This window comes from Lepisosteus oculatus, chromosome 2 (genome assembly GCF_040954835.1).
Source record: "Lepisosteus oculatus isolate fLepOcu1 chromosome 2, fLepOcu1.hap2, whole genome shotgun sequence".
Lineage (NCBI taxonomy): Eukaryota > Metazoa > Chordata > Actinopteri > Semionotiformes > Lepisosteidae > Lepisosteus > Lepisosteus oculatus.
The window spans coordinates 5,094,482-5,216,377 of NC_090697.1; the positions used below are offsets into that span (position 1 = coordinate 5,094,482).

Sequence of the window (121,896 nt, forward strand, 5' to 3'; positions counted from 1 at the left end):
GTCTGTGTGGGTCCTAATGCCCCAGTATAGAGACGGGGGCACTATACTGTAAAAGGCGCCGTCCTTCAGATGAGACATAAAACCGAGGTCCTGACATGGTCATTAAAAATCCCAGGGTGTTTCTCAAAAAGAATAGGGGTCTCACTCCAGAATCCTGGCCAAATTTCCTTCTGACCTTTATCAATCATGACCTCCTAATACTCCCCATCTCTGAATTGGCTTCATTAATCTGCTCTCCTCCCCACTGAGAGCTGGTGTGTGGGGAGCGTACTGGTGCATCATCCAGGTGGGGCTGCACACTGGTCGGGGTGGAGGGGATCCCCATGATCTGTAAAGAGCTTTGAGTGGAGTGTCCTGAAAAGCGCTATATGAGAGCAAGGAAGTATTAATTATTATTATTATTATTATTCACAGGATGTCCGCCTCAGGCAAGTCCCTCTGACTCATTTCAGAGCTGTGGGTACACACCCATGGAGAGAGGAGTGGGAGGAGGTTAAAGTTTCTTGTAAGTACTTGTTGCCACCTAGGACTGAGGCATCGGTAGTAAATCATTTTTATTGTCTCTCCTCACAACGCATGAACCTGCTGTAATGTACGCGCCAAAATAATTGTGCACCAAAACTAATTGCATAACCTGCGAGTCGACAGTAGATAGCAGACAGAACTGTAGCCCTTCTAGTAATTGTGTTGTGTGCCTGTGATAATTGGGAAAGAGGTATGAATCATCTGTACATCTCTTTGAAGTGTAATGATACAGTTCACACAGTTCGTTGTGACACAGAGTAATATGCTGATGCCTTTTTAAACCAGCTTTTACAGCTGGCAGCCCAATGAAGCTCAGCAGGTGTGAGCCTGGTCAGTACCTGGAGGGGAGACTCCTGGGAAAGCTGAGGCTGCTGCTGGAAGAGGTGTTAGTGGGATCAGTAGGGGGCGCTCACCCTGTGGTCTGTGTGGGTCCTAATGCTGCAGTATAGTGACAAGGACACTATACTGTAAACAGGCGCCGTCCTTCAGATGACACGTAAAACCGAGGTCCTGACTCTCTGTGATCATTAAAACTCCCAGTGCATTTCTCGAAAAGATTTCACCCTGGTGTTTTGGCCAAATTTCCCCCTGGCCTTTACCAATCATGGGCTCCTAATAATCCCCATGTCTGAACTGGCTTCATCACTCTGTTCTCCCCACTCAGAGCTGGTGTGTGGGAGGGGTACAGGAGCACACTGGTTGCTGTCACATCATCCAGGTGGGGCTGCACACTGGTGGTGGTGGAGGGGATCCCCATTACCTGTATAGTGTTTTTAGTGGAGAAAAGCGCTATATAAGTGTATGGATTATTATTATTATTATTATTATTATTATTATTATTATTATTAGCTTCTCCATAACATTTCTATTTCTTAAATAACTTTTTAAAAATAGTAAATTTCTGAAGAGCTATTTTCCATTTTTATATTCAATGTGAGCGAATAGATGACAGTGATGTATCAAATTGCCAATTTGTTTAATCTTTGAGTGAGGTTATGTTCATGTTTAACAAGTATTGACAGCTACCATGAATTCAGCAAGTCATATCTTGTAACATAATTCTGGAAAGTTATTTTTAGCTGCTGATTCTGGAAACCTTAATGGTTCTACTTTGCTAGATATTAGTAATATTATCAGTAATGGGATTACTAATTACTACTGCTGTAGGTGAGAAAGCACAATGCTATTGCCCTATGTGGTATTTATAACCCACAAAATTCAAGTTTCAAATCCAGAACCCTAACCACTGCTCCACTAATACTACACTACTGTACTGATCCACTCTTACTGCTGCGCCAGTGACAAAGAGGGTTTGTTTTGTCACTTGGGTAAAATCCTCAATGTTCTACATTAATGCAGTTCACAAACGGTCAGATGGTTAAGCGATCACTATTTCATAAGACTCATATAGGGTGCACACGCAGGTGTACCTCTTAGCTGTATCATCACGAGGTTTTCAACTGGGCATAGCATGTCTCATAATACGTCCAAGTGGTAAAAGACGTAAACCAGTTCTGAACACACAAGAAGGAAGAAACCTGTCCACTTCTTCAATGTGAAAACCAGAGTGGCTATGGAGTCTGTTCAAGTAAGACTTTTACTAAAATCTGCGGTGTCCCGTTTGCTTAACAAGCCAGAGATGTTTAGAAGATATTCCAGTGAGCGTTTTCCTACTGGAGCACCTCTGACCAGCATGCGGCACGCTGTCGCCTCCTGTTCTGCCACTCCAGGCTCGCCGTGGATCACTGCGGCTCTAAAGCTCAGCCCTTCTTACGCTTGGACCATGTAGTGATTTTACAGGCCGTGGAAAATATTGCTGCGTCCCCTGTATAAAACAATCGATACAAATCATGAACACGTGATTTAAGATTTGCGCTCAGATACACATGGGATTAAGATTCGAGCTCAGATACAAAAAGAAAGCCTCGTCGTTTCATCCTTTTCGGCTTTTACAGGGAGCAAGCCCGCTGTTACGCAACTGGTACTGGTGGAACAGAAAAAGGTGATGTTATTTCACAGGTCAGGTCGGCCCACACAAGCTCAACATGTCCAGCTCCTAGCACCAGCCTATAGAAGAACCTGCAGCTTATAAAGTGCAAAATGGGAGTAATATTTTTACAGCTGGCCAGATCAATAAGACATACCGACTAACCCTCACAAAATTAGAAATTAGCATGTTCCTAGTGAGTCGTTGATTACAGATCCCGACGACGAGATTAGGAACTGGCTGACTTTCTGCAGTCGATGAGGAAGGGCCTGCCAATCAATTCCTTCTTCCTAATATTTTAAAAATTAACGGAAAAGCTAAGGCTCTCTGCCTTAGACAGGCGCTAAAGACATTTATGCAATGTGGTCTTATACTTTATGTGTTGACTGGAGCCCTGCATTTGAGGCAAAGATGTAGAACTGTGAGGTAGTGTTTGCAGCTGTGTGTCCTTTTCTAAGGTTGTGCCAGTGAAGGCAGCAGAGCTTCTAAACCTGCGGATCCAGCTGGCACACAGCTGCAGGCAGGGGATACTCTACTGCTTGTTTCTGTGAATGAAAGGCACCCCTGCGTTCCTCACACAGACATCTCGCCAGTGCTTCCAAAGTCATATGGAAAAAATAAAAGTTTCAAAAAATGTAAGATAAGACGAGGCACTTGGCCAGTGAGAGACATTTGTCTTGATTATGAATCATTAATGGCTGAGACTTTCTTCAGCATACACAAATGCACATAAAATACAAATTATGGCATTAAGAAGGCAGAAGGTTTAACAATATTTACTTTGTTTAAAATACTCAATATATCAAGGTCCAACAGTTTAAGAAACCTCCCCACATGTGCTGTTTTCTAATAAAAAACAAACTAAGCAGTTACCGTGTAGTAACTGGTGTAAGTAAGCTTTCATTCGTGTACTAGAACAGACATCAGACTTAGGTTCTAGCAAATCCTCAAAGTCATTAAATCATAGTCCTACAGTATCAATGTTAGCAGGAAGCAGATCAGATTGAACCTTAATTAACATCACGCATAGCATTCCACAGAAAACAGTCCAGTTTGCTGAAAGCTAGGATGGATTCGTTTCCAAAAACCAAACAAGCTTGATTCTTGTTTTCAGCCTTTCTGATGGGGGAAAAAGAAAGAGCTCCGTTGCTCAGCGTAAGCGGCCTATAAGCCTGTCTGGGCATCTGGCTTGCAGAAGCGGCGCGGTGGCTCTCGTAGACAGAGGAATGGAAAAAGAGGGAAGCCGCAGGGAAAGGGAATCTTCTTCAGCAGGATCGCTCCTCCAAGTCCCAAGAGACTGGCCCTGCCACACACAATGGTGCAGCTGAAACGGAACCTCCCACTGCCAAGAAGTGGATGTTGAAGCTTCCTGGAATTACAGACATTTCAAGCGGCAGTCGTGTATATTGCACAGCGCTGACCACAAATGACTACACGGGCGGAGCAAGACATTGATCCTCAGACCACAGGTTCGGCACTCAGTGCATTCATTTACCATGAAGCAAGGTTCTGTTGAGAAATCGGTAGGGGATGAATATTTACTCTCACCAGAAAAGGAAATCCGAGTGGCAGCTGAACAGAACTTCATCCCCCAGCCCCACAAACCATCTGCACGTTCAGTTTGTCAGAGCCTTTTCTGCAACACACTAACAGTCCTAACGGATCTGTGTGCTTTGACAGAAAACAGGCCCAGACCTACCCATGATCAACAGCCCATAATAACATGATGTAAACAGTACAAATGTTATCTTACACAATGATATTTCAACAGAGTTCAAGAGTGTTGCCTAACATTTACTATATAATGTTGAAAATATAATTCGTTATATGATCTCGTAACCTAATTTTTAAAGTAAAATCAGGTTTATGAACGCATCCATTAATGATGTCGCAACATTAGCTGATGAATTTCTTACATCATCATTCTTCTTTTCTTAATATTAAAAGCACCCAAGAGTCTTATGATAGTTCGGAGATTGAGAGTCGAAAATGTGATAGAATATATTTAAGGTTTCTCTTTTAGAGAAAAAGGTTTATCCAACCTTTATCCAGGTTTATCCAACAGAATTAGGAAGGTACATTCTCAGTCAGGCTCCTTCACCAGGAGAGAGTCCTAATTCTTTCTGAATCTCTGTCCATGTACTCAGAAGGCAGCAGTGTCCACGCGGCCATTGTTAGGGTCCTGGACTAGTGACTGGAAGGTTGTGGGTTCAAATTCCAGGTGAGACACTGCTGTTGTACCCTTGAGCCAGGTACTCCACCTGAATTACTCCACTGAAATACCCTGCAGTATACCCTACCGTCAATGAAAGATTCAGCCAGGGAACTCGTAGACAAATGTTCAGTGCGGATCCCTCTTGACACCGCCCGAGTGTGTACAGTGAAGAGTGAACGAGCTCTATAACTCATTCAGGGCACGAGGCTCTGAGGCAGCGTGGAGCTGTGGTGGCATCTGTGTCAATCCATTCTGCTGAGCTCTCCAACGTTCACATTTAACTCAGTGACGGGCTAGCACAGAAGTCCTTTTTATCATTTATTTTATGTGGATAAGTAAAATGAATGAGGATAGTGCTTCTTTTTCTTATTAGCCTGCTTTCCATGAGTTGCAAGGGACATACAGTACACAAATGTCTGGATTCCTGTGTTTGTGGACATGTTGACTCTCAAACTGTTTTTAATTTCAGTTACCAAACGTCAGGCAGATGAAATTCCACACAGTGTGAACACAGAACTCGAATATACTTTTAACTATTTAATGAAGACATTTTGTAAGATTGTGACCCTTCATGTACACACATGACCTGACAAATACAATCCTGACATCACTGTCTCTGCCTGGACAGACACAGAAACTGTTCTGGCAAAAATACTAAAAAGGCCACAGAGATACCTCAGCTGTGTCAAAGTGTCTCAACTCAGATATTTCTTGTCTTGTCTTTTGTGTAGTAATACTGTTTCCTAAAAAAAATATAGAAGGGCTGATATAGTAACAATGCTGAGAATCCTAACTGCTTAGGGCAAAGCTGAACAAATTCAGAACTTAATAATATGTCAACAAAACATGGGGACATGCAGTTTCATGTGCAGGTGGGAAGGGGAATCTTCCCAGTGTGGCGATCGCAGAGGAAGCGTTTCGCACGAGGAGCAGTTTACCTGAACTGAGCAATTAATCAGCTCGAGCTTTTACAGCATGTGTGATTGACAGGCAGGTTGACCATCAAGATCACAGGAGTTGACCATCCATCCATCATCCATGCCATATTTCATCCCATAGTCACTCTCCTCCCAAATTCAGTGCTCCGTGGTTTACATGGCTGTCTTGCAGTGCTGGGGCCCTGGGTTCAGCTCCAGCCCTGGGCTGCTGTCTGTGTGGAGTGTGTATGTTCTCCCTGTGTTCGCATGGGTTTCCTCCAGCTGCTCCAGTCTCCCCCTACAGCCCATGCTGGGAGGTTGATTGGCGTGTGGGGAAACTGGCTCTGGTGTGTGTGCTCCGTGATGGACTGGTGTCTCCTGCCTTGGGCCTGTTGCCTGCTGGGATAGACTCTAGCGCCCCCATGTCCCTGAACTGGAAAAAGCTGTGAGAAGATAGATGGGATTTCTCCCAACACACAAGATGCTTGTTCTCTTACAAAGAAATCAATGTGGACATATCCATGCAGCATTTGTGCTTCAATTGGGCTCCGCAGGAATGATCAAAGCAAATTCTTAAGCTGTTTTCCAATGGAGAGCTTAGCCGAAGATGTCTCCTTCAAGGTTGGAGATTTAATACACACCGTATTGAACACTACTGCATGGGAACCCCTTTCACATTCACTAATTCAAGCCTGACCAAAGTTTGTTTAAATCTTTAAAATGCATTTTAACAGCCATCTTACATTCATCATGGCTTCGTGTGCTTGTTTGCAAACCATTATCAGTAATAATGGGATTTTGGGGGACAAAAGAATTAAATGCCTTACAAATTAAACTGGTAGAAAACAACCAAAAATGCAGCATGTTATTTTATTTCAGTTAAACCTGCAAACAGTGAGGGAATTATCAAATAAAACAACCACAAAACATCACATCTGAAGCAAAAGAAATTTTATTACAATAGAGAATATAAAATAAATATACATGACTTTTTTCTCATTTAACAGTCATTTTTACAGTGAAATTAAGACAACTTTGCTAAAAGCAGCTGTACTAGTATTTTTTATTTTTTATTTTTCCTGCACTGTGCTATTCTCATATTGCCTTAGTTGAAAAAGCTATGGAATCACAGCAGATATTCTAAATAAGGTCCGAGTATAGACACACACAGAAAACAGATGTAAGGAAACAGGCACCCAGATCTGGAAAGAAAAGCCTTTTTTACACCTTTACCCAAATTTCTTTGCTTTATTTGCATTAAGTAGGCCATTTTGAGTCTTTGGGGGGGTGAAAGTTGATATGGATTTTTATTCTGAAGTGCTCTGGGGGTTAACACTTGGTGAAACCCAGACTTTGCGCAGGAAAGGCTTCTGCTTCTGAGACACAACTGAGGATTGGTCTTGTGTCTGGTTGACAGCATAGCCAGTTTCTTTCCTACATTCAAATTCAACATAAACACTGAAAGAAACTGAGACAACTAAGAAACAGAGCACAGGGCTGCCTAATGGCAGCAGACACTGTATTGTATCATGAGACAACGTGTATTCCTTCCAAACTTGGGCATCTATTTACTTATGTCCAGTCTCTGTGAATGTATTGGCATATATATACACATAACTGAATGAGTGACTTAAGTGCTGAAAGGTTTGGACTGAAAAAGACAAGCACATGCAACACACATTAACAAGGGGCAATGTGAACAGGTGCAGTTTTAGAAGTGCACTATTGTTTATATATACTATATAAAAAAACTCTCATACATGATTGTTAAAATGGACATTCTCTGTCCTTATTTCTTTTGTCATTTTTTAGTGTCTAAACAAGACATTAAAAAACAAAAACAAACAAAACATATTAAATAGTATTAATTTACCACTAAATAGTTCGGCAATAACAGTGCATTAAGGACAATTACCATAGCAAATACATTTTTCTATTCCATGATAATGAAGAACTCTTAAAATGTGGTCTTATGTACAATATTTCAAATTCATTTAAATGATGATAGTTAATATTCCTTAGAACAGAAAAGCATTTCATTCACTAAACCGTCTTTCCACAATATTCTGTTTAATGAGACAGAAATTCATTTAAGAGCACTCTATCTAGCGACCGTCACATTTTGCTGCAAATAAATCAAATTCGGCAAAGACACAAGCTGGGGAAATGGACAAACCTCTTCAAGAAGGCAAAACTGAGGTTAGAACTGGACTGTGACGCCGAGGTTAATACCCAGACTCCAAAAGGCACTGTCCACGTACTGAAGTGCATCACTTCAGTAAAAAAAAAAAGAAAAACTGAAGAAGCCAGAACAAAACCGCTGAAGAGCTCCCTACCGACAACAGCTGTTTTAGAATAACACACGTGCACAGAAAATAACACTGCTGCACAGGAGGCATTACTACCCTAAAGCATTTAAACATCATCCCAAACAGAAGCACACCCTCCTCTTCATCATGTGTTTTCCTTTTACTCCAGTCAGAATCCAATCAGACCAGTTGCTGTAACTGGTTTCCAAAGCCTACAGTATGTATACCCCAGGCTCCATTCTGCTATTTGCTATATACAGTACTCCCTTCTGCAGAAGTGCGTCGTCACTGTAAGAGTAGCACGCCAGAATGCAGGGTGTTTCCCGTCACACATCAGTGGAAACGTAGGAACCTCCACTTACTTTTACAGTACAGCACAGGTCTTGTTTTGAATCCCGAAATTCAAAGGCCTCCGGTCGGGACCTTTCTAATTCAGTCTGGGATCCTCACTTGTGTTATGATACGGACGGGAGATTCTGACAAAAAGGCAAAGCAACCTCTGGAAAAGACAGTACTGATTCCGAAACTGGACTGCTGGAGACCAAAGCCAAAAACGGAAAGTAAAACATAAGATTTTCAAGGAGTAGCGGGAATCTAAAACAGTACTGACTGATTCTGCAAGTGAAATGACGATGATATTTCCAATCTGTTTCGGGTAGATATACATTTGCATAGGAACAACAGACTCGCATTAATGCCCTGCCATTGAAACAGAGGATGAGTACAGTTGCAACACACTTCTGAGATAAAATCAACACAATATCATGAGCTTTAGTATGGTATCTACTGCTTTAGAGTAGTACATTATGTGGCTACCACTAAGGTTTTCAGGAAACACCTTAACACTGTGTCAAAAAGGGTCATTTATACATCTTCCTTTAAGAAAAAGCTGCTGCTGCTATGTGTTACATTGTATACCACAATTCTTCAAGTCTGTATATCACAACGGTCATACTCAGCAATTTTTGGGGGACTAAAACAAAAATTAAAACAGTTCCGTAAAAAAAAACCCCAACATGTAACCAATTTTTGTAAAAAAACAGATATACAAAAAGGCTGGATCAGTCCTAAGAAATGTGTTTAAAAAAGGAGCAGTGCCTTTTACACATCTGACTTTCACCTCATGGCACCCAGCAAGGAGGGCTGCCAAGTTCTGGGTTACAACAGCTCTTTTATCAGTCAGTCTATGGTGATTCACAGAAGGGAGAAAACTGGGAGAAAGGCAGTCGTTTCATCAGACGTCATGAAAATTGTTTTCAGGTGGTTCATGTTGTCAACGAACGGTCAACAACAAGGCTCCTGACTGTGGAGTTCCTGCAAAAATCCAAGTTTGTATTGCTACTTGACCATGACAAGGTCAGAAACTGTTCCCATGTACGAACGCTACAGACTCTCCAATGTCTGAGCAGCAGTGGCAGTACTGATAGTGTGTACAACTACGCCTTACCAGTAAGCTCCCTGATGCTGACAAGACAGGACTACATGATTTTTTTGGATCCTCACACAGTTATCTGGGTAAAAGAACAGAAGGGAAAAGAGATCAAAGGGACGACTGGTATCTGCTGCTTAAAAAAACACTCCGGGTCACTTTTCTTGGTGACACCACCACTCCAGGAGGTTTCACGAGATCTTAACGAGGTGTGGGAAAGGATCTCAATTCCCTCTCTGACCATTAGAGGGCGATGTGGCATCGCCTTATACTGGCCTCTGAGATTCAGACCCCATTCTTGGCAACTGGTGTTTCGGTGTGCATCATTATCCGCATCTTCACATTAGTCTCTGTTGGAGGCCAGCAATGTAGCTCCGGTCTCTTATTTTCACAGGACAGATACCACCAAAGTGAGTAACAACAACAACAACAATAATAAAACATTGTCTGGCATGCCGCTCAATGAAATACTCAGTGCTCCATCCATCTGGTGTGTGTAGGGCCAAGCTATCTGGGTCTTCACCCAAGTGTTTTAGAATATCCCACTCTCTCTCTCTGTCCCTGAACCTTTCACAGGCCATGCTGACAACACCACTGCCAGACGGTACTTTTACAAAATTAATCAACATGAGGTAATGGTCTCGACAACAGACGCAACCAGCTTCCCCCGTTTCCTAATTCCCACTGCAAAGGGCTGCTGTTTCCACAAAATCCTAAATCATAACTCCAAGAATACCATCATGGGGCAGCTGAGCAACACAGCCTGACAGCTCTTAGTGTAAAAAAAGAAAAAGAGAGAGAGAACAGCCCATCAGTGACTGCTCTTTACAAAAATGTTCTTCACAAGAAGAAAAAAGAAAACAAGTGCTGCAAGATATAAAAACAATGCTTCATAAAAATCCCAAGTAAAAAATAAAAAGTCTCCTAGGTGAGTGCAGTGATAGGCTGAGGATCGTGAGGGTCACTCCCCCGTCTCAATGAATTCAGGGACAGAAATGTGCCATCTCTCTTCTAGCGCTGGTCTGGAAAGGACCCCTGTGTCGAGCTGTGCGGATGTCCAGGAAGCAGAGAGGAATCCCACCTGTAGCGGAACGGGAGCACCTTCTGCTTTATTGCCAAGCACGATCGTGCGACAGCAGTCTTCTCTGTTCACTCTCCTCGGAAGGCAGGAGGGAGGGGAGGATTCTGTCAGCATATCCAGTAGTGCACATTTGTATAAATACAGGCCGCCTGGCTCCATATTAAAAAAACCCCAAAACATTATGAGCATAAATGTATACATACTGTATATTTCGATATTCCCTGCAAGGACATGCAGGCTGCTCAGCTGCTGCTCCTCCTAAGCGAGCTAGGTTTTAAAAAGCTGACTGCAGCTGCAGCTGCTGAAGAAAGGTTTGTTCCTGTTCAGGACATCAAGATCCGAGATCAGAGTCTGTGGGGGGGGGGGCGTGGGGGGGATAAGGGCATTCTCCCGCGCGCTCATCCCCCCAGTCCTGTATATAAAAATATTTACAAAACAAGAGAGCTCGAAAGTAAACTTAAAACTCTACGGAGCAGCAAACAAAACGGGGCTCTTGTTAAAACACATAGAAAAGGTGCTGTATAGAAATGAACAGGTCTGCAATTCCTCTTCGAGAAGAACTGTTGTACTTTAAGCACTATGGTTCAACCCCAGCATCGTCTGTATGGCAGGGTTTAGACAGACAAGTCTATTTAATAGTATCACAAAAAAAGTCCTTGTTTTTTTTTCTTAGTTTGTTTGTACTGTAAAAAAAAAGGCAAGGTAACATTGGGAACAAAATGAAACAATTCCTGGTGCTCTTCGTCACCAGAGGCCTAGAATAAACGGTCAGTCTTTTTGGTTCCTTTTTTGTTTCCATTCTGCTTCTCTTCGTGGAAGCGCCTCAGTACCGGTGAGACTGGTGAGGGTACTGGGAGCTCTGCTGAGACGAGGAGGAGTATCCCATAGTGCCCTGCGACTGAGCAGAACCCTGGACGTTGCTTTGGTAACCCAGTCGTGAGCTGGAGTGCTGCAGGGAGAAGGAAGAAAGATCAACAGCAGCAGTGGGTAGCTCACCTTGCCACAAGTCCCTTACTGTATGTTAGCTGTCATCCCAAGCTCGAATTGTAAAGTTTAGTCATCTAAAGTTTCCGATTAACTGAGTTACAGCAGCTTTCATGCAAAGTGATTTTTAAAAAGCAAGACTTTCTTTTAAGAAGCAGGCAGTGGGTCAAATGACGTGAAAATTGCTGGCCAATCAATTTCTAAACATGAAAAACAATCTGGACTGAAAAACAGAAAAAGGAAACACATCTGCTGCACATGTGCACTTAGCGTGACAAGAGAAAGAGACAGGAAGCAAGTCATTCAATAAAAAAATAAAATATGTGTAGAAATGGCTTCAAGCCTCTTAATTCCATGCCGGTGAGCGACAGAGTGAAGAAATGGGAGTGTAACACAGGTGTCAGGGGCTGTGTTGATTTAAGTTTGTATAGAACGGTCAGTGTCTCCCTAAGTGTCGACATTATTCTTCTTGTCCTTGGAGCTTCACATTGAAGGTCCTTGCGCAAATGATCGTTAATTACCACACGGCTCAGAGGGAGTGTGAGTCACACGACTCGAGAACAGGTTACGAACGCACAATAAATTGTGAGCCACTTGATGGCAATATTCTCTTCCAAATCCCTGCGATGTCATCACATGTAACACTGTGAGATCATTCATTATTATTATTGTCGTTGTTGAAAGCCCAGTGTTGACAAAGAAATCTCATCGTGGGATTGAAAACGCTGGAATGGAAGAACACATATGGGAATTCTACACACATGACCACACAGCGGACATTTTCAGAAGCTCCAGCGGTACCTGGTGTTCGGGACTGTTACAGATCAAGCTCCCCGCTGATTGACCTCAGTGAGAGTCAGCCCATCCCAAGGGAGAGCCAAGTAAAAGTCAAGCAGAGAAGGCATCGTCTGAAGACAAAAGCCTACAAGTGCGGGGCTACAATGCGGAGAGCTGGCGGGTCCGTACAGCCCTGTGCGGGCTCGCACACTGCGTGGATATTTATACCTCTGCTGAGCGGTGACTTGGAATGCCACAGCTGTCCATGTGCAGGCTCAGTCCTTTCTAAATATAGAGCTGTGTGCTGCAAGGTGACACATCTCAACCTCCTGAACGCTTTCTAAGCAGGTTCAGAAGAGATTAATCGTACTCTGGGAAATCCTGTCTAGGTGCTCCCCTGTCGTGCGTAATCTCCTCTGTTCTGTTAGGGCGAGTCTGTCAGGGCCAGAACACAGTGACAAAACTGACACTCTGCTCTGCAGCGCTGACCCCTGTCACTGCTGTCTGTGTTTCCACAGGACACAATGAACACAGTCGGGTGCTTTATACACTACTGAAGAGGGAGACAAACTTCCAATTTCTTTATGCGCACCCCAGTCAATGCATTACTGTCACTACTGCAGGAACTACTGTTCTGTAGGAACGACCGAAATCGCACTTAACATATCTCCAGTGGAGGAAAAGCACAGTCTGCAGACCCCAGAGAGCTCTCGCAGGGCTATGAGCAGAGCCGTAGAAATATGTTCGACGCCCTTGAGACACAGGTGGAGCTCTGCAGTGAAAACACCTGAAAGATGACACTGCCTGTAGACAAGTACAAGGTATTGCATTAAGGAAGCAAAAACAAAGAGCAAGAATGAAAGGGGAAAGACGCGAGGGCTTCTGTTGACTGTGCACGGCGCTGGGCACCACGAGACAGAAAGGATTTGGCTGCTCTGGAATCCGGCCAGGCAAGAGCAAATAGGCACCTTCCAGCGCTCAAAGGAATGTCCTACACCGACAGGCTACAAGACTTAAATTGTTACAGCTTTGAACACAAACCAGAGAAGGAGAAGTGCATTGAAAAACACAGGACAGGAGGCACTAAGGTTTACAAAAAGTGGGATTCTGGAATAAGCTACCCAGCTACATATGTGACATTTCTTGCTAGAACACAGAATGGCCACATCTCATTTGCGAACAATGTTTCTTGTGTTTGTGCTGTTCCTAATCCAGAGGTTAAATCTTTTTTTGTTAAGACGCTTAAGTCGTGAACTCAATAAAAGAAACAGCCACAGTGGCTGTTGGCGAAATCTACAAAAAATAGCAGATTGTTTAGGACACAGCAGTTCCTCATGAGAGAAGGCGGTGTTGAAGACACAGTGATCTGGAATGTTCTCCAACAACAAATGCTTTGCTTTCATTTAAACAAACAGGACTTGAAAAATTAACTAAAATAAAGTCAATGTGTCTTTAAGAACTCTTTTCCTCCTGGATTGTACTTCTCCTGTTACGAACAGAAAATGTAAATGTATACAAAGTACTTTTAGGGACAGTATGTACAAAACCAAACATATTGGCAATTCCAACTTATTAAATACACATTTACAATGTCAGGAGAAAACATTATTTGAGCAACCTATATGTTTGTGACAGAAAAGATTACATTAAAGAAAATGGTTGGTTTGTCTTTGAGCACTTATTCCCGAGACGACTTTGCAAATTACATTCTTTTGAAATGCAATTCTTGGATTACGGCAAACATTCATTACATTAGAACATTAGAAAGTATATATCTCAATGAACAGCTGTTTAACAAAGCCCTTTTGTGGAAGGGAGAGAAAGCTTCAGGCAAAACGGGAATATTCTGAACTGTAGTGAAAGAGTCAGCTACTTTCCAAATTCAAAAGTCAGGTGATGAACCACTACTGAATAACTCGTTTAAACAGTACAGTACTCAATAGACGATGTTTTAAAAGTTTACATAAAAAAATGAAATCTACAAAGAAATGTTTTCCATTAGATGGAACTGTACAATGTTTAATGCATCATTAAGTAGAGCGAAAATAAATCCAACACATACAGTAAAGAACAGGACATTCCTGTTTCTGACTCGCTCGCATGACTTCAATGTAAAGACTGATATAGAGTTTTTGAAGAACTACAATCAACTGACAGGGCTGATGTGGAACATCACTGTTTATCTCCCACCAGGCGTAACAAACCCCCCCAAGGCAGGGTGACAGAAGTGAGCACTGTCACCAGACAGCGATAGGAATACTGGAAAAGAGGAACATGTAACAGGTCAACAGAGAACATGCAAAACAGCTGATCAAATGCCTCGCAGTTGTTTTAAGAGGTAGGATATGTGACAGCACTTTTAATCTCAACCTTCGTATTGTGTTCCATAAAGAAAATATATTCCTGTTGATACTGCCACTAATGCATTTGTCAACGAGCATTAATGCCCAAGAGGACGACGAATGTTTCTGAGCTGAAAGCCCTAGTTAATACTGAAATATTATTTCAGAACCTCAAAGAAGCAATACTTGGGGAGGATGTGATTTTCTCAGATGTGATAAACAAAATATTAGCATTAAGCAGATTGTGCCAAATCAGTAGTAGTTTTCTGACACTGGCCTACATTGACTAGTCTGCACAGAGCACACCTCATACTAGTGCCAAAAACCCTTTCTCCTCGCGCTGAGGGAGGTCTCATACTTCACCGGGACAAAATAACACAACTCCAGCCTGAACGACCGCATAGCAATCTGCTAAACTGAGTGGAATGCTGAATGGCCTCTTTTGCATATAATAATGTGCTTTAAAATCACGATTGAGCAGAAATACCACATTTGCGGTATCGAGCTTAAGAACACGCATTACACCATTTTCTAAACTGTATGACAGAACAGAAACAGAAAATCTGAGAAAAAAAGTTTTGAACAAATAAATTGAACGGAAGGTAATTACATTTCCAGTTTTAAAGCGTTCTTTTCTTAGTATTATTGTCATCGAACTGCTGAAAGAAGTTGGTACATAAGAACGTTTTGCAAACAAGAGGAGGCCAGGGATCTAATCTAGACATTTCTGGAAAGCAGTCAGGGTCTGGTAGTGCAGGACACTCCCTTAAGCCCCAGCACTGACCTTTCGGCACGTCTCTGGACTGACTTCAGAGCAGCAGCATCTCTTTTATAGTGTGGTGACTAAAACTGTACACAATGTGCTAAATCAGGCCTGACTAGTGCATCATACAGTTCTAACACAACATTATTCTATGCTTTTAACTAATTATCCTAGTATTTTGTTTGCCTCTTTTTCAAATCTTGTCTAGAAGATATAAATGATGTGTCAACATAAAAAAAGACTAAATCTATTTCAATTGTAGACTCTAGCTCAGTGTCTCCCAATCGGCATGGATCATTCATAATTTTGCCATTTGCCTGCTTTTGCTGCTGGAACATGTCTACATTGGACCTAAATGTCTTTGAATTTCATTTGCCGCTTCAAAAAGTAGGAACTAATCTTCCTAATCTGCAAAAGTGGGTAGTTTCCCAGCTAAACCACAGTCTAGATCATCAACACAGATTTAAAAAAGCAGTGGTCCTAGTACAGATCCCTTTGGTACCCCACTAATTCCATCACCCCAATATTGGCAGGGAAACATTAGGTGTCAAAAGAAAGAGACCTCGCTGTGATCTATATGATCACTTGTCCCGTGACAAACCCTATAATGGTCCAATCAAAGGGCACGTTAAAGAATTTCTGCGCACAGCAGCTCCATTAGGAGTCGGAATTGGACGTATCGCTTAGCCCCTCATGTCAGTCAAGTGCAGCACACGACTGACACTGAAGAAGTCCAGATCTCGAGGAGAGGGCCAAGGACCGCCTTGAGAAATAAGGAGACTGTGCCATTCTGGGTTGCCTATTTCAACCCATTAAAACCGGATTCAATGACCACGGAATTAGTGTCGACACCTAACGAGCTGATTGATGTGAAAGGTGAAAAGCTGTGAGAACCAATTCTAAGAGGATATTTTATTTCTGAGCATGCGTGTGTGCATTGGTGGTGTTTGCATACGTGTTGGTCTTGGTACATGAATCTCGAATGTAGTGTATATGATCAAGCGGGTCTGTTTATTCACCTAACAGCCCTTCTAATTTAAAACAAAGCCTAGGTCTCCTTTCGTGGGGAAGGTGGGTGGCTGGGCAGCCTTCCTATAGTCCAGTGGATCTCCAGGAAGCCCAACGTGTGTGAGCCGAGGGAGGCTGTCGTGCAGAACCGCTGACAGCAAGTGTATTAAGGAGTACAGAGCGCACTTCCAGCTGTCTCCGGGCTGCACCTCTGGGAGTTATGGGTGTGCATTCTGTCTTCTCTTTCCTTACGGATCTAGCTGCTGCAGTTTTGCAGGTTCTCCTGGCAGCTACAGTACACCTCTACTTCACTGGCTCCATTCTCTACCCCTCTGCTCCTACTTCGCTTACTACCACCATCCACGGTCTCCTCTGTGTTTTGGAATTGGGTTTTATGTTGTGTATTCTTTTTATTTATTGTTGTTGTTGTTGTTCTGTAAAGCGCTTTGAGAAGCCGCCCTTAAAGGCGCTATATAAAATATAAAAATATATATAAAAGAGTTTGTTATTATTACACACTAAGGAGAGGCCTGGGGATCTCACCTGGTACTCGGACTGCATGACGCCCGCGCCGGAGCTCGCCCCAGACGGCCCGAGCCGCGGCTTCTTGTTGGGGGGTCCCTGGTCCTGGCTGTGCTGCAGCCCGCCGCCCCCGGCGCCCCCCCCGCCGGCCCCCGCCGTGCCGTTGGTCTGGGCGCCGCTCTGCTGTGAGGGGGCCTGCTGCGGCACTGCCTGCTGCTGCTGGGCCTGAGGCTGGGCCTGAGGCTGGGGGCCCGTCTGCTGCTGCTGCTGCTGGTTCTGCACACAACACAGCCCTGTCACACTGCAGCCTGGACACACAACACAGCCCCGTCACACTGCAGCCTGAACACACAACACAGCCCTGTCACACTGCAGCCTGGACACACAACACAGCCCTGTCACACTGCAGCCTGGACACACAACACAGCCCCGTCACACTGCAGCCTGAACACACAACACAGCCCCGTCACACTGCAGCCTGGACACACCACACAGCCCTGTCACACTGCAGCCTGAACACACCACACAGCCCTGTCACACTGCAGCCTGGACACACAACACAGCCCTGTCACACTGCAGCCTGGACACACCACACAGCCCCGTCACACTGCAGCCTGGACACACCACACAGCCCTGTCACACTGCAGCCTGGACACACAACACAGCCCCGTCACACTGCAGCCTGAACACACAACACAGCCCCGTCACACTGCAGCCTGGACACACCACACAGCCCTGTCACACTGCAGCCTGAACACACCACACAGCCCTGTCACACTGCAGCCTGGACACACAACACAGCCCCGTCACACTGCAGCCTGGACACACAACACAGCCCCGTCACACTGCAGCCTGAACACACCACACAGCCCCGTCACACTGCAGCCTGGACACACAACACAGCCCTGTCACACTGCAGCCTGAACACACCACACAGCCCCGTCACACTGCAGCCTGAACACACCACACAGCCCCGTCACACTGCAGCCTGAACACACCACACAGCCCCGTCACACTGCAGCCTGGACACACCACACAGCCCCGTCACACTGCAGCCTGGACACACAACACAGCCCTGTCACACTGCAGCCTGAACACACCACACAGCCCCGTCACACTGCAGCCTGGACACACCACACAGCCCCGTCACACTGCAGCCTGGACACACAACACAGCCCTGTCACACTGCAGCCTGGACACACAACACAGCCCTGTCACACTGCAGCCTGGACACACCACACAGCCCTGTCACACTGCAGCCTGAACACACCACACAGCCCCGTCACACTGCAGCCTGGACACACAACACAGCCCTGTCACACTGCAGCCTGAACACACAACACAGCCCCGTCACACTGCAGCCTGAACACACAACACAGCCCCGTCACACTGCAGCCTGAACACACCACACAGCCCCGTCACACTGCAGCCTGGACACACCACACAGCCCCGTCACACTGCAGCCTGGACACACAACACAGCCCCGTCACACTGCAGCCTGGACACACCACACAGCCCCGTCACACTGCAGCCTGAACACACAACACAGCCCCGTCACACTGCAGCCTGAACACACCACACAGCCCCGTCACACTGCAGCCTGAACACACAACACAGCCCCGTCACACTGCAGCCTGGACACACAACACAGCCCCGTCACACTGCAGCCTGAACACACAACACAGCCCCGTCACACTGCAGCCTGGACACACCACACAGCCCCGTCACACTGCAGCCTGAACACACCACACAGCCCCGTCACACTGCAGCCTGGACACACCACACAGCCCCGTCACACTGCAGCCTGAACACACAACACAGCCCCGTCACACTGCAGCCTGAACACACAACACAGCCCCGTCACACTGCAGCCTGGACACACCACACAGCCCCGTCACACTGCAGCCTGGACACACCACACAGCCCCGTCACACTGCAGCCTGGACACACAACACAGCCCTGTCACACTGCAGCCTGAACACACAACATAGCCCCGTCACACTGCAGCCTGAACACACAACACAGCCCCGTCACACTGCAGCCTGGACACACAACACAGCCCCGTCACACTGCAGCCTGAACACACCACACAGCCCCGTCACACTGCAGCCTGAACACACCACACAGCCCCGTCACACTGCAGCCTGAACACACCACACAGCCCCGTCACACTGCAGCCTGGACACACCACACAGCCCCGTCACACTGCAGCCTGGACACACAACACAGCCCCGTCACACTGCAGCCTGGACACACCACACAGCCCCGTCACACTGCAGCCTGAACACACAACACAGCCCTGTCACACTGCAGCCTGAACACACCACACAGCCCCGTCACACTGCAGCCTGAACACACCACACAGCCCCGTCACACTGCAGCCTGAACACACAACACAGCCCTGTCACACTGCAGCCTGGACACACAACACAGCCCTGTCACACTGCAGCCTGGACACACAACACAGCCCTGTCACACTGCAGCCTGGACACACAACACAGCCCTGTCACACTGCAGCCTGGACACACAACACAGCCCTGTCACACTGCAGCCTGGACACACAACACAGCCCTGTCACACTGCAGCCTGGACACACAACACAGCCCTGTCACACTGCAGCCTGAACACAGCACACAGCCCCGTCACACTGCAGCCTGAACACACAACACAGCCCCGTCACACTGCAGCCTGGACACACAACACAGCCCTGTCACACTGCAGCCTGGACACACAACACAGCCCTGTCACACTGCAGCCTGAACACACAACACAGCCCTGTCACACTGCAGCCTGAACACACCACACAGCCCCGTCACACTGCAGCCTGAACACACCACACAGCCCCGTCACACTGCAGCCTGAACACACAACACAGCCCCGTCACACTGCAGCCTGGACACACCACACAGCCCCGTCACACTGCAGCCTGGACACACAACACAGCCCCGTCACACTGCAGCCTGAACACACCACACAGCCCCGTCACACTGCAGCCTGAACACACAACACAGCCCCGTCACACTGCAGCCTGAACACACCACACAGCCCCGTCACACTGCAGCCTGAACACACCACACAGCCCCGTCACACTGCAGCCTGAACACACAACACAGCCCCGTCACACTGCAGCCTGGACACACAACACAGCCCCGTCACACTGCAGCCTGAACACACAACACAGCCCCGTCACACTGCAGCCTGGACACACAACACAGCCCCGTCACACTGCAGCCTGAACACACAACACAGCCCTGTCACACTGCAGCCTGAACACACCACACAGCCCTGTCACACTGCAGCCTGGACACACAACACAGCCCCGTCACACTGCAGCCTGGACACACCACACAGCCCCGTCACACTGCAGCCTGAACACACAACACAGCCCCGTCACACTGCAGCCTGAACACACCACACAGCCCCGTCACACTGCAGCCTGAACACACCACACAGCCCCGTCACACTGCAGCCTGAACACACCACACAGCCCCGTCACACTGCAGCCTGGACACACCACACAGCCCCGTCACACTGCAGCCTGGACACACAACACAGCCCCGTCACACTGCAGCCTGGACACACCACACAGCCCCGTCACACTGCAGCCTGAACACACCACACAGCCCTGTCACACTGCAGCCTGGACACACAACACAGCCCCGTCACACTGCAGCCTGGACACACCACACAGCCCCGTCACACTGCAGCCTGGACACACCACACAGCCCCGTCACACTGCAGCCTGAACACACCACACAGCCCCGTCACACTGCAGCCTGAACACACCACACAGCCCCGTCACACTGCAGCCTGAACACACCACACAGCCCCGTCACACTGCAGCCTGAACACACCACACAGCCCCGTCACACTGCAGCCTGAACACACCACACAGCCCCGTCACACTGCAGCCTGAACACACCACACAGCCCCGTCACACTGCAGCCTGAACACACCACACAGCCCCGTCACACTGCAGCCTGAACACACAACACAGCCCCGTCACACTGCAGCCTGAACACACCACACAGCCCCGTCACACTGCAGCCTGAACACACCACACAGCCGGGCCATACAACACAGCCACTGGTACACTACAGACCTGGAGACACACACCCTGCCCTGCTGCTTCTGCACACAACACACCGCCTGTTACACTACAGCCTGGACACACAGCGTTGTCTGTGTGTTAAAGACATTTCATTCACAGACTAAAATACCTCTTTTACGAGGGGCACATACCTCTTTGGTATAAAAATTGTTTAAATTAAACACAAACACTTTGTTAAAGGGGAACTGGAGTCCCATTTTCCTAAATCTCGGTAACAAAATAAATTAATTGACGTCATAGAAACATTTTATAAATTTTGAATTAAGCACAAGATCGTGAAACTTTGTGAAAGTACTGCAAGTCGCCATGTCACAAACCCCTGGTCTCACCTCGGGCAAGAGCAAGAGTTTCCCCGAATTGCAATGTTAGGCAGCCCTTCCTGCTCAACAGTCACCATAATGACTGATGTAACCTGATGTACAATCAAACAAGTACAGGTTGTGCAGCAGACATTTCACAGCAGAAATGTTCCAATGTGACCTGCATTCAGAGTTAACAAGTAGTATGTTTCAGCAAAACCATCTTAATGTCAAAAGCAATCTTTTTATTGGATTAAAGGAGATGTATTCATACAGTAAGCCCACTTGTTTACAATGTATGAAGGCCTCTTCACATCACTGGAGTTTTTCTGCCTCGTTCTGAGTTACAGAACATGGCGCTGCACAAACCTGGAATACAGATCACATACAGTATCTATTTTGTGATCTAAATTGGAGATTTAACTTTCATTGTGGTTTGAAATGTGCTCATCAATGCCGATTCTAAACCTGGAATATAAAATTAGCATTGCAGTTCCCTTTTAAAATCTGAAAAGGCAGGCAGATCAACACAAAATTACCAAAAACACTCCCTTAATGCAAGTCGCAAAATAACTAACTTATCCTTTAAACAAGTCATCGCTGTCTCAAAGCAAGAACAGGACAATTGAATAAGGTTGAAAAGTAATGATGTACTATTAATGTCTTGCTGTTTGTTCTAGTAATTTCACCTGGTTCGCAAAACAGAATTTTCTTTAATGTGTTGAGTTTGCTCCAGCTCTAATATTCTAACTGTTGCTTTTGTACAACTTTCCTTTTCTACATCTACCTCTCCAGACAGCGGCAGTGTTTCTGTGGGCCACGAGCAAGAACTCTTTTCTGCGGCTCCCAGAAAACCCTGCCGCTCTTCTTCCTGGAGCGCTGCTGAAATGCGAGACTGACGCTCGGACCAGGTGAGGAACAGAGCCAGCCTCTCGCCCCCGGTGCAGACCTGTTGCCCTGCCCTGGAGTGGCCTGAGGCCCTCGTGCCCTGCTCTACCTGTGATTAAGATGTTCAAAAAAGCAGACACCTCGCTTCATGGTTCCAGGGCGGACAGTGCCTATCTCTTGCCCATCTTAGCTATGAAAGGCATTCAAAAGGTTTGCGTGTTTGCGTGTTTGCGTGTAAACAGCGACAACATAACATCTGCACTGCGCTTTTTGTCGGTGTAATCATCCCTCATGGGAACGCACTCAGCCATCTATTTCCTGCAAATGAAAATCTCCCACTGACTGCATTCGCCCAGCCACTGCTCCGACTTCTTGTCAGAGGGCAGACTTCAAGGAACCTTCTTCTCAGAAGCGTTTGTCAAATAATACAGGCTTCACATGCCAGGACACATTCTGTAATAGTATCTCATTTAGGTCAGGGCTGCTGGGCGATTATTCAACGGTTCAAACCCACGCAGTGCAGCCCGGGCCTGGTGCACTGTAATGCAGCAGCACAACTCCATGAACTTGTGCATTGTCGCATGCTCACATTGTATCCCCCTCTCTTGAGTTTTACTCAGCCAGGTCAGCAAATCAGCATAATGCTGAAGACCGAATGCATTGATTTTTGTGGCCCTTGTCTACATCTGTACCTGAATTCGGAATTGTTAAGCTTTTGGTTTCCAGTCATGATTGAAGTCCCTCACTCATTGCATCACAGCGATTAGTTTGATTAGTTTCACTTTCTCCTGTATTACATCTTCCCTGCATACGCAACTGACCACAGTGTGTTTCTAATCTCTGATTAGTCTGTTTTCCAAAGACCTTGCTATGAACAGAGCTGGATTAGTTTACTGCAAATGGTGATTCGAACATGAATAGAAGCAGAAAATTTATAGATTTTGTTAAACTGTATAACAGCATAAAAGCCACCATTTGAGTGGCAACCATTTTGGATACTCCTTCAGGGCAGTAGGTTCAGCAAGATGGCAGATACCGTCTGAACCTCATCACCCAGAAAACAGTTTGTGTGACAATTATATGCCACACCAGAGGGAAGAAGGAACTCACCAACTGGCATATGGACATTGCATTGTAATCTTTTTGTTAAAAAATGTTGATGCTGGAAAGCAGTTTAGGCATGCAGCTCTTGACAGACCAGGGACCGCAGCAGAAGAAAAAGAGAGTGCAGATTGTGTGTCTGGTTTGGCTTGTGTTTTGACTGTAAGTGCTGTCTGTGTATCTGCTGCCCTTGACCTGCCTGTTTAAAAAGGACTCGCTGCCACACCACGCCCCTGGAGGCATCCCAAGGGGAGCTGCAACAGAAAGCCTTGAACGTCTTGGTGGTGACAAGACCAATGGCCACCAGTCAGATGGTTCTTCTGTCTGATAAACCATTATTTTTAGCATCACCTTTCAACAGTAAAACGTAATACCAGCCAAACTGCTTTGTTCAATAAGACCCAAGTCTGTTTGTGTTACTGTGATTTTCCAGTACCTATTGTCTTTTGCTTACAACTTTTTTTTCTGACATTCACCAAGGCTCTCTGCTGTGCACCTAAGAAGTCACAGAACACAACCATTGCAGTACAGCAGCACATCAGATCAGATACCGGTACTTTTCCTACAGCGATCTTACAATACTGACAGTTCACGTCCAGATATTGGATACAAAAACTTGCATTCAGCTCAGTGAAATAACACTTCACAGGATAAAAGCTGTTTAAATATATCATAGAGGCAAGAGGGCAAAACAACTCAGGATTAACAGGTCACACACATTGACAATATTAAAAAACATACTTCTTCCATATAGCATCTTTTGGAACACAGCAGGTGAGAAGGCAAGAGTGTGTGACAATGCAAAATATATTAATACTCCAGTTATTCTGAAATTTTAATCAGTAAATATTTATAAAGGCAGCACATAAAACTCCCAAAGAGCACACTACCCCAAGCAGGTGGGCTGTATTACCCTTGTTTTATGAACACAATCTTAATAATGCGCATTTCTGTTTTTACCTTATCAGCTTTTTCTTCGGGTTCGTCTTCAGTAAGAAATTCTCTTTTAGGGTATGGTATTTGACATCCAGCAAAAACACTGAAAGCGAAATAATGCAAAAATTTAATATAAAGCAATCGAGTGAGCTCACTGGACACATTAACGTCAATCAGCCTTTTATCCAGGCTTTGATACCTGTCCAGCTGACTTCATTACTTGCCCACACCATCAGTGAGGACTTATTTTGCCAAGAAAAGTGACCTTGAAACCACCAGAGTGAAGGAAATTACAGAAGTGGTTGAAGGTAATTACATAAAATATTATAATAACTTCTGAATGCATTTGATTTTTTTCCCAGACTCCCCAGTTTTATGGCAAGACATAATTTGTATTTAGTATTTAGTGAGGAATATAAATTAATGCTGTTGTCAGAGAGAAATGCTACGTTTAGGAGTTTGTTATCACCTAGATGTGTCCAAAGCATTTGTTTTGCATTATAAATAGGACAATGCCTTAAGATAGCAATGCAGCAAAGTTTCACAAACTGCCAGTGTCCCAGCATTTGTCTTTTGTAACTTTCCCAATAAGACAGCACTAGAAACAGAAAACATTAGATGTCTAATAAGCAACTGAAGCTCCTGGCTTGTGTATAAATTAACACATATTTCAAAAACACAGAAAAAACAAAAACAAAGTGAGAAACATTTTAAGAAATGTTTCCAGCACATGATTATTAAACACCTCACGTTAGGTGAATACGATCTCTAATGTAATTATAAGTGACACAAATAAAAATAGGAAGGAACAAACTGGTTAAGTAGGAAATCTTTCAGTTTTCATAATATTTCACAGTTCTGCATTTTAGGTAGTTTGGCTCTTTAAAGAAATGAGCAGCCCTTTAATCTTCTGTACTTTTTAACAAAGAAGCAGAAGGCCAAAAACAAGATAAAATCCTAGGACTGGCGTCAGAGACTTTGTTGGTTTTCTGTTAGCAGTAGATTATCCAGGACTTTGGTAAAAACACAAATGCAGGATGGATGATATATTTTTTTTCAAAGGTTGCAAAGCATTCAAGCTCAAAAATGCCTGCGAGTACCTTTTAAATTAGCAACTAGATGCTGAAGAATCCATCTGATAATGAATACTGGACTTGCATGACACTGGTTGTGAGAGTTTCCATCCTTTCCCGGTCCACAGAAGTCGTGGACAGATAACACGCATCGCAGAGCAAGATAACACCCCCTCTCATCTAATCATGGTGTGCGAACAACCAGAAAGCAAATCAAGAAAAGGCAAGACAGCCCGTGTCTGATCACATCTATCTCATTTACAATATTTGTGTGTAAATATTACAAATATAATGCTCTTGAAATGGCAATATGCATGCTGATAAGCGAGTGAAAATCCTAACCCGAACCCTCCAGGTGGGATTTAGCTGCACAGAATACAGCTGTGGGAAGGAGAAGTGAGGTGCTGTACATACTCAGATGTAGGCAAGGGATCCTCGAGGAAATAAGGATCCTGCAGAGCCTGCTCTGAAGTGATCCTTTTCGTTGGATCCATAGTAAGGAGTTTCTGCAGCTGAAATAACAAATCATTGAAAATTAACATAAAGAAAACAGCTTCAGGCAATTCCAGGTTTCGTCCTAATTCATCCAGGACCTACACAGAAACCACATTTGAAAGGCAGAACTTAACGCCTAAAGGTGCACATTATGTGGCAGCACGGTTGCGTGTCAGTCTCTGCTGTTGCCTCATAGCTCTGCGAACCTGGGTTCGATTACGGATACGGGCACCTTGTGTGTGGAGTTTGCATGTCGCTCCCCAGACAGATTCGCTGCTTTCCTCCCACCTCTCAAAGCCGTGCATGTGTCTCTAAAGCGTGTGTGCGTGTTCTGCGACGGCCTGGCATTCTGGCCAGGCTGAAGACGCTGCCTTGTGCTCCAAGCGCCCAGGACAAGCTCTGGGCTGCTGCCATATGTCCCAAAAGTAGCCTTCCACACTTTGCCCTTGTTCTGGACAGAACTGGCTAGTTATGCCTTACTTATATAGTTCCAGCGCCACAGGGCACAGAAATCAAAGCTTTTAGAGTGTATACTTCGGTACAGAGGTGTTTCCTTCTTCTGAAAAGCTGCAGCAAAGCCTTTTGAGGTTATTCAAGAGATACTTACCAGCAAGAAGACCTTGCTGTCGGGTTTCACTTTATGTTTTTCCATGTATTTGATAAGGCTGCTGTTTGCATACCTGAAAAAAGTCAAGATTAAAAAAGATCAAAAGAGGCAACAAAAAGGAGATATGAATTTCAAATGAATTTGAACTACCACTATGAAATGAAGAGTAAGCCGAACCAAACTGCCTACGCGAAGCAGAGGTCAAAGGGAGGCGCATCACTGAAAAATGCTGGATGCGAGACGTGCTGTATTTCTTTGACCCTACTCACGTTGTTCTCCTGAAGTCTTTCTGAAGTGTGGGGTATTCTGGCATTTTTCTAATATCTTCCCAATCTTTATCTATGGACGAAAAAAAGACAAACTAATACATTATATTTCAGTAAGAAGCGCCTTCTGAAACACAGTACACATGTAGAAATTAACCATATCCTTACAATTTTTATTTTTTGCTTAGCAAGTAACCTTACAAAGGTAGAAGAAATGCAATACAAATCAGTACAATAACTTCAAGCAGGTAGCTGCATCAGCATGCGTAGGCTGCAAAGGAACAAATAAAGGCTTATTCTCTGCTGGAAAGAGAAAACAGAAAACACAACGTTTTGTCTGTGGAGCCTTCTTCGGTTTACACCTTGAGTGTTATTTTCACTCGTGACCTGGAATGTTTCCTAACGCCTTCCTTACAGTGGTTACATGAGCTGAGGGGAGTAGACACTGCAAACACGACCTGAGAGAGGCAACACCGGCACCGTGAAAACGAACAGAAATCAGAGGTCATGTGTTCTGCCACGGGGTGCGTGTGTGTGTCCACCCTGCAGCACCGACCTGTACGGCGCTTTGAGTGGACTGGCGAGAAGAGAGCCGTGAAAAAAGTGTGCGGAATTATGATTGACTCTTCTCATTATTATTTTTACAACTAGTAATAACAACCACTGTCACCAGTTCTCAAATCTCTGTTAACGAGATTCCAGGTAAGGCCATGCGGCACATCTCTATTAAAAAATGAGGAATTAAACTCACACTTTAGTCAATAAAAATGGACTAACATCCGAGAATTTTCAGATTCTGAATGTTCGCCCCCTCTGCTGTGGGAGATCACCAAGGATGATTTAAGAGGTGCTACCATCCCATATTTAACCACCCGAAAAGCAACTACACACACCCTGAAAATATGAGAGCTGTTTGCCCGGTCTCCCTCCATTGCCAATCACAAAAATAACTTTCAGGCAAAATCAGAACTTAATAACAGAATAACTGAGTGGGCGGGAGTTATGCTAACAACACGGAGACGAAGGACGTTTGAATTTGGCGATAAGATGGGACGATTACTTGCAAGTCCGTTAAAAACAAATCTGCTTCGCTTGTCATTAAGGGGATTTAGCAGGAAATCTGACACCAGATCCATAATAAATTGACGATATCACAGTGTGCACTGCCTCCCCTCCAGACATGTGGCAGGGTGATGCTCTGTGGTTAGAGTGGGCGACCCTGGAACTCCTTTCCCCAGTAACCCCAGTGTGTGTCCCCTCCCTGCAGCTCTAAGGAGGTCAGCCTGCGCTTTTGTTCTCAGGTGTCTGGGACCCCTGTAAACAGACAGGGGCATTAAAGCTCAGTCTCTCCACTAATTCTCTCAGGTCTTGAAAAATAACCTCGCGTTACAGTGTTTTCAAATCACTCTGCGCTGATTTGCACAAACCTGGACCTGAAACCAAACACGACAACACAAACTTTCTTCTTACCAACACAGTACTACCTAACCAAGCCAAATCTCAAGCATAAGGCTGAGGTGGTTTACAACGGTGAAAGAGTTACATTACCAGTGTTCACTAAGTAAAATGGGAAATAAAAAGGAACTGATGGCTACCAGGTAGAGGTAGAATTCTTTAAAGTATTTCTGGACAGGTACATCCCCAACATTGTTAAAACTGGCAGAACATGTCATTGCTTCTATGAATCTTCCTCATTCATAAAACTCTGCACTCATGTCAGTAACACTAAAACAAATTTAGATCCTTCACTTTGCTCCAGTTCCCACCTCTTATCTCTCCTTAATGTAAATATAAAGATAAGCAGCGGGAGACTCAGTTATTCCACTACTAGCTTATCCAGATCAAGGCAGCTTTGTGAGAGGCAGACACTGACCCAGAAACACTGGGCGCCTAGAATTCAGTTTGATTCATGTGCTGAAGAATACCAACACTCTCACAGGAGTGGTACACCACCTGTATGTGTCTCTGAGCATAAAGCAGCCAGCCTTCCACAGTCAGCTTCAGAGTCGCAAAGCTCTGGCATCCCAAAACCCGTAACCCTCTCCCTCCACCCTAAAGCCACACTCAACCATTCACAACCTTTGCCATTTAACCTTTACACTCAGCCTTACTGCTGATCCTGTCGGGCCAGGGACGCTAACCAGAATCCAAACCAGTGTCCCTGACACAACAGCAGTTAGGCCTGCTGTTCCCTGACCAGTGTGCTCCGTTGCCGATGGGAGAGGGCAAGACCAGAGCCTCCAGCCCTTGGAGTTAACCCACGCTCAGAGAGTTAATCCTCCCCTCCCAGTTTTCCCTTCGTTAACCACATGGAGCAAACCCGCTTCCCGGGTGGTGACTTGGGAGATATTCAAGGTATTCAAGCCAACCGTGCTTCTCCCTTCAACCACCTAACCTATCCAGCCATGTTTCAAACTAACCCTTCTGCCCTCACAACACAGGGCCAGCTGTTCAATCTCCTAACTGGGCGCACTAACCAGAGATTGATGTTACCAAGCGACTGCGCTCGTCACCTCTCTCCAAAACCATCAAAGACCCTTACAACTCCAAAACTTCATCTTATTCCCGGAATACGATGTCCAACAAACAAATCAATCAATCAACTAATCAATCAATCAGGTACTGAGAGCCGAGCTGTTAATCTCCTAGCCGGGAGCCTTAGCCAGAGACCGCTGTTGCTGGTTGACTGCTTCTCTCTGTAGATCTCACAATTTCTCTATTTAACAAGACGGCACAGTGCTGTGCTTCTCCCACATGCAAATTTGGGCACTTAACCTGCATGTATCAGTCTCTTTAAAACCTTCAAAAACAACCATCAGATGTCAAAATGATTCTCCTGAAGCCCCAGCCTACCAAACCCCACAGTAACAGCAGTGCCCTAACAGCTCCAGGTCCCCATTTTAAGACCGATTACTGGCGATCTGCCCCGGTGGGTATACTCTCCTCTGTCACAGTGGTCCGAAAGAATTTTCACAATTAAACTTGTTTTTTTCTTCTGTGACTGTCCTGAAAATATATGGCTTTATATCGCTTGACAAAAACCTCAAAATTATTTTATCTTTTATTAGAAAAATACAAATAACCCAGAAAAAAAACAACAACTGTTCAACAGAGTAAAACCAGAGGGGGGACTTTCAGCACCAAAGCTCCTCAATTACTGTCTTTAAACCACCTGAAGTTAAACTACCTTTTGAGATGGAACCGAACCACCCAGAGCAGTGGCAAACCCATATTGGTTAGACGGAGAACACAGTTTGTATCTCACTTGACAAAACATAGCTATTTTAAAAACCCATGTGTACCAAGCTATTTAAAAAGCAGATGGGAAGCAATTAAACTCATCACGAGTAACTTCTCAATGTGTTTGAGGTCTCCCATACGGCACAACCCAGACTTGACGGGAGACCCTCTGTGTTCAAAGCACGGTTACAAAGGGACGTACTGTACGGTGCACTGAGGCAACGTGTTTCTCATCTGAAAAACTGAAGGACCCGCAGGCCAGTGTGAGGCAGTGAGAGGAAGCTCCCTGTCAATTGGACAAGACTGCCTGCGGAATGGGGCAGCGCTCAATTGACTGAGCCATCAGCCCTCAGGGAGTGAAATTCCACGTGAAGGAAGTGCCACATGTCAGGATAGGCCCTGCCTGGAATTAGCTACTCCTCTGGGCTAATTAAGAGCCTAATATGAATCGCCACGAGGAAAACAGTGTCAGCCTGCGTCTGGGCTCCGGCCTGGAAGAAGGGAGAGTGAGAAATCCAGAGGGATGGGGGCGGGCGGAGCGGTGGCTCTGTGGCTGGAAGGCTGCCGGTTCGTGTCCCGCGGCCGGCAGAGGAATCCTACTCCCTTGGGCCCCTGAGCAAGGCCCTTCACCCCAGCTGCTCCAGGGGGGCCGTATAAATGTCTGACCCTGCGCTCTGACCCCCAGCTTCTCTCCCCCTGTCTGTGTGTCTCAGGGAGAGCAGGCTGGGGTCTGTGAAAAGACAAATTCCTAATACAAGAAATTGTAAAGGGTTAATAAAGTGATCTTATTAGTCACGGACTGGATTGGCTTGCAGGTGAATGAGGGATGCTTGAGAAAATACTGCTTAGGCTTTACCAAGGGACAGGCAGGGCTGCAGGGTCACTCAGTTGCCAGGCTCAGTGGGGCACCTGGAGGAGTGGGGTGTCTCTCGGCCAGGTGGCAAGCATAACTTCCCCCCAGATGGCACCGGCTGAGCCCCGGGGGGCAGGTGGGGGGGTCCCTGACTGCGAGAGCTGGAAAACGCCAGCAGCCATATCACCCTGCAACTCACAACTGGCAACCCACTGAAGCTAAGCAGGTGTGAGCCTGGTCAGTACCTGGATGGGAGACCTCCTGGGAAAGACTAAGGTTGCTGCTGGAAGAGGTGTTAGTGGGGCAGTAGGGGGCGCTCACCCTGTGGTCCATGTGGGTCCTAATGCCCCAGTATAGTGATGGGGACACTATACTGTAAACAGGCGCCGTCCTTCGGATGAGACGTAAAACCGAGGTCCTGACTCTCTGTGGTCATTAAAAAATCCCAGGGCGCTTCTCGAAAAGAGTAGGGGTGTAACCCCGGTGTCCTGGCCAAATTTCCAATTGGCCCTTACTAATCATGGCCTCCTAATAATCCCCCTCTATGAATTGGCTACATTACTCTGCTCTCCTCCCCACTGATAGCTGATGTGTGGTGAGCGTTCTGGCGCACTATGGCTGCCGTCGCATCATCCAGGTGGATGCTGCACATTGGTGGTGGTGGAGGGGAGTCCCCATTACCTGTAAAGCGCTTTGAGTGGAGTGTCCAGAAAAGCGCTATATAAGTGTAAGCAATTATTATTATTATTATTATAAAACAACAACCCGGGCTGCCGTTGTGTCCGAGATGCAGGTGCTGTTTGCCGGGGACACCTGCCTGTGAACTGGAACAGCCTGGAAGGTGAGAGCTGGGAAAAAAGACCTGCGCTGAAGCGATTTGAGTGAACACAGTGATTTGGGTGAAAAGGAGTTACGTTAAGCTAATACTCTAGTGCCTGGTTGTGTTACAACAATACAGACCGACGAGGAGGTGAAAAGGACCGTGCTGTCTCCCCTTAGTGCGGAAAGAGCTCGGATCCCGGAAATGGGCTTAAAGATCAAGATGGACCATTTAAAACTTGAAAAAAAAAGCTGACATGCTCGCAGTGCTGAGATTACTCCTGAGAACTGCTGCACACACATGATGAAGCTGTTGGAATGTGCTGATGAATGCTTGGAGGACATCCATACTTCAGAAGGACCCTCCAGAGGAATTCACTCATTCACAGAGAGAGGTGCCTCTGTCATGTCAAACAATGCTAACTAGAGGCGACAGTGTGTTTCCTGACATTTCCTAGGAGCTGAGAGTGTAAAAGGGGCCTCTCCCTTCGGGGGTCTGAAATCACCCTGGGATTCTGGGAGAGCAAGAGCAGTGATTCAGGAGAAGTTTTGTAATGAACTTGATGGCAGCAGACAGCCGAAAGATCCCTCTGTAATTCCCACAGATGGATTTATCTCCTTCGTGAAAAACTGTCACAACTGCAGCGTCCTTGAAGTCACACAGGATCACCTCCTCATTCCAGATCTATGATGAGGCCATGGAGATATAGCAGAAATTCCTGTACGCAGTGGCTTTTCAGCGTTTGCATGACGGCTTTCATCACCCAGTTAATTGTTGTTCGGGTTCCGATTAGAGACAAGCTTAGACATTGTGGAACTGAAGGAACTGAATAAAACACTCGACAAAGGATCTGTGACTGAAGAGATCTTCCCTGGGTTTTGACTGCTTTCCTTGATCAGGCCTCCACCTTCCTTAGGCCAGAAACGTACGGGTCTTTGGGCTCTCCTAAAGAGTTTTTAGTAGAAGACTGTAAGGTGGTTGAATTTCTTTTGACACTGTCCACTTAACACTTGACATCTGAGCCGTCTTTTTCAATTGCCATTAAAGTTGCATATAGTAGAAAAGATGCATACCTATGTTACATAATTTTATGAATATTCTAAGACTGGAAATATTATGAAAGTCATCTTCAGGTCTCAGATTACTTACCTGTCAAGACATTTTCATCAACAAGGCTGTGTAAATTAGTTGTATAAACTTTGACAAGGAGCTCCCTCATGACCAATATATCAGTGTTGTGAGATGAAGGTGTATTGACACACAAACACGACACAGAATTGAAGTGAGGTAAACACAGGATGTTTGTAAAGCTAAGAACCTGTAGGAATGCAGGTCACGTGTGAAAAACATGAAAGTCTTACTTCTTTAGAAGCTGATATGTAAATGTATTGTGTCTACCTGCAGGAAAGCCCATTACACTGAATATCCTGTCCAGCTGATCGTGGTGAAAGGGGTTGCTGGTCTTGATGTCCTCCTGACGACAGTGAAAGATCGGCTCCGATGTTAGAAGCTCGGCGAAGATGCAACCGATGGCCCAAATGTCTAGAAAAGAAAAAAGTGTAAAAAACAAATGTTCATCAAAGCAATTCGATAAAAGAATCAAAAGAGGCAATATATGTATAATTCTGAAGGGTACAAAAAAAGATTTGAGCGAAACTTATGAACCAAAATCTCTTCTGCATTTATACAGAACGGTGGGCAGCAGTGTGGTGCTGTGGTTTGGGCTCCAGACTCTTGATGAGGAACACAAGCTCAAATCCCAGGTGAGGACACTGTTGCTACAGCAGTGAGCAACATACTACTGTCTAGACCGATCCAGTAAATACAGCTGTATAAATGGGCACCTGCATTTGTATGCAAATCACTCTAAATAAGAGCGGTAGTCAATATGAATATTATTAATAAAAACTATTCTATTAAGTACTTCATTATTTTTAAAGAATATGGCATTTGACTATTGTTCAAGGGCTCATATATTAAAAAAAGAATTTCAAGAGGTGTACAATTCGGAATTTTAATTATTGTATGTGACCAGGATGAATATCATTAAGTTGACTCCACATTGTGGATTAAAATATGATATTTTTTAACAGGTTACAACAGAAATTAGATTTGGAAAAGCAAGCCCAGCAGGGTGGCCGACAAATGTGTTTTCTCCAGTGTGATAATTAAGAGATATACCCCACAGCTTCATCTGACTAGTCTTTCAACATAGGTGACATAAGATGAGTCAAAGTAGCCGATGACTTGCACAGCAAGCACTGATGAAAACAAGCCAACGAAAACTAAGAGACCAAGCCAATCATGACACTGGGGCTGTGGACCATAAGGCATCGTACTGAGACCTTGTTCCAGTGAGAGTAAGCACTGGAGCAAGTATCATTTTTCCTCAAAACAAAATACAAAATTAATAACAAAACCGCCTTCAGAAATAATTCTGTTAAGCACTAAAATGTTTATTTTTTCATATGGCATAATAAAAGCACAATTACATAGCATTAATTTGTTGTATAATTTGCACCTTGCAATGCCTTATGCACTTTAACTCAAACAACCCATGTTTAAATTGAGAAGTAGTTTGTTTAAACACCTGAAACATTTGAGATGCATAACATATTTGTTAGCTGATGTCAGACTTGGTAGCCAGACAAAAATGTAGAAATGTGTTTCTGCAGTTTTTATTTTATAGGTTTTGATCATGGTTACAATGCTTATGGCTATGCGCCTTTGATCAGCTAATTTCAGGTCTGACTTGCTTTTCTTGTTTTTTAGATTTTGGGAAATCCATAGCTAAAAGCTACTGAAGATGAATTGCTACCAGAATCCTGATTAAACAAAATGCTTAGTTCTGTGGTTATGTGTCTATACAGTATGTGTGAGGACATGTCATTTTCACTTGGGTATGTATCACAAGGCATGGTCAATTATGTCCTGGGGTTCCGTGGGTTGTTAACATCTCCATTTACGACTGAAAAACCTGGAATTTACTTAGGAATTTGTCCTCACAAAAATATTCACCCTGACCAATGATATCACATTTTCAGAAATTAAGAACATAAGAATAATTACAAACAACAGGACACCATGCAGCTCATGCAGACTACATGATATAAGTTAATTGACACAGATGAGCAGAAGTATGTGTTACTTGGGTGTTACACGCCGTATGTAGTGGGGCGGAGCGGTGGCTCTGTCGCTAAGGATCTGCGTCTGTGGCTGGAAGGTTACCGGTTCGTATCCCGTGGCTGGCAGAGGAATCCTACTGCGTTGGGCCCCTGAGCAAGGCCCTTCACCCCAGCTGCTCCAGGGGTGCCGTATAAATGGCTGACCCTGCGCTCTGACCCCCAGCTTCTCTCTCCCTGTCTGTCTGTCTCCTGGAGAGCAAGCTGGGGTATGTGAAAAGACAAATTCCTAATACAAGAAATTGTATAGGGCCAATAAAGTGATCTTATCTTATATGTTTCACACACACAAAAGAGCTGTGAAGATCTAGGCACGGTTGAGGTCTTTAACTTAAATTAGCCAACAAAACCCAACACGAAGACCAGAGATCTCACTATGACAGAACAGAAGGCCATTTTCAAAATGAGAGGAAAGAAATGGACCATCAGAAAAATCAAGGCTCTTGGCATTACAAGATCAACAAGTCTGGAATGTTCTTCAGAAAAAACGAAAGAACTGGAGGAGTCAAGAACAGACTGAGAACAGGACAAAAAGACAAATAAAGTGAATGACAGAAAAATATATCTACTGTTAAGTGTTAAGAAAACCCCCCACAATTTATTTTAGTGAAATCAAACGATCTCCAGAGTGTGGGGGTGCAAATCTCGAGTACCACAATCCAGAGAAGACTTCACCAAGAAAGCCTCAGAGGCTGAACTGCAAGGTGTCGGCCCCTCATCAGCAGCAGGAACAACAGAAGAGCTCGAGTGGCATTTGCAAAAATAAAAATACAGAGATGAGCCACAGGAGTTCTGGAATAAGGTCTTATGGACAGAAGAAACATCTATCAAAGTGATGGAAAGGCTAAGGAGTGGAGAACAACAGGAACAGCCAATAACCATAAGCACCCCACTTCTTCAGTAAACCATGCTGAAGGGAGTATCATGGCTTGGACATGTATACATGTATGTCTGACTCCAGGACAGGCTCACTGGTCTTTACTGGCGACTTAACTGAAGATGAATTCAGGGATAAACAGATCTTGTAAGAAGGAATGGCAGAAGACTTATTGGGCGGCAGTTCATTATGCAGCAGGACAATGTGCCGAAACATACCGCACGGGACAGAAAAAGTGGGAACTTTTTAAACTGGCCAAGTCAATCACCAGATCTGAATCCAACTGAGCATGCTTTTCATTTGTTCAGAAGGAGACTGAAGACAGGAAGCCCCACCAACAAGCAGCAACTTAAAGAGGCTGCAGTTAAAGCCTGGCAAAACATCTGGCAAAGTGCAGCAAACAGGTGTCTGGTGATGTCAATGACATTGTTCTGCAAATTTTAATGGCCGATTAGTATTTATTTGTATTTTTCAAAGGTGGGATGCCAGCTGTGAGCTGCAGGTTGATATAGCTGCTGGCTTAGTACAGCATTCCTCACACACAAATGATCCGCCTGGGACAGCCGACAGAAGGAAACCTTTCCTACGACTCCATCACAAAGGTCAACGTCAGGAGTATGCAAAACAAAACCTTGAGAAGCTGGAAAGGTTTTAGAACAAAGTGCTGTGGGCTGATGAAACAGAGACTGAACTTTCTGGCCACAACCATGGCAGATACATTTAGAAGCATTTGAAGAAAAAAACACCTTGCCACCTGTTAAGCACGGGGGTGGATCTATTTTGCTTTTGTCTGTGTGGCAGCCAGTGGCACAGGAAATATTGGAAAAAATGGATTAAACTAAAGCTAATAAGCTCATATCCTGGAGTCAGTGAAGAAACTGAAGCTGAAAAGCGGGTGGATATTTCAGCAAGACGACATTCAGAAACATACCTCAAAGCCAACCATGAGGTACTCAACAGGATGAAGGTTTTGGAATGGCCTGTATAGTCCCCAGACTTCAATATTACTGAAAATCTGTGGAGAGACCTCAAACATGCAAGACATGCAAGAAGACCTAAAAATATTTCTGAACTAGGCAAAAACCGAAAGACTTGCCTTCAGGAAGCGTTTGGGAGCTGGCGTTTCTGTCAATGGAGGCGTTACCACGTAATGATAAGAGTGCCCAAACTTTTGCACACATCATGTTCACTGTTTTACTAACCTGAATATCTACTAAACTGCAAACAGTAATTGTGCATTAAATTTAGACGGAAGATGTCAAGTTCAAGTTTGCACCACGCAGACTCTGCTTCTCCTTCTTTTCACTTGGATTCACAGAAACATACGATTTGACACCTACACAACTGTAGGTGCAAGAGGCAGAAATAACAGGAAGCGAAAATCAGGAAAGGAGTCTCTTTGGTCTAGAACAGTGGTTCCCAACCCTGATCATGGGGAACTACTGTGTTTGCAGTTTTTGTTCCAGCTGAGCTCTGAGGTACTGGTGCTAACTGATACTTTGAATTGATCTGTTTGATGGTTCAGACAGTAACTTCAGGATAAAGAAGGTTATTCCACCTTTCCTTAGATTATTAAGAGCTGGCTCCCTTTCCTCTGTCAAACAGCTCTTATCAGGTGATCGATACAAGATAAACAGACACAGGTGGCAAAGACAATTTATCCATCAAGCCCAAAAGTGTTTTCTTTCCTCATGGGAAGGTTCAGTTGGTTACATTTCTGCTAACACACCTGAATGAGGGCGATTCTGAAACGTCAGCACTGGTACAGGGTATATACCAATTTCAAACTCCACTGCAAAATACGATCCAAGTGCATTAAACGCAAAGGCATACACATTGGATTGACACAGAGGACATCTTTGGATTCTGTGTTTCAGGGACGTGTGATCACTGTGTAAACAATGTGATTGGAAATATTAATAAGGATCGGTTTGGGATGACGAATAGGAAACTCTTCTTCACAAAATCAGTTGCAGTGTCTCAAACGTGCTTCTCATTCACATGGTTAAAGCCCAAGCTCGTTTTTCAGAAGCAGGAGAACAGACTTTTAAATACACATGCGTTATAAAACTACCAAATAAGTAGACCTTGGAGGTTTGCATGTTAACAATATAAGTTATTTGTTTAGTTATCTGGGAATAAAACAGAATGTTGTTTGTTTTGACATAGAGCTTTATGAAAGGATTTTTTTTGACATATAGATATTACCCTGTTAGAAGTTAACTTACAAAATGATCCATCCCCATGGCAAAGTTTTTATATTCTGTTGCTACCTGAGCTCATGCTCTTGTCACTTTCAAATAGTTCAGTTCAGTTTTTTCAGCAGATGCACACATGAATTGAAATGCTTATTTGCATGTATGCTCTGACACAAAGACATTAAGGAATCATCAAAACACAATACAAAGAACAGCAGCTGCAACAACCATAAATAACATACAACTTAAAAAACAGGTCAGACAAGCAGTATGAGAAGAGAAGAAAGAAGCATCAGTTCATCAAAACATCAAACAGGACTTTGTATATATAATTTTCAGTATCCACGTCCTCCAGCTGGTCTAACTGATAAAGCTAAAACTGCTGAACGTATGTAAAAATGTGAGTTTCGGGTGAACTTTCCAAACCCTTTGCTACACCAACCCTAAACTAGCCCAGGTGAAAAAGAATCACCTGAATCTTCACTCTTCAATCATTCACTATGATTGATTCAACCTCGGTGTTTAAACACAAGCAGACAGCACTCAGGCCAAGTCCCCGCTGAGAGATACAGAAGTCCACGACACAACTCGGAAACCCATAAGGTAAAGGAGCATCAGCAAACCAACCATGGAGACCAAGAAGCTTTTGAAGCAGGCCCAGGCAGAAGTGGCAGAGATGCCAAGATCAGAAAGTTATTTAGCCCTTAAAGTACGGTCCAGTGAAATCAATCATTAAGAAGTGGATTGTGGATCATACAACCCTGACACTATCTAAACCAAGCTGCCCATCTAAACTGAGTGGAGAGGCAGGTGGGAAAGTGGTTAGGGATTCCCCTGTGTAGCCCTCAGTAACTTTGACAGATCAGAAACAAACTAGGTCTTAGATGGGAGTTGCTCTGCATAGTAAAGTATCCTAGTGATGGGGACTCTGTACTGTAAAAAGGCGTTGCCCTTGGGGCAAGATGTAAATGGAGGTCCTAACTCCCTGCGCTCGTTGAAAATCCCAGAGCATTTCTTGGAAAGAGTAAGGGTGTTAACCCTGGTGTCCTGGCCTTTACCCATCATGGCCTCCTAATAATTCCTGTCTGCGAACCGGCTTCATCACTCTGCTCTCCTCCCCACTGAGAGCTGGTCTGGGGAGCGGACTGGCGCATCATCCAGGTAAGGCTGCACACTGGTGGGGGTGAAGGGAATCCCCATTACCTGTAAAGCACTTTGAGTGGGGTGTCCAGAAAAGCATCGTATACAGCAAGTGTAAGGAGAGTCATGTACGTTTTGGCAAGAAGGACGCCCTTATTGAAACAGTTTCATCTTAAATCTCCTGTGCGAAACACTGCGGGCATGAGGCACAGGGCTTTACAGTCAGGCGAGAAAAACAGAACCTCCTGGTTTATATCCAAACAGTCGTGTCACGTCTGGTGCGAGCGGCACACTGTCAGCACCAGCCCAGCTCTCAGGCACGGGGACAACAGCAGCAGGTAACGAGGCAGCTGTCATCGGTGAGGGCTGAGTGGTGACACCGAGCGCAGCAGAGGCGAATTTGGGAGGGCGGATCACTGCGGGGGATTCTGCCAGGTACAGTAGGTGTAGCCTGCTTTGGTTTTTTTTAACGGGAAATTTCTACATTTTCTTCCTTTTTCTATGAAAAACTGTGCATTTAAGAAAGTTAGACACAGACAAAAAGGCCCGCTCTCATCTGTAACCTTCGTTACAATGTTCCTAAAGAGAGAAATACCCTAAAAAAAGACTTTGGGAGGATCTGGCTAACTGTTGATCAGCGTGCTTGCTGCTATAATCCCTGCACGTGCACGGGTGTAACCAGGACTAGAGGACTCTGACTTCCACCCCTCTCGCCAATGACACAGAGTGCACTAACTGGAGGAGCAGAGTATCTCTCCCTGCGGACCAATCACAGATGTCACCGTGCTGGGGGAAAGCGAGGGTGCTCTGGCCGCCACCACCTCCAGCTCAACCTCATCACCATGCCAAGACTGACTGCAGACCTCCTGTGCCAGTCTGTGCCCTTCAGATAAATAATACTGACAAGCACAGGGCATGTCTGCTCTGACCTCAATGGAAGCTGTATACAGTGTATGTTGTCCTAGGAATGGGTGCCAGCAATAATATCAATAATATCAATAATAATAATAATAATAATAATAATAATAATAATAATATCACAGACAAATAAGTCTCTCTTTTGGCATGTATTTTAAGTATTGAAATTATTATTACTTCCGCTGGAGTTAATGTTGGTATTGACAACACCTGACCTGACCAGCGCGTGACCCACAACACGCACGACCTCCTTTGCCGTTATTGGCAACGCGTCGGAAGCAGAACACGAGATGTTGTTGCGGACGAAACCGGGACAAATCTCATTCTGCCCCCTCTGATATTCCGTGGCGCGGCGAAGGAGTGTGTGGTTTCTGCGGGCCGCCCAGCCCTGCGCCGGGAGAGCGGGCCTGGCGCGCTCACCGATGGCCTTCGTGTAATGCCGCGCTCCCAGCAGGAGCTCGGGGGCTCTGTACCAGAACGTCACCACCACTGGGTCCAGGTCCGCCAGGGGCTTGAGCGGGGAGTTGAAAAGCCTTGCAAAGCCCATGTCAGCTGCACGCAGAAACAAGAACAAAGGAATCAGCCTTAGACCAAACGTACACAAGACATTTTAACGTAGATGCTGGTCATCAGCAGGGCATGGCAAAATTAAACTGTGTAAGTATAAAATAATCAAACACAGGGCTGTACACCTGTAAAACAATTTGACAACTCAAATCTATTTTGCCATTATATGACATTTTGCTAAATCCCATGTTTGTTTTAGTTAACATGATGTCTTGGTAATGTTAAAGACAGAAAAGAACAATTCATACAGATCAATGTGTAACAGCTATTGTTTATGCATTCGCTTTCACAACATTCCCTGGTTACTTCCACTGTCGGGTTTCTGTGTATTGTTTATAACCTCACTTCCAGGGGCAGTCCATTTACTTTCTGTGCCTTCACACACACACACTCTCTCCCTGCCCTGAAAGCATGCCTTTCTACACTGTCAGGCCCCACGTCAGGCACAGAGCTCGGCTCACATCTCCATAGCGCCGTAAATCAAAACAAAGGCAGTAAAATAAACTCATAAACCAGACATCCAGCACAGCCAGGTCAGAACAAGCTGCACTGACCAGATTTTGAGGGCTTTTGCTGATAAAACAAAAATTAAAGATTAACTTTAAACCTGTTTGCTCTGGTGAAGATTTGTCTCCCCCCTGCCTTAAACATTTAAACAGGAATTCATTTTTCCAGAGTGAAAAAGGTTTGCTCCCTTAATCCTTCACGGGTGCACAGTATCCACCAGCAGGGGTCTTGCACCATGGCACTTTTGTAAAAGTCGTGTTTTAAAACTTAATTAAAAATTAATTTGGGCAGTGACACCCAAAAAAACAAGGGTGTAACCTAACTCAGATAAGTAATGTGACCTTCAGTGTTGGCAACCTTTTGCAAAACACTGCTTCATAAGCACAAGAACGATTGAATATCTTCCACAGGATACTGCACACCATGAAACACTTACAAATTCCTAACCCATGTTCATCAAAAGCAATACGAGTGAAGAGGCTGTTTGACAATAAAATGGAAACTCTCTCAACATTATCTGAACTAGCATTCACGTCCTGTGCTGTAACTCGGCTCCAGGTCTTGATTGCATATTCTTGGCAGGGCCTGGGGACAGGTTTGCCAGCTGGTTTAATACCTTCTAACTGCACAGTCACTGCCAGGAAGCCGCGATAATCTCGCTACAAAATACTCTGACACGGTAAACATGGTATAATAACTCAGGCCGGAGCCGCGGAGTTAGTCAAGGACTGCAAGGTCACCTGAATGGTGTTAAGTGCGATGTTACACACGACACGGTCTAACCTCGCTCTAACAGCAGTGTGACCAGGAGGCCGCGAGGAATCTAAGGGGCAGTGGATGTGTCTGGTGCCAGGAGGTGCCTCTATACGTGCAGGTCTGCGAGAGTCCTGAACACGCTACCCGGGGACATGCCGAGACTGACTTCCTTCCAGAAAAGGCTGGAGACGATTCTCAGATCAGTTCCCCAAACGAGCTTGATTGGCAAATGTCCTCAAAACGTTCTTCCCGAGGAGACCTGTAAGCCGGTTCCGAGCGACGTTGTGGCACAGTATCTGCTGGATTTTCATTAGCCACTTGTTTGTGCTTTGAGCGGAGGTTACACAGGGCAAAGGGGGAAACTCATCTTGCTTTACTTACCGATTTTCACTCTTCCTCTCTCTGGCCCCTCGCCCATTACCAGGATGTTGGCTGGCTTCTGAAAGGGCAAGAAGAAGGTGTCTTAGACACTGAGAGTTTCTCTCCCAGAAGCAGCCAGTCCCCCAGCTTGCTCACTGCGCAGCACATTCCCGGCACACAGACACACTCCATTTACATCCTGAGGACAATTGTTTTTGCACTGCACACCGTGTGAGACACGGTGAGAGATTAACTTGTAGTTTTACATTCTTCCAAAGTCTGAATACAGTAAGCAGAGACAAAGAAGTGTGGATATTCCAAAAGGCAGGGGAAAAAAAATGTTTTTTCTATTTATGAGAATGACAACCATTTGATTTCAGCTGAAGGACAAGAGGCCCCTAAAAATGAACACTTCGTCCACTTCCACACAGGCCTGTGTTACGGAGGCATGAACACAACATGTGCAGCCTGCTTTGGTCCACATCTTGCAGAGCTGGCCGATGAGGAAAGGTCACATGCAGGTGACCCCAGGGCCACCGGCAGCCCAGAGTCGTTTGTGCTCACCCAGAAGAGGGTACATACTGTGCCAAGGGCTGACGCAGAACTTAATGGTGCAGCTCAACAAAGCACAGACATTTATACCGTATATTAAAATAGTAATTTATCACAATGGTTACTACAGAATGAGGGCAAATACTCTCTTTTCTTCTGCTGCTCCACAGCCTCTCCCATTCTTGATGTTACAACAGAAGTGAACCACTGAATTGGATTACAGCTGAAGACAACACAAACATTTAGCCCGGGAATAAGACAGAAAACAGTCACTGATTTTTTTTAATGTAATCTCAGCCTGAAATGCCATCCTTTATGAACTGAAACCATCAAATGAGGTATAATGGCTCAAATAAACATTATATGCCAGATGTACAGATAATGACTAGATTATCTGTGTGTCAAATGTCTCATGTAGCAGTGATCTTAAAGTGACACTTCCTAAGAAGTGAGAAAAGCTATGGTGGCAGAATGTCATGTAGGTGAGCACTGTCTCGCAGCTCTTGAGTGCTGGGTTCAATATTGGGAAACCTTCTGTATCGAGTTTGCATGTTCAACACGGGGTTTTCCCCTGGAGTTAGTTTCCTCCCAGTCAGATGACAAACTAAGAATGACAAAGTTTCCAGCTACACGAAGATTGATCCATTGTGTCAGATTGCTTTCTTATGAATTGGCCTATCTTTACATTAATAAGCTTCAGCCCTGCCTGGAATCAGACATATAATAGCAAGTTGTTAAGTCTGCCCTCTGTACGTTTTCTCTCCCTCTCTGCTGGCCCTTTCCTGGGAAAGACAGCCCTGCTCTGTTCAATTGGGTTGATATAATTATCCCTGCCTACAGCTGTACTCTGTTGCTGGGCTGTCAGTCACCAGTCTGGCTCAGCGACTGACCACCCTGGTTTCCTGGATGAGCCACAACAGGTCCTTCCTACAGACACCTCCCAGGGACATCGCAGGTGCACGACCACAGAGAGTCAGGACCTCGGTTTAACATCTTATCTGGAAGATGGAGCCTTTGTTTTTACAGTATAGTGTCCCCATCACTATACTGGGGCATTAGGACACACACAGACTGCAGGGTGAGCGCCCCCTACTAGCCCCATTAACACCTCTTCCAGCAGCAGCCTTAGGTTTTCCCAGGAATCTCCGATCCAGGTACTGACCAGGCTCACACTGCGGAGCTTCAATGGGCAGCCAGCTGTCAGCTTCAGGGTGATATACTGTAGTTGTAGTCAATTTGTATACTGTCCAATGTGTAAAATAATCAATACAGCTCTGAAATTCAGAGAGAGAGAGACCCTAAGGCATATGGCAACAAATATTTAAAGAACATTTGGAAGGAGACTGTCAATGTAATCCTGGATTTATGGAACGCTGTCCAGTGACAGTCAGGATGCACAAAAGATTTTTACCAAGGACATGAAAATTAGTTTCAGTCTATTTACGGTACATACCTTTCCCCCCACATACTGAGCACTGAGGATTAATAGTGCCACTCTGCACTGAAAAAACTCAACAATGCAAAATGTAGGAGACTCTGGCCTTCTTCCATTTCAGGACACTCCCTGTCAGACACCGTGTTCTGTCTGTGATCCCGCATGTCGCCTCCTACTCATCTTCCTCTCGGAGCAGGGACTGTTACTATGGGAACGGCCCTACTAACGAGCTGCATGATGCAAATGTACGAGGCACCAGGCTTTACTGCGCTTCAGAGAGTCTGCTCTTGCAGGTGGTGCAGCGCACACAAACGTGGTGCCCGAGCCTTGGTGAGCAGAGGAGTCTTTCATGGGAAAAAAAGGGGGGAGCCTACAGTCAGGAATGAAAGTTTTCCTTCGGGTGATTCGTGGGATTTTCTCCCTAATTCAGTGTGATACAGAGGTGCTGTACATTGAACACCTGAATGGACATCAGGTTTTGTGCAGCTGAGGTTTTTAAGCCACGAGTATTAACACCCGACAGGCTGTCAGTAAGAAAGCCAAAGAACCAACAGGCGAACGCAGCTCACTCTTAATACAACAGCTTCGAGACTAAACCGGGGTACTGTGGGAATAGCCAGGAACTGCTGTTGGTGTCCTGAGCTCCTGCAAAATGAACTTCTCAGACAGTGAATTTCAGAAGTTAGACAAAAAATGCATTCTTCAGAGCTGAAACACTGACAATGAGTTTTAAAAAGCTTGCAATATTTTAGGAACTCCCACCCTCCTTGCTAAGAGACCTTAAATAGTGTATATATATAAAAAATTCAATGGATGGTTTGAATAAGAATAGAAACAATTGTGGTAAAATTGCACTATCACTTAATGCCACCTAATAACATCACTTCCCTTTTCCCTTTCCATGTTTCTAATGATGTCTTCCACATTGATACATCTATAGTTCACTTCAGTATTGTTGGAGAAATTTCTTTTCAAACATTATCCATTGCTTTTCTAAACTGGGGGAAATGCCTTTTACCAGCGAATGCCTGTCTGATGTCAGTAGAGCCAGTAATTGTGCACAAACTACGTGAAAAAGTTCTAACTGTTAAATAATATTCCCCCCCCCATTAACTTTAAAAAGTAATGCCTTATACATGTAACTTGCAGCTGTAATGGACTGCCTTTTAAAGTAACTTTCCCCGACACTGTCCGTTCTCGCACGCTGCCGGGCTGTGCCCTTCTGACAGACGAGTTAGGATCCTGGTGGATGCTGCCGTGCTTCAGTCGGCTATAGCACCTCATAAAATCCGGGCTGGGCTGTGCTGTCACCCTCGGGTCATTCATGATGTGCCATGCGGTCTACCCCCCCCCCCCCCCCCCCGAACACCCTGCCTCAGCCCCCTCAAGAGGAGCACGTTCCCCGAGCGTCATGTGAGCTTTCATCTGCTCTGAGCTCAGAGGAGCAGGCGAGTTACTACAGAGCACACGGGATGCCAAGGAGGTCGGGGTTTGTTACATAACAGCATCAGCGGACCCACAGGCCGCTTGGAACAGCGTGTGTAAGAGAAAACTGGTAGAACACTGACACGCCGATACCAGTGGCCGGCTCGGCCCTTTGTTGGCAAAATCGCCCACAATGACAGCGAGCCCAGAGGTGCTGGGGGCCGGCCCTCCCCCTCGCTCCACAGGCCGGCCTGCCGGAGCCGGTCGATGGCGTATCCCCCCACTCAGCACGGGCAGCCCGGGCCGCTGGCACCGCTGGCTCCGCCGTCGCCCGCGCGCCAGTCACGTGCTCTCATCCCGCCCGGCCGCAGTGGCCGCGGCGCACAGAAGAGACGACCTACTTCCCCACGTTGACTGAAGGCCGCCGCTCCGCCTTCGCGCAGAACAATCAGTCCAGCCCTGCAGACATGACAAGCAGCACTGCGGCCTTCAGGCCTACACATCCGAAACAGCGCCGCACGCGAGAAAGAAACGACAGGACGTGTCACCGAGAACCAGCCGATGCTTCTGCCGATCAACTTCTAAGCAAAAACTATTCTTTCCAGGATTTAAAAGGAGCCGGTTTTTCTATCTGCGCTCTGTTTTGTGGAAAGATGGAAGATATTCCGTTTGGAGAGAACAAACCTCCTTAACCAACCTCTGTTCAGTGGCACTGAGAACGCCCTTGCAAAGCGTGTTCAAGTTTCAAGTTTCAAGTTTATTGTCATTACACTCATATACATGGTATATGGTATAACGAAATGCTATTTAGCTGGCTCTCGGACATAAGTAGTACAAAGAGAATATCTGATGTCTGATGAATATCTGATGTCCAGTCATGATTTTCACCAGCAGGGAGCAGGGACTCCTTATTCCTCTTATGACATATGAATGATCCCCTCTGTGCCTGGATGAATGCAAGCTGTTTCCTCTTTAGTGAAATGGCCTATCCAGAGTGGCAAAATATGTGATAATGATATTCGTAGGCATGGCCTTCCTGTTCCAGACCTGCCCTAATTCACTTACACCTGACTGATCGACTTGCATGACACAGGAAGCCACAAGTGCACAGCTGGTTTTATGCAACAAAAGCACCGATAGGAATATTTTCAAATAATGAACCTGTGGTGGCGGTTGTTCAACATCCTACTTTTTTTTCCGCAATCCCCAGAATTGCACACACGACACCATAAGAAATACACAGACCGAACCTGTTGGGGAAGGTAATCACTTTGAACACAAGAAGAGAGAAAAAGAACACACACTCAGAAATCACAGTATAGAACAAAAACAGTATAGATAGCAGAACTGGCTCAATGCACACACTACACTCCAAAATAAATTATCAGCATTTTGGCAACAAACCTTCTTCAGGACAAGCTGATAAAGGCTTGTTTCCCCAAATGCGGAAAATTAATTACATTTATTTTGGAGTATAAAGTGCATGTTCAGCTGACCCTTCTAATTAAGTCACTTTGAATGACCTTCCAAACATAAAAGGCAAGCTTAAAAAGAGAAAGTACACATTTCAGAGGCCCTTTGACTTACATGTGAAACTCATACAGAGCCACAATCGCAGGAAGAGAAGGCAGAATGTTTACAATAAAGGAACCTTGATAAATGATCAGATCTGTTTAACAAAAATCAGGCCGGGTATTGAAAGGGCTATTCAAGGCAGGAAGGGAAAGGATTATGATAAGACATCACGGCAACCAGCTAAAAACAACAAATTACTTTGAGACGACGTTTTAAAAAGCACAATAAACTAATGTCCCAATGCTAAAAGCCTCCTTTCTTTTTGAGACCAATATTCCAAATAAAGTATGATTCTACTAGTCTAAAGAAGTTTTATGTGTTAGATAGCCTTTCATTAAAAACAATGTTTTGGGAGTTATTGAAACATTGCTGATATTAACGCATATTCAGATCACGAACAGGCAAAACATATTTTTAGGTAATATCCATTGTTTAAATGTGTAAGTGCACATTGTTCCGATTTCTTGGCGACCTCATGAAAGGTCTTTTCATTGACTACAGGTTGACACAAAATGTTCTGATCACATATCTATAGTATGTGCGCTTAAACTTTAAGACCTGACTTGCTCTGGAGGTGAAGCTTCGCTGGTTTTCTGCTCGGGACAGGGCATGAATCCCAGACTAAACTGGCAAGACAGTTCAAAGGCATCAGTGCCTTCCTCATCCTCTTTTTTCTCTGCAGGGGTCCCAGGCCCCTGCCTGCTGACATTACTAATGACCCCAGGGGTCACCACAATCTGCTTTAATTGACAAGCATCTGTTTTACACTCCATCCATCCATTTCTCACTGCTTCATCCAATTCAGGGTCGTGGGGGAGCCGGAGCCTATCCTGGCAAACAACGTGCACCAGACAGGGTACACCGTGGACAGGACGCCAGTCCATCACAGGGCACACACACAGACACCAGGGCCAGTTTCCCCAGAAGCCAATTAAACTACCTGCATATTTTTGGACTGTAGGAAGAAACTGGAGCACCTGGAGATAACCCATGGGAACACAGGAAGAACATGCAAACTCCACACAGACAGCACCCCCGGCCTGGAACTGAACCCGTCTTGACACTGCTTTTTCATATTTTTCATTCGTACCCTCAACCCTTCAAGACTTCAGAGCATGAGACTCACATCACCCGCATACCAGAAGAAATGTCAGCAGCATCTGCCAAAAGACTGTCTTCATAAATAATATTTTATGACGGTAGCTAAAGAACATTTACTGGTTAATTCAGATCACCAGTATTTATTTCTTCAAACATTGGTCACACATTTTGTCCACATTGGTCTCAAGAACACGCTTGTTCCTTTTCTGGCTTACAGAATGCAATGGGGTTTCTCTTGCTGGAATAACCTAACACCAACAACCTGAGGCCTTGAAAACGCTAACACTCCTGAGTCAGCTGTCTGTGGGCCTCATCGCCGCATGGTCAGAGTGGCCGCCCTGAGTGGACAGATACCACACGGGTTGTGTAACAGGCCTCAGCCGACATCTGAAAGATCTTATGTATCAGCACCCATAATTATAACTCCAGTTGCATAACCTGAAAATGCGTACCATGCACATTTGTTTCTTAATCTGGAAGATATTGTTACAAATATAGGGGCTAAGAAACTGAAATACTGGGTAGGATAATTAATAATTAAGATAATTAATCATGACACCCCAAATTGTACAAGACATGCCAAAATGTGCCAGAGTGACTGGTATAGTTAGAGGCACACCGGTTCTTTTTCTGTCACAACTCTGGCGATAGAGTAATACATGAGACAGACTGGGAGAAACAAATATTTATTAACAATGACAATGCCACAGACTAAGTAATGCACATCATACAACAAACAAAACGCTGGTTATCCTACTCACAAACAAGGCAACTAAGAGGCCTACTTTCCTGACTAACCAAAAAAAAAACTCTTATAACAATGTCTAACCCACAAACAAGAGAGATAAAACTACATCTGAAATTGAACAGAATACACCCAAGAGCTAAATCTCTCTTACTATAAATGGATATAAGATAAGTGGACGCGCCAAAGTTTTTGGGGGACCCTATCTTGTGAAATGCATTACTAACCTGGAGAGGGTGTCTTTAAAATGGCATTTCTAAAGAAAATCGGCGTGTCCTAAAATCACAGAAGGCGAGCGCTCTTAAACAAGGTTCCAGGGCTTAGCGAGAATCTGGTCTTTAAGGCCGATCTGATCACAGTCCTCTCACCCGGCACACACTTCTGTTTCTTCCTCACTCGTCCTGCCTCTTTTTGGCTCTCTGCTTCTGCCTACCTGTCTGTCTTTTTCCTGTGTTTCTGGACTGATGAGTCTGAATGATTTACCGAGGAGTTCCTTTACTAGGGTAAACCAGAAGATTACTTCTGATCAACGTCTCTCAGCAAACATCTCAGTCTCTCCACGGTTTCTGGATCCTGACACGCTGCCATAGCCGTAACACCACTGCAAAGATCTGTGACTTTTAAACCGCCGAACATACCCCCTTCTGACTGTTAATTAAGAAACTTTTTTGCGAGCCAAAAAGAAGCAGAAAACAAAAGTAAAGACTGACATGGAAAAAAAATCTCTACAGGGGCAGGACAGCCCACAGAAATATTAAATCTCAGTAGAATAACCTTTTAATTCTGTTAAATTTAATTACAGATACTTCACTCATCCCCCAGAGGGTGAATTTAAACAGCGAGCGATGCAAAACACAACACAGAACAGATACAACAACATTAGTATTTTATTAGTTATAAAAACAGCACTCAGACCATTAAAATGATTGAGAGTGACAGGCTGTACTATTAAATAGTTACTATTTATAATATTAAATAGTTATTATTATTATTACTATTACAGTACGTACACGCACATTTGTAGAGGGGGCTCTGTGCAACAGACGTGATATTGATAAAACATCTTTATTTCATTGTTTGCAAACCTGATTGACTTGTGAAAATGTCTTCCTCAGGGCAAAGCTTCAAAATGCATTCAAACTACTATGATTATGCAAATAATAAAATTGCAGGGGAATGCTAGAGTGATTGGTACAAACAACCCCTTTTCAACTTTTTTCAACTGCATTTTTCAGTTCCAACTCCCTTTCTTATTTTGATTTAGATTTTTTCTCAAAAAAGGATTTTCTTGAGGATTGATTGTCAAAAATGTATCTGTGCTTCTATATGCACCTTAACCATTCTCAAGCATGACCAGCGCCACAGGTTTTAATACAGGAACTCTTTCAGATATCTGTATGCTCAGACAGCACGAGCTGTTGACGCTTCTGCACGAAAAAGAAACAACAAATGACAGGATCCGAAAACAAGAACGCTGAGAAGTAAGCAATGTGGCTCACTTTTTCACCTGAGGTGGTAATAAGGGCTTTAAGGGGAGGAACATTATTTGAAACTATGAAGGAAAACGGTGAAAGGTGGTTAACTCATGGCTTTGTTTGTTAAGGCCCAAAATACTTTGGGCACTATTTTATCTCCTTCCTGTTGATAACTTCAGGGAGGATAACTTGACAGCGACACGGCCACCGCTTTTCACCAGAGGGCTATCAGTAAAGGCGTTACCACGGTGACACTAATGTCACCTTTTTCAGATCCAAACTGACCAAAGGCAGCACAACTATAAAATCTAATCCTAATCCATAAACTGCTCCCAGAGACTGTACGCATTTCATATACATGTATACTGATTGTACCCGTCTTCCACTTCCTGCCTTCCGCTGCCTAGTTCCCAGATTATCACACAAACAATATATTCACACTTCCCACCTGACTAAATTCACCATTTGTTTTTTCAGAAAATGATCACATTTCCCCAACCAAGAAGAAACGTCTAAGCTGGCTGTAAGGCTCGCATATAAATTAAGAGCCTGGAACATGTAACTGACACTTGACAGCTTTAGCGCTTGTTTTCTTTGCGGATAAAAGAAACAGGTGTTGATTTACTGTGGGGGTAAATAATTAATGCCCACGGCCGGCGGCACCGATGAGAATTATTCAGATGCTGCTACTGTGCCTACCTGCCTTGCGCTCATCCGCATTTCACCTGAATGTGCAGGAGGAAAAAAACAACAACGCCAGCGTAGCGTGCAATTCTAAAATCTGTTTTAAAAAAAGGAAAGAGTAAGCTGCTGCTTGTTTCATGTCCTGTCCAGGGTGAGGGCAGTCTTGTGCCCTTGTTGGCACTTTGACCCCACCTGTCTGGACTAGGCTCCAGGCTGCAGCTGCCCTGACTGTGACAAGCGGCGCTCTTACAATAGGAAGCTTCTGCCATGATCGCTACATTTTCTTTTTTAATTTAGAGAACAAAACACAACCATTTTACATATGAACAACCATTATTCAGCCTTACATCACAGGCACAAATTCCTGTTTGTTCCCCTATTTTTTTACAATTATATAACTTTTTAACAAAACTATATCCATTCAAAAGAAGGAAGATGTATACATTTATGAATATGAAAAAGGAGGAGACTATATAAATGTATCTTATTAAATTTCAGTTATTTTGTATCTCAACAAAATCTGACCTTAAAGGTTTAATGTACTGAACCCATCTAGACCAATATTTGACATTTTTTTTCATTTGTAATTTTAGTGAAAATGTTATTTTTTCCATTATATATGTTTCCTTTATTAATTCAATCCAATCATTCATTGTTGGTAGATCTGGGAGAAGCCACTTTCTTGTTATAGCTTTCTTCCCTGCTGATATAAGGATTCCAAACAAATATTCACCAGCTCCCCTCCAATCAAAATCCAGTTTACCAAAATATAAAGCCTCAAATGTAAGGGGTACATTCCTTTCAAATATAGTTTCCAGGGCCTCATGTAATTCTTTCTAGAAAAGCCTTATTTTAGGGCAGTTCCAGAATATATGCCAATGATCACCTTGGTTTCCACACTGTCTCCAACACTTAGGAGTTTTCCTCCGTATGGTGCACCTTCTGACTCGGAGTAATGAAAAATCGAACAATGATAACTACATTTTAAAAAACAGAGCTCCAGTGGTTCAGCCGGTAGAGCCCTAGAGAAGCTGTCTGGTCATTGAACACCCAGCTGAAGTCCGTGCTACATCCTCAGCCACTATGGCTGGGACTCCTCAAGCACCCCTGGCCAAGAGCTCCTGAAGCTGATAAACTGAGCAAACACCAGCACTTGTCAGAGCCGGGCTGAGAGGAGCAGCTTGGTGGGTGAAGTCATGTCTGTGTGTGCAAACAAGTACGAATCCCACATCTCCCAGCTCCACAATTCAGCACAAGCTGCAAATTGCATTGGATGAAGTCATCACTCGATTCAAATGAGTGATAACGCAAATACACATAAGGGCAGCTTATTCGTTTTTCATCTCCATGCAGACCATGGCGAAAGCACTCGGAGATCGAGGACACACACGAAGTGGAGGGTGAAGATGCACACACAAAGATAACTACATTTTTGTTACTTTCCAGTTGCTATGGTTGAGCACTAAGGCATTTCTGTGGTTGGAGATAAGAAAAGGCAGCACAGAGATTAAACTAGTTCGCTTACGATAAAACTGGCAGGAGATTTTTAACCCATCTAATCTGTGTAATGCAAACAACAGGAAGCAGACATTTTAGCCCTGGCATACCACACAGACTCACAGACCACACACCACATCACACCACACACAGAAAGCAAAGGAAGAAGATGCCTTAAGATATCAGGTATGCATGATCATCTTTAGTTAGGAAAACATTTTCAATTGATATTTCAGTCTAAACAACATGGTGTTTGCTGCATGCAGTCACCTCTTCCCAGCCAAGAAAACTGTTTCAGTAATCCTGTGGATCGGATGCAGAGCGTACATGTCTCTAAGCCTCCAATCTACCCACTCTTTGGCAAGTGTGCAAACACATATTTTAAGGTCAGTGGGCTCCTGACCGGCTCAGCCAGCTGAAGGGGGTGAGTTCCTGGGCCAGGCTACCTCACCAGCACTGTGCCTCCTGCAGCTTTCTGGGCGAATGTCCCAGATCCTCAGGCCTACCTCATTCTCATACAGGCGTGGCCATTGTGAACTGAGACGCAGGAGCGATCGGTGCTTTTAAATAGGAAATTCCCTAAATGAAACATATGGCGCTGTCAAACAATGAGATATTAAGCGGAAAAGGGGGACATTTACACAATCTGAGCCCTCGCACTCTCACTCTGCGCTGAAAGGCAGATGTGACGACAGTGGAAAGGACAGAGCAGGTGAAAAACAGCTTTCCCCTGGAGAGCAGTGTGGGAAAATGAAAGGAAGGCCATCTCACGGGACTGTAACGGGAGGTGAGAGTGCTTCTCAAGGTCAAGACCAACAATGCAGTCTGAGCCTTGCACTGCCACTGAAGACAGGCAAAAAATGAACTTCTGTCTGACCACCACGTCCAGATCTGTCGCTGACACACCACAACAAAACCCCTGCGATTTTTCTGTTGTGTGTCTTTCCATTAACTACCACCATTTAGGTAGTGTCCCAGTAAATACAGACAGGAATGTTGGGGGAACTGTCTATAAGCGTGTATCATAGATTTAACATTTGGTGGTTTTGCAGAAGAATGCCTGTCAACAAAATTAAAGCGACTAATCCGTAGCCTTCCTGGAGTCCTGGAGGACGTGCACACCGGTACCCCTCGGCCCTGACAGGTGGTGAACGCCACCGTGAAGCGAAGGAAGCCCACGTGCAGTCCGTGCCACTCCTCACAGTGCTGGGGTGTACAGGTACGCCACACGACTGACGAAGCCCAGTTACTGGTTCTGGGAGTTCCGCACGAGAGCTGGGAAAGGCACTACTTACGAGGTCTCTGTGAAGCACCCAGTTCGCGTGAAGATAATGAATCCCATCGAGAATCTGATAAAGCAGTGATTTCACCATCCCTCTGGGCAACTGCATGGGCTTCTTATTGGCCTTGGAGGCGCGGTGAAACTTTATAATATGCTGCGAGGAAAGAAAGAGACATTAAAGACACTGCTTAAAGTTTCTGGATAAGGTACAGCTGTCCAACAGGAATACCCCATTATTTTTCATTTAAAATAAGGGACAATATTTATTTTTAGAATTCAGGAGGCTTCAATCATTTCGACAAATTCTCCAAATGATAATGAAGTTGTCTAAGCTACAATTACGGCTTTTGCGGGTAATTAAGAACAGAAACCACAATTATTTCTATGCGTTGTGGGTAATTAAGAATTAAATCGTATACCGCAATTACAGATGACAAATATACGCACTCAGGTGCATACAGAGACATTAAAGTCCTTAAGTAATTAGATTATACGAGTGATTTATATAACTGTTTCTTCTTTTTTGGTTCAGAAACATCAAGGACTGGCAATATTTACTCATAAGGTGTGGTTAGCTAAGTCTCCTGAATGAGTGTTTAGAACGACGTGGGTTTGTAGAAGAGTAGGTGTATGTGCCAAATCACAACGTCTGAGCCCAGGCATGACTCGTGCAAAAATGCTCTGCTCTGTTCCCATATCGCATATTATTCGGAATGAACAGGGTGCCACACCTGGCTAACTTTTTCTGACATACCCACAAATCGTGCTCTGCATAGTCGAAGAGAAGCCAGACTTTCCTGTCGCTGTGAGACAGGAAGACCTTCTGCAGTGCGATCACATTAGGGTGCTTCAGCTCTCGGAGCAGCTGAAAAAGGTAAAGTGCCAACAGTGAGATCACGTCCTCCAAACAAGCAGGCGAACGTGAACTTCTCGCCATATGAAGCTTCACTACCTGCTTACAAGACTGCAAGAGAAAAACTGGGCTGTAAATAAATCAAACTGACTTTCTTTTACTATTTTTGGAATTAAGTATGAAATGAAGCACACCCCTTTACTAAGCAACACTGCCTTAAAGAAAACGTTATACAAGAAGACATTTAAACAGAAGAAGACACTTATTTTAATTAAACTACATATACGCAACAAGACAGAACTGGAAAAGACAACAAAATGTATGTTATTGCTCTGTTTCCCTATTGTACTTGACAGTAGATACAGAACATAATGTAAAAAGTTATTCTACGCAATTTATTCTACAATTTACACATTTCTTCATTCCACCATTCATTCTACAGCAACACATTTTTCATAGAGCTGCGACTACTAATAAATATGCAAAATTAACACCTGGTGAAATATATTATTTGTATGAAACATGTGCCATAAATTAAAAGACACGGCTTAAGCATGCACCTCAAAAACATACCTCCAAGGTGATTTGTGAAATTAAGATGCTGCAATCAAATCTTGTTTAACAGTACAGTCAGATTTTTGTTTCTGGTAAGTATGGAACAGGGTACCAATGAGCTCATGTTTTGATGACAGGAGCATTTCCATCCATTGTCTAACAGCTTAAACTGATACAGCAGGGCAGCTGGAGCCTATCCCAGCAGGCAATGGGAACAAGGCCAATGTTCCCAGAAGCCAATTCACCTACCAGCATGTCTTTGGACTGTGTGGGGGGGGGGGAACTGGAGCGCCCAGGGGAAACCAAGCGAACCAGAGGAGAACATACAAACTCCACACAGACAGCAGCCCAGGAACTGAACCCAGGGCCTGATCGATGGGAGGAAGCCATGCTCACTAACCACTGTGCCACGGTCTGTAACTGTAGAACTTACCTTTCGGAAAAAGACGCTGTACGCGATGCAGCTTTTGACCATTTATCATGACCAAATCTGATAGAGCATCTTTTCCCATAATATTTGATTTTTTTAAAAAAGTTTTGCTGCACTCTTCACACAATTACACACAGAAATAGTCAATCAATTTATTTCTGGATGCAAGATCAGAAAAAGCACCATGTTAAATAAATTGTCACAACATACCTTTGACAGCAACATTACTAGCCTGACCTGACGCAGAAACTCATACTCCAGCACACGAAACCACTTCAGTGCAAAGACGCATTCTCTTAACACAGGCAAACATTCAACTACTGTGTCGTTTTTTTTACTGCTCATGTCAAACAGGAGAAAAATACTCACACACTGCAAAAATAACAGAACTATCAACGGCACTAAACATTATGGATCCCCTCATTTTTTTAGAATGACTACTGAATTCTAATAAAGCAATAATAAAGGGTTATATCCTTAACATTAACAAGGTCATTCACAAAAGCAAGCTGCCACTGGAGAAGAGCAGTTTGATCGTTGTGAAACACTAAAGATCGTAAAGTGGTTTACAGTTAGAATGAGAGAGGGAGCCTCATTCAGGTTAGTACTGTACAGGCACAGTCTTCCGAACAATTTCATCTTCTGCAGTTCTTTTCATAGGCTTCTGATTAATTCGGTGTGGAACGTAATTCTCCTTCTTGCTCTTTCAGCTTGAACGAGTGCTGGAAACAGGCCACTGCTCATTAGACAGGCCAGCAATTGTAAACAGCTCACTGGGGGAACACATCCAAAAGAGGAGTGAGCAAAACAAGGAGCCACGCACAGCTCTCACAGGACTCTGCAGCGCGGAAACAAAGGGCTGCGCTAAACCCGAAAAACAACACGAGAGTAACAGAAAGGTTACAAACGAGAGAAAGCCAGCATGTCTGGCCCCTCTAACACGTTTGGTAGTCAGGTGCCAATGGCGTCTTTTTGGCCATTTCCTGAAAGAAGGCAGGGTATCGGCCTCAACAACGTGGCCTGACTGCTTGTTCCACCCACCCACAACCCTTAGCATAAAGAAGTGCCTCCTATTTAAACACTCAGTGTCCACTGGTGTCCTCCAGTTCGTGTTCCACTGTTGACTCTGAAGAAGTCCATCGGGTTGACTTGTGAAGGTCTTTGAGGATATATTTAGGAACATTAGGATCGGGTCCACTCTTAGTCTTCTCTGTCTCTAAGTGTCAGACACTCCTTTTTACCTAGTAATGTATCTGGCTGCTCTTCTCCGGACATTGCAGAGCTGCAATGTCTTTTCTATACTGTGGTGGCCACTGTACACAATATTCTTACTAGGGTGTCATATAATGTTATCATAACCTCTCTTGATTTATATTCTGTGCTTTTAATTGAACAGCCTAGCATTCGCCAATTTAATTGCTTCCCCGCACTGTCTGGAAGACAAACTTGTTGTGTCAACATAAACCCTCCAGTCTTTTTCACCAGCAGTCTCTTCTTGCACAATGTTTTCAATTCTGTATTTATAGTTTAATTTTGCTACCCGCACGCCAACGCCCGCTATCTGCACACAACACCGAAGAAGCACCAGCAGCTGAAGCCATCTCTTAGGCTGTGTCACAGGCTTGTTTTTGTAACGCTGTTATTCCATAGTTCATTCATTAAACCTTCCCTACTGAGGCATTAACGACCTTTCCCCTTCGAAGACAGATGCAGTCATTGGGTACGGTGTTGAAACAGGCGACAACGTGCATCTCGCTTTCTAATGTTGTTTTCTCGTTCTTTTCTGAGCACGTGGCTTGCTATTTATCAGACTATTTTCCTGTCCATGATCCATGACAGCATCATTAAAATCTAACGTCCCCAGGTCCCTTGAAGACAGGAGACAATCGTCAGGAGAACACAATGAGACGGAGGGGAGCTGATGATTCAGAATTTCTCTTTGATGGGATCCTGTAAAATGTGACCACTACACATAATGAGATTTTGTTGGTGCAAACAATACGAATGGATATTCATACCACAGGACTTCCCCAAGCTGATCAGCCAAGTGTCTCCAATTCACAGAGTGGAAGAAGAACCAACAGGGATCATTTGGAGTTCTGACTGTGGGCATCCTGTAAAATTTAAACCACACTGGCCTTTGAAGTACCGAGATCTTTACTTGAACATAAGCACCACAACACCGAGCAGCAAAGGATGGCAAAAAGAAATCTGAACTGCATTTGCCTGATCTGCTGTACGTCGGCAATCTGGACAAGAGAAAAAACTGGCTGGTTGGTTCTCGCGCTGCACTGCAGAGATCCTGTGAAGGACATCTGCTTATGCTTTAATCGGGGGTTCAATTCATTATGTGAAAGAATCTTTTCAGAATGCTTCAGATCAGAAATACTCGTGCTGACTTCCCAGCACAATTCAGTGACCAGAGGCAGAGGTTCAGCACCAGACGTCTGAATACCACTGCAGTGTCTTTTCTGTGCGCGTGTGATCTTGTGATTAAGACCACGGCCAGTGACTGTCTTAATAAATATGCCAGCCCTCTCCGGGACATTCAGCTCTGGACCTTTCTGCGACTGCTTTCTAAATCCTGCTGGAGTCTAAGCGGCAGGAGAATGATTCAATTTTAAAAAACTTACAGTAGGGTTTGAAAATTGGTCTAATCTCTTACGCACTTTTATTTTCTGTTTTTCTTCAACCGCAGGCAAACGGCGTGACCTGAGACAGCGGCGGATAGATTAGCGCAGGCAATTGGAATCGCCTTCTCACAAGAAGGTCCTGAAAAGCTGGTGGACAATTGCCGTAACACGGCAGGTTGTAAAAAAACCCTGAACGCTGAACATCGGAGGGGACATGCAGCCGTGCGGTCACCGGCACTGGAACTGGCTTGAGGCATGGTGGATCTCCAGTAACCTTTAATGGTCATGTGTGATGACGAATGTTGCTCTGTTCAAGGGCTGAAGAGGAAACCCGTAAAACCTCTGTCCTTCTGTGAACCTGCAGAAAACTGGCCTATCGCAGCTTCAGAGCCAGGGCAGGGGTGTGGACACTGTCTTGTTTCTTGTACACATATAGTGTAGAAATTAACAACCCAGAAGGACGATGTGACACTCGAACAAACTCTTCATTTGGTGTAGAAATGAACAACCCAGGAGGACGATGTGACACCCGAACAAACTCCTTACTTTTTAACCTGTAACTCCGAATCTATTAGGTCCTACATGCACCATGGCCTGTCACCCTGAGCAACCGTTATTCCTGCTCAGCCCTCCACCAATCAACATGCAGTTTCACTGCTGACACACACAAATATTACAGACACTTGCACTGGTCAACGGGAGGTGGGCCGACCCGGGAGGCCTGGGTGGACTTGGTTACGGGTATCCAGCCCCGACGCCCACTTGGCAAACCGTTTTTTTTACCCTTTGGATTTCTGCAGAAATTTTGTTGTTGTTAGAAATATATTTTAAAAATCTGCGATGGCTCATGTTATGAAGTTTCAACTGAAATGACAACTCAAACATGCTCTCTTTCCTATAGATAGGGGACGTGAGTGATACTAATATTTCTAATGATGGATAAAACATCCATCCGTTTGTTAAACTCTTAGGTCAGCTCCTCGCAAGCTGGATAAAAACTGTTTATATCTTCTAAACACTGGAGAGCTACACTTTCAGAAACTAGTCTCAAAATGTGCTGCATGCTGTGCTACCTTGTAATCAAGACAAGAAAAGTTTCAGAGACATAACCTTGTATAATAATAAGAACTATAATGTTACCCTTAAAGTAGTAGAATAAGCCCTTTATAGTAGTTCAGGAGGGTAGCTGACACCCGAAGGCTCCACAGCCGAAACGTTGCGTTTTCTTTCTTCTCTTTTCAGCATGGAAGAAACCCGTTACTAAGTCTATTATAGACTAGTTGTGTTTAATAGATTATTTTAGTTTTAAAAACTTACTATCCAATTATCAGATGCCAAGTGTTTTCATGCTTCCTGTAAAAAAGGAAGGCTGGTTTTGTGAAAAGGTCTGTAGTTTCACTGCCACTCTGAGCAGCACAAGCGTAATGAACGAAGAGCACTGATAAGATGCGCCACGTAACTGTATTCTGCAGGCCCTGTCTTGCTACACACAGAACAGCACAGCTAATAAGCAGCGATTAGTTTATGCCCTCGTTATGCGGCCAGCGCCAGCTGCAGCCCCTGGTGCAGCTGGAATTAAAGGAAGAGTCAGGAGAACAATGCAGCACTTGATTCTCCATCCTGCAGCAGCGCCTCTGCGATTTAACCCTCAGAAGGGAAAACCAAGCGTGTGCTTTCCATTACAAACTCATCCCGTTTCATGACGCACTAGTGTACTAATAAGCTCCAAGATTACCAGTATATTCCTGCAAAGCAACAACGAGCACAACAAGGTGCAACTGGAAAGACAATATTGCACAAACATATGAAAACTCAGGGCGGCATGATGGTGCAGAGGCCAGCATTGCTGCCTCACTGCTCTGGAGCCCTGGGTTCAATTCCTGGGGTGCTGTCTGGGTGGAGTTTATATGTTCTCCCTGTGCTCTCGTTGGTTTCCTCTGGGTGCTGCAGTTTCTTGGTGTCTGGGAAAAGAGACCCTGGTGTGTGTGTGTGTGTGTGCGTGCCCTGTGATTGACTGGCTTCCTGCCCAGGGTGTATCCTGCCATGTGCAGGTTCCTTGCCAGGATAGGCACAGGCAGCCCTGTGAACCTGAATTGGATCAAGTGGTTAGAAAATGCATGGATATTAAAGCTTAATAATTGCTATTTAATTATCCTTCCACACATAATACTGTAGGAAACATTACATTTAATGCAAAACAAATCCCAAACTAAAAGCACAGTTCAAAGTTTCCTGTCAGTGTTTCAAAATATGTAATACTGAGCTGGTACCCAATGGGAGTAGTATGTTGGACCTAATAGCTGGTACCAAACTTAATGTTCTGAACCTATTTTGTTCAGATCAACACCAAAAATCTGCTAGATCATAAGCTTCCATTATTTAGCTACAGTATAAGCCTTTTCACTTACTATACTAGAAGATCTGCATTTATACAACAAGTACTGTATGTCACAATAACAACTGGATATTTTTGTTGATTTTGGTCGTGTTTTTCAGGATTTTCAGGTACAGTGCCATCACTTGTATGCACAACAAATAAAATTTGCAGAAGATACAGAAGCAAAGTATGCACTCTACTGTAAACATCCAGAAAATACACTGTATGTTTTAATGATTTTGGATGCTCCACACAGTTTATGGACATTTTCTATGAATGCTTAACTGAGTGAGGAAACAAATTCTAGCTCATACTTTTAAAGTGGATGAACTTAGAAATAATGTATTTTATTCCCAAACTGTGTTAAGTCCATTGTTCATGCCAAGAAATATCACATGCATTCATCACCCTGCAACACACAACTGGCAACACACTGAAGCTAAGCAGGTGTGAGCCTGGTCAGTACCTGGATGGTCTGTGTGGGTCCTAATGCCCCAGTATAGAGATGGGGACACTATACTGTAAAAAAAGTGAATGCCTTCCGGATGAGACATTAAATGGAGGTCCTAACTCTTCATGGTCATTAAAAATCCCAGGGCGTCTCCTAAAAAGAGTAGGGGTGTTACCCTGGCGTCCTGGCCAAATTTCCCCCTGACCTTTACCAGTCATGGCCTCCTAATTATCCCCATCACTGAAATGGCTTCCTCACTCTGCTCTCCTCCCCACTGAGAGCTGGTGTGTGTTGAGTGTACTGGCACATCATCCAGGTGGGGCTGCACACTGGTGGTGGTGGAGAGGAGTCCCCATTCTGTAAGCGACAGAATGATCTACAAGAACTCAAGCAACTTTAAAGTCAATAATAAAGCAGAACTGTTTCGGTACACAGTTGACTGACTCAATGTAATTGCCCAAAACCACATGGCATTGAAAACATTTTGCCACGTAACGGTAAGATCTACACATGATTAATTTATTAATTGATCAATCATTGATTCAATACTGGAAAAGTGTAGATGGCTGTTAACAAAATATTTTCTCTGATATACCACTCCAGTTTCTGGTTTCAAACTGCTGGACACCAATGACAAATTTTAGCAGGACGGAGGACAGATGTTAAGTCTTTCACACCAGCGTTGCCGTGTTGATGAGCAGAGCACTCAGCCCTGGGCCCTGAGCGAGAGACAGTCACCCCAAAGGCGTTCTCTGCGCCTCAGAACAGGCTCTTCTTTGATGCAGCGCCCAGCTGGAGTCAAGCGAAGGTCACATTTCCATGACAATGCCTGCAGTTCCACAAACCTGCCCACAGCAGCTGGATCGCTGGGACTTCTGCACAGCGAGGTTACCAATCCCGAGTGCTGGGAAACAGTGCCTGCCAAAATCCTCTTTCCCAGTGATAAAACCAGAACCTCCAGTTTTCTGTGCTTATTTTGAAGTATGAGACCTCCCTTCAACAGTAATTACCGCTTTTTCAGCAATCTCCATGTCCTACTTAGCAGAAAAGCATGCAACACCACCTGCAGTTCAGCAGCCATTAGAATTCCCAAAGCCACACATGGGCGTTTCAGACCACGTACAAGAACTTCGGATTTCTGGAGAAAATTCGGATATATGGAGGTTTTCTGACTTATTCTAGGTCAAGCTAAGGATTTTTTTATTTCATTAACTTGCAAAGGTTTTAAGTTCACTGAATGCAATGGGGATTCTCCTAGCAATGGTGCACAGTGTGGGAGAGAGTCAGCTGGCCTTAAGCCTTATTCCTGATGCACCGCACTCTCCCCTCAGGTTTTCAAGGTGAAGCTCCCTGGCTGGGCACTGAGGAGTCTGCAGAGATTCAAAGATTCCTCCTAAACGAGTAAAACTCTCAGGCAGAGCCCCAAGGAGCCCCCAGTCCGATCCGGCGAAACTCTCTCGAGCGTCGAGGAGCCCCCAGTCCGATCCAGCGAAACTCTCGGGCCGAGCCCCGAGGAGCCCCCAGTCCGATCCGGCGAAACTCTCTCGAGCCCCGAGGAGCCCGCGGCGTCAAACACGGTCACCTATAGCAGTGGGAAGCTGGCAACTGTCACAGCTGTCGTTCCAGCTGAGGTCTAAATCGCCCTGCTAATCGAAGCCTTTAATTCATCTGTTAAGCCTGTTTGGACTTTTGGTTAATTTGTTTCTACACTCAGTCCTAACTTTCAGTTTTCAAGCAAATTGTTTCCAATAGCTTCTGCGTGCAAACCGTACAGAGCTTCTGCTCATTGGGCTTGGCTCGGTCTGATCAAACATCACATGATCGATTGATGAACAAGAAATAAAGTGGGAATGACGCAGTATCAGACAATGAGCGTTTTCTTCTTGCCTTTGCAGAAGAACTGGATTATTTCAACTATGCGTCTCATTCAAGGTTTTGCGAGATGAAGGTCAATTTTAAAATCATTTTGGTTGAAAGCCACAGACCTAGAGTGATATCAACTCTTCCAAAAGTTAAAAGAACCTAAGAAACGTTACAAACAAGAGGAAGATATTGGGTCCATCTTATCCGTTTGATAGTTACTTGCTAATTCATCGGAAGATTCCATCCGCCAGTTTCCTGAAAGAAACCAGTGTATCAGCTTCAACATGGCTGGGTGGGTGGTTTCACAGAACGCCCTTCACAAACCTAAATGCCCTTGGCATCCTGTTTCACTGGGGTGACTTCATCAATGCCTTTGAGGATTTTGAATACTTTGTTTTGAAGTCAGCCCTGTATCCCTGTAAGATCTTCTGCAAGTGCTTTTTTGTTGAAAATCCTTTGTCCGTCAGGGTCAGTCCTGCTGTAGGTGACCGTCTTCCATGCTGCCTGTGTCTTTTCACTTGCATGGACATTGAATGAGTGGGAGTACTGAGCCTACAGGGAGGCCGGAAAAACTGAAGGGTGACCATCTTTACCTGGAATGTCTTTTTTAAGGAGAGGAAGAGTGGGGTTTATGCATTCCCTCAATACACACTAACGCCGTGTCAAGTAATTCAATAAATGTCCTTATTGACAAGAAAAGTATGTATTAAAAAAAGTTAAACGATTTTAGGGTGACATAATGGCTCAGTGGAGAGCATTCCTTCTTTGCAGTACTGCTCCCCTGGGATCAATTCTGCACCCAGGGGTGCTGTCTGTGTGGAGTTTGTATGTTCTCCCCGTATTCGTGTGAGTCTCCTCCAGCTGCTCTGGTTTCCTCCCACAGTCCATGCTGGTGGGTGAACTAGCTTCTGGGTAAACTGGCCCTGGTGTGCGAGTGTGAGTGTCTGTCCTGCGATGGACTGGTGTCCTGTCCAGGGCGAATCTTGCCTTACACCCACTACTTGCTAGACTGGCAGCTAGGTTAGCTGGGTTCCACCCATGTCCCTGTACTGGATAAGCAGATTAGAACATGATAAGTAAATATCACTTTATTATAATACAATTTCTTGTATTAGGAATTTGTCTTTTCGCATACCCCAACTTGCTCTCATTGAGACACACAGACAGGGAGAGAAGCTGGGGGTCAGAGCGCAGGGTCAGCCATTTATATGGCACCCCAGGAGCAGTTGGGGTGAAGGGCCTTGCTCAGGGGCCCAACGCAGTAGGATTCCTCTGCCGGCCGTGGGGTACGAACCAGCAACCTTCCAGCCACAGGCGCAGATCCTGAGCCACAGAGCCACTGCCTACATTATGTTAAATATTTGTTATGGATTGATATTAAGTATAGTTCTTAAAATGGTGGCTTAGTGAACAGATTGTACAGTGGTTTTTATATACTGGGTATTTATATCTTAACATCCTAACCTACTCTATGAAACTACAAGAGAAAATACTATATAAAGAAGAAACTAATTATCTATAAAAACCAGTAAGATATCCTTGCAACACTGGTTCTGAAGAAGGCACATAAGAAAGACATTTTTAAAGAAATGCACAGAAAAGAAAAATAGTGATAAGATCGACAAGAAATATTTTAATATAATGAAGTTCTACCATTTTAAGTTGAAAAGGCATTTTAAACTATTACTTGTTCAACATACATTGAAAAGGTATATCAAAAATGTGTTTATTCATTCAAGGGCATTTTAAAGGCATCAGTCACAGGCAGCTCTGTTCTCAGGAAAGCCCCTAAACTCCCACTGCAAAATCAGCAATATTACTTTTTTTTTTTAATCACAACAAGCTTCTTGAAATAAGCACTTTGTTTGCTAGAAACAATCCACTATTGTTAGACCAAAAGAGTTTTGAAGAAAAAAGGCACATCAGATCAACAGATTCCCAGCCTATTCTCTGTAGAAAAGAAAAATAAGGCAGCAGGAAACAAACAAGAATATATTGTCTGCAGTTTGGGGCTTTACTAACATGGAACAATTGATACCTAGAGGCCTGGGCAATGTGTGGAAGCCAGAAATTCAAGCTGTACAAGATCCAACAGATCCCAACAAAACCCTGACTGTCAGTCTGTAGCGCAGAGGAACAGAAAAGCAATTTAATCTGCTTTTAATCTTGATTGTTAAACCTAGAAGCCCACCTGCAGGTGGAACTGTGTTGACCATCACAATGGGTGGAAATAACAGCCTGCACTTTCCTGGTGTGAAAATGAAAGCACCTGATCTCCCTTAACAAAGAACGTGCATGTTCAGCTTCCTAAAACTCTTCAGTCATGCGTTTGTACACATCCACACCCACGGGGGGCAGCCGAGTGGTTCATAATATCCAAGGCGGAGTAGAGAAAGGCGCGCTACAAGACCTGCCGCCTCGAGCTGTAGAGGCCCAGACCCAAGGCTTGGATCGGTCACGCAAGCACAAAAACCAAAGGCTGCAGGTGGAACACATCACAGGTACTGGATAAATATCTCGTTTTTCCATTGATTTTTCATAACCATGTGCTTTGTCATGGGCAACACGGTGCAGGAGCAGTCACTGCTGATTCCTCCAATTTCTTGGGATTGGCTCCAACCTGGAGCACCTTCTGTGTGGAGACTGCATGTTCTCGCTATGGCATTCCTGCACCAGGTGGAACGATCTCTTTCTGCAGTTCAAGCTCATGCTGTCTAGGTTGACTGGTGTCTCTCATTCCCCCCCCACGTGTACAAGTGTGTGTGCCCCCTGTGACAGATGGCCTTGTGCCACTTGTGGCTGAGACTGGACGGATGGACGCCCGCAGGCCCGCCGCTCGGTTCTCGCCCTCGCCAGTTTCCAGGATCGGCGAGTCGTCCTGCTTCGTTTCAGGTTCAGCTAATTGTCGGCCTTCTGCGCGAGCGCTTTAATCAAAGGAACGGACTCCGCGTCCATGGTAACGTTGACTGCTACAGTAGGTCTGCAAACACAGTTAAAGCAAGCACAGTTCCCGCTCCCCTCTGAGCCCCGAAGGGTCAGATCAGGGATCTGCAGATCGTGTGATGGCGCGTTGACCGGCTCCTGCTGCAGGAAAAGCTGCTCCACCCTCCGACAGTGCCGGCAACTTCACCAGGAAGCTCTTTACTAAAGGTACACAGGGCAGTAACTCTGCAACTGCAACTGCACAGGAGTGGGGAGCTACATGAACAGCCACCTGGTTTCTTACATTTGGTCATTCTACCAGCAAGAGCATTATGAGGGAACCTACAAGACATCCAAGCGCTTTACTAAGTGGAAAGCACTAGTGATTATCAGTAAGAACTAAACAGCACAGGAACATTTGCCTACAATCATTAACAGCAAAAACTAAACACTGTCAGCTCATTTCTTATGAGACATTCCCAACAGGAAGCACTTGATCCGCATTTGCCCCAAACAGTTCTGCTTGTTCTATATGCTTTTGTAACTTGTTATACAAGAAAGAATAGTCTTCAGGGTCTACCTTATTACCCCTGCTTCCCCAGTCCTGAGGAGTGAAGGGAGCTACTGGAATATAGATCCCTATTGTTCCTGCTGGTGTTCATATTCATTGGTATCAGGGAATTGGATATACATGACCATACCTGTTTACCCCACTGCAACAGGATATGTTCATCCGAGCAGCCAGTCCACTCCACGTGTGCTGAAACAACTTAGCAACACCTGCAGTCTTAAATAATTCATCTTTCAGACCAAGGAAACAAAGAAGAATATCGATTGTACTTTAAGTAGAAACCTATCCCCAAAATACCCTCTGTATGCGTAGCCTAAACAAAAGCCATTGTGTTAAAGAGAATTCAATGGAAAATTGGTGCAAAATGGGCATTGTGTCAAAAGGCCAGCGAGATTTAACAGGGTTTCTGTCCGATAGGAGAAAATACATCCGGTCACATTGTAGGAATCGCCAGAAAAACAAAAAAGACTGCAGATGTTTTGGAAGGCGTTTCACATTGAAAATAAACACACGCTAGGCTGTAGTTTTATGGGCTAAACTAGATGTTGGTTCAGTAGCTCACTCATGCAATAAACTGATCTCGATCTAAAATGAAAACCAAAGCTGAACAGCACAAAAATGAAAGGCTGTAATATAACCCATTACCACAAGCACAGAGCCCGAGAACCCCTTCAAAAACACCTGGTATCTAAAGATGTGATTACTTTGCCACACCTTCACACCCACCTGGCTAACAGACAAGAGACCCGACAGCGGTCCATGTCAAAGCAGAAGGCGCTGCTTTAAAATGTAACCGAGCTCAGGATACACAGCGCATTATCGGCTAATAAGGAATAAAAGGACATTTTTAGGCTAAAGATTCTGAAACTCAAGAAAAACCTAGGGAGGCCAGTTAGCAAAGCTGCATGTGACATCAATTTTAAAGATCTACAGAGGTAAATTTAAAGAATTTAGCTGCTCCCCAATTCTCAGAAGTCCCACGGGTATGTGATAAAAGTTACGCACCACTCCAGTTATGTAACACTACAAAATGTAACCCTGCACCACTGCACTTGTGGAGCAGTGACCTTTGTTTGGTTTTTTATCTAAATTCACAGAAAAAGCAGAAAAACACATCCGGCGAGCCAGTTACCAGGCTGAGGCAATTTTTTTTTTTTTTTTTTTTTACAGACTGCAGAATTCAATACTTTAATATGTTGGACCTGCAAGACTGCTGGTTCAAAAGGCTTCATTCCACTGACGATCTTTAAGGGCAAAGAAACAGTGAGGAAGGCCGCACCACTGTCTGGAAAAGGCATGTTAAAGAGGCCAATGTGGATCTGACCACCCACTCTACCGACTTCAAATCTATCGGAGTCACAAATACTTACAAACTTTTACATTTGCTAAAAATGACCCTTCAGGCACTCCTCCCATGTGTCACTCACATTTCCCTTACATCACCAGTCGATATATCGGGAGCACGCGGTCTGATGAACGGAGTTCCTCAGGGGCAAGCAAGGGCCGGCCAGCTTGAGGGGCCAGGACATCAGCCAGCCCAGGGGCACCATCGCCTCCGCTGGCTGCACCCCTGCCAGAAGCACGGACAGTATTCGGAAATAGACCGTCGCTGGGGCAGCCTGTTCTTGAGCCGACAAATTATCGGATTGGGTGGGGAGGTCTCTTATGTTCCAGCAGCCATGTTGCTGTATTAATCGTATTTACAATCTCGAATTTCAAACACTTTCAGCCATACTGTCTGGAATTACAGTCGTTCCTCAGCTCTGTGCCCCACCCTGCCCTCACGGATACACTGAAGCCTACTGAATGAGGAATGATTTATGACACTAAGGATTAAACACCACACCGCATTACCAAACGGATTGGCAAAGTGCAGAGCAAAGGCAAAGTTCAGGCAAAACCCAGGCCTTTATGAAAGTATATTCTATGCGGCAGCACATTTAATACTGTTAAAACAAGCAGGGCAGTGTTTGAACACATTCCTTGTTGCAGAATGCTCCAATTACGCTGTAGGAACATTTCTTTTCCTTCCATTCCTACCACAAGTTTCAATGCCAAAATCACTTCTCTTTTTCACCGTCTCTGCAAGGACCGCTGGGTATTCAGAAGTCTGGCATCAGTCACTGAGCAAAGCGCCCCTAAGGCTCATTGTAGATGAACAGCTAATCCCTTCAAAACAGATTCTCCCAAACGAGCAGGGTTTTGATGGCCGACTTCAGGAAAACAAAATCTCAAATGCATTTCTCACTATAACTTCTCCAAAGCAAGTTTAAACAAGGTGACAGGAAAAGGAAAGATGCGAGAGAAAACTGGCTCCGATGGAAGCAAAAAACTGCTGATAAGACATACTGTACAGTATGGGCATTTCTTCATTAGCAGAGCTGGCAGAAAACATTTTTTACAAACAAAAAACAGGCTATTCCGACCCTACAATGAGACGATATCTCTTAAAACGCATCCGCTAGAATAACTGGGCTGCAGCCGAGGCGCGAGTCAGAAAAAAGTTTATCGAACTCTGATTGTTCTACACCTCAGCAGCCATGCGAGCAGCACAGCTCAAATCCCAGAGGCCCGGCAGCTGTCCGCATGTGGCGGCAGTATAGTACTGTACATAACCCAGCCAGTTTATTTCGGAGCTGCGGACCCATTTATCGAAATATAATCCTAAAACGCTACTGACGTTGTGCCAACTGCTTACACAACTCACTGCTGTTCCCAAGGACCCAGCCAGGAGACGCTCTTATTAGAACGCAGTGGCCAGGAATGCAGAAGATGGGGAAAATACCCTGGCTCACAAAGCACTGTGCTGTCTAGGGGTCCGGCGTGTCTGTTTTCGTCAATCTACCCTAGAAGAGCGCTAGAAAAGGACTCTCGGAGCACGACTGGGGCTGCATGGCTCTCCCTGCAGCCTCTCTGAAAGACTGATGAGCACCTGCAGTTTTAAACACCTGGTCTTTCTCACCTCCGCCTTGAGCGGCTATTTCATGGACATATGGTCATCTTAAATCCTGAAATTCACTGATGGAGCAGCTGGGGTGAAGGGGCCCAACGGAGTAGGATGCCTCTGCCGGCCGCGGGATTCGAACCGGCAACCTTCCAGCCACAGGTGCAGATCCTGAGCCACAGAGCCACCGCTCCGCACCGCCATTTGTGGCCTCACGCGCCCTGCTCTACCAGACTGGACCCCGATAAATAGGGTACGCCCTGCCTGGAAGCCAGGAGGCACAGTGCTACACTTTCTTTGGGCTTTTCTGTTTATTTTTCACCTCTTTTTGAGTTATTCTTGGTCTCCGCTAACCTCACACCAGCGTGTTGACTTTTTACCAGTGCTCCTCCAGCGCACTGCCACAGAGGGCACGCCATTGTGTGCTCAGACAGAACACCGTCAGCTGTCACGAGGGGGCAGAACTAAAACTGCAACCAAGCTGACTTCCTGCCTTTAATAATAATAATAAACTTTATTTTATATAGCGCCTTTAAAGGTGGCTTCTCAAAGCGCTTTACAGGATGACTTTAGTTTGTTTCTGACCCGATCCTCACCTCTATTTAACGGAGATTACCTTCTCCACCTACATTGCTCTCTTTTAGGTTTGTCATTTTTATTTCTGTTCATGTACATTTTATTTAGAGCAAAGTGCTTTGCTCCAAAGAATAAAGATTACTATTCATCTCAAAGTTGGCAAAGTCTTCTCTTCCTTGCTGCAGACCCCATGTTTTTGTGCCTGCCAACACACACGTAGTGAAATCCCTGTCCCCCCTCTCCTCCTCTTAACATTTCAGTTGCTCACGCTCTTTTGTTATGAGTGGGCAGATGGGCTGTGGACAGAAACAAAAATGCAGTTTAAGATCTCTAAAAAGCCTGCAAACACTTCCCGAGTGATTACGTACTGTAATGCAGTTTGCTGCTTTTTTCAAGCTCTTCACTTTGAGGTAGAAGCACCTGAATCACTCAAAGATGTTGATCAAACAATTTCAGCAGCAAACGCAAACTTTGTCCCCGAGAGAGTAGTACTGAACTTAAACACCAGCACTGAGGTAAACCTCTCTATATAGGAACAGCATAGTTAACCATCTCATTCCAGTTCACATGTGGGAGATGCTGCACTTGCGAAGGGACTCTGCTCCCTCTGGATAATTTTATGCCTCCGCAGAAACGTCGGCGTTGCCAGGGACAAACTAGTCCAAAGGTCAGATGTGACGTTAGCATGAGGTACAATGAATAAACAAAAACACAGGGGGAAAAAAAACAAAGACAGGAATATCTTTAAACAGCAGGCAGGTATCCTTCACTGGCTTTGGCACTTAAATCACTGAAAACCAAGCAAAGCGCTTAGCTAAAACAAGCCAAGCAAGCAAGCATGAAGATTGGGCCTAAGAAAGTTTGTTCATTTGGGTGACTGATCTCCTGAGGTCGTTTCTTGAAGCCAGAGTGTCTGCTTCAGTACAACAGCTGAGTATTCTGCCTTAGACTTCCACAGCGTCTCACTGATACCGCAGCTTGAAACGCACTCCCTGCAGTTTCTACTTGAATGTGTCTTCTGGTTTTGTGTATTGCTGTTCATTTGGAAGAGGCTCATCGAACCTCTAGAAAGCACATGAATGGAGACATTTGAAACTCTTACTCTTCTTTTGAAAAGGACACAATTAGTGTGTGTGTGGTGGTAGAAGAATCTTTAAAATTTTTAGGCTAAATGTTTTTACAATACAGCAGGAAGACTAAGTCGTATTATCTCCTAACTTAACACACAATCCAAGTGTGTCTAAACTGCTGAGAGAAAGTACCTCATATCTCTTATGAGAGGAGTTCCCAGCTGAGATCCCCAAGCAACACTGCCCGGGAGGTTTTAAAGATCTCTAAATCCTCATCTTAGGAACAAGGAAAGGGTATAAATTGTTTAATTAAGCAAACAGGGAGTTCAGAAAGGTAATTCCGGGCTCAGGTGGAGGGAAATCCAGAAATTCCAGGACTAGAGTTGTGTATCCCTGCTTATACAAATATCACAAACTCAAGAATGCAGAGAAATATCTGCAGTCTGCTTCATTGTTTTCTAAGCCACATCCCAGATCGGGGTCAGTGAAAACACTGCCCCTGTAAATGTCTGCCTGGAGAACTGAGTGACTGGAAGACTGGAGGAGACCGCCACCTCAGCTGATCACGTCAGAAAGGAGACGGTTACACGCAAGAAGGAGTCACGCATCCTGTAAACACGCAGTGCGAGCCCACGCCCTGAGACCTCGGGAGAGAAAGAACAGGTAAAGATGAACTAAGCCGAATGAAGGTTCTGGAAGGTTTCAGCTTCTGCGGAGAGATGGAGAGAATCCGATTCACACGGACAGGTCTGCATGGGTGTCCTGCAAAAAAGCGCAAGTCAAAATGACAAAGGAGTACACTCTCGCTGTGATTACGGCTGATACCACACCAGCTGGTGATCATGTACTCGGGACAGAACCCTGTTTTTCCCAGGCTAATTGACTCACCACAGATGCACAGAGGACTGTTTTAAGTGCACCTGTTTCTTGGCAGCATGACAAAGGATAACACACAAGACCTCGTGATTCAACAGCAGAGCTGCAGTAAAACACCGCAAATTGTTCTTGTTGACTCAGAAGGCCTGTTTTGTCCTCTTGCCTGGTAGAAATCGAAGCCAGGTAACGAGACACTTTAATTAGCTGCAGTGCTCCACAGAACCCCTCTTCCAGAGCAAACACACTTTATCTGTCAAAGAGCTAAAGGCATGGAGCACTGAATGAGTGAATCTGCTGACAGGCTTGTTCTAAAAATAGCCAGCTGCCTGTTTTTCAAAGCTTTTCCTGGAACCCTCTCTCCCGCCCTGGTGCGCATCGGGAGACAGACGGGGCTGCAGCAGGTCTCTCCTGCTGACATACATCACCGCCCAGCCTGGGCTGCTGTCAAAGCAGGGTGCACTGCCTCAAATTCGACTCTGACTTTATCCTTTCCCACATTTTACACAAACAACGACGGCATGGAATAGGAAATAATCTGTAGCTCTGTCTGTGTAAATAACTTTAGTACCTGCGGAGACAGGAGTTCTAAAACTGACTGATCTGCCTGCGGAAGCTTGCTTTTGCGGCACATCCAACTTGAATTGTGTTTGCAGGCTTCAGGTTTCACTGTCAGCTCGAAGCCAATGAAACCTAAAAGTGCATAAACATCAACATAAGCTTTTCATGTAATTACCCTTGTACCAAGCTGAAACTAACAGGTGCTTGGGGCAGGCTCAGGCGAGTGCTGCCAGCAGAGCCTCACTCCGAAAGATCACTAGTGACGGGAACAGCAACAGACAACACACAACAGTGCGCCCAGGGTAAAGGCACCTTGTTCTTTAGAAACACTGAACTGCTTCCGAACACACCGTGTTGAAAACCTTTCACGTCTGTAAATAACACAATGAAGAAACTGCACACTATATCAGCCTTTCATAAACAAACTCTTTCACACAGATAACATTCAGTATCTATCCCCCTAGGAATGCTTGCTTTTAACCTATAAGCAGAACAAAGCTTCTCGTGAGGATCCAAAAACTCAGTACTGCTGCAATCAGCAGTATGCTACATCATTCAGAGACACAAAAAATAACATGTTTTCCGACAGTATTGTTTTGTGTTTTGCAATGAAGAGCCATGCAGCGTCAGTGTCATTCGAGCAGATCACACATTTCACTTTATCTAAGAAACAGTTCCCTCAGGTCCATCGGCCACAACATCCCTTTCCCCTGGAGTATTTAGCAAGGTCTCCAGAAATGAGATAAGCAGGACAGAGCCTTGTAGAACTACTGAGCACACGATAGCTTCACTACTACAGACAGGGAGATTGATTTGGGTGTAAAAACTAGCGCCTGGATGAGAATTACCAGCCCTGTGTCTGCGGGAGCTGGTGCAGCTCCCAAGATAAATACCTGAGAGGGCTGTAAGCCCACCACACATGCGCGGCCTGTAAGCCACAGTCGACGATTTCGGTTCCCGATGATTACAAACAAGTCTGCAGTAAAACACCTTCTTCCTCATTTATGTCCAAACAAAGCTAGCCCGCAATCAGACGTGTGGGGGCAGCCCGTGTGCGCACGTCAAATAGAGACTCCCTCCACCCACACAGCCACATTCCCAGCTCCTGCTTACAGTACGTCCTGCAGGGTCTTAGGTGTCCCAGCAGGGCAGACCGGCCCCTGTGCGTATGAGCAGCAAGAGGAGAGACATCACGCTGGTGTTCAGGTCATCTCGCCTTACAGTAGACCACTCTGTCTCAGCGAGCCCTTCTTCAACAAAGTGAACACCACCACCAGACAAATGGCGCTGACAATACTTATGTACCATAATAACCTGAATACAAGGAGATAATCCCATCTGCTTCCACATTTCCCAGAAATGACAAAGATGAAACCGGTAAGTGAAGAATGACTGCGAGAGACCTCATCAGAGGTCACACAACAACCTTCTGCCACACAAGTGTCCTCCAGCAACAGGCGGAATCCCATATCGGGCTCCTGATAGCCTAAAGAGGGAATCCACTTACCGCGATCTCCCGGCAGGCGGACATTGATATTCCAGTACCTTCAATTTGTTTCAGTGCATATTCTTTTTCATCCTTCCTACAAGGGAAGAAACAAACAAAACCATTTAGCACGACAGCGGCTGCTTTCTAAACACGTCCGCGGGACACGCCGAGCCCTTCCACACTAAAGCCCGCTGTCCTCACTCCTAGACAGCACGAGGAGGCTTCGTGTACAGAGCAGACAGACAGCAGCTTGGCCATGTGCATCACTCAAGGCCTGATACAGCCACTCATCCACAGGACTGCTACTTACACCACAGAGACAAGAGGGCACAGCAGGACCAGTGGACACCCTGTTCCTCTACATTCGGGTGTGTAACAGCCACCAGGATCAAACACGTAGGTGAGTAACATATGTCGGTTCTGTAACCTGGAGTCGCAGGGGAGCCCAGATCTGATCTTCAGGGGCTGCTCTCCATCAGAGAGGTCCCCTTCAATCTCCAGCTTCTTAAGGACTTGAAAGGACTTCTCCACGTTCGACTGAGATGGAGCAAATAACTACTTCATTTAGGTAATAAAGGGCTCAGGTGGGAGGAGAAACCAGAAACTGGGACTAGAGTTGTGCCCCCCTGCTCGTTAGGAAAATTAAACCATTTGAATCTGACACAGCGACAGATAAATTACCCAATCGCTCCATGTAACCTTTTCCCCACTGATGGCGCCTTGGACAAGATGGCCTCCACATGTCCAAAACAAGGGTAACTAACTGAACTAACAAACTCTGAATTCCTGAAAATCAGCCTTTTGGTCCAGAGTCCAAAAAGCACACTTTTTTTAGAAACGTGTGTAGATCTTTTAAAATTCCCAAAAAAGGCCTCTGAGATTGGACCCTGGCTTACCACACGCGGCCCCTCCTCCGGCGCCACCAGCTGTCACCTAGGAGTGGGAGTAGCAGTAGACGTGGGGTCAGGGGTCAGGGGTCAGGGGTCAGTCTGGTCACGCTGCTGTGTAAAAGGCAGTGCCACCTCAGCCCTGGGCCTGCCAGCAGGCGCTATCTCAGGTGAAATACAGCCACACACTGCCACAACACAAGGAGTTATTTTTGCCTCACGTCATTTCTGCGCATCACTGCCAGAAGAGCTTTGTGCTCATGACCAGGAAAATTATTTTACGCCTTTATGTGCCTATCTAATGCTGAAGTGCCGCCAAAAATATTTTCAAAGCAACAACTAAAAGCTGAATACCAATAGCCACTTTGCCCAGGCGATGCTGCAGTGAGCATCAACCAGGTGGGGCTGCACACTGGTGGTGGTGGAGGGGAGTCCCCATTACCTGCAAAAGGGCTTTGAGTTGAGTGTCCAGAAAAGTGCTATATAAGTGTAAGGAATTATTATTATTAGTTACTTATAGATCTGTGCAGGAACATTCCATAAGTGTCCTAAAACAATTAGATAGCAATTATGAGGTGCAGATGCCCTAAAGTCATTGATTATTTATTTATAATAATAAAGCTGGCATGATAAAATCCACCCACTGAAGAGATGATAAAATAATAGAATTGTCCTTTTAAAGGTGGAGCAAACAAAAACATTGCTGGTGCTTTATTTCAGATCATTTACACATTTCCAACTCAAACTAGCTCTTTAGTTAAATGTCATCATGCTTGGAATAACAGATTACTACTGTAGTACGTGTTCACATTCAATCGGTGTCCCACGACAAACTGTGATGGCTTGACCAGTCTTGACCATGGCTAAATGTTTTGTTTTGTTTCAAAAACTGCCTAAATTCTGAGACAAGGCTCAGGTCTGTCGGCATTAGCAAATGCAAAACCGCAACTCCCCTTAATTGCTTTCACCTTCTCCACTCCTGTTAGGTGCCTGCTGTGCTCTTTCAGCTGTCACAACTTAACATGTTTACATTTCCTGCATTGCTTGCTTCAAGCCCAGCCCTCCACTGAAAGCTTGCTCACGACAGATCACTGTAATCGCCAGGCTGGTGATTACATACCGTAGCTGCGACAGAATCGTGTTCGGCGCTAGTTTCACATTACATTGCTCAGGATGAAGAGAGGTGACAGATCAGAAGACATCACTCAGCCCATTTGAAAATGTGGATAAACATTACGAGTAATTAATAGATGCTGAACCCGTCTTGGGGCAGCACAGTAGTGCAGTGGTTAAAATTGCTGATTTGCAGCACTGGGGACCTGGGTTCAATTCCCAGGCTGCTATCTGCCTGTTGAGTCTATCCCAGCAAGCAACAGGCATAAGGCAGGATACACCCTGGAAGGGACGCCAATCATCTTCACTTAGTACAGGAATCGTACTTAGTTACAGTTCCTGCTGTCAAATATTTTACCCGTTCTCAATCATAGCAATGTACAATTTACATTCAGATATATGCTAACTTCAGGATTTTTTTTTTTACTACAAATATGAAAAAAAAGAAAAAGGAGCTTTATTCAACTCTAAAACCCTACAGCATTTTAACCATCATGGATTCATGTCTGCATTGTTTACATTCGAACTGTTTACTTGTCCATTGTCTGCTGTTTGTTTCTCTATTGTCTTGATGCACTGGCTGCACTTTGTGTTTTTACACTTGTTTTAACAATCGAGAGACTTTCTGTAAGTAAGAATCCCATTGTATCAGTACAGGTACCGGTTGACACTAATACCTATGTAAGACATGCAACCAGTCTTAAACAAAGCTGCAGCAAGTATCTACCTCTATAAAATAGGAATCCTGGGAGAAAAACACAGCAAGGTCAGTTTGCTCTCCGGTTCAACTCTCACTGCATTTTGCTCTCAACCCTGCTACCTGGTTTTAGACTCCCCTGTGCTTCCTTACAGGAGCCTAACTCACACCTCCTCAACAGACGCTTAAACAGCACTCAGCGATGCCTCCGGCTTGGTACTGACCGACACTATACACCAACAGATACACTTCAGGCTTCTGCACTGGCGTATGCATCTAAAGAGTGCTTGGAAAATAAGGAGAAATTTAAACCACACCATGAATTCAAACCGTTCTCTTCCCTGAGCAAGCAGGTTGGGAAGAAAAAGAAACTAACTGTAAACATAATAAACGTTTCAGACACCAGAAGAAAATATTAGGCACACACATACAGGTGCGACAGCCTTTTGTTAAGGGCAACAGTCATTTAAGCTCATTTGACCTAAACAGACGTGCCTTTTGACACCTCCTAGTGTGAACTTGGACTGAGAAGTTAGTCACTAACTGGGCCTGCATGGTCTTGGGGTGATCTAGACCTCACTGACAGGAAAGACCCATTGAGTAAACAACTGATTCAAAAGAGGTCGTGAAGAGTCCAGGGAGGAGGGCAAACCACTAGGAGGGGACAGCAGTGAAGCAGTAGGGGGTCTGATCTGTACGGACACTCTTTACATTTTCTCTTAAGACAATAAACCTTAAAACGAGAGGAATTCTGAAAAATAGCTTCCGACACGGTGCCGTGTACAAGGCAAACAGGCCGACGAAAGCTTCAACAATCGAGGTATCGGTTGAAACAAAATAAGAAAAGAACCCCGAAAGAGACGGGAATAGTTCAGGAGCTAACCGGGGCCTCGACGTGTAACGCCCCAGTTATGCACTTGACCCAAACAGTGTTTCGTACCGTCTCTTTCCGGGCGGCCTGCAGACAAAGTGTCGAAGCGGCAAACCCGGATTCAGAAACTGTGCACTGCCTGTGTCACGGTGCGGCGGCGGCAGAGTTTTGCTCACTTTCTGCCGCCCGAGACTTCACGGTGTTATTTATCCGGTTATTTTTTTTCGGCCAGCAAATGTTTATTTCGGTTATTCCAAGCAGAACCGGTACTTGATGACTGTGCACCCGTGAAACCAAATCGTGCTCCCGCTGCAACACAGTAACTCAAGTACCCGGTTGACCTCGATTTCCACGTGAATCTCAGACCGACTGAGCCAACCACTGAAATGTAACATTTACCCTGGGCTGACGAGCAACATCGCTGTGCCAAACCAACTTCCCAGTGAGGCTCCTTGATCACGTTTATTTCACATGTGTGCACCTATCGACTCGTGGGACCGCATTGAAATATGCAAGTTATGTGCCCGTCGCGCAGATAATTGCCTGACGACAGTGCTTTCAACTTCAACCGCTAGCTTAGAGGATGCACACTTGAAAACGTGGGGGGAGGGGGGGTTGAAGAAGACCATAACTTTCTAGTACATCTGTTTCCAGAAAAAAACAGCGTGACATTTCCAGCGCCGTGCACGCCTCAGCCTAACGCTACAATTCACTGATCGCCTGACCAGATTTCCAAGTTTTCAAGACGCCCCCGAGGACCTGCTCAGACCAAGGTGAATTGTTGTTCTGTAGGGGATAATTAAAGTGTGTTGTATGTCCATATTAAGCTACGTGCAATCCCCTTGACATGGAGTGACAGAAAATCAACATTTGGTGTGCATGTTACCGGGACAGGGTCCGAGCCGGAATGCATAACCCCCAGATCCAGTCGGAGAAGCCTGTGACTGTTTCAGCACCAGTCGGGGCAGCACATGCATGTAAAATGACCGGGTTTTAATCATCATAATGTCAGTTGTTTTTCTTACCCATCTTTGCGCTTGGCTTTATAAACATGCCCGTAGGTGCCTCGACCCACTTTGCAACCTTCATATTCAAACAGATCCTCCACTCTCTCCCTCTCGGCTGCAAGCTTCGTTTTGAAATCGTAATCCATTTTAACCCATAAATACTTCTTAATTTACAACAAAAATAAAATATTAATTATTAAATGTGTTAATTAAATAATCTAAGCGTTCAATTCCCCCATCATTTCCTTGTTTGGGATTTTGGTCTGCTCCGCTTAATGTTCACTGGCTCGTTGACGTTTCTGGGTGAGCGCGCTTTGCATTCTGGGGGTTGTGGTTTTCTTACCCACGGGGCCCGCGGACTACCCTAACGGAGCCCCCGCCGTCCCGAAACTACACTCCCCGCCAACCCCTTGCGGGCGGCGCGCCTGCGCAGTCGGGGTTTACAACCCCCCACAAAAATGCAGCAGCACGGGATCGGCGGCTAATGTTTCAATGTTTATCTCTACATATGTCCGTCTTCCGCGTCTAGTGGAAGGCTTGGAATGGGCGCATACGCGTATTTTAAAGGGGGTGGGTCTTCTGTCAGTGCCGCTGTGTGGCCGGTACCGTGAAAGTCGTCCTGTTTTCCCAGGCTCAGAAATGCCCCGCGATTATCTAATCGCGTGCGGATGCCGCCCCCCCAGTTTGTTATAAAACACCGTGACTTGGTTACTTCTGCGGAGAGGTCACCCCAAGAGCAGAAATCGCAATTGTGGGTTTTTTTTTTAAAAAAAACAAGAAAGAAGTCGGTGCTCCCGTTTCTTAGCCGGGCGTATAATAGTCGTGTGCATTTCACGTTAGATGTGTGTTCTGAATGGGACTGGTGACCCTTTGCCTTTTAATTCTGTGCATGTGGTAGTCTGTCGTAACATTACTCACAGTAGTACCTGCCCAAGAGGCACCGCACATCTAATTGGTCCAGAGCGTTGCACGTTAACATCTTGTCGGTGAAACACGTGTACTTGCGGGGAAGCCTATGGATGCAAAGATCTCACATGTACTCAGAACTGAACACCCCCCGATCTCGAGTTTCCGCGCTGCAGCGCGGCGGACTGTCGTTATGGTTTTCAATCCTTTGCCGTTTGTTTTCTCGAACTGGGGTCTGGGCCGGGGGCGGAAGTTCCGATCGGCGTGTGGCTGGTGAAAGCAGCAGTGACAGCAGATGTTTGAACTTACTGAGAACTGCTTGAAAACTTAAGGTCATGTTTTATAATTCAGCCGTTACACGTACAACGCGTATATTCCAATAGTCCATGAATTTAATTAATAACCTGGCTGCAGGACGCAAATCATTGTAAATTATAGTTTTAATGTGTATGGAGAACATCTCTGTTACTGTTTTTTTCTTGAGTTTTTTAGTACAGGTTAAATTCCTACAAATGCACCGTCATTCAGTGGTACTTATATACAGCTTTTCTCGTTTTCTAAACATCTGACGCCGTTTCCCAGACTCTATTTTGTTTGAAAACATCTCAATCTCTCAGTAACGTGCAGTATATCGTATTTTGTGTCAACAGCACGCCATGGCTTATAAAATTATCTGATAACACCAATTCATGGCCGCTCATTTTCAACAAAACATTTGCATTATAAACTCCAAAGTAACTGGAGTGTCATTGTGCTCTTCTATGTAAAGTGGTTTATCAGAAATTTTGCATATAACGTATAATATCTAACATATAACTTATAATGTCTCACCATATGGGATATAACATAACAGTGATTAAAAAGGTGCACGTGATGAGTCCAGTAGCTGGAACTACTGAAATAAATGCTGTTTTTACAATTCCTCGTATGTACGAACTGGAGATTTACAGTACAATCCATCCAGCAAATTCGAACGCTCTCCAGCGGCGTTTTCCAGAGAAAAGTTAATGGTCACAAAAAATAAGGCTGTGTTTCACACGTCGAATGAGATGTTATAGAACAAAACAAAACAGAGTGCAGACTTATGCGTGAAGACCAACTTGAAGATGAACCCCGCCAGACTTAATAACAATTTGAAAACAAAACCCCAACATACCTTTGCACCTACCTACCGAGGAAAAGGTTACTTTAATGGGCTAGGGTGCAATGCGTATCCCACCCGATTGCGTTGCATTCGCCCCAAGACCTAATAAGCAGATCTTGCACAAACCTTATGTCACTTTTGTGTCAAACGCTCGCAATAGGCCAGGCTTCCTCCTGAAAGCACACACTCAAACAGGCGGGGTATTAGGAACCTCTCAGCTGCCCCTCGCGTGTGCAAGGTAACTGTAGGCCGAGGCGGGCCCCTGTCGGGAGTTATTGGCACGGCGGGCAGCCAATGGGCGCGCCGCCCATGGGCTCGGAGGCGCCCGATTGGCCGCGGCCCGCTTGTGACGTCGCCAGGGAGGTAATAAAAGCACCGGGCGAGCGGCGCTCGCGGCTCTACACAGTATGGCCGGCGACATTAGCTAGCGCTCGCTAAACGGTATTCTCTGTCAAAGGGAAGACGGCAAAAAATCAAGCAAACGACACCTGGACTGCTTAAAAAAAACAACACAAGACTGAATTAACCATTTCATTAAGTTATCCGAACCTCGCCAGGATTAACGCAAATCTGAAAAATTACAGCCACCAAACCCCCCCACCACCACCACCCCGACGTGTAATTTGTAATTTCTGTTGTCGGTGTCTGTTGTCTCACGATGGAAGAGAACGGTGCACACTTCTTCGAGGGGACGGAGAAGCTGCTGGAGGTGTGGTTCTCCCGGCAGGACGAGAGCAAGGGGACAGGAGACCTCCGCAACATCCCCAGGTTGGTGCGGCCGGGCGGTCCCTCTCACGGCAGCCTTTGCCCTGCGCTCGGTTGTGCTCTTTTTAATCGCACCCCCCTCCTTGCAAAACGCGATCCCCTAAAAAAAAAAAACGGGGCCGATTGAGTCTTTTTTTTTTCATTTGTGGTGCGTGTGCGTATGTACGTGGGGAGACAGCGGGCGATCCGTTTTGCGTGGCGCCTTGAAGCCTCGCTGCCCCGGGTGCGTGTCGTGGGTCGGGTGTCGTGTCCGCGTCGCGGCGGCGGCCAGGGGAGAGCCGTGTGCTGCTGGCTCTGCACCGAGACCATCCCCCCCTTCTCACCCCCCCCCTCCCTCCCACGGCCCGAGCCTGTCCCCCGCTCGTCCTGCGGGGCTCGGCCGCTGCGGGTCGCCCGGGCTCGCCTTCCCCGGGGGGGTGGAGCCGGGCTCCCTCGCAGGGAGAGAGCCGGCGAAGGGGTCTCCAGCGATGCGTGTGCGTGCATGCGTGGGGGATCGCGGGTGGGTTTTCTGTGCGCAGTCACCGGTGCCCGCTGGTGATTTACTGCCACTGCAGGCCCGCTGCTCCCTCCCTCCCCCAGTTGGAGGGGGGGGGCGAGAGAGTGGTCTGGGCTGTGACAGACGGCGGTGCCACGGGAAAGAAAAGTGGCGAGTCAGGGGTGGGGGGAGAGAACGCACGGGCTTCACACGTGGGGGCAGTCGAGTGAATGCAATTGGGCGCACGGGCAAAACGTGGCTCCCCCCACGGGCTGCGTGGAGCCGACTGTCGGCGGATCCATCCCTTGTCGGAGGGGGCCCGGGAATGCGGCCGGGCCGGTCCCCCCCCGTGGCGGAGCGGTGCTTGCGGCCGCGGTGACTTACCTCCCCGCTCCCGGGGGCAGTCCTGCGGGCGCGATCGGGCCGCCCCTCTCCGCTCCGCCGGGTGCGCCCTTCAATCATCGCGGGCGGCTCTGAAAGGCACACCCCCACCCACCCCACCCCCTCCGTGTGCAAGAGGGCGGGTCGCGACAGACGCTTCCACGCGAGGGGGCACATGGCTCGCCCCGAGCACGCTTCGGGGGGGGCGAGAAAAGAGTTTGCTTTAGATTTGTGTGTTTTTTTTTCTTTTCTCTCTGGTCTCCTCGCACTCTCGGCTAGTGGCGAGCAGCAGGTGGTTCTCGGACTGACAGTGTGTTATTTTATAGCGTATTTTGCAGAGGACTCTAAAGCACTTTGCATACAGGAGGGGCCCAGTCCAGCCACCCTCAGGGGATGGGTGTAGTAGAAGAGCCGTCTAAGGAAATCCAGTCTTTGATTTCAGGAGTGCAGCCTCCAGGCAGCGAAAGGGTGAGCGTTAATCCCATACCCAGCCCGCCAGGCTCTGCTCGGCGTTTCTGTGAGCACCAGGGGGGTTGCACAGGGGGTCGCCCGGACCCGTCGCCAGGCTGGGCACTGGCGCCTCACCAGCTGGTCTTCTCCCTTTCCAGTGTGTCTTCAGAGCCAGAAAAGGGCCTTTAAAGTAGGGTGCAAAACCCGAGTGTTTTTCTGCTCGCCTGTTGTGCAGTGCAGTGCAGGCCTCCTGTTTGTCATGAGTGTTTGTCACCGGCGCGCTGAGGCCCGAGCGATCCGCGACTGTGCCGGTCTGCAGCCGGCCTCCCCTGCTCATTGGCTCCTCCGGTTCCTGAAATGCCACCGTGTTATTTATAGCCTCTGTGGAGGCTGGAATGAGGAAACGGCCCGAGTGTCCCTGGCCTTTTTTAGCTCTCCGTGGTTTACCCTGCAGTGCTCTCAAGGAAGGCTAGTGGCGTAACATGCGCTAGTGTGCAGTCAGGGGCGAACGTGTACAGCACAGACCTGAACAAAGTTAGACAGCACAGTGGAAGGAGTTATAAGGGAGGTGAGTCTGCTTCCTCCCTTTTAACGCTGTATTGGAAGCTCTTCCATTACCGTTGAAACTGTTAACGTTTCTGCTGCACTGAAGAATTTAGACATTTGACCTTGTTGAACCCCAGTATAAGCTTGATTGGAATTGCACATATATTCATGCGTCTTGAGAACATCTGCCGCTGCTTCGGCATTTTTTCTCCTTCACACAAACTGAACAAATCCAGCTTTCTGGATGATGGATAGAAGTGGTTTTTTTCTTCAGAATAAAATAGGCATCCCCCTACAGTATAAAAAACCCTTAGGACTTATGTGGATTTCTGCATGAATGGCTACTAAAATGTGATCTAATCTACATCTCAGTCAGAATAAATAAAGCCAGTCTTATTTGACAAACACACATTTTACATTGCCATCTCTTTATTGAACAAATGGTTTAAACAATCAAGGTCATTGATGGAAAAAGTATGTGAACCCTTATATTAAGTAATGAGGGGAACCTTCTTTATTGGCAGTAACCTCAACCCAACACTTTCTGTAGCTGCTGATCAGACCTGCACAGCGGTTGGGAGGTATTTTGGCTCCTTCCTCTACACAAAACTGTTCCACTTCATGTATATTTCCGCGATGAGTGCTTGAACGGCCTGCTTCAGATCACGCCACAGCAGCTCGGTGAGATTGAGGTCAGGACTCTGACTTGGCCTTTCTGAAATCCGGAACGTCTTCTGCTGGAGCCACTCTGTTGTTGATTTACTCCTGTGTTTTGGATCATTGCGATGTTGCATGACCCCACTTCTCTTGAGTTGTAGATCGCAGACAGACGCCCTGACATTGTGCGGTAGAATTTCCTGATACAACGTCATTGGTCCCTCAGTGATTGCAAGCCGTCCAGGCCCTGAGGCAGCAAAGCAGCCCCACACCTCTATACTCCCTCCACCGTGCCTCGCAGTTGGGATGAGGTTTTGGTGTTGGTGTGCAGTGTTTTGTTTTCTCCAGACATGACGCTGTGTACATATACCAAAAAGTTCAACTTTTGTCTCATCTGTCCACAGTACATTGTTCCAGTAGTGCTGTGGAACATCCAGGTGGTCTTTGGCAAACTTGAGATGGGGCAGCAATGTTTTCTTTGGAGAGCAGTGGTTTCCTCTGTGGTAACCTCCCATGAACACCACTCTTGTTCAGTGTTTATCTCATGGTGGACTCATGAACACAGACGTTATCAAGTGCAAGAGATGCCTGCAGATCCCTAGCTGTCACCCTGGGGTTGTTTGTCACCTGTTTGAGGATTGTGCGGTGTGCCCTTGCACTGATCTGTGTAGGACGCCCACTCCTAGGGAGAGTAGCAACAGTGCTGAATTTCTTCCACTTGTAAACCCTGCCTGACTGTGGACTGACGGAGGCCCAAGTCTTTAGAAATCCTTTTGTAACCTTTTCCAGTCTTATGAGCTTCAAAAACTCTCTTCTGAGGTCCTCTGAAATCTCTTTTGATCGGGCCATATTGCAATTCTGTTATGAAGAGCAGGTAACCAAAACTGTGTGATTGTTTGATACGGCAGGGCAGATCAAGCCCACACCTAAATTGATTGGAACAGCTGACTCATTGATTGGAATACCTGACTCCAATCTCTTTTCAAGATGTCAATATCCTAGAGGTTCACATACGTTTTCCATCAATGATCTTGATTGTTTAAAACATTTGTTCAATAAAGATAAGACAATGTAAACGGTTGTGTGTTTGTTAAATAAGTCTTTATTTATTATTAGGACTTGGATCTGTGGTTCTCAAACTGGTACTGTGGAGCGCCCCCAGGTGGTACGGCTGATGACCCTGGAAATTTATTGTGTGCACTGAAAAATTGGGAATGAAAAATTATGTACATTTTTCATCTGTAATTTACTTAATCGCCTTCAGAAAGCTTGAGATGGGTTTTCATATTTTCTGTTGTAATAAAATTAGTTTCTGTCAAATACAGCCTATTTACTTAGCTACGTTGATACAGTGCGCGCTCATACTTGAGTGGTCATAGTCTTCCCGAGCTTTCAGAGACAGCTTAGCCACACATTCGCCAACAGAACAAACGATCGAAAGTGAACATGTCACAGAAATCAAGTACCATGTCATGGCTGAAAGGAGTAGACACCAAGAGTACTGTCCCCAGCTCCGATAGATCCCGCACACCTGTTGAGAGCGAGGAGGATTACACATCAGCCACCAACACTGGCTCTGCTGCTGAGCCCGACAGACAGCACTGCTAGTGTTGGCAAGCGTCCGAAAACGGCTACAAGGCGGTACGGCCCAAGTGCTCAGTGCTCTTGTTATTTTGAGTGTGTGTGCGTGCTCATGTTGGTCATTGAGATTTTCTGGGGTTTCTATGTAGGTGGTACTTGGATGCTTTGGTTTGATCAGGGATGGTACTTGGTCCAAAGAGTTTGAGAACCACTGATGATTCTACTTGGATGAAGATCAGATCACATTTTAGGAGCCATTCATGCAGAAATCCAGATAATTCCAAACTTTTTCTCGACTATAGTTGCAACTGAATTGCTCAGATGTTGTGTAGTTTCTCCATAAGATAAGGTAGGTCTTTTAGAAAGTGTTGCATTGAGTTCTGGTGCTGCAATTCTTTTGGCATTTTCACTTTAATATTTTTAGCACTTTCGCAACAAGGAGATTCATTGCATTTCTCTCCTGCCAGTACTAGTACTGTGCAGATGTTTCCTTTTGGGATAATTTCACCAAACAAGTCTTGTTAGTTTTACTTTTTGGGTATATGACTCATTGATAATGATTACTTACTACTGTGCGTGAATCTGAGATAAATTCTGAATCCGCAAGACAGTGTTTTGCAAAACAAAGCCTCCGGGAGCTGTCAGTTGTAGCTTCGTTGATTAAATTATACAAACCAAGTGGAGTGGCTGTTTGACGAAAAGATAGGCAAGAAGATATTCCTGTTTCTTTCAGTTTACACGCTATAAATATAGCTCTGCTACCAGCTTTATAGGTGCTGATAAAATGGTTAACAGTAGCCCAAAGACGGTTCCAGTGCCTTTTGGTTTGGAAAGGCTCTTTAGAGATATGTTAATAATCCGTCAGGCACCTCAGGTTTTTCTTGTGCATTTTCTGTGAGTGTGTAGTTTTTCAGACTTGAGTGTGGTTTCGGTTCCAAACCATTTAGCTTAAGCAGCTTGTTGCTGGGAGGATGCCCTGTCACTTCACTCCATCCAATTCCAGATGAGGCGGGACTGGAAGTCTGTTTCGGTTGGGACTGTGCTATAGGGTGCGTGTTCCTCTTCACGGTAGACATAATCAATGTTGAAATGCCAGAGACGTGGGGGACTTGAAACCAGAAGTGTTTTGTATTTAAGGATGCCTGTTTCCTATTGTAGTGTCACAATCCTGGTCCTGGAGCCACAGAGGCTAAAGGAGCGCTCTCTTGGTTAAGCGTATTATGCTTTTAGTTTTTTTATGCTTTTAAGCAAACATTTTTTTCCTAGTTTACTTTTTTTGCAAAAGCAGTTCTCGGATGATAAGAGGAGACTAGAAATTAGCACTCCCCCTGTGCTAGTCGAAGGGTTACAGAATGACACCCATTTGGGTTTGCTTCATGGTGAGCTTTGAACAAGGCTGCACATCTGCAAGGATCTTTATAATCCGGGTTACTCAAGCGTCAGTTTAGATGGCTTTTTGGAAGGCAGTTGTAAACGAATCCTGAAGTAGAGATTGTGACATGTCCGTAGATAGTACTGGTCGGGTAGATTTCTCGAGCTGTTGGGAGTGCAGGGCAGGATTAAAGACCAGGTGGTTCAGGTGAGGGTTTGGTCGTTTTAGTAAAGACCGGAAGATCCAGGCGGTGTCTGGGACGGGCTTGTGCTCCCCGGCCAGACCTCCGCGCCCGCGAGCGTGAGGCTGGCGGGGGGTCCCCTGCTCCTGGGTTTCGAGAGGCGTGACGCCGCGCCCTGCGCGGTGCCGGCGGCCCGGTCCTGCCGAGAGAGAGCTCTGCAGGCGTCTCCTTGCGCGAGGGGAACAGGGCAGACTGCCGTGCTGGAGTTACGGTTACCAGCCCAGAGGGGCGCTGGGAGGCAGCCAGTGTCCAAATAAGCTCACGAGGCGAAGCTGGATTCCCCTTGAATAGGCTCCCTGCTGTAATGGTTGTGGGCTGAAGGTGGAGACGTCTGAATGGGTTTCAGAGCTGTGACGGATCCTGATCCCTTCTGCATTATACAGCTGCCGTGTGCGTGTTACACTTTAACTTGAGGTGTATCTAGTGGGTTTAAAGTGCGTGCGGGTGATTCTGAATGTCTGATTAATATTCCAGCCCAGTCTGCAGGTGCACTCTTGCATTCTGGTTATGCCACACTCGGCGCACAAATTGGACCTGACATCGGCCTCCCACAGGTCCCGTAGTAATGTTTATGGGTTCTGGAAAGTTCACGCTGTGTATAGTACAGACCACGGAGTGTGGCGAATGTCTTCTGGAGGTGAGCAGCGGGGAGTGAGTGCAGTGCACTTTGCTCTGCCTCGTTTCTGTGCTCCTGCTAACCCAGGTCAGGAAAACTCCCCAGTGATGTTCTGTACTAAGCAGCTCACTGTAGGGTAAGGAAATGGACAGTTTGTGTACATTTGTCGAAAGGTAATGCTCTGGTTCATTGTATTGTATATGTTTAGGTGTATGCTATATTTGGTGTATAATTGTAATTATAGGGTTGGTTTTGAACTGTTATTTCTCAATATCCTGAATAGTATTTCTCTAGATGGTTTTACTCAGTCCTTGGCTGTTACCTCAAGAGCTGCAGGAAGGAGCCCGAAACCAAGTCAAGGAACAGAAGTAATCTGTTCTAGCATATGGTTCAAGCACCATTCTTTTAAAATGCCAAAAAAGGCATCATAAGCTTTAGCAACCTGTGATGTTGAGAATAAATGTTAAACAAGAAAAACAAATGGTAACTTTGACATTTCCTTTGCGTTTTAATGATATAATTTTGGCGGAAGTTGGGCCCCCAGTCTTGGAAATGTCTGTTTTCCATGTCTGTGCAAATTGATGCAAAAGCAGGTTACAAGCACAAACAGCAACAGCACCTGGGGTCTCCCTGTCCCCAGTCGGAGCTCCTAGATATCACATTCTGACTAAGCTTAGGTGATGTGCTGAAGACTGCAAGCCTTACTGGATCAAGTGGATCAGATTGAACGGATCTGCTTAGTGCCTGGCCTTGGTCAGATGTGAATGTGTTTTTGTACTAAGTTCTCTGCTGGTTATTTTCCTTGGACGGATTTCTACCCTGTGTTGTTTGCATTACTGCTGTGAATAATTGGAGCAATGCAAATATATTTAACCATAGTAGTAATGGAGTGTGGTGTTAGAATGTTTACAACAGAATTGTTTGTCTGTAGAAATTTCATTTTTAGTACATTATATACCTTTGTTTTACCTGTTCTAGTTTGTGAAATAGTTTGATCTGCCACTGTTCTGTTGGGTTTGGGATGAAAGGTCCTCCTCGCTTCTCAGTGTGTGACAAAGCGACGTGCTCTCAGCTGTTCACCAGTTCTCCACACCTAGCGCTTTGCTAAATTAACAGAACCCTGCAGGTTTTGTCATATTACTAAGCTGTCTTTGGCTCAATGAAAAATGTCTGCCTGATGCTCTTTGTAAGTTCTGTTCATCGAGCAGATTTTCATTGGCTTGCCAGTCTGTGTGCGTGGAGGCTGTTGGGATCTGTATGCAGAGCCGCAAGTTTGAAAGGTTGTGCGATGTGGTATTGAACAATAGAACAGAGCATCGTCACTGCTTACGTTTGTCTTTGCTTTTATTCTGCTTTGGAAGTCTCATACGTTAACCACAGATGAGCAGGATTCATCTGAAAAGTGTCCTAAATCCCCTTACTCTTTCAGCTTCACTGTAGCATCAGTATGTTGACTCATTGGGTTGTTTGTTTGAAACAGGTTTGTGGAATTTAGAATAATTAGGTTTCCCACTTAATGAAGGGATTTGAGTCCTGCCTTACGAAACTGAGAACTTATATATTTAAAACATTGGCTGCAGTCTGTCTTCTAAAAGAACAAGATGCAGGATGAAAGAGAAGGTATTTTATTTTATTAAAAAAAATAATTTTATTAAAGTTTTTAACACTTCCTACTGCATCTTTTTACTGTTGGCAGCTATTACACTGGAAAGCATTTTAAAAAATTAAAACAGATAAAGTCCTGTTGGGATTTGTATCGTTAATGCACTATGGCTCATTGCAAAAAATGTAGTCTTTCTTCACAGGCTGCAATGTGTCAGGTTCTTGTTTATCTAAGAGTTTCTGTGGTGTTTCTGGTGGGGAAAAAATCTTCCACTTTGCTGCACAGTCCTTAACTGATAGCACAAACCTAGCACAGTCATTATGATAAAAGTGGGTCTGTTTCTCTTGACATACGCTGAGATGTTTTTCAAGTAAACAGTGAAATATTAATCTAAGTGTTCTGATTTTATCTTTAAATATTAACACATCTTTACATATAGCCCATTAAACAGCAGTTCCCATCTTGAATCTGCTCATCTGAAAATTGTGATTTGTAATGGATGTGCAGATATCTTACAAAAAGATATCATAGATCATTTGAGAAGGCATTTGATAAAGTTCTTCAAAAGATAAATCTCGAATTACGGGTGGTAGAAAGTCTGGGAAATGCTTGCATTTGGTTTGAATGTTGGTTAATAGAAAACTCTGCAGAGCATTGTATTTTTAATTGTAATTAGTGGGATACCGTAGGGATCTGCAACTCCTGATTTATATCAGTGATCTAGATTCTGGAATAGTTTAGCAATCTATTTTGCAGGTCTCAAATGAGGCGTGTTGGCAAACACTGCAGGCGCAGCAAATGAACATCAAAAAGCTGTAGATCAAATTCGAGAGTGGGCCAACACCTGGCAGACAATTTGGTACAAGTGTGGGGTTTTGTTTCCAGGTAGCAAACTCCAAAATGAGGAACAGGCCGCTTGTGAAACACTGAGGTTTTTCGACACATTTGCTTCATCTTGACAGACAAGTGTAGCAAACAAAGTGCCAGAATATCTAGTTAAGTGTGAAGTTTAAATTAATCTCACTGTGGGTCTTGAACACGATTTTGGTCATCACTTCGTAGGATAGATATTGCTGCTCTGAAATCAGTTTCTAAGGGAATAAAGGATAATCCAGGTTTTTAAGCATTTTCCAACTTTTTTGGGGGAAAATCTGCAGTTTGGTATTTACACATCAACCTTGATAAGTGTGTATCTTTCCCTTGGGGTTCGTCTTGCACAGCAGGAGTTAAATTTAATTGATTGCAGTTCACTCGTGTACTCCTAGATAAGATATAAATACACCAGCGAGAGCCGAGAGCAGACCATTCAGAACGTTTTATTGGCATGAAGTCCATCTTGCCTGATTTTATTTTTATGAAGTGATGTGGGGCTTTTCCTTCAAGGCACACTGCCCTCTGCCTTTCTGTGTTGGTGTAGGGGCTGCACAGCAGTGTTGCAGGTCTAGACTGCAGTTACACGCGTCTTTCCTGCCTCTGGAGTGTCGTTAACACATGACAATCACAGGGCTGTGTGTCAAGGCCTGCAGAAACATGGGTGATCAGTAACCCAGTGTAGCCATTATTTTTTCATTATAATTGCTGTGCAGAGATTAGTATAAAGAATGTTAAAGCGGACAACTGATGTAACTCTATATCGCTTATATATATAACTTATATATAACTAAATAAACTATGTATTGTGGATAATATATAGTCTGAGAGGTACAGTGATGCTGATTTTTAATGTCTTTAGCCACTTGAATATTTTCCCCTCCCCTGTGTGTGTAACGGGCTAATCACTTTGTGTTTCTCTAGGTTTGAGTGGGACAAACTTCTGGAGAATGTGCACTGTTTGATCATAAGTGTGACAAAGACTGACAAGCAGGAAGCTTATATACTCAGGTGAGTTTCATCTCCTTCAGCTGTTCAGTTTTAATTACTCTGACCTTTTCTTTTCTGGAATGTGGAGCTGCAAGGGTGTGAGGAGGCAGATAACCCCGTAGTTTACCTTTGGTTCTCGGGCGTGGGGGAAAGGCAGCAGTCTCTCCAAGGAGCACGCGTTTGGTGTTGAACTGGCTGTCGGCCGAGGGAAGTAGCGAGCCTTTTTAGAAACGAGGGAGACACTGCTCCCAGGGGCAAGGTCTTTGGCCTCCAAGGTGTGAAGTGGTTTGGATTCAGGAAGGAGCGATCTAAATACCTGTGACTTTGGAAAGAGCAAATAATAATAATAATTGCTTACACTTATATAGCGCTTTTCTGGACACTCCACTCAAAGCGCTTTACAGGTAATGGGGATCCCCTCCACCACCACCAGTGTACAGCCCCACCTGGATGATGCGACGGCAGCCAGAGTGCACCAGTACTCTCCCCACACACCAGCTCTCAGTGGGGAGGAGAGCAGAGTGATAAAGCCAGTTCACAGATGGAGATTATTAGGAGGCCATGATTGGTAAGGGCCAATGGGAAATTTGGCCAGGACGCCGGGGTGACACCCCTACTCTTTTCGAGAAACACCCTGGGATTTTTAATGACCACAGAGAGTCAGGACCTCGGTTTTACGTCTCATCCGAAGGACGGCGCCTGTTTACAGTATAGTGTCCCCGTCACTATACTGGGGCATTAGGACCCACATGGACCGCAGGGTGAGCGCCCCCAGCAGCAACCTTAGTTTTTCCCAGGAGGTCTCCCATCCAGGTACTGACCAGGCTCACACCTGCTGGGCTTCAGTGGGCTGCCAGCTGTGAGTTGCAGGGTGATATGGCTGCTGGAATACCATTGCTGATAATTTAGGTTATTTAGAAGCCTTTTGCTCACAGTTTACAGGTTCATAAAGTGTAGGTGAAGAATTCTTCTGTCAATGTGTTGGAAGAGGAGCGGAGCAAGTTTTGCACGAGAGGATAGACTATTTTCTCATCTTTGTGTCTGGGTCTGACTCGTTTTAGTCTCGGTTTTCCTTCTCAGAATCAGGTTGTAAAGGCAGTGTGAAACAGACTGTCACCAGGGGAAGGCATTAAAGCCTTTTAAAGAGCTGGGAGTGGCCTGCCGCGAACTGCAGCGGTCCTGGTGGCACCCTGCTGTCAGCCGTCTGTCTGACAGGACGGGCTGTCCGGTGGCCCTGTGGGCGAGGTCAGGGGCTCCGAGAATAACAGCGGATTAGAGCGGGACGGCGCAAAGCTGATCAGTCAGCCCGGGAAGCTGACCTTGGGTAAGATCAGCCTGTCTTGCCAGTGCTTCAGGTGTGTCGGCCTGTGTTGCTAAGGCCAATCCTCCGAGTGCTGCTGGCAGTTTCCAGACAGGGAGCCCTGGGCTACACACACTGGCTGGCTTTCCGGGTGTGGTTATTTGGCCGTCTCTTTGTGGAACAGATGGGGGGGCGGTGCTGTGCGTGAGCTCTTGTCTGGACTCTGTGATCGGAAAGGTTTTCCAAATTTGAGATATTCATTGGCAGCTCTGCACGGTGGTTGGCTCTTCCTGGAAACAAAGTCCTTTCGACTGAGTCGTCCTTGGCTCGAGTCCGTTACCTTAAGATACAGATTTAATGCTCTTCTGGGAATCGGGATCAAGCAGAACAAAGAAACCCTGACAGGCTGCCAGATCTCATCGGCTCTCCAGCTTCCATCATACATCAGGGTCCAAGTTGCATGTGCCCATTAAACGTAAATCCCCTGTAGTCTTCCAAATTCCTGTTTTAATTTACCTGTGTCCAAACATGATCCTGCACCCTTACTGCATTTCCTTGGGCTATGATTATTTTCAGAAATCTGCCCACTTTCTTACCGATAGTGAATAATAAGGGGTTTGATGTGGGGTTTTTTTTTTGGATCACGTTACTACTTGGTGCGTTACCTGAAAAGGTGGTGCATCTGTACTCTCTAGTCCCGTTTTCCTGGGATGGCCATGGTCTGGTTTCAGTCTTATTTAATCAAGGCCTTCTAGGAGCGGAACAGGGAAATTCCACTGGTTCTAAGTGCCTGCACTTGGCCTGCGTGCTTTTCACCGTGTAGCAACACTGTGGTCTAACTGTGCATTGTGGTATGCTGCATGTGAAATCTCTTTTGAGAAACATCGCAACGGCCATGCTTAGACAACCCTCCTCTTATCTTGGCTGGAGACGGTGAATTTCTCCTCAGCGTTTGGAACCAAGTGCTCCCGGCCCTGGTTATAGTAACAGAAGCATGTAATCGAGCAGTTGATCTCTTCACACATCTAGCTGATTAGTTGGCTTAACGTTCTTATTGAGGGTGACGTTTTGAGCTAAGAAGTGCCGGCGGGAGGCTTTGCGTGAAGTTTTGTTGCAATTTCTGCTTCCCACACTTCATAGCATCGCGTTCACCCAACCTGAGGGCATCCCCCGCAAGACGTGCTGCTCCCCTGGAGGGCTCGGCCTTGGCCTCCTTGTTAACGTCTTCCCTTTCTGTCCACAGTGAGAGTAGCATGTTTGTCTCCAAGAGACGTTTCATTTTGAAGACCTGCGGGACCACCCTCTTACTGCAAGCACTGGTTCCTCTGTTGGAGCTGGCGCGGGAGTACTGCGGCTTCGATGCCATCGAGGTACGGGCAAGAGGCGCCGGGCTCTCCCACCGCCCCTTCACTGAAAGGGCTTGACTGCGGCTTTGCATTCCCGCGACTGTGTGTTCCACAGGTTTTTAGTGGCCCTTCTGTGAGATCAGAGATGCCTGGAAACCGCAGTAACGTTACATTTCCAGCTGTAGGTGCATTTCACATCCCTGTACTGGGTGTTTGCACTTGTTTCGTGCGGTGGTTTAAAATAGCTTTGCTCCTCGGCGCGTTGGTGTTTATTCCATGTGGCTTTCGCCTTCCCCTGATTGTGATTTGTTCCCCAGAACTTCTTCTATTCCCGCAAGAACTTCATGAAGCCAGCCCATCAGGAGTTCCCTCACCGGAATTTCCAGGAGGAAGTCGAGTTTCTCAGCCAGATCTTTCCAAGTAAGCCGTCAGCTGAGCTCGCCGCGGGGCCCGTTCTAGTACCGCGGGAACGGCGGTCGCGTGCGGTGGGGTGGGCGCGGGAGCTGGGTCCCAGTGGATCAGATAGCCTTGCGTCTCTGGAGGTGACTGAAACAGCGCAATTAAAACCGAGGACCTTCTGTTTTCCAGATGGCGCGGCCTACTGCATGGGGCGTTTGAATTCTGATTGTTGGTAAGACTTTTCTGACTTGTTTGTAAAACCTCTGCTGATCCAGTTTTATTCCAGGAACGCATTCTAATGAAATTATGTTCAGATATTAAGTAGAATGTTTGAGGGGGAATTTATGGCATAGGGACATAATTCATTTTGAGGTGTAACTTTTCTCCCTGGACAGTAAGCTCTTTAAAAGTATGCATCAGTAATCTGTAAGGTTATTTTGCCCTGAGAATTACTGTCATTGTATTTTCTCTATAGCTGCCAGCAAGTGCACATTGTAACTTAGTTATCTTGTTGAATGTAGCATTCACATCTGTGGAGCTGCTGGAGAGCTAAATGATTTACTTGTGTTTTTTATCAAAGATTAAGCAACAACTGCCTAGGATTGGAATATCACCATTTTTAACCTGTCATCTTTTTCAAACATAACCGTAGATGCTGCAAAGAGCCGATAAAGCAAAAGAAATTAAACCACGTGAGTGAAACCATCAGTACAAGCACAGATATCTGGCAAAAGTACTGGACACAGAAGGGAAGAGGACCGCCTTTCGTATCTCTTGTGATGTTTAATGCTAGGGCTGAACATTTTTAATGCTGGGTAATGAGGAACAGTCCTGACCCATTTCAAGGCTGGTACTGTTTGATAGTGGGAGAGGCAGGCCTCGTCGATGGATGGGAGGTTGATTTGATGAGATCCTTGTCTCCCAGGTACCTGTTTACTCTGGATCTGCCGGAGTTCTGGGAGAACAAGCAGGCGGATCAGACCCTGGAAGTTCTCATGAGTGAGCTTGACCCAACGGTTATGGACCAGTTCTACATGAAAGACGATGTTTCTGCAAATGATGTCACTCGTGTAAGGCTTCCCTCGCTACAGCATGTGTAAAGAGACTGAGGCTCTCTTTATGTCCCGTCTCGCGCACTGAGCTCTGGATGAGCTCTTCGTGTAATGAGTTTACCGTCTCACCACTACAGCTGCTCACATGGTCACTTTTAAGAATCCACACTTTTAGTAGGTTATGTACACTGTCTGAAGCACATTAATTTCTGTAGCTGGTTTTAAACGCACGGACTGTACGGAATATTTCAGTTAAGTCTGCTTAACATCTTTTTCCGCAAGTGTGTAATTCAATAGTAATGCCTCTTCAGCCTGCAGTTACATAAAAATGTTTAACAAAGAAACCTGGAATTCTCTGTTACAGCAAATCACCCTCGTTTCACTTGTAAGCCCATCATATAATTCTTCTTTTTCTCTTTAGATGAGTGGAATACGTGACCTGATACCAGGTTCTGTGATTGATGCCACAATGTTCAATCCATGTGGCTATTCTATGAATGGAATGAAAACAGATGTAAGTAATTTTTAGAAACCTCGTGAGGCCTGTCCGTTGGTTAGCTCAGAGTGTGAATCTGACAACATCCCAGCAACAACCAGTGCCCTTGGAATTAGCCTTGTTTAGGAAGGTGTGAATCTTGGCAGCACTCAGTCAGGCAGAAGCTCTTTAACTGGACTTGTGTTGAAATGTACCCCTTGTCTTCTGCAGGGAACTTACTGGACGATCCACATCACACCAGAGCCAGAGTTCTCCTATGTTAGCTTTGAAACCAATCTCTCCCAGTCCTCCTATGATGAGCTAATCAGAAAGGTGGTGGATGTCTTCAAGCCAGGAAAATTTGTGACTACACTTTTTGTGAATCAGGTTCGTACGGTTTTCCATTAGGCTTTTAATTTTCAGAAATACAGCTTTAGCTTCAGCATGTGCCTTTGAAAGTGGACTGCAGTGACTGTGTAGACTTATCTCTTGTGCTTAATACCTCGCTGAAATCCTTAACTTGGAACACATAAGCATTGAAGTTAACATTCTGTAAACAGTGTTTTGAAAGGATGCAAATGAGTAGGTTTATAATATCCTTATAAATGAGGTTTGTGAATGCGTTAATGGGAATCCCAGGGTGCACAAATATCCTTCCTTTGTCTTTCATTCCAATTTCCAAAGTTTTAATTCCTGGCGTTTGTCGGGGGGGGTTTATTTTCCAGAGCTCTAAATGTCGCAGTGTCTTCTCGTCTGCCCAGAAGCTCGAAGGGTACAAGCGCCTTGACCGCCAGCTGGCCCAGTTCAACGACTACAACTTCGTTTTCACCAGTTACGCCAAGGGCGGCCGCCAGCAGAACCAGCAGAGCTGAGCCGCGGGGATGAGGAGGAAGCGGCGAGCCGGCGGCGGCCGGCCGGGCCTCCGCGCTGGTGCCGTGGGCCCCAGCCTAGCCTCCAGTGTGAATTGTATGCATTACTGTATCTGCGACTTAGATATCTTGCATGAAAGCTCCTTTCTCTGTTTAGGTATTCTAGCTCACCCTTGCTGTGATCTTGAAGCGCATGTCGAGAGATTCCACGCCTGCCGCCGGAGGCTTGCCGCCACTCGCAGGGGCCGCGGCCCCTTCCTGCAGGTGTCCCCCCTGATCCCCCACAGACAGGGCTTTCGAGCCCACTAGGCCAGAGCCCTGGCACGCTCAGGTCGGGCGCCCGCACGCCCGCGCGCACGCGCGGCGTGACTGTCACGTGTTCCACATTCAAAACGGGCCACATCCCCCTGATTTTTCTGAACCGTTTTCACAAGTGAAAGCTCAAACCGTTGAGGGAGGGTATCTCTGGGATCAGAAAAACCAAAGTGGAGCAAACCGTTTTTGTTCTCTTGTTCTTGGGTGTGAGTGTCTGGGGTTTTTTTTTTTTGTACTGCAGAGAAAAGTGTATGTTCTGTTTGTTTGGTTTTTTTTCGAATCTCACTGTCCCTGTCTGGTCGGGCTCAACTGAAATACTGCAGCACTTGGAATTAGTTCTGTTGGCTTTGTTCGTCCTGATGTCTTATCTCACGGACCTGGAACGAGCAGCTCAGTGCAGCCCAGCAGTGCGTGAGCTCTCTGTTAGAGTGCCGTGGAGACGGTTATTTCATTCCCTAAGCACTTAGGAAACAAGTCCACGGTAACCTTTGTAATGAAGGTTTCTGCTGTTTTCTTGTTGTGGTCGAACTTCTGAAACCCAGTCACAGTGCAGACCTGTAGGCAGTTTAACTCATATAGGTAAGGATTGCATTTTTAATCCCCAGTGTGCATTGCATATGTCTGGAAAAAAAAAACTTTTGTAGCTAATGGCTTGTCATTTAATACCCACTAATCAATTTTGTGAGCCGTTGTTTTTAAAAGCACTGACATTTTTCTCTGAATTCCAGGAAAGGAATGAAAGCCCCGTGTAAGTCAAAAGAACGGGTTTCCTCGCTCTTTGTCGGGTTAATTATAGAGAGACGGTTACTATTACACAAGAAACCAAGCCATGTGATGTGTTTTTGCAGGTTTCTTAGCAGCTGTCAACACATTGTTTCGTAAGGTCATTGATGTTTTTGTCAATCCACGTTGATAAAAAGCCGATACAACTGCTTGACACGTCTGCATTGGAGCCAGAATAAAGATCTCTAACGAGGGAGTTTTAGTATCCTGCATCCTTAGTTATTTTGCCACCATGTCCCTGCAAATTGCTCACGTGTTCTGTCTACACATTCTGGCTTCCTTGCCAGTGCTCTGAACTCCTGCCCATCTCATAATACACGGCATAAAAGAATTCTTCTTCACTAAATAAAGGCTTTATTTTAGTTTCCTAAGGTTACAGCCGGCAGCTGCTTCACTAGTCTGTAGTACTGATCGCCAGCCTGACCTCGTCCTCGCTGTCGCCCTGACCCCTCCTCACTCTGCCCACGGATAGTGGATCCCGAAGGACTTACATGGATTGCTTTCTGGCATTAGTGGAAATATCCAGTGCAAAGTGTTTTGGTTTTTTTGCCCTCTGCAATAGAAAAGGTGTAAAGGGGTTTGCCTCAGAAGATTTAGGAAGCTTAAAATTGCTTCTGGGAGGGCCAGGTGTCACCTAATTTTTGTTCCAACCTTAGATGTGTAGTTAAGTCTATTTGTAGCCGATTTACTCAAAATGGTACCCTTGGAACTTCTTGGGTCCAGCTTGAAGTACTGATAGTTTAGACCCATGTGTGACTGAGAAACCAGGTTGTACAAAAACCATTAGACCATAGGACTGCAGTCGAGTTGGAGTTGCACAGGGTGATATGGCTAAGCAGCTACCACACACATGGGCCCTGATCATCACAGGTTTATAGTTCAGCTGTATATTTTTATGTCTACTTTTTTCTTTTTGTACCTGTAAGTCAATAGAGGATTTCGGCCTTTTTTGACTAATGGCGCTTTGGTGCCTAGGCACATTTGTCCTTTATCAGCTTCTTAACATTTAGTGCGTTACAGGATCTAAATCCCACGCTATTAAACAAAACACTGCCTCATGAAATCTGTAACAAGTGGTGATTTACTTCATCCCAGATCTGGATAGTTGTTTTGATTCATCCTAGAACTTAACCAGGTTGGCTTGTAGGGGATGCAGACGTGCCAAGGAAGTGTTATTCGAAGCTGATGCACTAACATGATCCAGACAGAGCTGGACAATACCTTGCTTGAATCATCCAGTGTGCCTCCCATTGTGTTACAGTAGGGATTTCTGGTCATAAGGCGAGACCGTCAGCTGATTGTGTGGCTCCCCCGACACTACCCTGCAGGACTGAATGAAAGTAATGATTCAGACTCTTTGCTTAATGAGTTGGTTGTCCAGCAATGCATTTTCTTTCTGAGAACAATATATCTACCTTTTCTGTACAGAAATTGGTAGCCAGACAATAGACGCGCACCAATCTGAGCGTGCCAGGGTCATCCCGGATTATTCTGCATATAACTGTTGCATAAACTGCCGTTTTATTAATTTTATTGTGAATGGACGTTCTGCAGTGAATTGGTCCAAAATGTGACTCCGTTGCAGTTTTTGGAGCAGCATCAATGCCCTTTGTTCAGTGACTGAAAGATCTGTGACACTGTGGTGTTTGTGACTACTCGTGCTGTGTTGTGAGCTGCATTCTGTTCCTCCTGTATGCGTTAACGTGCTAAATCTTCCTATTAATGTTTATATAGGCGGTGATTCTTCCTAAAGTTTATAGGGTGGGTCATCATGAAAATGGGTCAATTTTGAACTTTTACTTCTGTTCCTAGAAACTTGGAAGGTACTGTAATTCGCAGCTTGTGTATACTGTAGTGCTTAAAGCAAGTCATGGAACGCTAAAATTCTGGAATATAGGTGTAAAAGTGATTCAAAGAGCACACACAGTGCTCCTGTTCCTGCTGCCAGAGACACTGTCTGAACTCATTGACAGGTCTTAAGCCTCTCTAGAAATTCAGTTTTTACACTGAAGAACACATCCCAGCAGTATTTTCAGCATTTGCAGATGAATATAAGGTTTTTGAGTGTCTCGTTGGGATTGACTTGCAGGATCTCTGAAAACCCCTAAAAGCAATTCAAAATAAGGACAGAAAGTCCAGTGTTTTGTTGAGCATCTCCAAATTTTAAATAACTTATCCTCAATTTCAGTTCAAAGGACCACCTGTAGCTTAAGCAAGGACCAAGCACTGTTTCCACTGAAAGCCTCCGATCGTTGAGCAGTGCAGTTGGCTTGTATGTGGGGTTGCTATGTTAAAGGACCAGCATAGGGAGGTCCTTGCTGTGAGCTTTATCTCAAGTTTGTTTCCAGTAGCGGTCACTTTGGAACAGGAGCTCTGTGTGTAAACCAGAGGGATATAAGCGTGTGCACACTTCCACAAACGTGATCTGTTTGATTTGCTGAATGGTTAGGTAGATTTTGACTTCAGAACTTTATGCAGATTCAGAGTTGTTGTTTTTTTATATGAAAACCACTGAACCATTTTTCACTTCCAAGAGTTTTTTTTTTTTTTACTGGAAAAAAGGAAATGTGATGCCTGTTGGAAGGGGTGCGTTTTCAATGCGGACCAATTTTTTTTTCTTGTTCTGTAACTTTTTTTTTTACACTAAGGATTTCAAATGACCTGGGGAATGTTTAACGCAAAAATTGAGCGGTGGCGGTCAAGAATGCTCAAGGGTTCAGTTCTTTTTCCCCACAAGGAAAAAGAATCCATCGACGTGGTTCGGTAGTTTCTCGATGCCCTGTTGTGGCTTTTCAGGGGAAGGGAGTTTGACAGGCCTCTCGTGGCGAGCCGAGGACTGGGCGCTCATCTGGGAGAATCGGGATGTTCCGAAGGGAAGCTTTGGCGTTTTCTTTTCTTGCTCTTCTTTGGTTGGTCAGGATGTGCTCAAATATATCTGTACCATGAGCTTTATGCTTTAATAAACAAGATTGCTCTTTCCATGTGTGTTTTCTTTAAAGACGTTAAGAGGCCTCAAGTGTCGCAGTGTTTTCTCCAGCTGTGTAACTATCTGACAGACTTTCAACGGGATTTTGCTCTGAGTGCAGAGTAGAAGGGTGCAAGTGCAGCACAAATGTGGAGTTTACAAGTAATACACCTTTATGGAGTCGTTCAAGACCACTTCAAATGAATGCATAATGCAAACTGGGCTTTACTCTAATTCGTTATAGTGCAGCCGTTGCGCAGAAACAAAGCACTTTTCTAGATGAGTGGTACAGTAAACCCACATTAATGTGAAACTTATGATTTTGGATTGTATTAAGGGGGTGTTAGGTGTCTTTCATAAGATACAAATTCATATGTTCAGTCTGTGTTATTATTGTAAGATAAGTGGGTGTCATTAAGTCAGACAATTAACAGGTCATCTTGAATATTCGGAGATGATTTCCAGTAAGCCTGACTCACCTCTTTGAGTGGCAGATGTTGAGAGGAATGAGTGAAACCTTTTTTCACACGGTACTTAGTCACCGGCAGGTGAAGTTGGATGCATACCAGTTCAGACTAATTTGCATGACAGGTGAAGGGGTGCACTGATTATATTGAATGTAAGTGAATCATTATGACTTCCCTTGTCGGGTTCAAAATGCACGGAATGAAGTAGCAAGTTCTCAAGTTAATTTGTTAGGGAGGTAAGTCAGTCCACACACTGTTCAGGCAATGGGCTGTGGTCAGGAAGGGTGTATTATTACTGCTCTTTGTTCTGTCACTTAACCATTATTCAAGAGATTTTTCAGAGCTCAAAAGATGACCTTTGCATCTCTGGTTTACAATGTAGCTAGATCCTGACAGCATGCAACTACCACCCAGAAAGTATTTTGTACGTTTCAACAAAGAGAAAACATCCTGCATTATTTTAATGTTCCAACTAATACTCCCTTGTATAGCAATTATTTTGCCTACAGCTATACAGTATAGTTGCCTGCATTAAGAATATCAACGTGTGTATTAACACCCACTGAATATCTCCTACATGTGTAGACTGGCGAGGAAACAAAATGGCTGGGGTATCATAGTGTTGATGCAGGTGTGTGTTCACGTAACCACATAAACTTTCTCCATTAACACTCTTTATTTTGCATCTGTAATGTAATCCCAGGTATAAACATAGTTACATGATCTCCCAGGTGCAAATTGCTCCAGTGCAGTTCTAATGATACAGATGTCTAAAGAAACTAGCCACTCCACATGTAACCTTTCGGCCAAATACAGTGATTGTATTCTGTCTTATTCTGAACTTGTTATACATTTGTCATTAATTACGTGAAAACTGCACTTTCTGGGGTTTTAGTACTACCAACAACTACTAAGAGAAGGTTTAGATACTCCCAAGAAGTATGTTACTTTATTGACACTTATGTGGTCAGGCAGTTTTTCTTTCCAGTGCAGGTTGTACAGTGAAGCCATGGTGAGAGACAATTTGTGCATGAATGCCAGCATAAATGTACTGTACAGAAAGAATAGTTTTAATGCAAACTCCAGTATTGTGGTGTAAGGTAGTATTCTTGACCATGTGGCTTTGCCATGCAAAATGTCCCATTGTACTGGGAACGTGGAGTACATTTGAAGTCATTTCATAATGACATTATGGTGGGGTGGCTCTGTGGCTGGAAGGTTGCCAGTTCATATCCCGCGGCCGGCAGAGGAATCCTACTCCGCTGGGCCCCTGAGCAAGGCCCTTCACCCCAACTGCTCCAGGGGTGCTGTATAAATGGCTGACCCTGTGCTCTGACCCCCAGCTTCTCTCCCTGTCTGTGTGTCTCTCATTCATGCTTAAATACTAAAACAATGCCCATGTTTTAGTATTTAAGCATTTCCCCATTACTGCAGGGAATGTCCAGTATTTATTCTACATACAACATTCACATTTAGCAGATTTTGTCCATTTAATCTGAAGCCCGTTAAAAAACGAGAGCTTACTGCACAGTGCATAGTGTGTTTATTGGACAACCCTAATGTGGCAGTGTGAGGTCCCCAGCAGTTTATCCTTTTCACCAAAGAACTGAGATTCAACTGCTCACTCATATTCATGTGCCTGTCAGACAGGTGCTTAATTACTCAGTGGTGTGACTCACTCTGATTAATAGACAAAACATACTTGGGCATCGCAGGAATGCTGGTGACGTGTTGTAGCCATGGGATATTTCACTGTACTTCCAGGCTTGATTACTTCTCCGTAGCTCATAGTTTCATAGCTGTCCTTACTTTTCCAGTTTTTTGGTACTCCAAAAAAAAATAACTCACATTTTCACAAACATACCAGGGTACCCCAGCCACCCTCTGTGGGTGCCTGCCTTTTCAAGAGATAAAAGGTGAATTACCAACAGGTCCAGAAACACAAGAACTTCAAGCAAAAAAAGAAGAAATCAAAGTGACAACACCGATATTGTAAACTACGAATTTATAATCTGATCTTGAATTGTATTGCCATTTTGATTACTGGGCCACATCTTGTTCATATTGTGATTAATGACGCTTTTAATTAGGTAGACATTATAATGAGGGTAAGCTGGAGGTAGCCCAGTATCCCAATCTCCAGGAACAAAGGAGCAACTGTTATTATAGATGTACACACATATTATATACAGTGCCCTTCAAACGCATTGGCACGGCAAAGTGAAAACTTGTTTTTTTTTTTTACAGGAATGTAATTAATATTTGCGATCATCCATTCTCAGCATTTTATTTTGGTGGGTAAGTCCGTGCATTTTGTCTGATCATATTAGAACAGTTAAGAGCAAAAACCCACTCTGTGACCAGGCTTAGTGAACACTTGGAGCGCGCGAAAGCTAGTATCGAGTTGCAGGTGCCCTTTGACGTCTGTAACCCCGAGCTCAACCCGAGGTGTTCTGCTGCAGCTGCTTTGGAGTCCTTACCCATTCTTGGCTTGTTCTGACTTTCGCTTTGTTTTCCCTTTGACGTGGAAAATGCACACGCATTTGAATTTAAATCTGGAGATTCACTTTGTCAGGTCTTTAAGATTTTGCTCTTTTTCCACCTGATCGACTCTGGTGGTTGCACTGGCCTTCAGTCCTGGGTCACATTCATGCTGCCCGGATCGTTGCTTTCGACCTCATCAGACAAAATGGTTCCGCACAGCTCGGGGGTCATTTCCCTGCCGTCGTCATTCGTTTTATCATCGTTACTGGCGAGTGGGACAGTCCCGACAGCAGCTGTGCCCACTGCCCGTCGAGGAAGGGCTTGATCTAACACCGCTGCTGCTACATGGCCGTCACGATTCCCGGTAGACGCTGTGCGCCGAGTCTGCTCCTCAGCTGAATGGCTCACTCTCCAGGGACAAACCATTCCGCCCCACCTGGTAGTCGAGCTCGCCTTTTTATTCACACCCTCGGTACATCAACTGGGAGTTTATTAAGGCATAGAAAAGGCAGGTGCTCCATGAATGCCCCCCCGCACACACACACACAAAACGTAAAACATAACGAGGTTCTTTTTGAAACCAGCTCTCGTCCGTTTTTCCATTAGCCTTTAAGGACATCTAGTGGCAAGCTTGACAATTGTGTGTATTTGATGCCCGGACTTGCACAATTAGAAACAAAGGGATAGGGGTAAGTGTACGGATATAAGGAAATACACAGAAACACGACCAGCGTATGAAAGATAGTTCAGTTGTAAAGTTTTCATACCCGATTTCATACATATTGACACACGTCTGAAACACACACAGCCGAAACGTGGTGTTACTTTTCTTTACCTTTTGGCACGGAATGAACCGTCACCTGATCCTTATGATGGAGAACGTAGATCACAGTTTTTAATTCCGTAGCCTATCCGTCCATTCATTCATCTTCTGATCGCCTTAGCCATACAGGAGCTGAAGCCTATCCCAGCAAGCAACGGGCCCAAGGCCGGACACACCTGGGGCCTCACACCAGTCCATCACAGGGCAGACAGACACTCCCACCAGCGCCAGTTCTCCCAGAAGCCAAATAACCTCCCAGCATGTCTTAGGACTGGGGTGGGGGGGAAACCGGAGCCCCGGTGACACCCACGTGAACTTCTAGTACAAAATTGAGCCGAGGGTCACGGCCGTGCGCTCAGGCGATCAGATCCCTGTTAGGACACTCTCTTTCACCTGCATAACCTTCGAGCTGCCAGAGAGCAGGGCTCTGGAGACTTGCGCAAGCAGCATTTTCGGTTTTTGCCTTTTTTTCTAGGTATCTGCTGATAAATAACTCATTTTGTCTGTTAAAAAAAAAACTATTTTACCGTGTGAGTTCGCAATAAAAATACTGTTTGGAAAAAAAGATGTGCAAGTGTCATTTGTAATCCAGAAACATTTGAAAGGGTCTTTGAATACTTCTGCAAGATACGATTTTTATTGTCCCCTGAGGGATTTGTTTTATGGACACCCAGCACTCATTTAAATCTATTTCTTTAAATAGAGTCCAAAAAAAGAGAAGAAAAGAAAAGAAAAACATCGCACATTATACTATTACAAAAAATAAGAAAAACACTGCACATCATTCTGTTGCACAGTAAAGTGTAACACATAACAACAACATGTAACATTTAATAATAATAATAATTGCTTACATTTATAGAGCACTTTTCTGGACACTCCACTCAAAGCGCTTTACAGGTAATGGGGATCCCCTCCACCACCACCAATGTGCAGCCCCACCTGGTGATGCGACAGCAGCCATAGTGCACCAGTACTCTCCCCACACACCAGCTCTCAGTGGGGAGGAGAACAGAGTAATGAAGCCAATTTATAGATGGGGATTATTATGAGGCCATGATTGATAAAGGCCGATGGGAAATTTGGCCAGGACGCCGGGGTGACACCCCTACTCTTTTCGAGACACACCCTGGGATTTTTAATGACCACAGAGAGTCAGGACCTCGGTTTTACGTCTCATCCGAAGGACGGCGCCTGTTTACAGTATAGTGTCCCCATCACTATACTGGGGCATTAGGACCCACACAGACCACAGGGTGAGCGCCCCCTGCTGGCCCCACTTACACCTCTTCCAGCAGCAGCCTTAGTTTTTCCCAGGAGGTCTCCCATCCAGGTACTGACCAGGCTCACACCTGCTGGGATTCAGTGGGCTGCCAGTTGTGAGTTGCAGGGTGACATTTATAACACAAGGCACTGTATACTACTCATTCTACACGCCCTAATCTTACAGTCTACACATAACTTGCAGCTTTACAATAAGACTTTCTGCAGATAAAAGCCCAGGAATCTCTCTCAAGTCAGTAGCTGGATGGGAGACCTCCTGGCTGCCAGTTGTGAGTTGCAGGGTGATATGGCTGCTGGCTTGCAGGGTGATATGGCTGCTGGTTATTAGTTGAGAATGGACACAAGGCACTGTATACTACTCATTCTATACGCTCTAATCTTACAGTCTACACATAACGTGCAGCTTTACAATAAGACTTTCTGCAGATAAAAGCCCAGGAATCTCTCTCAATCTCTCTCAATACTACACATCATGAGAACAGCCCTACTGGAAGACACAAGACAGAATATACCAAGGAACCCAGAGAAAACCCACACAAACTCATTATATGGGTGCAGCCATATCACCCTGCGGCTCACAACTGGCAGCCCACTGAAGCCCAGCAGGTGTGAGCCTGGTCAGTAGCTGGATGGGAGACCTCCTGGGAAAGACTAAGGTTGCTGCTGGAGGTGTTAGTATGGCCAGCAGGGGGCGCTCATCCTGTGGTCTGTGTGGGTCCTAATGCCCCAGTATAGTGATTGGGACACTATACTGTAAACAGGCGCCGTCCTTCGGATGAGACGTAAAACCGAGGTCCTGACTCTCTGTGGTCATTAAAAATCCCAGGGTGTTTCTCGAAAAGAGTAGGGGTGTAACCCTGGTGTCCTGGCCAAATTTCCCATTGGCCCTTACCAATCATGGCCTCCTAATAATCTCCATCTGTGAACTGGCTTTATTACTCTGCTCTCCTCCCCACTGAGAGCTGGTGTGTGGGGAGAGTACTGGTGCACTATGGCTGCCGTCGCATCATCCAGGTGGGGCTGCACACTGGTGGTGGTGGAGGGGATCCCCATTATCTGTAAAGCGCTTTGAGTGGAGTGTCCAGAAAAGCGCTATATAAGTGTAAGCAATTATTATTATTATTATTATTATTATTAATTAACTCCACACAGATCCCCAGTTCCCCAGGGCCCCAGCGCTGCGAGGTAGCGATGCTGAACACTGCGCCACTAAGCTGCCCAAGAGCCATAGCAAATAGTAATAAATGACCACCGAGCCACCCTCGCAGCTCCTCGTTTGAGTATACTAGTAGATAAGAAAGTGGAAGGGGAGAGTGTGTACGCTTTCACACGTGTTTATGCCATGAGAGGAAATTGCGTAACAAAGGGGGTGGGTCTAACTGAATACTGTTTCCTGTGTTAGATTCACGTGGAGAGACGGCGTTTTCCTCAAGCGTCTGTGAGTTTTATCGATTAAGGTCGTGAAAATGACACAGCTGGATGCCGTAGTGTAAGTTACCAAACATTTTACGATGATGTGTTTGTTTTAATATTATTAGAGAAGCAACCGCACGAGTATTTTTAGTTTAACACGTGGAAGCTTGTAGCGTATTTTGTGAAACGTGCATAGGAAACTGTAGTGAACTATGATCAGTGTTTGAGAATGTAGTTTTTCATTTTTGCGACAGTGCGTTAAAATATGGATTCATTACCTTGGAAAAATGAAATATTCCGATGAATGGTATTTGTGTTTGGTGGGTATGCAGGCGGTTAACTTATTCAGTCTATGTGTTAAGTCACACCTTCTTTAAGGTTTGATTAGATTCCAGTGAAATACCTGAAATTTGTATTGTAAATATAATAATGCAGGACCTAGTTCTTGTCAGGTTAACACTGGCGTATCTATACGGGGGGTTAAGTTATTGGTGAGTATTACTGTAAATCTTGGTAACGCCAAAGAGACAGTTCGTCCACACAAGGTGTTTTTCAGCATCTGGGCTGTTTAATTAAGGATCGATTCAGTAACTTATTGCATTGGTTCAAAGTCCTCTAATGGCATGAAATAGAAGTTCCAGGGTTGAATACGTTCGGTCTAAACCTCTGGAAACAGCCCAGATGCACTTGGGTACTGTCCCCACAAAGTGAGTATTCTTGGGTGCATAGAGGCCGAGGTGCTGTTTTTCAGGCTTAACTTGAAGAATAAAATTGTTATTTTTTTCCCATACTGCTATGATTTCTTTCACTCTAATCGTTTTTAGATATTCAGCTGCTAAAAACTTTGCAGTATCTCAGTGACTAAAACCAAAAAGTCCCCAATTAGAAGCATAGTTGTACAGATTATTAATGTATATTTGGTATTTTTAAAATCCTTGGAAGGACATGTTTCCGAACGAACTCTTTAACTGCTGAATTCCTCTGTGATATTTGAATTTAGAGGCTCGAAGGGCCCTTTTTTAAAAAAAAAAAGTTTATTGTACTCTCGGTGTTTTAGGTTTAACAAGGTAAATCCTAGTAAAACCACACCTTGTTTCCAATAATATGGGTGTGAGAAATAGCAAGGTGGCTGTCAGAGGAAGACCTGTAACTTGTTACAGAGGAAAACAGACAGAAAGGCCATGTGTGTAATTAAAATATATGGCAGTATGGGATGTGGAGTTGCCTTTTTCGCAGAATACCAGCTACAGTAGGTTTTGGCTGGGTACGTTTCCACAAGCTTTTCACCTCCCCAATTAGAAGTGTCCTTGTCAGTGTTTGTAGCTTTTTGCATCTTGATCAATTCTCTTGCTTCACAAGACCTTTGTTTTGAATCTGCAGAAAACCCAAAACAAAGCGATCGAAGAGGTTTCTCCAGAGCCGGGAGCCCAAGCTCACTGAAAATGAGAAGAGTGCGATGCTCATCAAAGGGGGGAACACCAGTGAAACTGTCACCCAGGCTCTGAAGGACCTTGTGAGTGTCGTTTCTCTCCGATGATCCCTGTAAGCGGTTGCGTGTGTGTAGGATCCCAAGGCGCTTGACACAGCAGGGGACACACTTCATCCACGGTAGACCTGCTGGAGAAGTGAGATCGTTATCGCCAGTTTATTTAGGGAGCAAGCCCAGAGTGACATTTAGCCACAACACCAGGGTAACACTCAAACTCGTTTTTAAAAGTGCCATAGGGTCTTTTCCGAGCAAGTTACCAGAACCGTGGTTTGACATCTAATCCGAAGGAATGGATATTACAGCACAGCGTCCATGATCAATGATATGTCCTGCGTACTCTCTGCGTCACCCCAACCCCCACCAGAAACGTGGTGTAGGATTTAAGATTCCAAAATATGAGTAGAGGAGTTTTTTTTGCCATATTTACACCACGTACATTGGAATTCTTATTGGTGCGATCTCTCGGGATGTGCACAGTACAGCAGACAACACCACAGAATGTAGACTGTACTTTACAAACTTAATAAGTAATACAACCAGAATGATAAATATGTTGTGGGATTGTAAATATGTAGTAGTGAGAGACAAAAAAAACATGGTCGACTATGCAAATAGTGCAGATGTGTATTGACTCTGAGGCACTGCAGATAGCTGTTGAGGATGTGCACTCAGTAGGGTAGAAGCTGTTCTTGAGTCTAGTGGCCTGTGCTTTAACAGTGTGGCACCGCTGGCCAGAGAGCAGGGGTGGCTGGGATCCTGAAGGATGGATTTGGTGATTGGGCCTTATTGTGACAGTGGATGATCTCACCGATTGATGGTAAATCACATCTTATGATCCTCTGTGCTGTTGCCACAGCCCTTTGTAGTGCATCTCTGTCATGAGTGGTAGTACAGCTGTACCATGAAAATATAAGGGTATGGCATAAACTGGACACTTCTTTGTCCAAAAAACTGGATATAAAGCTGTTTTTTAAAACTCCCAGGACATAAACAGTGTGTATTTCTTTCAGTATTCAAATGTTTTATTATAAACCTTTTCCTGAAATTTGTCTGGAACTCATTTAATCTGCAAATCATTTGTTAATGAGTCCACATTAGGATTTTTGAACATTTGAATAGCTTTTGCTTAAAAACGATCTGGGAGAGATGCCCGGAAGGATTTTTGCTGTGTGCTGATGCACAGTGGAAATGCATCAGTTCTAACGGATTCAATCAAATATTTTAAGCGTGCAAATAAAACAATCACAGCACTCGAGTGAAAACCCATCAAAATACATCTGTATGTTGCATCTTAACACAGTCCTGCCAGCACTGATTTTTGGCATACCATACCACTTTTGCTGTGCCTCTGCAGTCAGCTGGCAAAGCTGATCCAGAGGCCCGATTAGATTGAGCAACATAAGCACCCGCACACTGCTTGCCCAGGTCGCTGCACGAGCTGTGGGCCTGAGCTTCGTCCAGGGCAGAACGGCATTCCTGAGTCATTCCACTGCAACTCTGTTGCCTCCATCTTGCCTGGTCTTCAACCGCTGAAGGCAGGGATTTTGTCTCTCGGCTGTCGGCGTTTCTTCTGAACGTCAGCAGGCAGATCCTTTTTGTCCTGGCAGTTTATTACAGCTGTCCCGTTTATATGCAGGCTACTTTTCTCATGCTGCAGTCGGAGATCGTGACAGGACTGGTGAATCTTCCTGTCCTCGGGTCTGCCAGTTACACAGCCTGTTTGCTGCTTTCTCTGGACTGGACAGCTTAATTTCCCGACAGGACATCGGCACGTCATCTGTGCACTTTCTCACCACGAGACCACCCTCCCTTATTCCAATCCTAAATGAACCATAAGAAAGGTTTCAAAAGAGAGCAGGCCATTCCACCCATCAGGACTGTTTTGTATCTAGTAGTAAATGAATCAGAGGGGCCAGGGTGTAGACTCCACAACACGGCTGGGTAGTTTTTCCACACTGCCACAGGCGGACTCGGACATAGAAAAGGCATCAGGTTTGTTCTTGCACCAGTTGAAATGATTGATAGATAAGATTTTATTGATCCCGAAGGGAAATTGATGTTACAGCAGCCCGAGACGAGCAAAAAAGACAGACATCAGAATTGGCGAAACATAAGAATGTACAGTAATACAAAATAAATATGAAATACAGTAAATTAAAATAAATACATAGGTGTGTGCACAATATGATGATAGTCACTGTAAAAACAGTAAAATATGTGCAAAATGTGCGTAGGTTTATACAGACTGATTGTCCCCAAAAAAAAAGTACAATGGAGCAACATGCTGTCCATAGACGAGCAAATGAAGGGCTAACAGTCCTAGACTAGGGCAGCGTTATACACCCTGACAGCCACCGGGAGGAAAGACCTGCGGAAACGTTCCCTTGAACACCACAAAAACTGGGTAGTTTTTCCACACTGCCGCAAGCGTACTCAGACATAGAATAGAATAGAAATGCTGTGTGCACAAGGTCCTTAATCAGCTAATTTTGTCGATTTTGTCGATTTGTACCCCACATGGCTGCCAGTCACTGAGCGTCTGTCGTTCTTTATAAGATCACACCTTCACAAGGAGCAGCGCTGCTCAAAATGTTATCTGCTCAGTATTTCAAATGAAAGCATCTTGATGCCTGTGCCCCGTGAGCTGTTGAAGTGTTTAAACCATCGTGTTTTCATCGTGCATCAGTGTGTTAACACGAGAACGGCACCAGTTGGTCTGAAGTGTGAGCAGAGACCACATGGGGGACATTTCTACTTTCAGAGCAATGCGTCTTTTTTAAAACCATAAAAAATGACTTGTGGTAAAAAATCGTTCTTCTTTTTTTCAGTATTCCCTGAAGAAACCAAATGCTGTTACTTACAAAAAGTAAGTATAAGTAACATTTTCAAGAGCTGCATTGTTAAAAAAGAACTACTACTTTGCTTTCCGTGCTGGTAATTTTTAAATTGATGCATTTTATGTTTTAATTTCTCTTTTAATCAAATCTTTAATCTAGTTCTTGTACGCATTTAGTAAAGTTAAATCTTTCCAACAATGAGGAACCATGAAGAAATGTGTGTGTTTGTTTAAAATGGGACTCTTTCATTTTTCAGAAAGAATATAACCAGACCCTTCGAGGACCAAACATCCATCGTAAGCAGCTCTCAGCTCTTTTGCTTCTTTTCACTCAGTGTAGCACTCTGTCCTCTAATGCAAACTTTTCCATCGAGGGCACAAGGCAAATCCATTGGACAAAACAATATTTCACTTCGAGATTAAACAGGTGTTGCTCTGTAGAGGAAAAACACATCTACACACAGAGCTCTTGGGCACAGGACAGGGGTTGAGCTTGAGTGCCTTGAGGTTTACCATTTTCTCCATGTGTTTAATACCCAGGAGGGGGGTTCAGATCCTCTGCTGGACTCTTTCACAGGTCTGCCTCTTAGGTGTGACCCACCCGTTCCGGTGCTGTACATTTGCCTGCGATGGGATTGGGAAGTTTATACTGTCAGATGAGTTTAGAAGATACTCCATTCTTACTCAGGGACATAACATGCACTTAAAATTAATTAAAAGCTTTTCTGCAGCATGGGGGCACTGCAATTCAGCGTTGCTGCATCATAGTGTTGGGGCTCTGGGTGCAGTTCCTGGGGTGCTGTCTGTACAGCATGTTCTCCCCATGTTTGCGGGGGTTTCCTTTGGGTGCTCCTGACTCATCCAGCAGCCCAAAGACATGCTGGTTGGTTAGCTGACATCTGGGGAAACTGTCCGTGATGTGAGTGTGTGTGTGCGCGCCCTGTGATCGACTGGCATCCCACCCAGGGTGTAACCCGCCTTGTGGCCGTTGCTTCCTGGGATAGGCTCCGACTGCCCTGTAATCCAGAGTTGAACGAAGTGGTTAGAAAATGGATTGATGGAATTAAGTATTTAACTCCCCCAGATTGCTTTTAAACTGGCTGTACTATTTGATTTGACCTTGCAGGAGTTCTTCTCAAAGAAGTCGGACTGCTCTTTGTTTGTATTTGGCTCCCACAATAAGAAACGGCCCCACAACCTCGTATTTGGTACGTATGCATCTTCCTACCACAGAAAGACCAAAACTGCAAGGCCAAAAGTGATCTGAAAAAGTGATTGTTCTTTACCAATTGCAGGGCGCATGTTCGATTTCCATGTGCTGGACATGATTGAGCTGGGAATTGAGAAGTTCGTGCCTTTGAAAGACTTCAAGGTAATGCGATCTTACAGGGCTAAAAGTAAATATTTAAGATGGAGCTTCTCTTGGGTGAAACCCAGCAACATGCAGCGTATTTCAAAATGCAGTAACAGCCAGACCCCCTCTTCCTCTGTCGCAGACGTGGAAATATTTTTTTTTGTCAGTGTGTAACCATGGAGATAATGAGAGTTTAGTCTTGATAGATACAAGGAAACTAAAACAAGTCATGATTAAAAGAAAAAGGAAGTTGGATTCAACGGTCAATTACGGCCACTGCTTGTTGGTTTACTTTTCAGTAGCTCGTGTGTCATTTGCCAGTAATTTGAGTTGTACCCTCCAAGGTTGGACTGCCCCCCCCAAAGTGCGTTTTTCTTGTCTTGCCTCATGGCTGTTGTACCATGACCAATTACAGGGGAGAACGAGGCAGGCAGACCCCTCCCCTCTGCCCACCTTTGAGCCAATGGTCTTCTCGGATATCGGCGGCCACTCCGCCTCCTGCGGGTGTTTCAGAGCTGATTGGTGGAGAGGCGTGTCTGTCACTGACGTGCCTGCAAGCACCTGGGGTGCCACAGGGCTCACTGAGAGCCAAGACAGCCGTGGCCACCTAATCGCACTCCACCTCCAGCAGAGCTCGGACAATTGTGCGTCGCAGTTGCCGGGTGACAAGACCCAGGCTCGAACCCGTGATCGTGTAAATTAGCCATATTAGCCAGCAGCCATATCACCCTGCAACTCACAACTGGCAACCCACTGAAGCTAAGCAGGTGTGAGCCTGGTCAGTACCTGGATGGGAGACCTCCTGGGAAAAACTAAGGTTGCTGCTGGAAGAGGTGTTAGTGGAGCCAGCAGGGGGCGCTCACCCTGCGGTCCATGTGGGTCCTAATGCCCCAGTGTAGTGACGGGGACACTAATACTGTAAACAGGCGCTGTCCTTCGGATGAGACGTAAAACCGAGGTCCTGACTCTCTGTGGTCATTAAAAATCCCAGGGTGTTTCTCGAAAAGAGTAGGGGTGTAACCCCGGCATCCTGGCCAAATTTCCCCATCGGCTGTTATCAATCATGGCCTCCTAACAATCCCCCTCTGTGAATTGGCTTCATTACTCTGCTCTCCTCCCCACTGAGAGCTGATGTGTGGTGAGCGTTCTGGCGCACTATGGCTGCCGTCGCATCATCCAGGTGGGGCTGCACATTGGTGGTGGTGGAGGGGAGTCCCCATTACCTGTAAAGCGCTTTGAGTGGAGTGTCCAGAAAAAGCACTATATAAGTGTAAGCAATTATTATTATTATTAAATTAACCTATTGGAATCTGAGCCCCCCTGTTCTTGAGTGCCTCCGCATCTGAGTTTGCTCAATGATCTCCCTTGATTAGATTTGCTCAGCGAAATGTTTCGTTTCCTCCCCCTGACCAGACTCGAGATTTTAACGGAGATGAATTCCGCCTGTGTTTTTCCTTCAGTTATATATGGCTTCTTGGTATTTGCCTGTTTTGATCTTTTGTGTGTGCGTGTAACTAAATTGAAAAACGAAAACGTTACAGTGGTGAGTGTTTTCTCACCTACCACGAACGCCGAGGAAGGCCCCAAGAAAGGCAGGGGCTTTGCCTTCCTTTTTAAATGGTGGGTTGAGGAAGGCCGGGGATGGGTCTTCATTTCTGTGTGCCGTGATGGTTCAGATCTCTGACCGTGCCTCTTGTCTTGAAACCTCAGAACAGTAAGTTCCCTGAAGGGACGAAGCCGCTGTTGGTCTTTGCCGGCGAAGCCTTTGACCTCAGTAATGAGCACAGACGTCTGAAGAGTCTTCTAACAGGTACGATGAACCTTCGCGATGAGCGAAGCCCGCTGTAGTGGTTTGCCCGACAGGAAGGACTTCTCCAACGCTGATGTTAGTGGCTCGTGTACTAGTTGGTTGTCGGAAACCTTGTTTTTCTCAATCTGAAATAGCCAGTTGTTGATGATCTGTTACCTTTGAACCTTTATTAGATTCCAAGCAGCAAGGCCAGGAGCAGAGCTACATTATAAGAGCCACACCCTGTGTCCTCTTTGTCACCCTGTGTACAAGCGTTAGAATGCATTCTCTGTGAAATGGGACACTCCTGCACTCACTTACCTATGTATGACATGTTTTGGATGATTGTTGGATGTGTTTTGTAAATGTCCTACGAATAACCTCTTGTTTCTTTATCTAGTGTTAAGAACGTGTAATGCTTAATATCGGTCTCTTTTGCGCTAATACTTTGTAATCAAGAACTTTTACCCACCTAGGCCACATTCACCAAAACAAGTTTTACCACCAGTGCATTTTCAAATTTGCTAGTTCTATACATTTTTTGTATTGTTTATGAGCACAGACGTCTAATGTTCTGCCACGTTCCCCACATTTAGAAGAGACAATAGCATGTGGGCCCCCTGCCTTTTTTGCTTTTGGAGGTAGGCCGCCTGCACAAGGTGGTGGTCCCAGTCCCAGCTTGAAGACGTTCAGGCAGGACGAGGTAACTTGCTGTAGCAGGGCAGCGTCAGGCTCTTTCCTGGGATGGACAGAAAGATCTGCCCTACAGGGCGATCGTCGGCAAGCAGAGAGGATGCAGTATCAGTTACAGTTCTCAATGTCTGAAGTCGTACTAGTGATCGAAGGTCTCCCTATCGCCTGTCCTTTATAGCAGACAATTCCATTACCGGTAAAAACATCTACAGGGAAGCCCCGTGGCCCGTAGGAGAGCAGTAGACGTCCTGTCAATATTCTTCATTCATCACTTACTTTCTGCTTCCACAGCTGTGTATAAAGAACGTCTGCCTCAGGGCACTGAAGCCGTTTTCTCTCAGGGCCATTCATTCTGTCCTTCTAGCTTGGCATTGAGGTGTGTCGGTAAAGGACCACCAGTGTGCAGGTGCAGGGAAGACAGAGGTGGGGGGCAGCGGGATGAACTGATCGAGTTTATCACTGGATGGGTGTAGGGCTTGAGAGACGCAGTTATCATTCTTCTGACCGGACGGTGTCTTGCTCAGATTTCTTCCGCGGGCCGACGGTGCCCTGTGTGCGCTTGGCGGGGCTGGAGCACGTCCTTCACTTCACGGCACTGGATGGGAAGATCTTCCTGAGGAGCTACAAGTAAGGTCCCCGAGCTTGAAGACCTCCCGCAGGGCTCACGCGCCGGGCCCAGTCATCGCGTACGCGCGTCTACTCCGCGGGCACCTTCGGCCTCAGTCATGCGGCCCTTGAGTGTGTTCTCCGCGGTCGGAGGACCGGCCTGAGAACTGACTGCTCTGTGTTAGGATTTCAGCTCGGAAGCGTACTGCTGTTCAGATTACTTGACAGAAAACGTGAATTGAGACACTTCACAGGAAATGTGAATTGATAAGTAAGACTGGATTTTTTTAAACTTAAAACCTTAACTCTCTCAAATGAACGTTTAAGTTATTGCTAATTGTTTTTCCAGCCATGATTACTGATTAAACATTTTTCAGACATGGTCTGGCCTTAAACTGCTGCTTCGGGTGGAAGTCGGTGTAAATTGTTTAGGAATATTTCCAGTGAAATATGAATTCCACTGGGAAAATGTTCTGATGTCCTTTTCTATTTAGGTTATTGTGGGGCTTCATTATTTCCATTTTTTTTTCACCATCACATTTGCTGGCTTGGAATAACAGACTAGCTAAACAAACACGGGGGATTTTTGTTTTTCAGCTGGCTGTATAGTCCTCCACCTTCAGCCATAATAATGATTTTATCCTTACAATTACTGCTAAAAGAATATAATTTTCTCTTCAGAGTTCTGTGAGAACCTTGGTATCTCTGTTTGACTGCAGTCTGTCCTTCTGGGATGCAGAAGGCTATTTTGAAATTTGTCCTGAACTCTTTGCTCTTTAGTTGAGGAAATTAGACTCCCGGCCCCAGTGCAATGTTAGCACCTTGTTCTTGTTCGGTGTAGGGTGCTGTTGAAGAAATCAGGGTGCCGGACTCCGAGGATAGAGCTGGAGGAGATAGGTCCCTCCTTTGACTTTGTGTTGCGGAGGACACATCTGGCGTCTGATGACCTCTACAAGACTGCACACAAACAGCCCAAGGCCCTGAAGGTACAAGCACAACAGTCTGTGTCTGTGACAGTTCTGCTACTTTGCCAATGCTTTGGTTGGTGTAAATCGAATGGTAGTTGGGGAATACCATGCGTAATTTAAAATATTGTAAATGTTTGTGGCTTAACACAAGCAGTCAAGAGATGTTGGTATTATACTGTCTACCCAAAGAAGATAGAATAAATTGTTCATAACCATCCATCCACTTTCCAACCACCTCATCCTATTCAGGGTCACGTGAGACCCAGAGCCCATCCTGGCACACAGCGGGGCTGGACACCAGTCCCTCGCAGGGCACACACGGGCACAGACAGACACGCACACTCACACCAGCGCCAGTTTATCTAGAAGCCTATTAACCCCCCACCATGTCTTTGGGCTGAGGGAGGAAACCCATGAGAACACGGGGAGAGCATGCAGACTCCACACAGACAGCCACAGGGGACTCGAACCCAGGGCCTCAACACTGCGAGACAGCAATGCTAATCACTGTCCCACCAAGCAGCACCATATCATTTACACAACTTGCTTTAAATATTTGACATTTTAGTTTTATTTCACTTTCTCCTGCTCCTAGGTTTTCTTTCTTGAGTGGTCTACCTTTCTGCCACTGTGTAACTCTTCTATGCTCTTCTAAGTCAGTTTGCATCTGCGGGTTTAGCTATATGGGAGAACTTCAGATGCATGTCAAGGCAGTGGGACAGCAAAGAGGTTCCAGATCTGGTCTAATACAGTTGCCGTTGGCGGTTCTCCCAGACTCGCCTTCCCACGGAGGTGGGATACTAATACTCCGGCTTTTTCCCGTTCCAGGCTAAGAAGAAGAAGAATATCTCCCATGATGCCTTTGGCACCAGGTTTGGCCGGCTGCACATGCAGAAGCAGGACCTGGGCAAGCTGCAGACCCGCAAGATGAAGGGCTTGAGGAAGAGGAGAGGAGGAGACGCGGAGCGGGGGCCCAGCGCTGCCAAAAAAGCCAGGACGCCTTAACTGAGGGTCCTCGGGCGCACAACTTCTCTGTGACTCGCTTGCACGTTTTACCCCTGGCGAACGCGATTGACCCAATCATTGCGGGAAACTGAGATATTGATCCCGCTGATCAGCCCAGTGAGCAGCTGACTGTTTTGGTTCTTTAAGGTATTTATGAATCCAAATAGTGGATGACTGATTTGCTGAGTATCTTTTCCGACTATGGACCTGTTCTACATGAGCCAGATTCATACAGATTTACTTGGGTGTGTAGAAGGGTTTTACATGATGTTTAACAATCCCAGTTGAGAGACTGTGGATAGATGAAAGTGTACTCAGTGAGAGAGGCTGATGTCATATTCGGGTTATTAAAATACTTCGGAGAAATCGCCTCTCCTTGTATTCGTTTTGATGACAATTTTTGTAACTGGTTTGTAACTGGCCTTTTTCCCTCCAGAAAGCGGTTTTATTATTCTAAGTCTATTGTAATAGTCACCTGAGGAGATCTTGTGCAGTACAACACCAGACATCTTTCCCACATGTTCTGCGTTTTTCACAACTTCTCTTCTCTGGCATCATTGATCAGAAACTGCACTCTTTCAGTTAAATATTGCCCGCGCCGGGGTGAAGCTTTTGCCTCGGAGGATTCTTATGCCGTTCCTGTGTTGGAGGGGACGCAGTTACTGTAAGCGCAGCACCACCTGGGTGGTACCAAGCCGGTTGCCCGACTACCAGACATAATTAGGAACAGAAGTCAGACATTACTTCACCGGCTTGATTAACAGAGGACTTGAGCTAGCAACACTGAGCAAGACCGGGGTGGAATTTAGCCAGGTCGCAAGAGTTAACACCCGGTATCCGCTGCCACCATGTGGGACATTGCTGTGAAACGTCTGTGAGAACAGCGCCATCTTCTGGTCCAGCAGCAGCACTTCACAGCAGGTCTCCCATCCACCCTAGTGCTGTCCAGGTCCAGCCTTGCTTGGCTTATGACGTCTGCTGGCGTCGGCCTGAGGTGGTGGGGCTGTTCTCATTAAGTGCAGTCTTGAGCAGTCCCCGGGGACTGCAGATACTTTTCATTACCCAGATGGCATTATTAAATTACCCTTCTTAACGATCAGCATGGTAAGGAATGAGGTAAACGCTGATTAATTTCACATATGTTTGGAGTTTTATTATACTTGCAAATGAAAGTAGCATTCTCGAGGAAAATGTCAATATTACAATAACCAAAATCCAAACAAAAATCCACGTGCAGTAGTTTACAGTTGCTAAATATGGGCATATATAATAGGGAACAATTGCACAAACAGTTCTGATATTTTATGGTAATTTCGCGGCTCAACCGGAAGAGGTCTTAGGTCTGTGATCCCGGGTTCGAGTCTGGGACACGTCACTAAGCGGCCGAGCCAAGCTGAGGGTGGGCTGGGTTCAGGCGCTGTGGTGCTGCCTGTGATATGCCATATGGAAAGGAGCAGGTACAGGTTTATTCCACAGCCGAAATGTTGTCTCTTTTCTTTTCCTTTCAGCCTGGAATAAACCTTTACTTAGTTCCAGTAGGGAGCTGCGTCAGCATGCGTAGGCTGCAGAGGAACGGGTAAAGGTTTATTCCCTGCTGAAAAGAGAAGACAAGAAACACAACGTTTCGGCTGCTGAGCCTTCTTAAACCTTTACTTGTGCCTTGGCAGCCTACGCACGCTGACGCAGCTCCCTACTCGAACCTCTTCCAGTAGGAAAAGACCAGGGGTCTGGGTTTGGGCAGTCAGAGGTGTCGGCCTGCGCTTCCTCCTTCTCCTTGTTGCTGTGAGCCGAGGCGTGGTAAAACACGCAATGGGTGGGCCCGATCAGGTGGGTGTAATCATAATAATTTATTATTCTAATGTAAAGAAAACTAATGTGGCTCTGGCACAGGCATGGTAAAGAGTTTACAAATACTTCTTGTTCCGTAAACGGACTCTGCTTTGTGGTCTTTTTCCTGTCATAAACTAAAGGGCGCAGTAAATTCACGTCACCATTTCAATATGGAAATATTTTTTAAAAGACACACAAACTGGGATACAACCTATCAGCCAGACAGTTCTTAATATTTCTGAATCTTTTCATTCAGAACTTCACCTTCCGTTCCGCCGTGGGGTGAGCCTGGCAGGGGAAATTCAGCGAGCTTGTTCGGTGCACTGTGGTGACAGAAACTGAACACAAACGTCTACAAAACTATTGCACGCTCATTGTCTTGGTTTAAATGACACTCTTTTTACATACCCACACATTGGTCATGTTTCTGCTTGAGGAGGCTATAATAGAAACTGCTTGAACACCCAGACTCTTTCCGCGCACGGCTTCACCCATGTCAGTCTTCCACCCTGGCCAGGAGAATCCAGTGGCTGATGGGTTTTGCTCCAGTCAGGTCCTTCATCACCAGTGCTACTTGGTGCCTGTAACTGATCTGCATACTGGTTTAGGCTGTGTTTCTCTACTCAGTCCTTGATTTAAAAAAATCCTACTGTGCCTTATTTCTATCAGTAACAGCACACAGAACATAATACACTCTTCACCTTGCTAATTAAGAACTTATACCAGTGGAAACAGCTCTCTCAGACAGCTCTCCCGGTGAAGCAGAGTTTCTACGTCTGCGTGAGTCTGACTGGTTATGTTCCAGCTCGCACACCTGAGTGAGAGGAGTCCTGAAACTCCTGAATTAGCATGCCAATCGCAAGTCTCCTTCGCTTTTTAAAGAGCTGAAAGCAAACTTATAAAAAGACCTCACACCTATCCCTTTTCTAACCACTTTATGCAGTACAGGGTTGCAGGGGAGCCGGAGCCTGACTGGACACAGTCCACTGCAGGACACAGACACTCACTCACACCAGGGGCACTTTTCCCAGAAGCCAATTAACCCACCAGCACGTCTTCAGACTCCTGCAGCCCTGAATTGAAAGAAGCAGTCAGGAAATGGGTGGAGGGACAGATGTCTTTGGACTGTGACTGTGCTCAACCCCACAGACAGCAACTAGGTCAAGAATTGAACCAGGGCCCCAGCACTGCTAACCAGTGTGTCACGGAGCTGCCCAATAGCCATGAGAAATTGACATAAATTAGCCTGTGAAAGAACAAATAACATTGCTGGAACAAACGCCAAAAGACAGAGTGGTTACTTAAGATCAGGACTGAGTCACACGGTCCCATATGAAAAAACCACAGTGTCCTGGGGCCACCCACACCTGCTGGTTCTCACTGCAGCAAAATCCTTAACTGGGTGGGACCTTTGCAAATGTTTTTGTTCTGCTCAGAGGTTGGAGATCTTAAATTACTTAGGAAATGCAGAGGAAAAAAGGCAACTGAACACAAAGAGTTCAAATTAAACCCATTATCGGGTCTTTTAAACTTTTAAATATTTAATTAGGTAGACCAAAATCCAGTGTTTAGGTCTCTAGGACAAGCAATGGGAATCCCTGTATTAGAGGTTTCTTAATATTTCTTTACCGAGATTATCCTTTGACGCACAGTAATTACAAGTAGTTGTATGTAAACTAACACTAGGTGTCGCTACAGATCAATTTACTGTTCGTCGTAAAAGGTGCCTTTCAGTGCCATTGGTGGTAGCGTTCCTGTGTTGCTCCGTATTAATATAAAACATTAATATAATAACTAGCGATGTTTTACTGCTCGTTAATATGAAGCGTTCACTCACAGAAATTGAAGTATTAACGGCATTTAGTGTAGTCTCCAATTTTACCGGCGGCCGTGTTTCATGACGCAAAACTCATACGTATTCAAATACGCTTTGATTAAATATAATACTTTCAATATAACCCGTATAATGTTTAAATATGAGTTTATTCGGATCTATACAGCTTGAGAGCTGTAGTAGGACTAAACGCTTTTTTGGTTTGCGGAATGAATGTGTTTGCGGTATGCGTAGCAAACACCTCCCCACGTTTTCAGAAACTGGCGCTCAGTAATGAAAAGTCACGCTCAAACCAGCTTACACGGGTCATGCTTGTTGTTCTGGTGATGGTTGTTTGGATGATTAATTTAGCT

General features: G+C 45.3%; 3 protein-coding genes across 6 annotated transcripts; 2 read left to right on the forward strand and 1 right to left on the reverse strand.

Annotated features, from left to right (window-relative positions):
- Positions 1–6,580: 6,580 nt before the first annotated feature.
- cdk19 (cyclin dependent kinase 19) lies at positions 6,581–80,886 on the reverse strand. Of its 4 annotated transcripts, XM_015354024.2 has the most exons (14): positions 80,744–80,828; positions 79,486–79,580; positions 74,011–74,086; positions 54,579–54,689; positions 53,838–53,978; positions 42,075–42,132; positions 40,284–40,415; positions 32,947–33,090; positions 26,639–26,708; positions 26,370–26,442; positions 25,682–25,779; positions 24,219–24,297; positions 16,881–17,135; positions 6,581–11,412 (listed from the first exon to the last, which is right to left on the reverse strand). In XM_015354024.2, the coding sequence occupies exons 3-14, from the start codon at positions 74,032–74,034 to the stop codon at positions 11,287–11,289; spliced, it is 1,311 nt and encodes a 436-aa protein (XP_015209510.1). In that variant the 5' UTR covers positions 74,035–74,086; positions 79,486–79,580; positions 80,744–80,828; the 3' UTR covers positions 6,581–11,286. The 4 variants fall into 4 exon arrangements, with proteins under 4 accessions (XP_015209510.1, XP_015209503.1, XP_006626236.1 ...); XM_015354017.2 differs by lacking the exon at positions 79,486–79,580 and having other exon boundaries at positions 80,744–80,886; XM_006626173.3 differs by lacking the exons at positions 79,486–79,580; positions 80,744–80,828 and adding an exon at positions 78,586–79,016.
- Positions 80,887–81,275: 389 nt separating this feature from the next.
- Positions 81,276–96,703, forward strand: amd1 (adenosylmethionine decarboxylase 1). Its single transcript, XM_006626171.3, has 9 exons — positions 81,276–81,385; positions 91,099–91,185; positions 93,708–93,834; positions 94,128–94,230; positions 94,399–94,441; positions 95,135–95,279; positions 95,683–95,775; positions 95,968–96,123; positions 96,462–96,703. The coding sequence occupies exons 1-9, from the start codon at positions 81,276–81,278 to the stop codon at positions 96,606–96,608; spliced, it is 1,011 nt and encodes a 336-aa protein (XP_006626234.1). The 3' UTR covers positions 96,609–96,703.
- Positions 96,704–107,103: 10,400 nt separating this feature from the next.
- rpf2 (ribosome production factor 2 homolog) lies at positions 107,104–118,245 on the forward strand. The gene is made up of 10 exons (XM_006626241.3): positions 107,104–107,215; positions 108,520–108,652; positions 111,457–111,494; positions 111,722–111,761; positions 112,591–112,672; positions 112,760–112,836; positions 114,529–114,628; positions 115,825–115,927; positions 116,748–116,892; positions 117,703–118,245. Exons 1-10 carry the CDS (start codon positions 107,193–107,195, stop codon positions 117,877–117,879), a joined length of 918 nt encoding a protein of 305 aa, XP_006626304.1. The 5' UTR covers positions 107,104–107,192; the 3' UTR covers positions 117,880–118,245.
- Positions 118,246–121,896: the final 3,651 nt, after the last annotated feature.

Coding starts and splice junctions, on each gene's coding strand:
- rpf2 (XM_006626241.3), top strand. CDS start 107,193: ATGACACAGCTGGATGCCGTAGT. Junction 107,216..108,519: donor ACACAGCTGGATGCCGTAGT/GTAAGTTACCAA, acceptor TTGAATCTGCAG/AAAACCCAAAACAAAGCGAT. Junction 111,762..112,590: donor TCGAGGACCAAACATCCATC/GTAAGCAGCTCT, acceptor TTGACCTTGCAG/GAGTTCTTCTCAAAGAAGTC.
- cdk19 (XM_006626173.3), bottom strand. CDS start 78,713: ATGGATTACGATTTCAAAACGAAGCTTGCAGCCGAGAGGGAGAGAGTG. Junction 26,709..32,946: donor TGTAATGGGCTTTCCTGCAG/GTAGACACAATA, acceptor TTTCGTCCATAG/ATAAAGATTGGGAAGATATT. Junction 26,443..26,638: donor AAAGACTTCAGGAGAACAAC/GTGAGTAGGGTC, acceptor GACTTTTTTCAG/GTATGCAAACAGCAGCCTTA.
- amd1 (XM_006626171.3), top strand. CDS start 81,276: ATGGAAGAGAACGGTGCACACTTCTTCGAGGGGACGGAGAAGCTGCTG. Junction 91,186..93,707: donor CAGGAAGCTTATATACTCAG/GTGAGTTTCATC, acceptor TTCTGTCCACAG/TGAGAGTAGCATGTTTGTCT. Junction 96,124..96,461: donor CTACACTTTTTGTGAATCAG/GTTCGTACGGTT, acceptor TTTATTTTCCAG/AGCTCTAAATGTCGCAGTGT.